Here is a 144,179-nt window from a genome sequence, read left to right as displayed (position 1 = left end):
TGCCTGTAGCTTGAGAGATGGAATCTACTGAAAACATGAAATCATTCCCTGCAATGGTGATTTTGTCTTCCATCAAGGTGAGGGAAATATACATCTGAGATTCTCATGGTGAAAACTTGTTCTTGGCCATTTTCTTGCCACATGTTCTTCATGGTGCTCAATGTTATCATGGTCCACCAACTCCTTTCCCTTCATCTCTTGTTTCTTGACTTTGAATTGTTCTTTCTCCATAGGTAGATGTTGTGCTTTAAGCTGACTGTTTTCTTGATCAAGGTATGAAATGATAAATTTGGCCCTTATCAAATTTTCCTTGACCTAAATGATCTCAGAATACTTCTCTTTGATGACTTGTTGTATGGATTTATGCTCATCTTGTGCCTCCAAGTCAACTAGGTCAAAATCATGCTCAATGAGCTCCTCATCATGAAAAGAAGCCTCATGATGTGACAGTGATCCCTGTTCTTGTTTTCTTTCGCCAACAGCTTCTCTAAGTGGATGTGGATCCTCTCGAGCCAAATCTCTCAATCATCCTCTATCTCTTACTGAATAGGTGTCTTCTTGTGGTTGTCTTTATGAAATTTGTTGCATTCAATCATAGGCATATAGCCACCATATCACTCATAAAATTTGATAAACAAGTGATGTTATAGAGCCTACCTTGAAATTTTATGGGCTTCACAAGAAATTTGAGGTAAAATGGCACAATTTCAGGCCTTTTTTTCCTTGTGCACCACACTCTCTATGTGCGTCACGCCAGTGTAAATTTACACTGGAAATTTCCTCCCAGTGCGCCGCGCTCCCTCTGTGCGCCACGCTCTTTTCCAGGTGACTTTTGGAGGCCTTCCCGATATCCAAATTGAGTGCAAGATAGCTTGTTGGAAATAGCTTTGTGTCTACTTTCCAACCCGACTAGAATTTTTCAATTTAGAGTTCATTTGCCCTGTCAAAAGTCAAATCTCCCAAGACTGGTCAAAATGTGCCCTGTGAGGCTGCCTCAAGGCAGAGTGCTGTTACAGTCAACTTTTGAATGCCATCCTCAAATCCAAATTGCGCTCTTGATAGCGCATTGGAAATCGCTTTGTGTCTAGTTATCATTTGATTCATCAAGAAATTCATTTGGCCAACTGAGCTAGGAGAAAATTTTATTTTCCCAAGGTCACTACAGAGGTGCATCAATTCTCCCGAGGCAATTGTATTTTTGACATTTCTCTAGAACCATGACACCTGTGTAAAATATGAAGGAGGTGGCCTGTTGTGGACAAAAACCTCTCTCAGTTTTCCTAAATTCATCTTTGATTTCTCAGAAACATCATTTGAGTGAAACCTACCCCAATGTGTGGAACAAGGGATTTGTCGAAATGAAGCAAAACAAAGGGGATAGGGAGCTTCTAAATTCTTGAGGAAATTTTGGGAAGTAGGGAGGGATGTTAGGAAGTAGGGGAAAGTGGCATCTCTGAAATTGAGTGAGGGGAAGGGGTCCAAAAAGGCAAAACACAAGCCCAACCTAGAAAATTGCCAGGTTGTAGCATGAAACTAGGGTTTGTGCGAAAATGAGGAATTTGGGGGATCTTAGTGGTGGGAAGTGTTTGATAAGGTACTTTAAGGATAGGGGAAGTTGTATGAACATCTGGATACAAGTTTTGCCGATGATTTGACCATCCAAGAGAAATTGCCTTCAAAACCCTAGGAGAGGGAAATGAAGCTTGCCTAGGCGCAATCAAAGCATGAACAAGGTGTAAAATGGCCTAGTGGAACTTGACATGATGATGACAACCCTTTGAATGATGGTACACTCAATTTAATGGTGACATGGAACGTCATTTGGACAACTTTGACAAGGGTAAAATCAAACCCTAGACCTAATGCCTAGTGACCAAATTTTGCTTGAAGACTCACTGAAATGACAAAATTTGACCTTGACACTTTAAAATCACTTTGCAAGAGCATGTTTGATCACTGGAGGAAGGCTGCAAAGACTGACACTGACACTCCCGGTAACCCCAATGCTTCTGCCAATCAACACCCCAGAGTGCACGCCGACGGGATTGTTGCCGCAATCTCTGAGATCACTATAAAACAACTCAGTGGTTCCATTGCCACACTGGAAGTGGACCCCTCTACCAATACGACTGCTCTTCCTACCACTAAGATAAACTCTGCATAGTCTACACAAAACTATGATGGCAAGAAAAAGAAGAATAAGAAAAAGTCCGCTCCTTCTAAAGAGAAGTCAACAAAGTAGCCCAACCTAAAACAGAAGGCTGCTGCACCTACTGATGAAGAAAAGGATAAACCCACCAGATATCCATGCAAACTCTATGTCGAAGACCACACAACTTGGTGTTGTCTGCGGCTTCAATAATGCATAGAATACCTTGCTAAAAGCGATTCTTTTAAGCGCCCCACTGTCCTTAGAAATCCTTTTCTCACTCAACAAGAACAAAATCTTATTGCAAACCAACCACAACCTCCACAAGGGGGCAATGATGGTTCGCAACATCCTTCAGCTGGTGAAGGATCTTCTATCATTTATACATTTGAAATGGTAGAACTCACCACAAGAGCCAAATCATATGGAGCTCCTATCAGTCTTGCAGCAAAACCATCCTCAGGTCAAAACCCACCGCCACCTAACAATTTGCATATCGAAAGGCTAGTTGAGGACCTTGTAATTCGACCCCCAAAAGGGGCACTTCGACCACAACACACAATACATCTGCACGTGCCGACCAACGCTACAGCATTGTAGAGGATTTGGCACAAACATTGTCGGCTATGTCAGCGCTCAAAGTATTATAAACATGCCTGATGCAATGGAAATCTTTGCTTTCGGCTATTGGAGGTATTGACCCAATGGATTCCATGCTTGCAATTTTCGACATGGACAAGTGTAAACCTCCCCTTTCTCATCATCTTGCATTCCAGGTGCATATCACTTCGAAAGGTAAAGGTATACACAGAACTGTCATCGATGAAGGTTCTTTTTCCTGCTTCATGTCAGCTTCATGTTGGCTCACCCTGGGTTCTCCAACCCTAACCTCGTTGTCGAACTCCCTTAAAGCTTTCAATGGCCACACCTTTATACCAAAAGGATACCTAGCAAGTTTCCCCATCACTCTATATGGGAAAACTGTAACAGTGGACATAGAAGTTGTAGACAAGAAACTCGACTATAATCTCTTGCTAGGTCACAGTTGGATATATGCCATGACAGCCGTCGTATCTACTACCTTTCACATCATCCTATTTCCATTGGATGGGAAGGTGGTTACAGTAGATCAGTTGTCTTTTTGCACCCCTAATTATTCACCATTACCAAGTGGCTCTGTACCCCTAGTAGGAGGTGGAACTGACTCTTATGTCAGTTTAGGTACCAGTCTACTGAAGGATTCTTCCCTCATGGGTTGTTTTCCTCTTTAGCCGCCGAAGGTTTCAGAAACGGTGAAAATGCTTTCATATATTCCTCATGAACTGACCAACCCATGCATCCTACCAGCTCCTTCAAACCTTGACACATTCGAAGAATAGATTTCGTTGTCACCAGCTGAATTGGCCTACCAAGCCATTCAATCCTCATCCACATCTCCGGTCACATTGGTTACTATCGACAGTACCACTGCCCCTCCCATAACCACTCCTCCTTTTGATCCACTCTATCAAGTCCTACCTACGGATGAAGCTATTCGAGAATTCATGAGTTTAGGAAAGTGACCTTGGGAGGATTGGCACCATCGTGTTTCGATATCTGATTCAGACACAATGCCTCTTCAAATCCTATCCCCTAACTTACCAAAAATTGTCTCCTCACCCTATACAACCATCCAAACTTTGGAGGTGAAAGGAAACATGGGAAATATTTCAAAGACATTTCTCATTGATATTTTTGTCACAACAGGTGTCATGGACAGCATCCAGATTGGAGCCAATTGCAATCCTGAGGAAATTGCAAGCTTCACTTCCCTATTTAAGGAATTCCACGATGTATTCGCTTGGTCTTATGAGGAAATGCCCGGCATAGATCCTTTTATCATCGAGCATGAGATCAAGCTTTATGAAAATGCAAAACTTGTCTGTCAAAGACTTCGACCGGTCCATCCCCACAAAACGAAAGCCATAAAAATTGAAGTAGAAAATTGTTACATGCTGGTTTCATCTATCCTATTCCTTTAATGGAATGGGTTTCCAATCTGGTTCCTGTCGACAAAAGACAAGGAACCATACACGTATGTGTCGATTATTGATACTTGAATGCCACATGTCCTAAGGATAATTATCTAACACTGTTCATCGACCAAATCATCGACAACTGCGTCAGTTGTGAATCATTTTCATTCATGGATGGATTCTCAGGTTACAATCAAATTGCTATAAAACCCAACGAAAAGCATAAAAGTGCCTTCGTCTACCCACGGGGTGTCTTTGCCTATTGGAAACTCCCATTCGAATTGAATGATGGAGAAACCTTTCAAAGAGCCATGGATTATGCATTTCACAATATCAGGCATATCATTCAGGCTTACTTGGATGACCTTCCAACCCATTCGAAGCAACGAACGCAACACCTAAACCATTTAAGAGAAATCTTTCTAAGGTGTTCGTTTTACAACATCCGCTTAAATCCCCATAAATGTGTTTTCTTCATCGAGTCTAGATGCTTACTCGGATTCATTGTCTCTAAGAATGAGATTAGGGTTGATCTCGATAAAGCAAAAGCAATTGTTCAATTGCCAGAACCACAATCCATTCTTCAGCTCCAACGTTTGCAGGGGAAAGCAAACTTTTTATGATGATTCATCGTAAATTATGCCTAATTGACTTAAGGCTTCATGCACCTACTAAATAAAGGAGTGTCGTATTTGTGGGACGATCAAGCTCAACGATCATTTGATGCCTTGAAAAAGGCACTTATATCATCCCCACTCCTCAACGCTCCCGACTATAGCCGCGACTTTCTTCTTTACCGGGTAGCCTCGCCATCCTCTCTTAGAATTGTCTTGGTTCAAATGCATGATGACTAGAGTGAACATGTGATCTATTATTTGTCCAAAGGCCTGGCTAGGCCCGAGATCATATATTCGCATGTGGAAAAGTTGTATTGGCAGTCATCTTTGTTATCAATCGTTTCAACATTACATAATGTTGCGACAGACTACTGTCATCGCCTTGGAGAATCCCATGTGACATATTTTGTCTCGTCAAGTAATTGGAGGAAAATATTTGAAATGGATCGTGATCCTCCAACAATTTGATCTAGTTTTCATAGCTGCTAAGGTGAAGAACTCCTTAGTCTTGGCTGAACTTTTGTTGAAACTTCCCATCGTCGATCCAAACGAGATAGCCCAAGGTCCTCTCTCGTATGAAGCTATCTATCTAATTGACACCACTGACCCTTGGTATGGAGACATTCTTGTCTAACTCCAAGCACAATGGGTCCACCCCGAACTCATGTCAAGCGACCATCGTCACATCCATCACCAAGCGCGACACTATCTAGTGATTAACGATACATTATATCTACTTGGCGCGGATATAGTTTTTCGGCGTTGCCTCACTCATGAAGAGGCAAAGAACGTTTTAAATGACTACCATGTTGGGGCATGTGGAGGTCATCTTCCTGGCATATCTACTGCATAGAAAATCTTGCGCATAAGCTATTACTGGCCGACCTTGTTCAAAGATTGTGTCAAGGTCATCCGTCAATACCATCCTTGTCAAGTATTCATAAAGAAAATGTGTGCCCCTCTGGCCCTACTGCACCCAATGATCTCAGTTGGCCCATTTGCCAAATGGGGGATAGACTTCGTCACCTATAATCCTGTTTCCTTTGCTAGACACAACTATATTATTATAGCTGTGGACTATTTTATGAAATGGGCCAGAGCCCTTCCTAACTACAACACCGATGGAGAAACTGTGGCACTATTCATGTTCAATCAGGTCATCTATCGTTTCTGTGTACCACGCACAATCGTTATAGACCATGGATCTCACTTCCAGAACCATATGATGTCTGACTTAACGTCGCTGCTTAGCTTTCATTAGGATCAATCATCCTCCTACTACCCTCAAGCTAATGGTCAAGTGGAAGCTGTAAATGGCGTCTTAAAAACCATGATCCAAAGATTGGTAGGAAACCATAAAACCAATTGGCACCGAATGTTATATTAGACACTATGGGCATACCAAACTTCAGTAAAAACTGCCACAGGCTTTACACCTTTCAACTGGTGTATGGCCTAGAAGCAATTCTACCCATTGAGTGTCAGATCCCTTCCCTGAAACTAGTCATTGTACTCCTACTTGGCACTACTGTCGAAGAAGAACGCTTACTTATAGAATTTAGGCTTTTGTGATCCATATCAATTTTGAGAAGAATCTTCAGCGAAAATCACATAGAGATAATTTTGTCGACGCGTTTCGAACCAACCAGTGTGGTTCATCGGCAAGACAAGTTGAATGAGCAGATCTTGCAATGCATTATAAATAGATCAGGTAGAATATCCAGGTAATGGCTAGAACCCTGACAGCTCGATTTGACCAAGAAACGGCTAGTTAACAGCTAGAATCATGACAGCTCGATTTGAACGGGAAATGACTAGTTAGACCAAAATTTAATTAATTAATTAATAAATTTATATATTATTATTATTATTATTTTCTTTTTATTATTTATTTTTTTTATTCGAATCAGTTAATTCGATTATTAATTTCCTTATTAGATTAAATATAAATTGACAATTTTATAAATATATATTAAAATAAGTGAGTTAATATACTATACTCATAAGTAATCGAGTAATTAAAAGTAGTTAACTATATTTAAATAAATATAAGCCAATTATATTTTAAATCAAATATTAGTCAAAGGGAGATTTGAATCTTAAAATAAATTAATTATAAATCAACGAGGTTATATAAATATTAGTTAGTTGTATAAGCTAAAAATAGAATATTCTATAAATAGTTAATACTATTTTAAAACATAAGCTAAAAGGACAAATAAATAAATAAATAAGTTTCATATTCATAGTCAAAAATATTAGAGAATTACAATATTACTTAAAAGTTAAAAAGTAAATAAAAAATAAAATAAAAATACCATAAATAAATAATTAAAAATATTAAATTTTAAGAATCAAAGAGCTTTTAAATAATAATAATAATAATAAAATAAATAAATAGATAAAAATATTAATTTTAATTTAAGAATCAAAGAGCTTTGGAAAAAAAAAAAATAATAAATAAGAATAAAAATAAAAATAAATAAATATTAAAAAAAAAAAAAAAATTAAATAAATAAATAAAATTAAAAATAATAATAATAAATAAATAAATAAATAAATAAAAATATTAATTTTAATTTAAGAATCAAAAGAGCTTGAATATTAAAATTAAAAAAAAAAAAAAAAAACGATTAGGAGGAGAGGGCTGGGACCTAGCAACTACTGATCTTCCAGCCATCCTCTCTATTGAGATTGTTCTTTTCTCAATCTCAAGGGCTTCCCTAAATTTCCAGTGATGTAATTTCGATACTCTAGCAATCAACTAGCTTCTTCGATGCAGACATGGTGATTGATTTTCTCCACATGCTCCGCTAAAGCTGAAGACTTGGTTCTCATATGCTTGAGGTCCGCTGCATGCTCACTAATCCTTTGGTTAATGGAGCGACCAGTCTCACCGATATAGGGGGTCCCACATGAACAAGGAATAATATAAACACCTTTCGTGTCCTTGGGGTCAATAGGATCCTTCACAGATTTGAGGGACTTACGAATGATGTTAAGAGGTCTAAATGTTGCGGGGACATTGTGCTTCTTAAGAATCCTCTCAATCCTATCCGTGGTCCCTTGAACATACGGAAGATGGACCCCAGGAATCCGTTCCTTAGGTTCTCTTCTGGATAACGAATTATTAGTTGCTTTGAGGAAAACCTTATGTCCCAAATGTCTGCTATAACCATTTTCAACAAAGACATTAAGGAGATGGGACTTCTCCTCCTCGAAGCTCCTTTCATCAGAGATCCTCAAGGTACGAGTTGCTAGGGTGTTGACAACCCCCAAATTATGGGCAGGGAAATGGTGGGAACTAGCATGAAGATACTACTCTGTATGAGTTTTCTTGCGAAACACTCGGTGGGAGAGGGAACCATCCTTATTCTTAGAGATAAGAATATCAAGGAATGGGAGGCAACCATAGACTTCTTGTTCCTTAGTGAAATTGATGGCCGAGGATTGGTTATTGAGATGATCGAAGAAGAGATCTAACTCATCTTGGCCGTGAGACCAGATGACATTAGTGTCATCCACATATCTCTTCCAAAGCTTGGGAAGGAGACGGGCAGAGTTCAGAGCCTTAGATTCAAAATCCTCCATAAAAAGATTCACAACAACATGGGATAGGGGTGAGCCCATGGAAACTCCACAGGTTTGCTCAAAGAACTCACCTTCAAATCTGAAAAAACCCGTCGAGATGCCGAATTGGCACTTGAGGCTCACAAGCGTCGGGTAAAGTCCCAATACGACAAAAATTTTAAGCTTCATTCTTACCAAGAGGACGACCTTGTGTTGCTCTATGATCAAAAGCATGATCTCTTGAGGGCAGGCACGCTTCAACCCTTATGGCTAGGTCCCTATGTCATCAAGAAATTCCTCTCTAAAGGGGCATATGAACTACAAGACTGGGAAGGAGTCCTGCCCAAGGAGCCTAGAAATGGACTCTATCCCAAAAAGTATTACGCCTAGTATTGCACTCGACATGTGCTTTGTAAAATTACATAAACATTCCAAAACCAAAAATACTATAGAGCACTTTTTGAGATATTTTATTGCTCTTTAAAAAATATAAACATCTCTAAGTTTTCATCATTGAGCTCGTTAAAACTATGCGACAATAGATAGAGAACTTTTTGAGGTATTTTATTGCTCTTTAAAAAATATAAACATCTCTGAGTTTTATCGTTGAGCTCGTTAAATCTATGCGACGATAGTTAGAGTACTTTTTGTGATATTTTATTGCTCTTTAAAAAATATAAACGTCTCCAAGTTTTCATCGTCAAACTCGTTAAATCTATATGACGATGCTATGAGCAAACTCTTTTTTGATATTTTTCCAACTCATTGAACCAAAAAAGACCAAGGGAGCATTTCTTTTTAGGTGCCTTTTTTCTCGCTCTTTAAAACTAAAAAAATCTTGAGCTTTGTCTTTAGGCTCATTAAACATTATAAAGATGACCCAATCATTCTTTTAGGTACTTTTCTCACTCGTTCAACTAAAAAATCCCTAGTATTTGTTACCAGGCTCATTAAAAACATACGTCCGTAGCGAGAGCATGTTCTGTTTTGGGACCATTTCTCGCTCTTAAATAAAAAAATCACTGAGTTTCTCCCCTCCTTCGAGCTTGTAAAGCTATGAAGAAGGGATGAGTCATTCTTTTCAATCTTTTTCTCGCTCACTAAACTGAAAAAAATACCCTGAGTTTTCTTCATTTGGCTCTTTAAAATTTTTTTATGAAGGTATTGAGTTTGTCGTCACGTGACTCATTAAAAATTCACAACAAAAAATGAGTTTAGTCCGTCGCCTCGTACTCGTAACAAAATGAGGTCGACATCTATTGAAAATAGGTTTCTCTTTATCCGGGTTCAATAGATTAACTAATAGAAAAGTAACCGATCTGGGTATACTATTAAAATTTTGTCACACCCGATTAACAACTATGACAAAGGGACCACCATGGAGTTGCACTTTATAATCTTTTCAAACTCTGTAAATATGAAAAGACCACCGAGTTGTCTAGTCTGAACTCTTTAAATTACACAGACAAGATATAGAGTCGTTCTTTTTATGATACTTTTTAGACTCTTAAAACATGAAGAAATCGACGAGTTTGCCTGTCTGGAATCACTAAACTAATCAGACAGGGCAAAGAGTCATTCTTTTCATAGTCCTTTTCAGACTATTTAAAAATGAAAATATCAATGAGTTTACCCATCAGTACTCATAAAATTAATCAGACGGGGAAACTGGACAATACAACTATATTCTGTATTTGAAAGCGTGGTTTGGTAGCAATCGTTCCCTTAAACATGGCACTCCCTCAGATAAACCTCCTTTTGATGGCCTCTTAATATGAACCCTACCATCCTTTTAGTTTTAGCCTATATACCCTGATGTAATTTCATCTCTGTATCCTAACACTCTGTAGTGTTAATGACTCTAGTGCTATTTGGTTAAAACCATTTTCGTGCTTCCTATTGTTCAAGGGTTACCCATTTGTTTCCTCCATCAACTAATGAAACATATCCTTTCATCATGCCCTCCATTTTTTAGATCCAAATGCTCAAAGTATTCCTCAAAAAAAAAAAAAATTCTTGTCTCGTTTCATGTTGATTGATGTAGGACACATTATTGCCTACCTTTCGATAGGTTTCTTCCTATCAAATTTAACACTCTATCTAGGAAGATAACCCAGAAACACATTTAGTGCCTTGGCGCTTGCAGACATTAGTGGCAGGTTTCCTTGTCCTTGGTCAGGGGTTCTCATTAATGACAAATACATTTTTCACACTCGTTAGATTGCATTGTGCATCTTGGAGACCATCACCATTATCGGTGGCCTTCCTCACGTCTGGTAAGGGTCTCCATTATTGACTGGTAATCAGACGATTTCGTACATGTTCAACATCAACACATATATTCACATGTATCGATCTATGTTGGTCGGTGAAGCGGAAATCAAGACCTTGGGTAGAGGTTTGCATCATTCAGCCTTGTTTCCTCTCCCAAGTTGCGGATATTGTTTTTTGGAGACAACTGGTTTAGGGTGATTCTATTATGACACTGCATCCGCATTATTCTTATTGGTGGCCAGTATTGTCATATCTCTTTGAGAAAATTACTCTGACATAGCTACTGAGCATGGGAATGCCCAACTCAGGACATGATTTTAGCAGTTTTATATATATGTGTTGTATCAAGTTTTGCTTGTCGCTCGAAGCTTTTCTCTCTCTCTACATTTTGACGGGAAAAATTACAGTTTCAGTAAAGTATTTCGGCCATCATCTCTGCCTCTGATATCACACTTTAGGGGGCATCTGTTATACAACCAAATGACCTCCTCATCAACTCAGAGGTGAAAAACATGATGACTAAAGCAAAGACCACAATTGTAGGCCTTGATTCCACACTAACGCTGGTTACACACTGAAACCCTACTTTATAAAGCTTGTTACCAAGCCTAAGGGTATGTTAGTGACCCTACTAACTCAAGTTGTTAGACTAGGGGCAGCGTTAGTGAAACTAAGGGAAGTTCAATGGCTCAAACCAATGAATTGACTCACAAATATCTAGATAGTTATCCCTAAATTTGCTTAAGAAAAGAAAGGAAACATCCAAAATCAAGATATTTGGAGGATTTCTAATCTAAGAAAAGAAGGAAAATGGGAAAGAGTTGAAAAGCAGAGCAAGTTCATTTCTTTTTCCCTAGTGAACTCTATGAGGAACTTGGAAACCCTAACTCAATTGCTATATAAGCAAGGTGAGGGTCATTGTGAAAGGGGTCAGAACATTTGAAAGGATAGCCTACTAACCTGTTATGAACTGTCACATACTTGAAGAAGTGAGTTAGAATAGAGAGAGAGAGAGAAGTGGAAGGGGCAAAGGAAGAGTGATACAACGGATGGTTGTAATCACTCTTCCGTTATTAATACAGAACTGTAATTGTGTTCCCTACTCCACAGTGTTAGTAACATTGTCCATTAAGTAGTTCATTCGATACTTGTCTAGATGAGTAGTTTAGTTGTAATCAAATAGATGTTCATTGTGCATTCATATATTATTTTTCAAGATTGTATGTTGTGATTGTATTTGCCTTTCCTTTGTGCAAGAATTGATTTGGCATCGGCTTTGAGGGAGTTCTTCTTGGATGCATTGCGATCTTCAAAGAAATCTAGAAGGGGACTTGAGGTAATCCTCTTTCCATACTTTGTTAACTGATATTTGATAGATGAACATGTGTATAACTTGGTAGCTTCTGCAGATAATCTTATAGTTTGTCAAAGTTCCCACGAAGGCCTTTGAGGGTAGTTTTCATTCTCCATACACCGTGCATTTTACCCCATAGCAGTCACGCTAGCACTATCGTAACAGGGTTGGAAGAAATTGGGGTTGTAGTGAGAGATTGTACTAGCATGTTGGAACAAGCACTTGAGGTCCTCATGACTTTGCAGGAGGACCCCAACATCTAGCACCTAGAGACAGAGGTGCAAGAACTCCAACAGCAATATGATAATTTCTGAGGAGCTGCGCAAAGAGTAGTCCTCACTCAGTAGCTTGTGAGGATGTAGCACGCTAAGGCACTAAAGGAGCAAGTGGACGCGGCGTGACTTTAGGAAGTAGTTCTCAAAGCATGCATTCAGCCATGGATTGACGAGACCTTCAAAATCATGGTGAATATCGAAGGAAAGCTTGCACACATACAGGGGATGCAAGGAAGCATGCCAGACACAGAGGTCTCAGAAGAACAGATGCAGTAGGTTCAATAAGCAGCAACTCAGTGCGTTGCAGACATTAGTACCATTTGAGAACAGTTGGAGGGACTCCATGCCAAGATCACCACGTCAACAGAGTGACTCGAGGGTGAGTCACGATGTTTCTATTGGGGACATGTTGGGCATGGAATCACCCCACAAAATGTTTTGGGGCTCAAAGCCCATGTTTTGAGTTGATATTGTTGTAAATATCCAGGAATTGTGAGCACGAAATGTATGTTAGAGTCATATGGTTGTCCACCCTAGTTTTGAATGTAATGTTGGCCTACCCATGGTCCACAGACCATGGAATTGTATAAATAGAGAGAGGCTCTAAATTGTAAAGACATAGAAGGAATGGAATCTAACAGATAGCGAAGTAGAAGAAAAGAGAAACAGTCTAAGTGTGTTTTGGGTCGTAGGGTAGGAGAAGGCTCTGCAGCTGAGTGCACAGAGACCTAGTTGTTCGCAGCTGAGTGCATGGACCCCTACAGCTAAGTGTGCAGGGTGGAGTCGAGCCTATAATTGAAGAAGAGAATAATAGAGAAAAGGTTTATCTAATTTCTGCATATCTATTCTTGAGTTGTTACATGTCTGATATCAATTGTGGATATATTGTTTCTTCATTGTGCACACTTGTGTGAATTGTGAATATTGTTAAGTATAACCAAACGCATACAATTAAGCTAAGTTAATAAACTAGTAGCAGATTGCTAGTAAGGACTTGGGTAATAACACTCTTCGGCCCCCGAGTAGGGTTGCGCGAAGGCAGTGCCTTAGGCTGCAAGGAACGGGTAAGTGCATGTAGCGACGTGCACGTAGGGTCGAACTGTGGACCACTTGAACCCATTAGACATATCTAGGGTGCGGAAACTTGGTTCTAGCACCCTCCCATACTACTTCGGGTGAGACCTCAGTCTGCACTCTGCAGACTATTGCCAAAAGGGCCATTAGTACCGATATTTGTTTGGCTAAATCACCTCTGAACCTGGGTCAGGCCCCAACAAGCCAACACCCAAGATATTTCATGTCCTCGTACTTGAGTCCTTCTGTATCTTGAACGAAAATGTCAAGATTTTCATAACTCTCTTTTGTTGTGCTTGTGAATACTTTTGAATTTCATCTTCTTATAATGCTATACAATATGATCCATATTAGCATGGAAAGTTTTTTCTTTCTTAACCAGGAACTGTTTCTGAAAAATGATTTGCTCTCTAGATTTTCTAAAACACTCAGTATTCTTTATCATAACATGATTCTCTAGTTTCAATTACGTACACTATTTTTTAAATTTCTTAACCCTTTTTTGAAGCTTCTTTGTGTTTGACTACTTACGAGAACATGGTTGGTCTATGGCCTCTTCAGTAACTATCAATATCATAGGCTCCAAAACCTTTTGTGTCTCTTTTAATTCTAGTACTTCTTTAGACTCCTCTAGCATCTTATGTTCTTTAACCTAAAAAACAATTAATGCTTTTCCTTCCTTCGAAATTTTTATTTGTTCTAGATGTGATAGTACGCTTAGATCCACTAGCTCACCAAGTATCATCTCCATTTCATTCTTGAAAGGTTCTGATTATGAAGATAGTATTATATGTTGGGTTGTGTTATATTCTTTCCACGAATAACCCACATAGTGAGGCAAGTGTTTATGGGAAAACTAGTATTCCTAAAGAATGCTAGCCCCCTAGGTTTGGCAGCTACCCTAGAAACAACAATTTAAAGCAATTCAATGATTTCTTCTATGTGTAACAGATAAGAGAAAGATAATGGAAACAACCTGGAACTTCCTCTTAATCCCTTGCTTGATCTCTCTCCCCTTGGACAGATCCCGCAACTCCTCCCCGTACTTAACACACTTGGAGAGTACCTACACAAGTACAATGACAAAGAATCGTCAAAGCATCATGATCTATTACAACATAAACATTACATAATCAGATATATAATGAACAAATGATAGCATTCACAAATTATAACATTCACAATTGCACAATCATATGGAAGAAAACTTGAAGAGCTTTATTAATAGAAGAGAGAAATACAACCCAGTTGTCTGATCTAGCATCATCCTCCCAGCTTCAATCCTTCTTCACCTCATGAAATAACAATATCACACCAACAAGAATGCAATGCTCTCTCCTCAATTACAAACTATCAGCACTTCCTTGCAATTCACAATTCAGCATCTAGAGCTCTTGGATGAGGGATCCATTTATAGATGTGTGCAAGGGTGTGAGTCATCCATGGAGTTTGATTAGTGTCATTCCACTTGTTACAATTGGTTCCACAAGAGAAGGGTTTGGATATTTACTTAGATCCCTTACTCATCCTTGGGCGAATTCAAAGAGGCAAGTGGCATAGGAGAATTTTCTAGAAGATTCCATGAGCAACCACTTAGCAAATTGTCCCAGACACTTATTTATCCTCGCCCATTACACCCTATAGAAGGCCTAAATAGCATGCATTACACCCTGGTAGTGTACCACTCAGTATCCATCACATTTTTCCAGTGGAGTGGTCAGTATGGTTCAATTTAGGCAATTTCTGGATGGTTTCTCAAATGGAGCTTTTGGGGAATGATGTATTCAGATGACTATGTTCTTTTAGGGTATGAAACAACTCTTTGAGGGGTTGATGAGCCCTAATAAATCAACATATAAGCTTGGGGTTGAGGTGCCCAAATATGTCTATAACACAGGGGGGTTTGAGGGGGGTGGGTAGCCCCCCTCTACGGGGTTTGGGGTAGCACCACGGGATTTTTTTTTTTTGGACCCTATATTAGGCTGGGCAGACCTACCTATGGTTTTTCGGTCCATGGTTTTGGATGCAATGGTTTTTGGTCCATGGTATTAGATGCTTCGGCATGTATAAATATGTATTGTAACATTGAAAGGAATATAATGAAAAATCAAGCTGGTAGTCTTGGTTTTGGGATCCAGGGGAAAATCTTTGTGTATATGTGTTTTATGTGTTATGCTCCCACATTTTCTATTTTTTGTGGTTTAGAATTCGTATGCAGGTAATTTCTGTATGGTGTGAAAACCTACATTTGGTATCAGAGTCATTTTGGCTTCAAGGGGATGTCTTTGTTTCTGAGGGGTTTTGCTCAGGCCTGTGGTAGACACTGGTTAGTGGGAGATCCGTGGGATCGATTCTGGTGGTGAAAGAAGATGCCAAGCAATGGAAAGATAGAGATGGAAAAATTTAATGGTCAGAGTTTTGAGTTATGGAAAGTCAAGATGGAGGATTTATTGGTGGATAAAGATCAGTGGATCGTGGTAGATCCATGAATTAAACCAACGAGAGTGTCTGATGAAGAATGGAAGAAGTTGGATCAGAAGGCTAAGATCAAAATACATTTGTGTGTCTTAGATTCAATATTTTTTAGTGTATCAGGGGAAGCTACGACGAAGGATCTGTGGGACAAGTTATGGACTTTGTACTAATCTAAGTTTCTGGTGAATAAAATGTTCCTATGGAAAAAGCTATATAACCTTAGGATGAAAGATGGAGACTCAGTGACAGAGCATCTCAATGCATTTAATACAGTGGTAAGTTAGTTATTATATGTTGATATTAAAATTTCAGATGAAGATAAGTGCATTAGTTAGTTGTGTTATATATCAGATTCATGGAATAGTCTGGTTAGTGCAATAGGTAGTAATGGAACTGCCTTGCAGTTTGATGAAATAGTCTCATCCTTGCTAATAGAGGAGATGAGATGGAAAAATATGGAGAGCCAGAATGGTGATGCCTTGTCTATATGAGGACGGTCCCAGAATGGAAACAAAAATAAGTCATCGAGTGGGAGATCTAAATCTAGAGGGAGATCTATATCTCCAGGAAAACCTGTAAAGGTGGTGTGCTAGAAATGTGGAAAGGAAGCGCACTACAAAAGGGATTGTCAATCTAAATCTCTTAACCAAGGAAAGGGATATGATGATTCTTCTTCTGTAGAGGTGAAAACCACCTCAGATGAAGGTGGGGATGTGTACTTGGCTTCTTCAAGTACACATGTAGATCATGGGGCATGGTTGATTAACTTAGGTGCAACCTTTCGCTTCACTCCCCATAGAGATTGGTTCTACAAGTATGATAAATATGATGGTGGTGATGTCTTCTTATGGGATGATAGGAAGGCTAGAATCCTTGGTCATGGAAAAGTAAAGTTGAAGTTGCAAGGTGGAAGGGTTAGAACACTTCTGGGTGTTCTGCATATTCCCGCATTAGCCAGAAATCTGATTTCTGTAAGTAAGTTGGATGAGAAGGATACTTGCAAGATGGTTTGAGGAGCACTGGTATTGATGTGGGGAGTTCAGACTAGAACTCTGTACAAGCTACAAGGTAGCACTGTTGTTGATGGGTGCAATAGTTCTATGGTTCCTGAAAGTGGAGCAGAAAATCTAGTGGTCTCTTAAGAGAAGACCATGTTCTGGCATCAAAGGCTTGGACATATTAGAGAGAAGGGCCTTCAAATACTTCATGGTAAAGGTATGGTAGAAGGTATGAGTAATAGCTCTCTCTATTTTTATTTATGTGAAAATTTTGTATATGGGAAGCGGAATCGGGTGAGTTTCACCTCTGGTGGTAAGAGGGCGAAACAGATATTAGAGCTTGTGCACAGTGATGTGTTTGAACCTGTGAAGGTTCCATCATTGGGTAAGTCTATGTACTATGTATCATTTATAGATGACCTCTCAAGGAATACATGGATATATTTCCTTAAGAAGAAATCTGAAATCTTTTACAGGTTTAAAGAATTTAAGGCTCTGGTGGAAAACTAGAGAGAGAAGAAGATAAAGGTGTTGAGGACAGATAAAAATGGAGAGTTTTGTATTGAGGAATTTGAAGAATTTTATAAGAAGTGTGTTCTAGCATGGTAGAATACTACTCCATATACACCTCAGAAAAATGGAGTTGAAGAAATAATGAACAAGACGTTGATGGAAAGGGCAGGAAGCATGCTTAGTGGTGCCAGGTTAGGACAAGAATTCTGGGCAGAGGCGGTGGAGACAACATGTTACCTGGTCAACAGATCACCTTCATCAACATTGGAGGATAAGACTCCACAAGAGGTATGGATTGTTAAGAAATCCTCTCTTTCACATCTGAGGGTATTTGGATGTGATGCACATGTACATGTTCCAAAGGAGTAACGAACCAAGTTGGATAGTAAATCTAAAAAGTGTACCTTTATTGGGTATAAGGATGGTTTAAAGGGTTATAAGCTTTGGAACCTAGCAACAAGGAAGGTTGTGTATAGCCGAGATATGGTGTTCAGAGAGGCGAAAGATGTTATTAAACATGAAGTCCAACCAAAGGAGCCTGAGAAGACAAATTTTGAGCTAAAGGAGGAAGAATCAGACTCTACAGCAAAGGGGGAATCAGAAGATGAAAAGCCACAAACTACGGGTGTAACAAGATCAGTTTGAGAAAGAAGGCAGCCAGAAAGGTATAGTCCATCTACTTTCTGTTCAAATTTTGCTTTATCTATTACTGATGATGGTCCCAAAACTGTGAATGAAGTAGTAGATTCAGAGGATGGGAAACTATGGAAAGAGGCCATGGTTGATGAAATGGCATCTTTGCATAAAAATGAAGCTTGGGATCTGGTGGAGTTGCCGGCTAGAAGGAAACCCACTGGTAGCAAATGGGTGTTCAAGAAGAAGACAAATGCAGAAGGAAAGGTGGAGAAATACAAATCTCGGTTGGTAGAAAAAGGTTATTCCCATGTGCCAGGAATTGATTTTGGTGATATTTTTTCTCCTGTTGCCAAGGTAACTTCTATTAGATCACTTTTATCTATTGTTGCCACTTTTGATTTTGAGGTAGAATAGATGGATGTGAAGACAACATTTATTCACAAGGATCTAGAAGAGGAGATGTACATGAAGCAACCTGAAGGTTTTGCGGTGAAGGGTAAGAAAGAATTGGTATGCAAGTTAAAGAAGTCTCTATATGGGTTAAAACTATCACCAAGGATGTGGTATCAGAAATTTGATACATTTATATGGGGACTTAGCTTCACATGAAGCAAAGTAGATCACTGTGTGTATTTCAAATTAATTGGTGACCATGTTATTTATCTAGTCTTTTATGTGGATGATATGTTGCTGGTTGGAAATGACAAAGAAATTATCTAGGATTTGAAGACCCAATTGTCCTCCAAATTTGACATGAAAGATATTGGTGCTACAAACTATATTTTGGGCATGGAAATTAAAAGAGATAAGGTAAAGAGGAAGCTCTGGTTAAACCATAGGAAGTATGTCGAGACAATACTGTAGAGGTTTAATATGCAGGATAGTAAACCAGTGAAGGTTCCTATTCTTGTAGGTGTAAAGTTATCTACTGAACAGTGTCCCAAGACACAAGAAGAGGAAGAGGATATGTCCCATGTTCCATATGAAAGTGTGATATTCTGATGTATGCAATGGTCTGTATTAGACCAGCCATTGCACATGCAGTGAGAGTATTAAGCAGGTTTATGTCAAAACTAGGGAAGGAGCACTAGACAGCAGTAAAGCGGGTTTTCAGGTATTTGCATGGCACTAGTTATTATGGTTTGTGCTACCAAGGAAGACCAGGATTGGATAGAGTGTTGGATATTCATAGCTTTGTTGATGTAGACTGGGCTAGAGATCTAGATCAGAGAAGATCTATAGGTGAGTATGTGTTTAACCTATTTGGAGGTGCAGTCAGTTGGATGAGTAAGAAACAATCTGTAGTGGCACTATCAACTATAGAGGTAGAATACATGGCGGCCACTCATGTAATCAAGGAAGTAGTTTGGTTATAGAGATTGTGTTCAAGTATGGGGTTAGTACAGGGAGCTATAAGGATAGACAGTGACAACCAAAGTGCAATTTTCTTAGCAAAGAACCCTGCTTACCATTCAAAGACAAAGCACATTGATGTTCAGTATCACTTTGTGAGGGATATGATAGAAGACAAAAAGGTGTTGGTGGTAAAGGTTAACACATTGAAGAATACTGTAGATGCATTGACAAAATCTGTGAGCTCTGAGAAGTTCTCCTAGTGTAGAGAAACAGTTGGTGTTTCATGGCTGGAAAAATGACTAAGCCCTCGTGTGGCCCCCTGTGGAAAGAAAACAACAAGTGGGATAACGTTGGGTTGTGTTATATTCTTTCCACGACTATCCCACGTAGTGAATCGAGGGGTTAGAGGGGGGCAGAGCCCCCCGTTCGTTGCACCGATTGCGCAGTGGGGGGGTCATAGGGGGTGCAGTAGCCCCCCTTGTCTCAGGGGTTTGAGGGGGGTGGGCAGCCCCCCTCTATAGGGTCTGGGGCAGTTCCTCAGGAAAATTTTTTTTCGACCCTATATTAGGTTACGCAGACATACCTATGGTTTTTGGTCCTTGGTTTTGGATGCGATGGTTTTTGGTCCATGGTATTGGATGCTTTGGCATGTATAAATATGTATTGTAACATTGAAAGGAACATAATGAAAAATCAAGCTGGTAGTCTCGGTTTTGGGATCTAGGGGAAAATCTCTGTGTATATGTTTTATATGTGTTATGATCTCGCATTGTTTATTTTTTGTTCCTAGAATTCATATGCAGGTAATTTCTATACAGGGTTAAAACCTACACCAATAACCTCATCTCAAACATCCCCATGGTGTCGAAACCTGGTTCTAGCACCCTCCCATACTACTTCAGGTGAGACCTCAGTCTGCACTCCACGAACTGTTGCTGAAAGGGCCAGTAGTTCCCAGATTTGCTTGGCTTAATCACTTTCGAACCTGGGTTAGGCGCCACTAAGCCAACGGACACACTCAATTCCAAACGAAACTTATAAAATATCCAAGAAACCATTTCTATCGACATTTCGACCAAACTTGGAATTGTAGAGAACATACATGTTGGCAAATATTGTTCTCCATCAGAACTTGAAACTTACCTTTTTCTTTTTCGTGAATTCCACAATATATTTGCTTGGCCATATGGGGAAATGCTAGGAATTGATTCTAGCATAGTTGAACATGAAATTAAAATGAATCTTGATGCCAAACCGGTACAAAAGTGCCTCCATCTTGTTCATCCAAACAAGGCTACTGCCATAAAAGTAGAAATTGAAAAAATTTTGCATGCTTGTTTCATTTACCCCATTCCTCTTACCGATTGGGTTTCCAATCTTGTTCCTGTCATGAAGAAACAAGGAACAATACGAGTGTGTGTTTATTATATGGATGTTAATAACGCTTCTCCAAAAGACAACTATCCCACTCTATTTATCAACCAAATAATTGATGATTGTGTTCGATGTGAAACATTCTCATTTATGGAAGGATATTTCGGCTATAATTAGATCAATATCCACTTAGAAGACCAATATAAAACTGCTTTTATTTGTCCCTGGGGCACATTCACATATAGGAAACTACCTTTTGGTTTGAAGAACATCGGGGCAACTTTTCAGGGGGCTATGAATTATGCCTTCCATGATATCAAACACATTGTTCAACCCTATCTAGATGATTTACCTTCTCATTCACAGAAACGGGTTGATCACCCGCAACATATGAGAGCTATCTTTTTATGGTGCCAACACTACAAAATTCGACTCAATCCACATAAATGTGTGTTTTTTGTTGGTTCTGGTCATTTGCTTGCTTTCGTAGTGTCTAAAGAAGGAATTCAACTGGACCCCTTGAAGGTAAAGGGAATTATTGATTTGCCTCCACCTTCCAATTTACTGCAGTTACAGAGACTACACGGGAAGGCTAACTTTCTAAGGAGGTTCATTCCCAACTACACTAAAATGGCTAAAGGATTTACTTGTATTTTGAAAAAGCGGAATCCCTTCCATTGGGATCAGGTTGTGCAAGCTTCCTTTGATGCTCTCAAAGATACCTTGATTCGAGCATCATTAATGTATGCCTCTAATTATCAAAACAACTATTTCCTATATCTCGCCACTGCAGATACAACCATTGCTATGATTTTAGTCCAAGAAGAAGATGGGATTTAACATCTGATCTATTATTTGAGTCAAAATCTCAATGATATGGAAGTTAAGTACTCTTATGTCGAAAAACTTTCTTTGGCTACTGTCCAAGCTGTAAAAAGATTTCGCCACCATATCCTGTTCTGAAATACCATTGTCATTTTTGTGTTGCAACCCTATGACATACATTCTATCACGTCAATTTCTGGCGGGCAAATACTCGAAATGGATCGTCATTTTGCAGGAATTTGATTTGCAATTCATCAAATCCAAATCAAACAAATCTCTAGTCTTTGCTGAGCTTCTTTGCGTACTTCCCTCTACCGATATCGATTCAACAATGGAACCATCAATTCTAGATGAGTCTCTGTTTATGATTTCGTCATCTGACTTGTGGTATGGAGATATATTAATGTATCTCCAGACCCAAAATTTCTGGCCCGATACCTCTCGCTTGCAACAATGACATATTCATTACCAAGCCAAATATTATCTAATCATTGGTGACACCCTTTATCATCGTGGTATCAATACACTTCTACGAAGGTGTCTCACTCATGAGGAAGCCAAGAAAGTTTTGAATGATTGCCATTCTCGTGCTTGTGGTGGACATTTATCTAGTTATGCTACCACACAGAAGATTCTCTGTGTTGGTTACTTTTACCCAACTATATTCAATGATTACATTATTGCTTTCAGAAGAGGTCATGCATGCAAGATTTTTGACCGTAAAACACGATTACCATTTGAACCACTACATCCTATCATATTTGTTGGACCATTTACAAAATGGGGCATCGATTTTATGACATGTAACCCTACCTCAGTTGGGGGGCATGGGTATATAATTTTCGTCGTGGACTATTTTACAAAATGGGTCGAGGTCATGCCTACATTAAACAATAGTGGTGAGACAACTGCTCTTTTTTTCTTCAACCATGTGGTTGCATGGTTTAGTGTACGAAAAGCTATAGTTACAAATCATGGGTCGCATTTTCTCAACCATATGATGACTGAATTGACTACCAAGTTATGACTTTCACATGATAGTTCTACACCTTATTATCCGCAAGCGAATGGACAAGTTGAGGCCATCAACAAAATCATTAAGTGAATGCTCCAACAATGATAGGAGTTCATAAACAAAATTGGCATTTAATCCTGTACTTAGCTTTGTGGGCTTACCGAACCTTGATAAGTAATACAACTGGATTCACACCTTTACAATTGGTGTATGGTCTAGAGGCAATCTTACCTGTACAATGTGAAATTTCGTCATTAAAACTCATGATTGACCTGTTACCCAACACTTCGATAGAAGAATCACGTTTCTTAGAGCTCATCCATCTAGATGAAAGTTGTCATGAAGCTGCATTGGCTAATGAAGCACATAAGAAACGAATATAGGTGCAATATGACCGAAATGTCAAGCCTTAGATTTTCTCAAAAGGAGACCTGGTCTTGCTTTATGATCAGGAAGCTGATAAACTAGGAGCAGGGAAATTTGAAACTTTATGGATGAGCCCCTATATTTTCAAGTGTGTTTTGGAAAAAGGTGCATATGAGTTAGTTGATTATGATGGAATTCCATTGTCGCAACCTTGTAACGGGTTGCATTTGAAATGTTACTATGCCTAATTTTGCGTAGTAATAAGAATTGTATATATATATTTTGATTATGTGTGTGTGTGTGTTACAGTGTGACTTTTAGAGATTTTTATGTGGTTAAGTAATCTGCTTTGCATTTGTTGGAAATGTTGGAATCTTTGGAACCATTTTTTGGTTATGCTGATGGTGCTAGTCATAGTACACAGAACCTATCTTCTACAACATGGGCCATATTCGCTCCAAGTGGCAAGTTAGTGAGCTTTCAAGGGATTTGTATCAGTCATTCTATGAACAATATCGCTGACTATAGTGCATTGATCGAACTCCTATCTAATTCCATTTTTCTCGGCATTCACCTAATCATCATTAGCCTGGACTCACAACTTGTCGTACTGCAACTAAAAAATGTTTATACCATTTGAAATCCAACAATTTATCGTATGTTCCTTATATTTCATCTCTTGGAAATACATTTTGATTACATGCAATATCAGCACATTTCCAAGAAATTTAACACATTAACTGATGCATTAGCGAACTATGTGTTAAATAGACATTTGCAACACATGTAAAAGTAAAATTTTCAATTCACATCAATAGTTGAATAAGATCGCACATAACCACATATAAAAAAACACTAAAAATAAAATAGATAGATGTTTTAAAAGTTTTTACAAAAATTGTGTCCAAGACATTTTGGTCATCTAACCTCAGAACTCAAAATGCATATAGAAAAACATCCTACGTAGACCTAATGATGCTCATGATAACAAGTCACAACTTGAGCTATCATGCACAGTAGCCTCATCCAACGGCTAGGTACACCAATAGTATGTTGTTGTAGCCTCATCGGAAACTCCTCGATCTCAACATCTGGAATACTGTGAGTTAACCCCTCTATATGATCCTGCAACTCTGTCAGTGTCTCGGTCCAATCCAAATCCTGCAGAATTGCTCTTCCAAAATTTCTCCACGTTGGTTCACTTGCCTCCTATTGATGACCCATATGTCAAATAGTACCAACATCTGCATGCATGAGTACATTTTTAGTTTACTCGTGGAAACATCAAAAACACAAAAAACATGTATAAAATTAGAAAATTAAAAACATTTGGTTAAAACAATTTACCTACAGCACGCCATTAGGCACCCACTAGTAACCTCAAATCTAGATCTCCATGAAAGTCCATCCCCACATACGAATTCTCCTCGATAACAATGTGTTATCGACTGAGAAAAATGAAGAATGCGGGAGGTAATGAGATTGATGATTGACCAGCATGTCGAGCCATCAACTCAACCCATATCTGCATCTGTGGATCTCTAGGACTAGTCAAACTCAGTGACACGTAGTGAGGTTGCATCATTGGGATTCTCTGTAAGGTAAAGGTGATCAAGATCGAACCATAGCTAAAATTATTTGTCTTTTCGCTCTTTATCTTGGTTAGTTGCTCTTTCATTGAAGAGAGAACTGCCTCACACTAGTTGAATGTAGTTCGCGCAAGGTACTCAAGCGCAAACTACATATATGATCTGTTCACCAAATGAAGTCTCGCACTACCTGCCAACTTTGCGATAGTCAAAAGGCTTGTTCGTAAAGGAAAATCATGAACATCCATAATGTTGATCTTCCCATCTTTGCTAGGTTGTGTACCTAGCTGACAGAACTGTTGAATGTAGTCCCTCACTGATTCACCCCTATGGGCAGAACCTGAAAGAGATACGGGGGCACCACGTCTTGAAAACCCTGTAAGTAAACATCATCGATCAATATGCGGGGCACTTTGCCCCTATGTGAAAAGCCTGATTCATTGGATCCCATGAATGAACTAGGAACTGCAATAATTCTAGTTGTTGCCTCATCTTGGACAACCTAAAGTATTTGAGTAACCCACAGTCTCTGAGGGCCTCGAAAGTACCCAGATCATTTAAGAAAACCATATCCTGCTCTTCCTGCTCTCTTTCATGCCATGTAATAGTCATTTTGATCAGATCAAAGCTTGAAATCAAACCATAAGCTTAGTTAGGATCCATTTCATGCAAAAAATTGAAGAGTTTTTGGGTAAAATAGGAGAAACAAATTTATCAAATGTGCCCAGCACAGCCTAGTCCTTGAGACAGTGCATTGTAGAGTAGGTACCCTTCTGTTTGGGTGTACTGTAGCACAGTTTTCGATGTGATGGTTTGCGTTGATCCCAGGGAGAAGTATATTTATCCTAGGGACCCAAAACCCTAAAAAAATTGCTTGAAATTGCAAAATAAGGGGCTTAAATGGAAGAGAAAAGGTAGATCTCCTACCTGGTCCTGATGGCACGACAAATGATCCACAAAATCTCTCACAATCAATTGCTGAATTTTGAGGTAAAAACTGGTTCAGAGCACAAAACTGAATGGTAAATATCAAATGGTGAAAATGACTTGGTAAATTCTTGTTTTATGGTTATTTCATGTCATTTAACGAATAAAATATAGTTTTTTACCCATTTTTACCAATTAAATAGGTATGTTTAATCCATTTTGTGTTTCTTTGAATAGATTTACAACTGATATAGTGAATTTGACAAGCATGATCGTTGATATAGTGAATTCCACTAATTGTACATCCATAAGGCGTGACATTTCCATATCCATTTTTCATAGCAAGAGTTCTTATTCATGCATCATGCATTTTCTTACGTCCATTCTTTACCAGTTTATTGCCATTTTCCTTGTCATTACCATTCCCCTTCATTTCTGCCAATAAAACCCTGCTTGAGTCAAAGTCCTGGAGTCTAAGTATCATTGAAAAAAAACACCTAGAGGCTTGCATGCCTTAATGGCAAGTACTCTTGCCAATGAACAATGGGAGTACATTAATATCCCTTGTTCGTTGGATCTTGTAGGTGACTCGACCACGAAAAATTTATTCGTACCTACAAAGATGTGTTAGGCATCCTGAATCCCATTGGAATCAATGGTGGGAGCTCTTGTGTTGGCTAGGCACATTCATTAACGACCACTAAGTCAACAACTTCTTGCTATGTTCGACATCAACACATTTAATCACATAGTAAGATTTGTGCCATCGAGCATTGAAGACTTGAAGACCCATATTTTGTAGCAGATGAAGCCAATTTCCTTTCATTGTTTTTCAGTTTGACATCACTTGAGGACAAGTCAATAAATAAGGCTGGGAGGGAAATGTAACTTATATATATTTTGTATACCTTCCAAGCCTTATAGATTTTCAGCCATATTCAGCAAACTCATCAGATTCATCATCCAACATCGGAGGATCCAGCAGCAGATACGACTTTCAACCATGTTCAGCAGACTCCTCAGATTCATCATCTAGTAGCAGAGGATCCAGCAGCCGATACGACAATACAGATCCATCTTTCATCCACCATTTTCACAACCAAGTAAAGAAGACTATGAACAACAGTTTTTGCAGCCACACGTGCACAACTCTCATCCATTTTGGAAGGGTAAGTTAAGGTATGATATTTTCTAACTTTTAACCATTAAATTCCTTGAAAAGTTAGAATAATAATTTTTGGAAAAACTTCACTTCCTTTCCCCATTTCACATAACTGTCCAAACCATCTGTTTAAGGGGAAGGATACATTTACATACATACTTTGTCACATTCATATGGCATCCACATTCATATATCACATTTTTAAACCCCAGTTACCTTCAAAATATATTCACTATTACATGAGCATACAAATGGCTTTGCAAAAGTATTTAAAAGTTAATTGGATGCCAAAACAGTCATGGTTGTTACACAAGAACCAACCATGACGCATTCCAACAAAAATACTCTGCCACTATTACATGAGCATACAAATGGCTTTGTCAAAAGTATTTAAAAGTTAATTGGATGCCAACACAATCATGGTTGTTACACAAGAACCAACCATGATGCATTCCAATAAAAATACTTTGCAATGAAAATCACATTATCAATATGCAAAGATCATACATTGAATGCAACAAACGAAATATGGTTGAAACACAAGAACCAACCAAGTTCTAGTTCATCAAAATAATTCTTTGCAAAAGTCAAGTAAATGATATCATGCAGAGTTTAAGCCAAAGCTCAAGTACCAAAAAGTAATGTAATAGATGCATGAGGACATGCAATACCTTCAGTTTGGGGGTCTGTTGGGCCTCAAAATAGTCCCTATTTTCACTCCATTATTCACCAATATCTTCACATTTTACCTTCATGTCACCTCCATTCCACCTCCACATCATTACATTTACCTCATTATTGGGTCATAACTATGATTTTCCAAAGTTTATTAATTCTTAACATTTTTAAGTGGATTTATGGCTAAACTTTAGAAAATAATATGCTTATACTTATATCTAACAATTAGAATGAGTTTGTTGACATGTATAGGTACAAAGGAAGCTTCCAAGGCATCTTTATGTGGCCTTGAATGATCAAATTCGAATTTGATAAGATAAGCCTCATGGAAAATATCATGATCTCATGGAGAAGATCATGGACCTCATGGAGGAGATCATGGAGGATAGGGTTATGTGTCTAGATGGTTGAGAAATGTATGGAACTAAAGAGAGATTAGTCGATCATCATTATGAGTTTGTTATCTCATCTCATTGTATAAATAGGAGTACCTCCTCCATTCCAAAAGGAGGACTCTTGGAGCATGTATCCAACTTATGATGGAATAGAATAAAGCTTCATTTTACATATATTTCCATTATGTAGTTTTAGATATAAGTTTCCTTAATGTAGTATATGGAATAGCTTGTCACTTTGTTCTTAGGAGAATTGAGCTCACTCTAGAAGGATCACAGGAACATGTTATTTCATATTAGATCTTATTTCATTTAATTGCTTAGATGTTTGAGGATTTGTTTATGATTGATGAATGAGTTTTAAATTAGAATCTTATCAACATATGAGAGGACAACCAAGGTTCTAAGTTAGGCTCTCTCTCCATTTGATTTGTATGATAATTGAAATTCATTCTTTTGCTTTTATGTTTCAAGTCATTTCGTTTCTTATGCTTATGAATGAATCTTAGTTTAGTTTGGATTAGTACATGAGAGGACAATCAAGAGACTAAGTTAGTCTTTCTCTCTCTTTGAATCTAAACAACAATTAAAGTTCATTCTCTTGTCTTCATTTCATGTTTCTAGTTTTATGTAATAAATGATTTCTCTATGATATTTTAGGGAAAGACAACCAGGACCTCCTTAGTTAGGAGCCTCTTCCATTGCATATTATATTGAATCGTAAATAATTTAGCTAGACATAGAGTCAGATGCCTACTCCTACATATATATTGTTGGCACCATCACAAGCTTACGAGTTTCCCTGGTTGATAATTTAATGAAGCAATTTAAGCAAATAAATTGCCCAACAATTACCAAACCAATCACAAAACTGCAATATACACCTTGGTGATAAATTAAAGAGAAATCACTAAGGACTTATGTACAGTAGTCAATCTTCCCAAATGCTGTGTTCAGTGCATTGTGATCAATAAGGCGGCAGATTCTGTTTCCTATGGATAAAGGATTTAAGCCTATTGTGGTCTCCCAATATATACGTGATGGTACAGGGAGCACAAGTCCATGCTAGCACTTGTCGTACAAGGAGGAGGAATCACCCAACCTTCAATGAAAATGATAGCCACTAGTTTTAACGATGCCAGAACATGTCGCAAGCCTAGACCTCTAGATATGTTTTTTTTTCTGAAGAAAAAGCGATCTTTTTATTAAGAGAATAAAAAGATACATTGCATATGCTGAGCATTCCAAATTTGCCAATTGCTATACAAAGCAATCAAAAAACAAAAAAGCTCTTTCTGTCTAAAGGACCACAGAAAGCAGAGCTGTTTTGCTGTAAAAAAAACAGCTGCAATAAGACAGCCAAACCAAAAAAGCATCCTCGACCGAGGAGACAGTCAACAGAAACAAGTAGTTACCGTGAGCGAACAGGTCTTTGGGTCTCCTCAACCGAGAGGAAAACAACCCACAAAAAATATAAAGGAAATATATCAGAGTTTAGAATAAACAGAAGTCTGAGGTAAAAAGTCTATGCATGTAGATAAGAGATATAATGTAAAGCAAAAAACAGCAGCTGAAAGATTATAAATAAGGCGGCACATCTGATGCATGGATCTGTCCATGGCATTCTTCCACTATTTTCCAGCCTCCCAAAGCTTGCTGCAAACCTTCCTTAGAAAGCTTGTCCGCGTCATCGTTACTGTCCCTGTAGATATGACATATGGAAAAAGAGTTAAAAGATGACTGTAATACCTGTATTTCTTCCAGCATGGGTTTCAATATTTGGTTTTTGCATGAGCTCTTTCCGTTAACCCAGTTTATGACATTGAGGGAGTCTCCAAAGATCTGAATAGTGAAGGTGTTCCTTTGAATAAGCCAACATAGAAGCAGTCTCAGGGCTGACAGCTCGGCAAAGTTATTTGATCCAGACCCCAAACCCACTGATGCTTTGAGAGAATGATTTGCGTTGATATGAATAACGATTCCTGCTCCTGCTATGTTGTTTTGGGAAGCTCCATCAAAGAAAGCCCAAGGGATACCATCTTTGATTTGCACCGTCTTATTTTGGACTTGAGGTCTTTTTACTTCTGGCTCTGGGATGGAAGAGAAAATGGAGATAGCTTGGATGGCAGTGACGGATGGTTGGGTTCCCTGATCGTGGAATAAAGCTCTGTTCCTTGCAAGCCAGACTCCCCAGCAAATGATGGGCGGGAGATTTCTCAGGTTCCCATTCGGATAATGCTGCCACCAGTTGGACCAAGCCTCGTCCAGATTCCCATTACCCCACTGAAAGGATTTGTTCAAAAGCTTTTCAACCTCCCTCCAGATTTTTGCAGTTTCCAAGCATTGAAGAAACAGATGATCTATTGATTCCTCTTCAATTTTACAGAGGGGGCACCTCCCAGGACCATACATAAACTTAGACTGGAGGATATCCCAGGAAGGAATTTTCTTTTTGAGGAGGCACCAGAGAAAGAGTCTGGCCTTAGCTGGGCATTTAAGTTTCCAAATCTGTTTTGCCCACCACTCTGGTTCACCCCACCCTTTCCTGGATTGAATGAACTTGTATCCATCTTTGGGTGAATATTCGCCGGTTTCTCCATGAGCCCAGATCAGACTATCCGGACTGTCTTTTAATCTTACATTGGAGCGAGCAAGTTCTTGAGTGAAAGAAGACCATTCATTCCACCACCTCTGGTCCAGGTGTAGATCCTCTCCATCTTTCCAAGCCTGACCCCAAATACTTGAGTGACCCACCTTTTCCACCTGATCTAGTGTAAGAATGTTTTTATCTTCTAGATGACTAATTAAACCAGGAGAAAGGGCAAAGCTGCCATTGCAGCCGATCCACGGATCTTTCCCAATCTTCAGATTTCTGCCATTCCCAATCTTCCAAGCCAAGCCCTGTTCTATTACCTTGAAAGATTCCACCGTGGCCTTCCATATCACTGATGCCTGCTGCTTGCTCTTTACCGGATTCCTTATCCAATCCTCCAGAGGGACCGGGTCGATATATTTTCTTTTTAACACTCTGGTCCAAAGGTTATCCATCTTTATCAGCCTCCAGCCCGACTTTGCTGCCAGAGACAGACTGAAATCTGGAAGATTTTTGATCCCCCAGCCACCCCACTCCTTGGACCTTGCCACTTTGTCCCAGCCCACCCATGGAAGCACTGAGTTCTCCTTGGAGCCATCCCAGAGAAATCTGCTGCAGAGTCTTCTGATCTTGTCCATGGTACCTTTGGGAACCCACGTTAAAGCAGCCCAATAAACTGGGATGGCCAAAAGCACAGATTTTATAAGAGTCAGGCGACCCGCTCTCGAGAGCCATTTGAAGCTCCAGTGGGAGATCCTGGATTCGATTTTTGCAATCAGCCAGTTCCAGTCCTCCTTCTTGTAGTCATTAGGCTTTAGCCAGAAACCCAAGTATTTGAAGGGGAGATCCAATGTACTAGGCTGGAAAGGAAGAACAGAATGAAGCCTGCCCCTCTCCTGAGCAGCAAGACCTGTCATAATCAACTGAGATTTTCTATGATTTATCTGCATGCCAGTTGCTTTCAGAAACAAATCTAAAATAGATTTTAGTTCCTTTATTTCAGTGTGCTCAGTATTTGTAAAAATCAGTATGTCATCAACAAAAAGGAGATGAGAGATGAATAAATTTGTAGCTACCTCGATACCTTTTACCTTCCCCTCTCTTCTGGCCTTGTGGATCAGCTGACTGAGTCCTTCCGCTACTAGGAGGAAGAGCAAAGGGGACAGAGGGCACCCCTGCCTCAGGCCCCTTTGACCTTTGAAGAAGGGAGTGGCAGCTCCATTGATGAGAATTGCATAGCTTACATTCGTAATACATCCCATTATCCAACTGATGAAAGCTGGTTTGAAACCGAGGTGGGTAAGAAGCAACCTGAGATATAACCAATTTATCCTGTCATAAGCCTTTGATAAATCGATTTTGATGACTGCACCCTTCTTGTTCTTCTGCCTCACACTATGCATGACCTCCTGAGCAACTCCTATGGCTTCATGAATTTGTCTCCCCGATAAGAACCCGAATTGTTCCATTGAAATATGGCGGGACAAAATTGGTTTGATTCTGTTTGCTATCACTTTAGCTATGATTTTGTAGATGCTATTACATAGCGCAATAGGTCTGAAGTCTTCAAAGCTTTCCGGGACTTCTTTCTTTGGGATAAGAGCTATAAACGTGGCATTGAAAGGGCTATAGACTTCCCCTTTTTTCCTGGCCTCCTCCACCACTTCTGTAATTTCTGCTCCTATAAGGTCAAAGAAGTGGAGAAAAAGCTCTATGGACCATCCATCTGGTCCAGGGCTTTTCTCTTTTGCCATCGATTTTATTGTAGCTTCCACTTCCTCCTTTGAAACCTCACTGTTTAAGTCCTCCGCTTCATCCTCCTCCAAGAATCTCGGGAAACATTGAGCTGTCCTTATTACCTCAGCAATTGTGGTCTCTCCTGGGTCTGCAAAGAGCTTTTGGAAGTGCCTCTGGCCCAGCTCTGACAAGGAGTGAAAAGTCTGAACTTCCCTTCCTTCTTCATTTTTTAGGCCCCATATAGTATTTGCCGATTTCCTCCCTTTGGCATAATTGTGGAAAAACCTGGTATTTTCATCTCCAGCTTTAAGCCAAATTGCCCTACTCTTTAAACGCCATTCTTCTTCTTTATCCAGGAGGATTTTAGTCTTAAGTTTCTCAAGATGAAGTATTTTTTCCTTTGAGGCCTGAGTCAGATAGCCATCCTCCTCTATGCTTTCCAAATTTTTCAGTTCCTCACTTATCTTTGTGAATTCCTCGATCTGGGCTTCCTTTCTTGCCTTTGCCCAGCTTATAGTTGCTTTTTTCAATCTTTTTAGGTTTTCCATAAACAAGTAACCTTTATCCTCTGGAGCATTGGCTTCTGAGTGCTTCCAAGATTGCTTGAAAAGATTTATGAAAGACTCCTCTTGAATCCATGAGGAGTTAAACTTGAAAGGGGCAGGGGGCTTGGGAGGGGGAGAGGAGAGCTCTAAGAAAATAGGGAAATGATCAGATAGCCCTCCTTCTTCAATCCACTGTCTGAACATAGGGATCTTGGCTGCCAGCTCCTCATTGATGAGAAAACGATCCAGCCTCTTTGCCACCCTAGCCTCCCCTGTTCTCCTGTTTCTCCAAGATGGCTTTAATTTGAGTAAGTTTATGTCTAGAAAATTGTTGGATGAGAGCAAATTTATGAAAAAGTCTGTTAAAGGGTCTTCCCTGGCCGAAGGACCCCAAGCCTCCGCTCTACCCATAGAGAAGTTTAAATCTCCTCCTATCACCATATCTTTGCCCTTCAAGAAGGATTTTGACATCAGTTCATTCCAGAACAGCACTCTATCCTGGCAAGGGCCGTAAACATTGCAAATAGAAAAGGAGAAAGCGTTTTCTGAGGACTGAACATCCATTCCCATGGCCTGTTTTGTCCCCCACAGATTGCTGACCTTTATCCTTCCTTCCTTATAACCGATTGCCAACCCGCCGGAGTGGCCTTCTGAATCGATTGCAAAAAATCTCCACCCAGGCATCAAAGCATTTAAGACTGTCTCCACTTCCAACCCACTTCCAAGGGTCTCTTGGAGAAAAAGGATGTCAGTTTTAGAATTGAGAAACATCTCCCTGAGAGCCAGTTTTTTGGGTTTGCTGGCTAAACCCCTACAGTTCCATGAGGACAAGATCATTTGATAACCTCTTCATGGGGAAGCGCTGCTCTAAGTGCCCCGGGGATAGACTGTTGTTTTCCATCTGCTACATCGAACTTTGCTTTCATCTGTGCCATGGAGAGGTTGGATTTCCTACCTCTTTTTTTCCTGGAGAGGCTTTGGGTGGGAAGAGGCCCTATTCCTCCTACGGAGACGGGAATGATTGGCTTGTGATCGAGGGAGCGAAGGTTGTAAGGGCATGAAGGAAGAAGAGCCGAGGGGCCAGGATCAATAGTAACGCCTTCACTATTCAGATCTAGGGAGGGTAATGTGGCCGTAATGACTTCAATGCCGGGTTCCTCATTAGTTTCTTCATGATTTAAAATGCTATCATTTATTTTTGAATAAGCAAGAGTATTCGAATGAGAGTGTTCCATACATACATCCATAGTTTCAGCTATATGAACTGGGGGAATGGATGAATCAGAACACATACCCATTACTCCTTCAGGCGGTCGCGGCGTCCTTCCGGGTGACTGCTCCTTTGCTAAGTCTTTCTCCAAAGCTGGTTCCTTTCCCGTCGAGGAGGCTGGAATGTCCTGGTGGTCGGGTTCCGGCGGCATCATTTCCATCGGGCCCTCTGCCTCCTTAGCCACATCATTCTGCTCAGGTGGGAAGCTCTGATCATGAACATGTTGGAATGGACTGTATACGGTCTCCCACTGCTCCGGCTCCTTTTGGAATCTCCGCCTTCTCCTTCCAAGAGGGCATTCCTTTGCCAGATGCCCGTGTTCGTGACACCTATGGCACCTGAAAGGCAAATATTCGTAATCCAATGGCTGCTCGAAGACCATATCCTTGTATTGCAAGTTTATCCTCTTTGCAAGTCCTCTGCCTGGGTTCAAGCTGACTAAAATGCGAGCCATAGTTTTGATACGAGATTGTTTGAAGGACATGTCAGCCTCCAAATAGGTTCCCAATCTTTCCCCTATAGCTTTGAACACGTTTTCCGTCCATAAGAAAGGGGCCAAGCCAGGGACCCTAACCCAAACAGGGAATACATCAGTTTTTTCCCGACTTGCATCAAACATCGGAGACCATTTCTTCAAGAGGACAGGTATATTCCCAATCGCCCAGTTCCTTGAAAGGACCCAATCCGCCGCCTCTTTGCTATCAAAACGGAACATAAACCAACCTTTTACCAAGGCAGAGGCTTCGAAAGGCCTTTCTTCCCCTACCATCCAGTTCCTTTCACCCCAATCTTGCAGAAAACTAGGAGAGAATTTCTTCCCTCGCGCCCTGCCCACCACTGTGCATTCGGCCACCTCCAAGGATTCTTCGATGCTCACCTCCATCCCTAAGACCAGATTCCCCTCCAGCTCCTGCTCGCCAATGGGTCTTTGTTTTTTCCGCTTCTCGCCTCTTTTCCTTCCGCCAATGTCCTCCTCCCTAACTTCTCTGCTTGCGTCGCCCCTTTCTGAGTTAGGGTTTGAGTGAATCAACCCCGGCTCTGTTCTATTAGAAAAAAGGAGATCCTCAGCCCCCTGAGGTGAGAAAGCAGATGAGGGAAGGGTTACCTGAAGACCTCTAGATATGTTGCGTTAAGTTACAAAACATTATTAGGTTCATTGAAATTCATTTTAAAGTTGATCTTGTTTAGAGTTTTCCTTTCAATGGTTCACCATGTGACGATGATCTGAAATTCCTAAGATGCAATCTACAATGATAAACAATCTTTGTTTATTTGAATAATGAAAAACCGAGCTACTAAGGAAAGAAGATAACAATGCTTTTAAGCAAAGAGCAAAGAGCACACACTAGTGCATTTCCCTAAATCATCTTTTCGCACACAAACCAAAAAATGCTAAATGCAAACGTATGTATTTTTTTTCGTTCTCCTTAATGTGAAAAATGCCAAATGGAAAAACTGAATGCAGCTAAGATCTGAAATATTTCACTCAAAATGACATTTTCAACAATTTCTTCCTCAAAAGAGAAAGGAAGACTCTAAATGACACTTTTCAATTTTGAATAAAAATACTTTCGACACTTCCAATATAAACAAATCAAATCAAATACATCAAGAAATTTCAATCTATTATCAGGGGAAGGAAGAATTCATGACACTTCTCTTTTCGACATAAAACAACAATTACGACCCTTTTTGTACCAAAGCGACAAATTGATTTAAACAAATTTTTGACAAAGGATTGTAAATGAGGAATAAATAAACAAAAACATTCACTAATCCTAATGTAATTGAGGCTGATCTAAGTGATACAAGTAAGCTTCAGTAAAGAGGCATTTTTCATATACAGCAAAACAACCAAACAAAACTGAAAACAAGGTCAAAACTTTCAATTTCTAGATGGAAAAAGAGTTCAGTCAATCATTGCACCCAGGCTTCACAGAATATGAGATGCATCACACTTACTACACTCAGGAGGTGCTATGCACATTAAGTCACAATGGGAGACAGTGTGATGGTCTAGGAAGCGTAACTGAAATGGGTTTTGGCTCAAATGTAGAGTTGTTTTCAATGAGGTAAGGTGGGTTTTGATGAAAAATGAAGAGAAAAGTATGATGGAGTGTCTTGAGAGGTTACTGAGCTACCAAAAGGGAATCTAGATGTGCTTGCAAGTCAAATGTTTAATTCATAAACTAAACCAGAGATTGACTGAAGCAACATTCATCTACTATGCAATTGCAAAGCAAGAGCAGTTCGAAATCTACCTGGATGACTTCAGGCTCTATCTATAGTTTATCAAATTGAATATCAATAACAACAAACAAACATATATTCGCTCCCCAGTGGAGTCGCCATTTTGTTTCTGGGAAAACTAGTATTCCTAAAGAATGCTAGCCCTCTAGATTTGGAAACTACCCTAGAAACAACAATTTAAAGCAAATCAACGATTTCTTCTATGTGTAACAGATAAGAGAAAGATAATGGAACCAACTTGGAAATTCCATTTAATCCCTTGCTTGATCTCTCTCCCCTTTAATATATCTTGCAACTCCTCCCCATACTTAACACGCTTGGAGAGTACCTACACAAGTACAACAAAAAAGAACCGTCAAAGCATCGTGATCTATTACAACATAAACATTATAGAATCAGATTTATAATGAACAAATGATAGCATTCAAAAATGATAACATTCACAATTGCACAATAATATGGAAGAAAACTTGAAGAGCTTTATTAATAGAAGAGAGGATTACAACCCAGTTGTCTGATCCAATATCATCCTCCGAGCTTCAATCCTTCTTCACCTCATGAAATAGCAAGATCACTCCAACAAGAATATAATGCTTTTTCCTCAATTACAAAATATCAACACTTGTAATTCACAACCTTTCAGCCTCTGGATCTCTTGGATGAGGGATCCATTTATAGATGTGCACAAGGGTGTGATTCATTCATGGGGTTTGATTAGTGTCATTCCACTTGTTACTATTGGTTCCACAAGAGAAGGGATAACTAAAGGTTTAAGATCCCTTATTCATCCTTGGGCGAATTCAGAGAGGCAAGTGGCACAAGAGAAGTTTCTAGAAGATTCCATGAGCATCAACTTAGCAAACTATCCCAGACATTTATCCATCCTCACCCATCACACCCTATAGAAGGCCTAAACAGTATGCATCACACCCTGGTAGTGGAGCAGTCAGTATGCATCGCACTTTGTCAGTGGAGCAGTTAGTATCGTTCAGACTAGGCAACTTCTGGATGGTTTCTCAGATGGAACTTTTGGGGAATGATGTATTCAGATGATTATGTCCCTTTAGGGTATGAAACAACTCTTTTATGGGTTTAATGTGACCTAATACATCGCCATATAAGTTGGGGTTGATGTGCCCAAATATGTCTATAACAAAAGGTAGTAGAGGAAACTCATGATGAGAACAAAAGAAATGCTAGTCATGATTTCAGAGACTCTAATGTTGGATTGAAGACCCACCATGTTCCAAGGATCGATATGAGGAATTTTGATGGAAATTATCCTGTAACATGGGTATTACAGATGGAGCTATATTTCGATCTCCATAATGCATAAAACAAACAAAAGGTACACATTGTGACTTTATATTTGGAACTCAATCATTTTGTATGGTATCGATGTCTTTGATATCGTAAAAAAATTGTCACTTGGGAAATTTTTATGGAAGAATGATAGCACATTATGAGGATACAAAATAGAACACCTTTTATAGCCAATTGATAAATCTAAAACAAAAAGGTTCAATGGTGGAGCACATTGAGGACCTCAAAAAATTGAATATAAGGGTAAAACATATTCCAGATGATCATAAGATTGATGTGTTCATAGGGACATTAAGATACAACATCCAACATGAGGTTCACCTTTGGGAACTTGATTCATTGGAGAAGGCATTCACGTTGGCAACAAAAATTGAAAGAAAAATTATGGCAAAAAGGAAGCCTACCAATCACAACTATAAAGATGGAAGTGTTTTTGCTCCTAGCCTTCCACAACCTACAAGGTTGACACCACAACGATTGGAAGAAAAAGGAGAAAAAAGGCTTTGTTATAGTTGTGATAGAAAATGCACTAAAGGGCATCGGTGTGCTGAGAAGAAATTATTTTACATAGATTGTGAAGAGGAAGAAGAAAAGGAATAAGAAACATCAAAAGAAGAGCATACACACCAGGAACAAAACCTAGAGAAAGAAGAAATGAATCCAGCCATATCTTGTAATGCATTGGCCATAATAACCACTCCTCAAACTATCAAGATAGAAGGACATATCAAGAAGAAAAAGGTAATAGAGTTGATTGATTCAAGAAATACCCATAATTTTATTCATTGTAAGATAGCGAAGGAATTGAATTGCTTCCTATATCTAGCAACAGGGTCTCAAGTGATGTTTGCAAATGGAAGACCCATAAATTGCTCTGGAAACTGCCATAATATCAAGATATCCATGGGAGAATATGTTTTGAATAGTCCAATGCTTTCCATTCCAATGGGTGATGTTGATGTTGTACTAGGAGTCCAATGGCTATAATCTTTGGGTAAGATAGCTTTTAATTTTCTAGAAATTTTCTTGAAAAAAATTTAGAAGGAAAGGAATTTCAATTAAGGGGTATCACATGGAAATTGGGAAAGATAATCAAATCTAATGGCATGAAAAATATTCTAAAGAAAGAACAACATCGCGTATTTACACAATTATATTAGCTAGAGTTTCTCACATTGAAATCATCTATTTCTCCATGTCTCCAAAAAGCCTAGGAGCATCATTCCAAGGTATTTGAGACCCCGTGATCTCATATTGAATGTTAGTTTTTTTTGTGCTAATTTCAACTTTAGATTTATAAAAAAATGCTTGTCAATTGCTTCAAGTGCATGGTTCTCTTATGGTGTTTGTGAATCAGAACAAGTAAATTTATGTCAAGTTTAATGTTAGAATCATGAGAAAAATAGCATGAAAGACATGTGATGAACAACAACAAGTAAATGTATAGAAAACCATCAACATGAACACTTAAGACAATGTTTTGATAAAGGATTTCACCCCTCCTGGGCTACATCTTCGTGTTTTAGCTTCCATGGCTCGGGCTTTTGTATTTTCTCAAAATGGAAAAAAGTATAGTTTACAATTCTCTATAGCTCTAAAAACCTGCTTCAATGGACTCATAGCATCCAAAAACCCCAAATATCACTCTCTAAGCTCTACAATTAGACTACAGCTAATCTGGGCTTGACCTCCTCTCTCAGTGGCCTTAGGCTTCCTTAAACTTAAACGTGGAAAAATCACACAAAAAAGTACCTCTCTGCCTCTGAAACTTGTTCCATTGTGTTCATAATGTTGAAATCATCTAAGAACACCTTTTCTTGAGCTCCATTTGGTCCAATTTTGCCAAAGTTATGACATAAACAACTTTCTCTTAGTAAACCTTCACTAAAATTAGAGTAATTAAAGTTAACTCCACTAAAATGGAGTTTCTTGCGAATTAGGGGGCTCCGCCAAAATCACCTCCAAATTAAACTGGAGATTAATTATTTTTAAGTAGATTTTAATTAACTTTTAAACCTGGATTAGCACAAATCTGCATTCTGCTATCCTGTTAACCCCGCTGGCCTTGGTGGAGGCATACACATGCAACATCGAATGCCATGGTTAGAAAACAGTTAGTGCAATACCTACGTGGTTTCCCTAACCAATATCTTGTGGTTAACTAAACTAGTAACATATGATGGCTTACAGCTTCATGGTTATCGTTTGTGTAGCAGCCAGATAGATAGCAGTAACCGTTACATGTTGGGTGGTGTTCACATGAGAGGGTTGCTCCTAACCCCCAACTCCAAAATTGTTAAACAATAAGTTTATGCAGAGAAAATTATGGGTAAGACACAATGGGTAATGGAGATGGTTAATTCCTTGGTCTATTTAGAGGAGGTCTTGGGGATGAACCCTAACACCTCCATAAAAAATTTATTACACACTGATAACGGTCCTTTCAGGAGGGACACGTGGCAGCCTCTGGGCTTGCCACTTGTCCCCTCCTCATTAGACCACCTTTAACCAAACAAAACTTGCCACATATCAAACCTGTTAACCAATAGAAACTTGACACTTGGTCAATCCTGATAGGCCATTAACCAATCTTGACTTTGTACAGTCACCTGCCACATTAGCAGTCCATACTACTAACTGTGCAGTGACTATACATTTTTTTCTCAAAATTTCTTATGTTTGGCAAAGCAGTTAGCGGGCTCTATCTTCCTCATATGAACTTTGGTTTGAACAAAATGAGTTTCATTGGGATCATTTTTCTGAGACAGACGCGGTCATTCAGGTTTTGAACGATTTCGAGCATTTTGATTTTTGAGCTAATCTTTGCCCCTAACCCAGATTCCGATCACTCTGTTACACAAAAATATCGTCACCATGATTATTTGCAGTCAATATGGGTACATCATCACTTGTATTGTCCTCCTAAGCAAGTCTCAGACCTCAGCTCTTCAAGTCAAGCTTTGAAAATGGGAGAAAGACATTAAAAATCAATGTAACTCTGGTTCCACACTTTCTCTCACTGTCACCTGCGGTCCCGCACCTTCTGTGTACAAAAACTGTGGGCCTGCCTGCTCTGTCCCTAATGGTGTAGGTGCGGACCCCTGTGAAAGTCAAAAGGCGCAAGTTTTATCTTAAAAAACTCACTTTGGGTTAATTCTAGAGGATTCTAGAAGGAATTTTGACGTGGATTGTTCGCTCTGAGGTGGTTCATGCATCCCAACAGAGAAGGAGCTAATCCCTTGATGAGAGGAGCTATCCCTTTGAAGGAGGGCTTTATCCCTTTGAAGGAGGACCTAGTAACCTCCCTCCATTGCACTATAAATACAGGCATTGGGTTGGTTGTTGAAGAGGTTAGAAGCTGAACATTTTTGAGGGTAAATGCTAGTGAAATCAAGACTTCCTAGTTAAGCCTAAGAGGAGAGATCACATACCTTTTTGGTTTCATTGGGGAGTGAGTGAAACTTGTCAAAGTAGAGGAAACTTCTTGCTGGACCCTGGGAGGAGCTTGTACAGCGTCAAGGAAAAGGTTGTAAAGTTCTTCTTCTTTTGAATTAATACAATCAAACTCATTTTTTTCAACAAGTATCTTATGTTATTTGTTTCATGGACTCCTTGACTTTCATGTTAAATATGTTTTATGCAATTGGATTTTCAGGTGCTATTTAATTTGTTTGCCTTGTTTGTGTTTGAAGATTCGCCAAAAGGAGCTCATTTGGATCAAAGGAGTGAGGGCATCCACAAGGTTGCGTTGGACCTAAGGTAGGCCCTAAAAACACTTGTTTGCCATTGTTTATAAAAGCGTATTTAGAGAAAGATAGTGTCTGGTTGGTTTGCTTGTCATTAGGTCTTCTTTAGATTCTAGGAAGGTCTGTCTTGTCCGCAAGATCGACTTATTCCGTGTGACAAAATGGTGACTCCGCTGGGGATTTGATTGTTTTCCTTGTTTATACTTTGACCTGAGAAACTATATTTTTGTTTCTGTTTTTGGCTTGTTGTGTGTAAAATTGGGTAGAGTTTGTAGATCTAGGGTTATTTTTCATTTTTCATAGCTTTAGGAGATGACCGCACCCTAGCCGTTTGACACAGTGCGTACCTACCCTCAGCTTGGCTTTTAGCACAGAGCGGGACCGCACCTGTTCCAACTGTGGGCCTATGGACCCTGTCAAAATTTTGAAAACCCTAAGATTTCCTCTGTTAGTCAGCTTAGTTTGTGTTTAGAAATTGTTATCCACTGCCCAGACCTGCATTTAACTTGTCAGAAGCTTTCCTTGGATTGATTTCATTAGTGTTAGGGTTTTAGGTGAAATTCCTAGGAGTTTTGCTTGCTGGGTTTGTTTTTCACTTTGGTTGTGTAGTGGCTCTGAGCTTAGAAGTTGTAGGGACTTCAGATCACATTAGTGTCTACCAGCATTCTTATGAGTCTGACCATTTATGAAATCTCCCCTTGTTTGAGGAATCCGCTTTGAGTTTTCTCTTTACAAAACTTCGAAAAGCTTGTGTTTGAGAGTTTGGATTTTCATTTTCAAAAAGAAAACAAATTTGGTTGTTCTTGACTTATTTGTGATTCTGCATAAATTGGTCCTTAGCTTACATCTAGCTAAGTAAAACATCCTTAAAAAAGATTTTTAGTAGGCTTTGACTTCAAATAGGTTTTTATAATTTATAGATCTCAAAGTTAGTCATTTTCATTAGTTTTGAGTGTTTTATAAAAAATATAAAAAATCTCTTTTGGAAAAAAGTTTGTTTTTTGTAGTGGTTGAGTGCTTTGAAACGAAAAAGGGAAATTTTTGTGAAATAACTAGTTGTCTCGTTTTGAGTGCTTTGGAAAGGAAAAAGCTCTTCTTTTAATTTGTTTGATTGAGAAAGATTTGTGCTTACAAAATATTTGCATTCTCAAACTCTTTCTTAGTTTAGAAATTCATCGAAGAGAAAAAGATTGTTTAGATCATCTTAGGTGCATTTTTAGTGATTTTGAGTCGAGTCTTCATACCACGAGTTTCATCTCCACACCTTTTGACTTAAACAAAAACCACTAAAATTAACGCTTAAAGTAAAATTCACCTAGTAACATTTTTATTTCTAGGGCTCTGATACACCAACTTAGCTTAGGCTAGTGTCTTGGAGTAGGAGAGTAATTAACTCTCCAATACAGTAGAAACAAACAAGTAGCTGTATCTTGTGGTAGGAAAGAAATCCAATTGTTGCATTTATGCTCTGGGAAAGCTCCTCTTAAAGGAGAAGCACGATATCGTGTCCGAACGAGTGTGGGAATCAATCCTTCCTCATTGGGAATGACGCCAGATATTCATGTATTAAAAATGGTAAACCTCGGATTAACCATTGTCGAGGAGCCTGAGGTCACTTGTTGGTAAACCTTGGATTATGTCAAGGAGCCTTCAAGGGTATTGAGCTTGCTACTCTGCCCTTGCATGCGTATCGGATCGTAGACTGTTCCCCCAGGCATATTTGTCTCAGTTGGTAACCTTAGTGGCTATATTCTTTAGGACTCTTCCTGAGGTGATAGTGGTGGCAAGATCCCACTATACCTAGAGCAGACGTCGGCTAGACTCACTTGGATTTTCTGGGGGGTTCACTTCACTCGAGATGGTTAAGTGGAGGAACTTGTGCCAATCTATTCGTTAAGCAGGTTTTCGGGGTAACTGTTCCAACCGCCATTTCTGTATTGAACTCTGCGACGTTGGATTTCATCACCAACTAGTGTTTTCAGTTCGGAAAGTTACTGTTTGTGTGTGTTTGATCTCCTAGATTCTTTAGGTGTGTGATTCAAATTTGTTTGGTTCTTTAGAGACTTTAGGTGCTTTTCATTGAGATTTTACTTTGTTTGCGTGTGAAGTAGTTAAAAGTTTTCAACTGTGGCTGAATTACCAAGATAGTCCCATTGACTTTGGGGCCAGTCTCCTGAGTTTGTAAACGTGGCTGAGTTACTGAGGAAGTCCTGTAGACTTCGGGTCCAACCTCCTGAGGAAGTACCGAGCCAACTTGAAGGCTTAAAAGTCCTCGTAACTCCTAGAGACAGTAGAGTTGGGTCACCTGAGGAAGGAGAATCTTCTTTGATAGTACATCCTGATTTTCAACCATTAGTAGCAAATTATAATCCACAGTCAGTGTCTGTTTCTGAAATTGCTAGTAGCTTTTCATATACTAGTGATATAGGTTAGGAACCTGAAATATCCGAGCCTGAAAGTGAATTTGCTGCTACTCCTACATCGGGGTTTATTTCTCCAACTTCTAGTGGTCCTGGTTCACCTAGGTAGAAAGAGTAATCACCCAAGATCTTCCTTCTGGACTTATTGCTATTGAAGAACTTGCTCCAGAAGAAGAAGTAGGCATCCCTATCCCTGAAAATCAACCTATTATTGAACTAAGGGAGCGTGAATCAATTTTTTACAGTCCACCTAGGAGCAGTTCTTGGTATCTTTCTTTGACTAATTTTTTAGAAAACTCAGGGTTAAGTTTTTCACCACCTCGTGCTCCTTATCACCCAACACCTAGAGGTTTTTATACTCCCGTCAATATGGCAGGACAGTCATCCATTTTTACTCAATCACCCAAATATTTTTTGTACGGCAGTCCTTCTGTTCCCTCTGGGTATCAGTCACTTTCTGGTACTTTTTCGGGAGCATCTCCTCAACCCATTGAGCAAGGGTTATTAACTGGAAACAATGGTACTAAGCCATTGAGCGTAGAAGACATTCTTATGATGTCAGGTTCTATTCCCAATCCTCAACCTCAAGGTGGCCAGTTACCGCCTGGGGGACAGCCTCAATTAATGCCTGGGGGGCAACCTCAAGGACAGTACATACCTATGGGACAGTACGTTCCTCAAGGTCAACCCCAGACTCAATATGTACCCCAAGGTCAACACGTTAAGTTATGGTATGTTCTATGCTTATAACAGTTTACTTCTTTTTCTTATTATATTCTACCGATTAGCAATCACATGTACATAAAGTAAAGTGCGGATAGAACATTAGACAGTCGACAAAAAACAAGCCAAGACAAGAGACACAAGATTTGGCGGCTAGCCAGGGACAAACCCCACAATGTGTGGGGAAACCCTTTGATCAAGTCTTCTTTTATATTCAATAATTCAGCAGAGAGAAATAGTACAATAAATCTAATTCATATCAGCAGTAGCAAGCCCTAGATCAGTAGCATCAGCATTAGCGGCTTCATTATCAAACTAGGGCAGACAATATCTCACAAACCGACAGTCGGATTGACTTCATTCCACCACCAAAAGTTTTGGCTTCCAGAGGAGGTTCAAATGAACCTATAGCGTAGTTCAGATGAGGAGATCTTCTAGGCCACGCAAGTCAATCTTTACTTTTGCAGTTGCAGCTTCAGTTTTAGCAGTTTCCAGCTTCAAACTAGGGCAGTCGATATCTTGCAAACCGTTCGTCGGATTGACTTCATTCCACCACCAAAAGTTGCGGCTTCCAAAGGAGGTTCAGATGAACCTATAGTGAAGTTTAGATGAGGAGATCTTCTAGGCCACGCAAGTCAATCTTTACTTCTGCAGTTGCAGCTTCAGTTTCAGCAGTTTCCGGCTTCAAACTAGGGCAGTCGATATCTTGCAAACCGTTCGTCGGATTGACTTCATTCCACCAACAAAAGTTGCGGCTTTCAAAGGAAGTTCAGATGAACCTACAACGCAGTCCCAAAGAGGAGATATTCTAGGCCACGCAAGTCAAGCTTTACTTCTGCAGTTGCAACTTCAAATTCAACAGCTTTCGGCTTCACATGTGTGAGAGAGAGAGACCCATTTCAGCGCAGTAGAGAAGAGACTCATATCTGCGCAGTAGAGAGAGAGAGATGTGATGAGATGAGTGAGTCTAAATGAGGAAAAGTCCTCTTATATTTATACACAACGATGGTGGGTGAATAGATGCGACTGTTGGGCTTCTGAGCCTACATGAGTTGTAGGTCGGCTTGATAATAATTCCATAATCAAAATAGATTCATATCTCCATGAATACTTATCGGAATTGGATTATCTTTATATCAATCCTACACCTCTCGACAAGAGGAATCTAATAAAAATATTATTAGCCATGAATAAGATGACCCACATGAAGTTTTTCCCTGGTTTCCAATTTTAACACTCCCTCTCAACCATGGATAACTTCATCTGCAATCTGTCTATCGGTCATTACTATTCATCCATCAAATGCACTGCCTTGTACAACCTGACCCTTGCCCTGCTCTGCTCTATTTTGCCTGTTCTGCTTTGTCTTGTTCTGCCCTGCACTGATCTGTACTGTTTTGTTCTGTTCTGCTCTGCTCTTGCATTTTTTTGTTCTACTCTGCTTTTGTCCAAATTATGAAGAAGAAGAAATGATCGAGGATGTATCATACTGACTCAAAGTCAGTCTCAGAGTATATACCACTCGTCCCAGACCAGTCTCAACCAACCCAAAGTCAGCGTCATAGTGAGTACAACTCCAATGGTCCCAAACCAATATCAGCCTCCATTGACTCAAAGTCAGTCTCAGAGTATGTACCACTGATCCTAGACCAGTCTCAACCGACCCGAAGTCAGCGTCATAGTATGGTACAACTCCTACCACTGGTCCCAAACCAGTATCATTGATCCCAGATCAATGGAGGTCATCCTAGCATAAGGAGTACGGTAGTTACAATGATGCGTCCATCGGTACTACTATGGTCCCTAACTTCATTTCCCTGCTCATTGATCAGATGAGAGGTACTTCCCATGAGTCCCAGACTGCATGGGTAAGATGCCTCGACAGGAGAACTAATCAATCCTGTCCTCACAGGAGAACACATCAATCCTGCTATAATTTCCATGGAGAACACATCAATCTAGGCCTCATAAGAGAACACATCAATCCTGCTACAATAGCCATGGAGAACACATCAATCCAGGCCGCCATGGAGAACACATCAATCCAGGCCTCACAGGAGAACTAATCATCCTACTACACAGGAGAACGAACCATCCTGTTCCACAAGAGAGCGAATCATCTTGTCCCACAAGATAGCGAATCATCTTGTTCTAGTGTGCACCACTAGGGGAGGGTGAGTCACCCTGTGGTCGTATGTTGCTCCAGTAATAACCGCAAGCCCTCAAAGCTCCCAGAGCTCAATGTATGCAACATGCAGGACCCTTGTACAAGGGTTTCTTACCGACTCCAAGTCGTTTGGGAAAATCACAGATTAGATATTTCCTCGGGGCTTTGACAAGGTGTATCAACCTGTACATCATCTTAATGCGATGGAGCCTCCTTGCTCATCAACTTAACATATCCAAGATGATGTCTATCTGCTGGAGCAATCGATGAATACAGGATTCCTCAATAATCAAATCCCACTTCTGGTTGTTATAGAGAGTCACAGTGGTATCCAATGTAAATCCAAACAGCTCACTGAACAGCTTTCGCAGCCAGACTACCTCACACGACGTTATGCTAGCAACAATATATCCTGCTTCGGCAGTGCTCAAAGCCACCGACTTCTGCTTCCTGCTCATCCAGGATATCGAAGCAGATCCCAAGGTGAAACAGTACCCAGAAGTGCTCTTACGGTCCACCACACTGCCTGCCCAATCAACATCAGTATATCCAAGTAGTCTCACATCTCCGGCAGTGTGTCTTAATCCTGGCATCAATCCAGTGAGGCTCAAACAAATATGAGCTCACAATGCTGACTGCAAAACATATGTTCTGATGGAGGTTCACCAAGAACATCAATGCGAATGAGTTTTTGAAACTCAGAGGCATTTCCCAAGTCTGGTCCGACATCACTACCATATAACTTCTAAAAGTTAAGATCCTCGAGGTAGTCACAGGCTTGCAGTCCATCATACTGAATCTTTCCAATATATTTACCACATATTTTCCTTGAGATAGGAAAATTTCCCTTGGCTTCTGCCACACTTCAAGTCCTTGGTCCTTCATTTCAAATTCAGAAGCCATCTCCCTCTTACATTTGTGAATGAGAGGGTTTGCACCTGTTAGAAAGAGGTCATCTACATACAACACCAGTATGAGAGGCTTGTCATCTTCAACCTTAAAGTAAAGGTTAGGATCAGCTTCACTCCTAGTGAATCCCAGCTTCATCAAGTAGCTATCGATCCTCTCATACCATGCTCGGGATGCTTGCTTCAGCCCATAGAGAGCCTTCTTCAACCTGCATACATGAGATTTTCAATCATAAATCTCAAATCCTTCAGGTTGCTCCACATAGACCTCTTCTTTGATAGAACCATGCAAGAACGCGGTCTTAACATCCATCTGATGTAGGTTCCATCCTTGTGAATCCACAGGGGCTATGATCAAGCGGATGGTCGTATATCTGGCAACAGGTGCAAATATCATAGTCTATACCTCCCTTCTGGGATAAACCACGAGCAACAAAATGAACCTTATACTTTTCCATCCATTTGCTACATGCTTTATCTTGTAAAGCCATTTTGAAGTAACAATTGTCTTGTCTAGGGTCTGGGAACTGCTTCCCAGACATCATTCTCCATAATAGACTCATATTCTATGGTCATAGCATCCTTCCATAGTTAATGCTTGATGACATCTAAGAATGATGAAGGTTCATTTTGTATGATCGTGCTCATGATGGTCAGGTATCCCTGATACCTGTTATGTTTCTTACTTTGATGGAAGGTTCCTCAAGGTGCAGCATTTCCTTCAGCATCATCAGTTATCCCCCTAAGCCATGAAGGCCTCTTCCTAGAAGAGGAAGGCTCATGTGGATGAGGATCAATCGGATCCATGGATTCTTCTACATCAGGCATTGATTCATCATCCTTTCCTCTCGGTTGCCTGGTGTTGGCTTCTTGAGAGCTACTCAAAGTCAGCATATTGTCCACCTTGCTGAGAGCCATATCTTTGTCAAAGGTGACATCATGACTAATCACGACTTCCCTTTGACCAGTGGTGAACATTTATTTAGGAGTTTAGCAACCCAATTCTAGATGAGGGCATCGATTTTGTACATATATGGCAGTGATTGTAGTTTCATCCCATAGAAACATCAGAAGTCTTTGATCATGTAGCATGGCCCAGACAGCTTCCATCATCGTGCGGTTCTTCCTTCCCACCACACCATTCTGCTCAGGAGTATGTGGTGTAGTAGTCTCCCTCTTAATGCCAACCGCAGGTATGCCTGAGTGAACCAATTGTAATATATCAGAGGTCTTGCTTTGGCTTGAGGGGAATGGTCCCCTTTTGAGCTTTCCTTTGGCACATCCCGGACATACACCTTCTTTCTCTACTTGGAATTCGAGCATCCCTGTTACCATCTGTCTTACATCGGGTAGAGCTTTGCAAGGAAGGTGGGAAAACCTCCGATGCCAAAGTTCAGACTGAAGCGTTGTGTCACAAGACATGACACCTAGCGGACTTCCACCGACCTGATATAATGAATCAACACTAAACCTAAGAGTAAGGGCATCTTTAACATTATTTTTCCATATACATACCTTGCCATCGCTGAAGGTTACCTTGTAGCCTTTGTCTTCCGTTCTCGAGATGGACACTAGGTTCTTTCTGAGGTCAGGTGCATTTAATACATCGTGGAATTTCTGGCCTTCTTGAATGCTTGTCCTCTTCCTTGATTCCAAGCTCTCATCTTACCTTTGCTGTTGAATTTGTCATTCCTTTGATTGCCATCAGATGGATTTTGATCATCGTCCTAGAGTGAGTCCTTTCTATCAGGGCACTCCCTTGCATAGTGACTTGCTTTATCGCAAATGTAACATCGTCATTTTGTTCTAACCTTAGGTCCAGCCTTTCCTTTTGACTTAGTCCCGGAATTATTTCTTTTCTTTGCATGAAAAGAAAAGACAGCAGGAGGACCTTTAGGCATGGGCATTTCTTACACTTCTTCCCTTGTTTCTTCTTGAATGCATCTAGCCATTAATTCCTCGAAACCAGGAATTACATTATAGTTCAGAAGAGTAGTCCTGAACACATACCATTCAGATGGTAATCCTTCAAGAGTTGTGAGTGCCATTTCTCTGTCAGTAATTGTTTCCCCAATAGATAGGAGATCATTCTTGATCTCGGTGATTCTTAACAAGTATGCTTGCATACTTTCATCTTTACCCTTCTTGATTTCCCTCAACTTATTTCTAAGAAACAAAAACTTGATTTGCATCATTAACTTTAAATAAACTCACCAGTCTATCGTAGATTTCCTTGGAGGTGTCTAGTTCAGAGATGTAGGCCACCAAGTGCTTGTCGATAGAGTCCCAGATGATCTTCTATTATTTTGACATCTCCATTTTTTCATTTGTTCCAGGCAGCAGCGGATGCATTTGATGGAGGCTCAACAATATTGCCTCTCACATGATCCAACACTCCTTGATTCTCAAGGGTTAGATTGATAGACATCTTCCATCCGTGATAGTCAGCTTTCTCACGGAGCTTGTCTTCAGCAGGAAAGAGTGTTGAGGACCCCATAGTTCTTTTAGGATAGCCTTGCCAATATTCTCTTCGATGATTGCTCTTGCTCTTGCTCGGGCTTTGTCTTCACCTCAGCTCTGATACCATGTTAAGTTTTTTTCCAGAGAAAAAAGCGAACTTTTTATATATAAAATAGATAAAAAGTTACAAGCAGATGCAAAGCATTCAGTTGCAGTGAGGGAAAATGCGAAGCATTCCCTTACTGCCGAGTAAGCAGCCACATGGGCACGAGTGCTTTCGCACCCCACGCAACGTTAGAAGACTAACGTGCACAAAGAATAAGAAAAGAGAAAAGAGGGGAGAGAGAAAGAAAGGGCAAAAACCATTCCGGCAGGAAGAAAAACTCTCGCATCAAGTTTTTCTCCCCTTCTTCTTTTCAACTTTGCGCCACTCACCTTGAGTGGGCTCGATCGAAGCAATGACTAGCTGAGTTTCTGCATTCTGTAGGCCTGTTTCTTTGTCTGAGTCTGATGTATCTGAGTGATGATGCCGTTTATTGCCTCCCATGCTTTGGTCCATGCTTGTCATCTCTGACTGATTTAGGTGGATCGTTGTGTTCTTATTTGCTGATGTAGTGAAGTTCCCGGCGCCTGAGGACAAATGTTCCTGAATGTTTGCCGTAGGGGTGGCAACCGCGGCATTCTCCCCGATAGGATCATCATGTTGTTCAGGTGGGGGGATGAGCTCCTCCTCCTCCTCTATTTCTTCTTCTGGATTCACTGTGCTTTGCCAACCTCTTGGTTTGTGTACTTGTTTCTTGTTCCTTCTGTTTTCTCTTTTGTTTTGCGGGCAGTTATCACGTAAATGCCCTGTTTGTTGACAGCCTCGACATCTGAAGGCCGTGTTTTCATAATCAAGGGACTGTTTCCACTGAGAGTTGTTATGGATCAAAGTTATATTGTCAGGAAGCCCTTGACTAAGATCAACCTCCACGCAGATTCTGGCGAAAGTATGAATGCCTCTTTCTATTCTGTCCACGTCTTGCTTGATATATGAGCCTATGGCATTCCCTATCGCTGCAAAGACATCAGGAAACCAGAAATGTAAAGGAAGGTTGTGGAGCCTGACCCAAACCGGCATTTTGGAAACCACCATAGAAGAGGGGTCAAAACCCGGAAACCAGGGGGTCATGAAGAGACCAGCATTGCCCCAGAACCATGGCCCCTCATGGAGGGCAAAATCTTTTTCCTTAACCGAGTCGAACTTTACAATAAAGAAACCCTTGGAGCACAAATGGATGTCACAATTTGGGGTCCATGTGGAGAAGATCCATTGTCTTAAAGCATCTGTTTTAGGCCAAAACCCATTGAATCTGCATATGATAGCCAATGAAGAGAGATCAGAATGAAAATTTTTTACCTCAGGCATGTCGATTTGCAGAACAAGATTCTGTAATCTTTGCTCCACAATGTAGGGACCAGGAAGATCTGGTGTTGGTGGTGGTTTGTTTCTGATTCCCCCCTTCCCTTTGACCGCATCTTTAAAAGAGCCACTGCCTTTAGGGCCTGGGCCAGAGCTTCCCCCTCTCAGCCTTGTGCTAAGAATGATAGTTGAGTCTCGGCCAATGCCATAGTGCTGAACTGTATACTTATCCTGCAGGATTTTACCTGCATGTATCAAGCTTAGCAGGTTTGTTGAAATGCCTGTGTCTGCTTGTATTTCATCCTTTAAATTTTTTATCAATATTCCTGTCCAGATTTGCTTGCAAATGGATTTTCCTGACAGGGATCTGATGAAGATTGGGACTCTGCTCGAACTATGAATAGTGCCTTTGATCTGCTGCCTGGGGGCACTCTGAGCTCCGATATAGACTAAATCGCGTGGATCTGCGCTAAACCTGCACAGATTGGGCCCGTGAGTTGACAAAGGGAGCGGATCTGCATCCTGCAGTCCCTCCCTACCTATTCTCCACGCAATCTCTGATAAACAACGCCCAGCCTCTAGACTCCACACGCCAGGCAGGTCTCTTTGTTCAGGGCTGCATATTGAAATCTCAATCTTTCGCAGGAGGAAACCCTCCTCGAATCTCCACGCAGCAGAAGGAAACTCCGTTAACGCCTTCACCCCTTCTTGCTGCAGACTGTTTGCAAAGCCACGCAGATCTGAGAGGATTTGGACCATTCGCCTCCGTGAGATCGACCCTTTCTCTGCAAGAGCTTGCAGAAGTGACGACCTCCCAACAACAGTTGTCGTTTCCTCAGTCCCTGGTTCGCCTTCGGCCCTTGAGGCAAGCTTTGGATCCAATGCGGCGGCAAGCAGATCTCTGTTCAAAACCCTAACCATCGCCATCAATTCGTCTACCTTCTATTCACAATGTTCTTACGACAAAAAAATCATGTATTGGTTAAATTGTTATGATTCAATACCATGTTAAGTTATGGTATGTTCTATGCTTATAACAGTTTACTTCTTTTTCTTATTATATTCCACCAATTAGCAATCACATGTACATAAAGTAAAGTGCATATAGAACATTAGACGATCGACAGAAAACAAGCCAAGACAAGAGACACAAGATGTGGTGGCTAGCCAGGGACAAACCCCACAATGTGTGGGGAAACCCTTTGATCAAGTCTTCTTTTATATTCAATAATTCAGCAGAGAGAAATAGTACAATAAATCTGATTCATATCAGCAGTAGCAAGCCCTAGATCAGTAGCATCAGCATTAGCGGCTTCATTATCAAACTAGGGCAGACCATATCTCACAAACCGATAGTCGGATTGACTTCATTCCACCACCAAAAGTTTCAACTTCCAGAGGAGGTTCAAATGAACCTACAGTGCAGTTCAGATGAGGAGATCTTCTAGGCCACGCAAGTCAATCTTTACTTCTGCAGTTACAGCTTCAGTTTCAGCAGTTTCCGGCTTCAAACTAGGGCAGTCGATATCTTGCAAACCATTCGTCGGATTTACTTCATTCCACCACCAAAAGTTGCGGCTTCCAAAGGAGTTTCAGATGAACCTATAGTGCAGTTCAGATGAGGAGATCTTCTAGGCCACGCAAGTCAATTTTTACTTCTGCAGTTGCAGCTTTAGTTTCAGCAGTTTCCGGCTTCAAAATAGGGCAGTCGTTATCTTGCAAACCGTTCGTCGGATTGACTTCATTCCACCACCAAAAGTTGTGGCTTTCAAAGGAGGTTCAGATGAACCTACAACGTAGTTCCAAAGAGGAGATATTCTAGGCCATGCAAGTCAATCTTTACTTCTGCAGTTGCAGCTTCAAATTCAACAGCTTCCGGCTTCACATGTGTGAGAGAGAGAGACCCATTTCAGCGCAGTAGAGAAGAGACTCATATTTGCGCAGTAGAGAGAGAGAGAGATGTGATGAGATGAGTGAGTCTAAATGAGGAAAAGTCCTCTTATATTTATACACAACGTTGGTGGGTGAATAGATGCGACTGTTGGGCTTCTGAGCCTACATGAGTTGTAGGCCGGCTTGATAATAATTCCATAATCAAAATAAATTCATAACTCCATGAATACTTATCGGGATTGCATGATCTTTATATCAATCCTACACCTCTCGATGAGAGGAATCTATTAAAAATATTATTAGCCATGAATAAGATGACCCACATGAAGTTTTTCCCTGGTTGCCAATTTTAACACAACCCCAGTATCAATTTATACCTCAAGGTCAACCCCAGTATCAGTATGTGCCTCAAGGGTATCAACGCCAATGTCAATACTCGAACCAAGGTTTCCAACCACCCTCCGGTCAAATGTATGTTCAAGGAACGGGAAATGTACCTTTCAATTATCAATCCTACCCTCAATCCGGTTATGGTCCTCAGTATTCTCAACCAGTTATGGGTTAGTACCCCGGAATGAATATAGTGTGGGATCCATCGCAAGCCCAACAGGTGTTGCAGCCAAGTGTATAGTTGTCATCTCAAACTGGACAACCCCTAGTTTCTGGTTCACCCTAGCAACCAGTCCAGTCTAACATTCAAACTTCTGTACCTTCGGTAGTTTCTCAGCCTGGGCCTAGTACACCTCATACTCCACCTCAAATGACTGCTACAACTGCCGCAACATCTGTTCAATCTACCCCACCTACTTCTGGAGTATCAACAGCTCTGGTTTCTACTGTTCCTGTATCTACTCCTTAGACATCTTTACCACAGTCTGGATCTATGATTCAAACTTCGGTTCAGATGCCTGTAGGACAACCTGGTTTAGGTACGGTTGTCACAAGTCAACCACAATTCACTTATCAACCGTACCAGGGACAATACCAATTCGGTCCTGTTGTGCAGTAGCCAGTTTATCAGTATCAACCGTACCCTGGGTACACTTATCAACAACCTCAACAACCCCAGTATGGTCCGGTTAATCCTAGTTTTCCGGGAGGATACAATATCCCGAACGTGATTCTATTCCTAGTTATCCTGGATATCCTCCTCCTGGAGCTGGTCTCATGACCCAGAGTTTTAGGGATCCTAATTGGCAGTTACCATTTATCCCAACTTTGGACTTGCTTGAATTGTCACGCCTAATGAATGATCCCATTAATTATCTTCCGTTTTAGCCGCCAATGCCGAATAAGTTGCCTAGTGACATTCCCAAGTTCGAAGGTAAATCAGGAGAGGACTCATCGAACCATGTGATGACTTACCACCTCTAGTGTGCGTCTAACTCCATTTCAGATGATTCAATCCGTCTTAGACTTTTCCAGCGCACTCTAATTGGTCTCGCGGCCAAGTGGTACATTGAGTTACCGTGAGGCACTTTTTATAATTTTAGTCAGTTAGCTACCTCGTTTTTAACTCATTTTCAGTTGCCAGTCCGATATGACAATGTCACGGAATTGTTAACTTCGCTAAAACAATCGACATCCACTTACATTTCAGATCATATTCATGAGTGGAGACGTCGACGACGTTTAGTGAAGATATTTATTCCATATCAGATCTTGGCTGAGTGGTTTGTAAAATCTTTGTTGCCAAAGATCACTGAAGATGTTGCTAAAGCCAGAGTTGTTACTGAGGAGCAAGTGATTGCTCAAGCACAGTACCTTGACTTGGTCTATACTCGGTCAGGTACGTTACACGAAAAAATCCCCGATCTTCCCAAGCAAAATCAAATCGCTACAGCTCCTTCAGGATCTCATGCCGCCGATGGTATGATTGGTACGGTTAACACTAAAAGTAAGAAGAAGTCTTCCAAAAATTCTTCCCCTATCATAACCTTGCCTAATTCCCCAACTGGAGATTCTTCTGCAGAGATTTCCGCCGATATTCAGGTTGTAGATTCATCTACAGCCAAATCAAAATCTGGTGGGAAGAAGAAAGGAAAGAAGAAGAATAAAATGGACAAAAGTTCAAAGGAGAAACCTGAAAAAGCGGAATAGAAAGATGAAAAATGCAAACCTCGTTATCCTTGTCTCATTTGTGACGACGAACATTTTACAAGAGACTACCCTCATTGTGCAGAGGTTGCGAAGATTGTCAAGGGTTCCCAAACTCCTGCTATTTTGAAGGATCCTTTTCCAGCTCAAGACAGTAAGATGATAGGTTCATCCTTGAATGCCAATGAAGAACCCATACTGATGATGTCCCATGTTAGGATTGCGACTCGATCGCAAGATTATGGTAGTAAAAGTCTTGTTGATGGTAAAGAGGCAGAATCTTCTCATTCTAATCCATCAACCTCAGCTCCCGGTTCCGATCCACTACAGATCGAGAAACCTAATCCACACTTGGTAATCAAACCACCTGCCAAGGGTATACTTCGAAATTCAACTTTCAATCCACATGCGAGAGCGGCTCAGAATTATAACATTGTTGAGGATTTAGCTATTTCACCCTCAGCAATGTCAGCTTTGGAAGTGCTGCAATCATGTCTAGCACAGCGTAAATTACTTTTGTCGGCTATAGGAGCTGTTGATGTTTAGGACCCGAACCTAATAATCTTCGATCTAGAAAATAGTACACCGTGGTTGCCTCATCAAATGGCTTTCCAGATTCCAGTGATAGTAAAAAACAGACATATTCATCAGACTGTAATTGATGATGGAGCCTCAAGATGTATTATGTCGATACAGTGTTGGAGATCGCTTGGTTCTCCTTCACTAAATCAATCCCCGACGATTCTAAAGGCCTTTGATGGTTGTGGTTTTCATCCTTTTGGCATTCTACAGGATTTGCCTATAGGGGTTGAAGGAAAAACCGTTAGTCTAGATGTGGAGGTGGTTGATGCCCCTCTAGATTACAACCTTCTCTTGGGTCGAAGTTGGTCTTACGCTATGACAGTGGTCGTTTCATCGGTCTTTCGAGTAATAAAGTTTCCACATAATGGAAAGATCGTAACAATAGACCATCTGGCTTACTTTTCATCCGACCCAGCCTCTTCGGAGAGTATTCAGCATGGTGGTAAAACAACTATCCCATATAAGGATGTTGGAGTAGGACTAGTTAAAGATGTTGGTTTACTGGGAACTTTTCCTTTTCCTCCAATCAACACATCGTCTTCATTTGCAACCATTCATATGATTACATCAGACACCATTATTTATGATGATCCTTGGATCATTCCTTTTGAATCTGAGATAGACTCTTTTGGTGATGCCATGCCTATGAGTCCATATGAAATTGCCTATGAAGTCGTGCAGTCGTTTGCCGACCCATCTTCAACCGAAATTGACTTCATGAATGTGGTCCGTGAGGAATCACTTTTCACATCAACCTTGGATTTAACCACATTTTCTGAACTTGTTCACTCTGATGAGCAAATTCGTGAAATCCTATGTGTAGATGATTTACCATGGGAAGATCTCCATCACAGATATTCGTTTTTACCTGAGGATGATCGTTTTGAAAATGATTTCTCATCAATTTTTACAACTGAATATGTCAAGGAACCTCAGAATCCAATGAAACATCTTGATTCAGAGTTAAATTTGGGAAACATCTCTCGAACTATTCCTATTGACATTTCGGTTAAGCCCGGAATTATTGAGAACATTCATATAGGTGCCTCGTGTACAAATGACGAAATTCGACTATATAAGGCCCTATTTCAAGAATTCCGCCACGTGTTTGCCTGGTCCTATGAGGAAATGCCAGGAATTGATCCTGCGATTGTTGTTCATGAGATCAAGACTTACCCGGATGCTAAACCCTTCCGGCAACGTTTGCGTTAGATTCACCCATGAAAAGCTGCTGCAATTAAAGCAGAAGTTGAAAAATTATTGAAAGCAGGTTTCATTATCCGATCCCGTTAATGGATTGGGTATCGAATATTGTTCTGGTTAACAAAAAGCAGGGAACAATAAGAATATGCATCGACTATAGGGACATTAATCGAGCCTGTCCAAAGGACAATTACCCAACTCCCTATATCGATCAAATCATTGATGATTGTGCCGGCAGTGAATTATTTTCCTTCATGGACGGTTTTTCCGGATACAATCAAATCAATATTCTACCTGTCGATCAACCCAAAACGGCTTTCATTTGTCCATGGGGAACATTTGTGTTGAGCCTCGAACCTGCACCTTCCCATACACCCTCTCAGCCTTCTTTTCCACTCATTTTATCCACCAAGTTGATTAAATCATTGTATTTTAGTTTAAAAATGAGCTTTTGACATGGTTTTCTAACTACGCTGATGACTGTTGTTTGGTTTAGAATTTTGTTCAGACAGCTGCGGAAGCTTCTCAATTTCCGCAGCCATTACAGGTTTCCGCAGCTGACCCAGGTTTCTGCAGCCAGCACAGGATTCCGCAGCTGTTTTGTCAAACACCATGCTACAGGTGTCCTCTCAAGAAATGAGCCACATGGGCAAGTTACAGGAGTCAAGGACATGGATCGTGTCCCTCCATATCATCCAGCACGGCCATAAAAGCCCGCGGTCAAACAAGGGGCAAAGGATATTCAACGAAAGTGTTCAGCGGTGGCATGACTCTGCATAGCTCTATTTTTGAGCACGTGAAGCTACGTGGCACAATCCTTAGCCATGAAGACATCCTGATAGCGTGAATCGAACAGCCATACCTCTCAGATTTAATAAACATGATGACAGTTACCTAGATCCGGGCTGAAGAGGATTTACGTGTCTCTGGCAGCGTGGTTAATAGCGTACATTTAGTTAATCTGTTTAGCTTTCTTTCCTTATAAATAATGCATCCATGAACGCTGTACAAGTTAATCTTTTTGGTAATGTAATCCGAAGCTGTTGTATTTCCCCACTGCACTTTTATGTTGCTATTTAATATATGAGAAGACTGGTTTAAATTTAAGATTGTAGCTATTCGTTGAATTGGTTGAAGTGGCAGAGGGCCCCTGCTTACTGAAGCCTTGTACAATTGTCTTTTAACTCTTGCATTACTTTTTCCTGTTCATGTATATTAGCTGTACAGTTGTCATTTAAATGTTGCGTTTTATTTCAACATGTATATTAGCTGTACATAACAAAGCTTTTTTATTTCTGTTGATTTACATTTTCATTGCTGCTCTTTTATGGTTACAACTGATCAGTGTTTTTGCAGGTGTTCTTAGGCAGCCCGGGGAAATTTTTCACCTTTTCTTTCTATAACTATTGGCATACGAGATCATCTTGTCTTTGTCGCTGAATCTTGTTTTCTGAAGTTTGATTTCCAATATTGTCGTTTCCTTAAGTTGTACATTTATTTTCTGCTCTTAGATATCATGCTATTCATCTGCTAATGGTTCCTTTCTATAATCAAATAACTTTATTAGGAACCAGAATATCACTCATTATAGCTTGATTTAGTTTGCTTTAGATCTCACATTGCTTGACTTGTTCATGACTATTTCTCACAGGGTAAATTAAGCTGAAAGGCAAAAGGTCAAGAAAGTTAAAGTAGTGTGATTAGTTTCTTTTATGCAGTTTAACTTCTTTTAGATTTCACATTGCTTAAAATTTCATGATATCTTTTCACAAGGAAGATTGAGTTGAAGAGTTGAAATAGTGTGGACTAGTTGTTCTTACTTTTCATTGATTTAGTGTAAATTTCACTTTCATTTTCATTCAGCAACAAAGATACTGGGCTGATGTCATAGTTCATTGTTTGATGTCTTTATTTCTTTTGAAGAATTGATTTCATTGCATTTATTTTAAAAAGCTTTCTTTCTTTTAAGTTTTGAAAATCACTTAGAGATCACCATAATCATCCACATTTCACTTGCTTTATCACCTTTTCATCATCCCACATTAGGAAAATATAAATTCAAAAACAAACTTAAAAAAACTAAAAACGACAAAAGACTAAGGAAATGGTTATCTAGTACATATAGCACACTTCACTTCGTCAGTTTACGAACCCCTGGTTGACATTATAAATAGCAATTTATATCACACTAAATTGACCAAACATTTTGGCGCCGTTGCCGGGGAAGTGAAATTAGGTAGCCAGATTCTTTAAAAAAAAAACAAGAAAATTTCAAGGAAGGAAAATTGATAACCTCTTAAAGTATGCTCTCCTCTTGCACTTAGTGTGATCTGGAGGATCAGAAAAGAGAAAGTTATTGGTTTAATAGTTTCTTGAGTATGCTCTCTTCTTGCACCTAGAGTGACCTGGAAGATCAGAAAGAGAATTATTACCCCGACTTGAAGAAAAATAAAAAATGACATGCATAGAGCAAGAGATTCTAGGGGAAGGTTTTTAGCTAGAGCCAAGAGTTCGATTTTTACATGTCCATCTACTTCAAGGAAAAGACAAGAGACACCTCCATCATCTCCAACTTACACTCCTAGCCCTAGGATTCCTGGAATTCAAGAGGCAGGAGCCGACTCTCCCACACCTTCCATCGAATATGAATTAGAAAGAGATCATTTCCTTCCTTCTACAGAGAGACCAATTGTAATTGAAGAAGTAGAATCATCTGAAGAAGAAGATGGGGAAATTCCTTCTCGTTCACCCTTAGTAGAAGAACCAGAAGACTCTGAAGTCTCCAGGGAAACTACCATGACAGAGGAAGGAGCAACTGGATTTGGTAGAGGTAGAGGTAGAGGAGGAGGAGGAGGAGGAAACAATGGAGGAGGTAGAGGTAATATTGGGGGAAATAGGGATGGAGATAACTCATTCGGATTTCCTATAGTCGATGAGGACGCCTGAGCCACAATGAAAAACATCTCACCATCTGTCCTCCCAAACTTCCATGGGTTAAGGGATGAGGACCCTGAAACATTTCTATTTGAGTTTGAAGTCATGTGTCGAACTTATGATTATCTGGAAGACTCTCAAAAACTCAAACCGTTTCCTTCAACATTGAAAGGAGCAGCCTTGAAATGGTTCATGGGATTACTCACTCAATCCATTAGGTCTTGGAATGATATGAAACAAACATTTTTGGATAGGTATCTGGACTATTGTATGCCCACCAATCACAAGGATGAGGTATTCAAAATGATGCAAAGAGAAGATGAAAACTTGGAGGATTTACTTGAAATATTTCAATACAACCTGAAAAGAGCAAAAATGAGTAACTTAGATGAGGAGACCTTGAAAGCCCTTCTATTAAAAGCCATTAGAGATGAATGGATAGATATTTTGAACATGATGGGGAAGGGAGATATATCTCAACTTTGACTCAATGATATAGCAGAGCTATGTGTCCATCTCTCAAGAGGGAAATCTAAAACTCAAAAAGGGCCTAGAGATCCTTCTCTCATCAGAGCAAACAAATCTGCAACTGGATCAGTAAGTAGCGCTGAGATTGGCAACATGCTTGATGAATTCAAAACTGACATCTTAGGGAGTCTTAGTGAGCAACTAGACACCCTTAAGATTCACAATAAGCAGAAAGCAGAAGCTGAGGCTTTGGCCATCTTTTGCCCAAAGTGTAGGAAGAAACATGCTCTAAGGGAATGTCCCTTGGATGCAAAAGTTGTAGAAACATGTGTAATTTGTTCAGAGAATCATGAGACCAAGGATTGTCCTTCAATTCATGGGCTCAAATCTGTCTTTCAAGAAGATCCAAATACAATCGAATCTCTCTGTTTTGTTGCAAGGATACCTTGGCAGGGGCAACAAAATCAAGGGTTTAACAACTCTATGAATTTTCAACCCCCACCAAATTGGAATCCTTGGCAACAACCTTGGTCCCAACCTCAAAATCCTTTTCAATCATGGGTACAAGGTATGCAAAATCCTTATGGGAGATTTGCTCAATTTTACCAATATCCTCCATCTTTTCAAAACCAACAAGCTCCACAAATTCCAAATCAAAATCCACAACTATCATTGCCATTTCCACAACAACAACCTTCTCAACAGAATCCAAATTCTCAACTCTTGCTTCCATTCCAACAGAATTCAAATCAACTTCCTTCTCAGCCATTGCCAAACCCCAATAATAAAAACCCTCAAAATTCTTACATGATGGAAGGTCAACAATTTCCTACCTATATGATTGTTCCTCTCAATGAAGTACAACTCAGATCAGGTAGAGTTCTAGATAAGCCTTCTATAAATGCTCAAAAGCAAAGCATTTTTGAGGAAGAGTCTCTTGAAGCCAATAAGGGTTCTGAAGCATCTCTTCAAAACCCAAACACACAAAAAGAAAAAGAAAAAGAATTAACCCCCACAACTCCCATAGTTGAGCAACCTGCATCTTTATCCACACCTCCTTTTCCTGAAAGATTACAAATTGATAAAGGAGTGGAAAAACAAATTTGGTTGCCTGACTATAATTTTCTAGATGAATTGAAGAATGTATGTATCAAGATTCCCTTGTTACAAGCCATTAAAGAGATTCCTATTCTAGCAAAAACAATAAAGGAGTTGAGTCTTAAAAGACCAGGAAGGAAACCAAGAGATACCGAAAGAATCCACCTGGTAGGGAAAATTACAGATATCATGATGGGAAAAATTACTATGCAGAAATATGTAGATCCCGGTAGTCCAATTGTCAAAACACATATCAATGGGGTAGAAATACCAAATACTTTGATTGATTTAGGGGCTGCTATCAACATCATGAGTAGACATACTATGGAACAGCTAAAACTTCCTAATCTTCTTTTTACACCTACTTTATTGCAACTTGCAGATCGATCAATTATTAAACTAGATGGTGTATTAGAAGACATTCCAGTCTCCTTAGACTGTTGGGAATATCCAGTAGATTTTATGATTTTAACTCCCAAGAGTAATCTAGGAGGACATCCTCTTATTTTAGGAAGACCTTGGCTAGCCACAGCTGATGCTTTCATAAGTTGTAGGTGTTGGAAATAACACTGAGAGGGGGGGTGAATCAGTATTATCAGATCAGTAAAAACTTTCCAATTTCATACTCAGAGACATATACGCTACTTCAATTAAGTGAACCCGCGTGTACACGCTACTGTGTCTAATGAAATTCGCGTATATCTAGAGATCTTATAATTCAGTTAGCTTAATCTTCAGTAAATGCATCAGAACATTATTAAGCATATTAACAGTAAACAGGTGCAGAATAACAGAACAGAACATCACACAAGAGCCACACACATGAACACCATGATATAAGGTGGAAACCCAATGTGGGTGAAAACCACCTGCTGCAATTCGTCTCTTTCTTCTTTAATAAGAAACTTCTTTTACAATGTACTGGTGCAGTCCTTTACCAGTACGCAGGCTACAACCTGCAGAGGGCTACAACCCTCTCTCGTTTTCCAACTACTTCTGGAAGGGAGCTACAACCCCCTCAGCTCTTGTACTAGCCGATCCATTTACTAGTACGTAGGTGCTGACCCTACAACCTTCTTTCCTTCAGGGACCACGATTCATCAATTTTCAGACTGGATCCAAGAGTACACAACAAACATTACTGCAATACAATCATCAACTTATACTTGCATCATAATTCATTAAACAACCCAATAGTGAATCACTGAAACCCTGTCATCAAGATCACAGAACCCAAACCAGAGCCCAGAACTCTGCAACAACCACCAGAATCAGCAGCAACCTGAAATATCAAATCTTATTATGCATACGCTACTTCACTGTACCAAAACCGTGTGTATACGCGCTTTCACCAAAGGCAACCCACGTGCAGATCTATAAATAATTACTTATACCTTCGCTGTCAGATCCAACCCTTGCCAAGCGTCCCGAACAGATAACCAGCAATACCAGATCTTCTCACTTCGTCAGACACCCAAATTGCTTACTCCTTTGCCTAATGATCTTCTCCTTATATAGCCTTAGGTACTTCACAATACCACGGTCCAAAACCATAGTAACACAATACCATCAACCTCAAAACGAGGGATCGACACGCCTGTCGAGACACCATGGTCCGAAACCATAGGCACAACTTCCAAGGACTAACCGCCACGGACCAAAGGTACTTTTCCACATACACGCTCTTTTACTGAAGCCAACCTGCGTGTACACGCGACTTGATATATAGAGAACCTGCGTATACGCAACTTGGTATATAGTGAACCTGCTTGTATACGCGACTTGGGCTTGACGAACCTGCGTGTATGAACTTTCTTGGCATGCTGTACTAAGATCTGTCCTCTGATTAAGTTGCCATCACCTGTATCAACCTCTAAGCACCTGTACCAACCTCTGAGCACCTGTACCAACCTCTGAGTGAGTTGCCATCAAGGACAACACTTGAATCATAATGCCAACAATCTCCCCCTTTGGACTTGATGGAAACCACCACACCAAGTCACTCTCCCCCTTTGACATCAAGGGCAAAGGGCGGACCAAGATATTTTCTTCTTTGGCATACCTTCTGCTGTCCATACTGTTGTCCATACTCTCCCTGAGTACATGCTGAAGTTTCTGATTTGGCTCCCCCTTTGTTTATGCCAAAGTGTACCAATCTATCCACGCTCCCCCTGAGCATATGTAGGTTCTAAGACCAGCCATTCAGATCTGTACCATAAGCATCAGCCTGCAATACTATTCCTTTGATCAAACAACAAGATGTATCATTTAGTTTCATCAGCCACTTCTAACCATAATGCCAACAATGAATTATTTGAAGTATATGCTCCCCCTGAGTGTGAGCCAACCATGACTGAACCATTTCCTGAGTCTGTTCTGCTCCCCCTGAGCCTGAGCCAACCGTGACTGAACCTGGGTCTGTTCTGTTGCCCTTTCTTCATATACGCGATTTTGCAGCCTGTAACTCGCGTATATACGCGACTTGTCTTCATTATATCAGCGTATGCAGGATGGAATACTGAATTTCATCACTTTCAGATTCCCCTGTGTCTGTTATGTCAGCTGTCTGAATTATGCCACACCTTTCTGTCTCTGTCTTCTTCAGTTCCTGGAACTGTGATGATGTATGGTCCTCTTGTTTTGAATTTTGAAATCTGCTCCTGCATTCCCTTGCTTTATGCCCATAGTTGTTGCATGTATAACACCTTACATTTTTCATGTTCCTTCTATCACAATCAATTGCTTTGTGTCCATATGCATTGCAGGCAAAGCAATATCCTCTGAAATACCTGGGATGCGATGATCTTTCTTGAACCATTCTACTTCTAGATATGGCTGCAACATGTCCAAGATTATGACATACATAACATTCAACATTATTCAGTGGAGGAAATAATCGTCTATCACGTCCATAGTTAGGAGTAAAGGATCTTCCTTGAGGAATTTCTTTCCTTGGTTGTTCCTTGTTGAGCATTTCAGGTTTCTCATTAGAGTTTCTTGCCTCACCTTGTGAACTAGATTCACCTTCAACATATTCATGAAAACCAAGACCAGTCTTGATAGCAGGAGACCTTTGACTATTAAGAATATCATCCAAGACTTTAGTACTATCTTGAAATCATAAAAGCTTATCCTTTTCTTCTATTTTACCTTTCAAGATATTTACCTCAACTTGATGTTGTTCTTCCTTTTTCAGATATTGATTCCTTAGGTCTTCTTCAGCTTTTCTTCCTTCTTCCACTTGTCGCTTTAGTTTGATCACTTCATGTTCTTGATCTTCAAGAGCTTCTTTGTTCTGTTCTCTTGATTTTTTAAGATCTTCTTTTAGAGAGAGGATCTTTGATTCAAGCCTTTGAATAGTTATGCTCTGATCCTTTACTACATCCTGCAATTTCTCCCTTACCCTGGTTACGGTCTCCAATTGTTCATTTAATTTGGTAACTTCTTCAGTTTCTGCATTCTTCTTTTCATGTGCCATGAGACTTTTAATATCTTTGCTATTATTGGATGAAGAATTCTTCTTTTCATGTGCCATGAGACTTCTAATATCCTCACTATCATTGAATGGACTTGTAATATGGGTATAATAGCTTCTACCATATTCTTCAGATATCTTTCCTTTGTTATGAGGGCATCTAGCAGCATAGTGACCAACTCTACCACATAGAAAACATTTGAAAGGTAGCTTACCTTTGAACCGTCCAGTTCCCCGTTCAAGATTCTTGACAAAATTTACCTCATCTTTTTCCTCTAACACTTCGAATGCGGCTTCTGGTGGTACCTCTTGTCGCATTTCAAAAGCAGTTAAGATCCCGTGAAGCTGTGACATGGTCATTTTCTGCACATTCTCCTTTTCTTCTATGGCAGATACTTTAGAATCAAATTTAGCAGACAGAGATCTCAAAACCTTTTCAACTAAGACAACTTCCTCAAATTCTTCACCCAGATCCCTCATACAATTCACAATATCATCCATACGCAAGAAATAATTAGCTATTCTTTCATTACTATGCATCTTAAGAGTTTCATACCGGATTCTGAGAGTTTGAAGCTTTGCTCTTTTTACCTGATCATCTCCTTCGTAGCTTGTGACGATTTTGTCCCATATTTCCTTAGTTGATTTGAAATGCATGATCTTCATAAATTTTGATTGTGTCAAACTACTCAATAGGACAGTAACAACTTTGGCATTGAGCTCATATTGCTTTTTCTCTGCTGGATCTGTAGGGGTTGCTGATGGGAATTTGTATCCTCCTTCTACGATTCCCCAAATTTCTGCTCCAAGTGATTGTAGATATGCAGTGGTTCTTATCTTCCAGTGAGTAAAATTGTTCCCGTCAAAGACTGGTGGCCTGATGTGTGCCTCTCTTTCTGGATTAGCCATTCTGATGGATCTTTTCCTTCAAGCGATCAAGCTTCCTCTGAAGGACCGGCTCTGATACCAATTGTTGGAAATAATACTGAGAGGGGGGGGGGTGAATCAGTATTATCAGATCAGTAAAAACTTTCCAATTTCATACTCAGAGACATATACGCTACTTCAATTAAGTGAACCCGCGTGTACACGCTACTGTGTCTAATGAAACTCGCGTATATCTAGAGATCTTATAATTCAGTTAGCTTAATCTTCAATAAATGCATCAGAACATTACTAAGCATATTAACAGTAAACAGGTGCAGAATAACAGAACAGAAAATCACACAAGAGCCACACACATGAACACCATGATATAAGGTGGAAATCCAATGTGGGTGAAAACCACCTGCTGCAATTCGTCTCTTTCTTCTTTAATAAGAAACTTCTTTTACAATGTACTGGTGCAGTCCTTTACCAGTACGCAGGCTACAACCTACAGAGGGCTACAACCCTCTCTCGTTTTCCAACTACTTCTGGAAGGGAGCTACAACCCCCTTAGCTCTTGTACTAGCCGATCCATTTACTAGTACGTAGGTGCTGACCCTACAACCTTCTTTCCTTCAGGGACCACGTTTCATCAATTTTCAGACTGGATCCAAGAGTACACAACAAACATTACTGCAATAAAATCATCAACTTATACTTGCATCATAATTCATTAAACAACCCAATAGTGAATCACTGAAACCCTGTCATCAAGATCACAGAACCCAAACCAGAGCCCAGAACTCTGCAACAACCACCAGAATCAGCAGCAACCTGAAATATCAAATCTTATTATGCATACGCTACTTCACTGTACCAAAACCGCATGTATACGCGCTTTCAGCAAAGGCAACCCGCGTGCAGATCTAGAAATAATTACTTATACCTTCACTGTCAGATCCGACCCTTGCCAAGCGTCCCGAACAGATAACCAGCAATACCAGATCTTCTCACTTCGTCAGACACCCAAATTGCTTACTCCTTTGCCTAATGATATTCTCCTTATATAGCCTTAGGTACTTCACAATACCACGGTCCAAAACCATAGTAACACAATACCATCAACCTCAAAACGAGGGATCGACACGCCCGTCGAGACACCATGGTCCGAAACCATAAGCACAACTTCCAAGGACTAACCGCCATGGACCAAAGGTACTTTTCCACATACACGCTCTTTTACTGAAGCCAACCTGCGTGTACACGTGACTTGATATATAGAGAACCTGCGTATACGCAACTTGGTATATAGTGAACCTGCTTGTATACGCGACTTGGGCTTGACGAACCTGCGTGTATGAACTTTCTTGGCATGCTGTACTAAGATCTGTCCTCTGATTAAGTTGCCATCACCTGTACCAACCTCTGAGCACCTGTACCAACCTCTGAGTGAGTTGCCATCAAGGACAACACTTGAATCATAATGCCAACAGTAGGTCTGGGGATATGTATATTTCTAATGGTAATTCGACAAAGAAGTTCAATCTGTATCCTCCAGCAAAAGAAATCACAGAAATAGGAGATAATGAGTGGGTTGATGATGAAGATACCATACAACCTGTCTTTACCATTTCTGAAATCAGTGAAGATAGTCAAATTCTGAACACATTAGAAAACATTGAACCATCTTCAGAATATGACCACACACAATTTCAGTTGGATTCTGACATTGAGTGTCTATCATCTAGACAAATGTCTCTTTTCTCTATGGAAGAGTTTGGTAGTTCTGCCATTGATATTTTTCCAGGAAAAACATTGAATATCAACAGAAACTTGGAAAAATCACAACAGGGGGAGCTAACCAAAATCTTGCAAAAACATTCTATTGCATTTGCATGGGAGTATACCGATATGAAAGGTTTTGACCCTAAGACTTGCATTCATCACATCTACATTGAGGAAAACAGTAGACCAATCAGAAAACCTCAAAGAAGGATGAATCCAAACCTTAGGGAGATAGTGAAAGAAGAGCTCCAAAAGTTACTTAATGTAAACTTCATTTACCCCATTTCAGATAGCGGTGGGTTTCTCCTTTGGTTATAGTACCTAAAAAGAATGGTAAATGGAGGGTTTGCATTGATTATAGGGAATTGAACAAAGCAACTTTGAAGGATCACTTTCCTTTACCCTTTATTGATCAAGTACTAGATACTTTAGCAGGCAAAAAGTATTTCTCATTTTTGGATGGTTTTAGTGGATACAATCAGATTCAGGTAGCACCTGAAGATCAGGACAAGACCATATTTACCTGTCCATGGGGAACTTTTGCTTACCGAGTACTTCCTTTTGGATTATGTAATGCACCTGCAACATTTCAAAGGGCAGTACTAGGAATCTTTTCTGATCTAATTCATGATTGTGTAGAGGTCTATATGGATGATTTTACAGTTTATGGTAATTCATTTGAAGAGGCATTAGAAAGTTTGGAAAAAGTCTTTATAAGATGTAAAGAAACAAATCTTTCATTAAGTCATGAAAAATGTTTTATGATGTTTACTGAAGGGATTATTTTAGGACATCATATTTCAAGAGATGGGATTAAAGTTGATAGATCAAAAGTTGAAGTCATCTCCAAGTTACCTATTCCAAATTGTCAAAAAGATGTTAGAAGTTTTCTTGGATTTACTGGATATTATAGGAGATTTATTGAAAACTTCACCAAGATATCATCTCCGCTCTTCAAATTATGTACAAAATACTGTGAATTCAATTGGGATCCTGACTGTCAATCTGCATTTGAAACTTTGAAAACAAGAATATCTGAAGCACCCATTTTGAGAGGGCCAAATTGGAAACTTCTTTTCCATATTTCTACAGATGCTTCAGATACAGCTCTAGGAGCTGTGTTGGGTCAAAAGGATTTAGTTCCTTATGCCATTTACTACACCAGTAAAAATTTGGCTCCTACTGAGTTAAATTATACTGTGACTGAAAAAGAGTTCTTAGCCGTTGTTCATGAAATCAACAAGTTTAGACATTATATAACAGGCTATGAAACTTTTGTCCATACTGATCATTCTGCAATTAGATATCTCATGAAAAAACCTGTTACTAATGGCAGAGTTACAAGATGGCTTTTACTTTTATAAGAATTCAATATTACTGTGTTAGATAGACCAGGGAAACAAAATACAGTAGCTGATTTCTTGTCTAGAATCCAAAATACTAACGAAGATTCTCCTGTAGAGGATAAGTTTCCAGATGAATATTTGTTTGCAGTAACTACTAAAACTCCTTGGTATGCAGATATTGCTAACTATTTGGTTACAGGGAAGCTACCTCCACACTTATTTCCTAATGAGAAAAGGAAAATCATTCAGGAGAGTTCAAATTATTCATGGATTTCTAATGAATTGTTTAAAACAGGGCTAGATTGTGTGATCAGAAGATGTGTTCGGGAAGATGAAATGCCTGACATCCTTAAGGCATTTCATGATGAACCGTGCGGTGGACACTTTGCTGACAAGAGGACGACCTATAAAATCCTTTCTTTCGGATATTATTGGCCTTCTCTCTTCAAAGATGCAAAACAATATGTTAGAAGGTGTGACAGCTGCCAAAGAGTTGGGAGACCAACTCTTTCAAATGAAATGCCATTACAGCCACAGGTACTCATCGAACCCTTTGAAAAATGGGCTTTAGATTTCATTGGACCCATTAATCCACCATCTAAACAAAAGAAGTATATATTGGTTTGCACTGATTATGTCACTAAATGGGTAGAAGCCAAGGCATTGCCTTCTGCCACTGAAAATTCAGTTGTTCAATTTCTTTTTGAGGATATTTTTACTCGTTTTGGTGTCCCAAGAGAAATTGTGACAGATCAGGGAAGTCAATTTACATCTAACTTGATGGAGAAGCTGATGGAAGAATACAAAATCAAGCACAAAAAATCTACTCCGTACCATCCGCAAGCAAATGGTCAAGTGGAATCTACAAACAAAGTTCTTGAGAGCATCATCACCAAAACTGTTCATCTCCACAGAAGAGATTGGGCAGAAAGGCTTCCTGAAGCCTTATGGGCCTATAGAACTACATGGAGGAACACAATAGGACATTCTCCCTATGAACTTGTTTATGGGAAAGAAGTCCTGCTCCCCATTGAGTTTCAAGTCAAGACCTTCAAGATGGCAGTTCAGTTGGGGATGAATCTATCAGAAGCCCAAAAGCATAGAATGGAGCAGCTGAATGAGCTAGATGAAATAAGACAAGATGAAATTTTAAGGACTGATCTAGTTCAGCACCAAAGAACTAAGTGGCATGACAGATATATCAAAGAGAGAAAGTTTCAAAAGGGAGATTGGGCGCTACTGTTTGATTCCAAGTTTAAAGACTTCAAAGGAAAATTTCAGACTCATTGGCTTGGACCATATGAGATTGATGAAGTATTTAGCAATGGAGCAGTTTGAGTCAAGACTATTGATGAGTTTCAAACTCCTCTCATTGGGAATGGCCACCGATTGAAAATTTATCATAAGCCACTCTCAAAAGAGGACTTTGTCAAAATGTTTCAAAAAAATTCTGCAATGAGGCTGGTGGAGAGGAATCCTTCTCCTCCATCAACCTAGTCTTTGTTTCTTTCAGTTGAAAAAAAAAAAAAAGAAAAATCTTTTGTATAAGCCTGAAAACCAATCATAGATTGGCAGTCTTATACAGAAAATGTAGAGTGAAAATCAGGGGCACCTGACACTCTATATTTTCCAAAAAAAAAAATCTCTCTCTCTTTCCATCTTCACTCCACTTCACTTGTCATTTCATTTCACCTCCATCTCATTTTCATCTCCATTCCACTTCACTCCACTCCATTTCCATCTCATTCCACTCATTTCATCAATAAAAGTCCCTCTCAGGACTATTTTATTCAGTTAGTTCTTCTCTAACTATCTTTGTGCAGTTAAAGGGGTGTTGTCTTAGTTTCCGCAGCTGGAAACCGTTTCCACAGCTAGAACCAGTTTCCGCAGCCAGAAACAATTTCCGCAGCCAGCATCACTCTGTCTCCACAGCCGGCATCACTCTGTTTTCAAAAAAATCACAGTCAAAGGTTAGTGTCATCATCACCAAGTGCAGCAAAGACATGGGGCATCTTCAAGATCAAAGAACAACCATGGGTCAGAAACCTTAATCAAGAGATGATAAACTTCCAAAGGTATGATCAAAAATCTCTACCAAATAACAATTCAATGTCATTACTATGCATAGTTATTTAAACCATGGCAAGTTCCACTAAATGCAATGATTTGATACCACAAGCACCATACCAATCCTCTTCCACCGACGTTATTCCACACACCCTATTCATTTCTAACGGTTCCATGATCATTCTAAATTTATGGACTGCTTTTCCATTTATTGGCCGTACTTTGAGACGTGACCTAATGTACTACGGCTCTCCTTCACCATAATTTCTGCAGTCGTCTGCTAAGACGTGTGCGCAAGCCATCCGATTCAAAAGGACTCAGCCGTTATTCTGCCCATTTATCACTTCACTCCCGCATGCGTTCGGTGTTGCACTCGTTACAGTTGCTTACCCTTTACTCCCTCGGTACTCATACCATTCTCTGCTCTCCATTTCCGCTGCATTCACTACAGTTTGCTCCAAACCCTGGCTCCAGTCACCACATACATCCTGAACTCCGATTACGGCTACTCCAGTTACCTTAAGAATCCCGTAATCAGCCCATTTTTTTCCTGAACCTTCATACGCAGTAGAATTCTCAGTCGGAATTTAAAGCTGAGAATGGGAAAGCTACTAAGAGCTGAACCAGAGGGACCAAAGTACCTGGAGGGTTATCCTCAAACCAAGGAGTCGTTAAAGAAAGCAAGGTGGCTGAGATTCATTCAAAAGTTCACAGGCTATAATAAAGAAGTGACTAAAGCTTTTGCCAGGTCCTTTAATGGACAAACAGTGGAGGTTGGAGACTTAAAATTTACAGTGACCGAGGCCACAATAGCAGCTGCAACAAGTCTCCCACAAGAAGGCGAAAGGTGGTTCAAAAACAGAAGTGTGGACGATCAAGGATGGAAAATCATGCTCAAAAACCCAGGTATGGATACCTCTATATTTACCAAAGGAATCCCTGTGCATGCAATAAAAGAAGAATGGTCCACTCTGTTATTACTTGTCCAGAAATTTATCACATGCGAGGGTCGTTTTGGTACCATGTACATGTATCATGCCAGGATAATGATGAATTTCATGGAAGGTTGTACCCTTAACTTGCCTTATTTTCTGTTATCAAGCTTGAAGAAAATGAGCTCTACTGTTCAAAAACACGTAGGTAGTATTGAATCCCATCTTTACCATCATGGGTTCATAAAAATCCTTATTGAAGATCAGTTGAAAAACAATAAGGATACTTGGGAAAAGTTTTTGACAAGAAACCACTTCCAAGAACTGACTGAAGCCTCTGCAAGCAGTTCCCCAAAAATTCCAAAGAGAAGTAGGAGGAAAAAAAAGAATATTACAGCCCAAGAGTCTCCTACAGTAGACATTCAGGAAACTGTTCAGAAAGAAGAAGAGGAGGGAACTAAAAACGAGAAACAGAAAAAGGAAAAAGGCAAGATAACCATTCAAGAAACCTATCCATCCCCTCAACAATCCGTAGAAGAATATTATCAACCTCTGTCAGAGAGGTTAATAGATCTTCAAGCTGCTGCCATAACCAAGAAAAAGCAAAGAGGAAAACAGGCTGCACAAGAGAAAAGTACTAGTTCATACCTGAGAAGGAGCACTAGGCTAAAAGGGAAGGGGAATAAAACCAAAGAAAAATAGTCCCACTTTATTGATTTGGATAAAGAGACACTTGAGAAATCTCCAACTCAGCGAAGCATTGAGCCAAGTCCTCCACGAGAGGAAAGCCCTTTTCGGCCAGAAAGAGAAAGCAGTCCTCCTTCACCAAAATTTGAGTTGAGGCCGAGAAAAACACCTGAGGTAGATTCCAACCAGCAAGAAGCATATAACTACTTAGAGTCCTTGGAACAATCAACTGCAGGACCACCACCACCTTGCCACTTGATGCACAAGTACAGTCTTTAAAACAGGAAGTGTTTGAATTGGAAGTCCTAAATAGGCACATCAAAGAGGAAAACGAAGCACTCAAAGAGCAGAGTAAGGTAGACAAGATTGTCCATGACAACACTATGCTCCATTTAGGACTGTGGCAGAAAAAGAACAGTAAGCTGAAGAAGAAGTGTAAAATGTTGAGCAGGGCATTGATTAATCTTAAGTTCAAATGTCTAGTCAGGAAACCAAGGACCATTTTAGCATCAAAGAGAAAGAGAAGAGGGCTAGATGTTCTTGTAGAGGCCTCAGAGCATATGGATTGAGGAAAAATAACTAAGTTTTGGTTGCATGAGGACATGCAACACCTTCACAGTGGGGGTATGTTGAGCCTCAAACCTGCACCTTCCCATACACCCTCTCAACCTTCTTTTCCACTCATTTTATCCACTAAGTTGATTAAATCATTGTATTTTAGTTTAAAAACGAGCTTTTGACATGGTTTTCTAACTACGCTGATGAATGTTGTTTGGTTTAGAATTTTGTTGAGACAGCTACGGAAGCTTCTCAGTTTCCACAGCCGATACAGGTTTCCGCAGCTGACCCAGGTTTCTACAGCCAGCATAGGATTCCGCAGCTGTTTTGTCAAACACCATGCTACAGGTGTCCTCTCAAGAAATGAGCCACATGGGCAAGTTACAGGAGTCAAGGACATGGATCGTGTCCCTCCAGATCATCCAGCACGGCCATAAAAGCCTGCGGTCAAACAAGGGGTAAAGGATAGTCAACGGAAGTGTTCAACGGTGGCACAGCTCTGCGTAGCTCTGTTTTTTAGAACGTGAAGCTACGTGGCACAATCCTTAGCCACGAAGACATCTTGATAGCGTGAATCCAACAGCCATACCTCTCAGATTTAATAAACATGATGACAGTTACCTAGATCGGGGCTGAAGAGGATTTACGTCTCTCTGGAAGCGTGGTTAATAGCGTAGATTTAGTTAATCTGTTTAGCTTTCTTTCCTTATAAATAATGCGTCCATGAAAGCTGTACAAGTTAATCTTTTTGGTAATGTAATACGAAGCTGTTGTATTTCCCCACTACACTTTTATGTTGTTGTTTAATATATGAGAAGACTGGTTTAAATTTAAGCTTGTAGCTATTCGTTGAATTGGTTGAAGTGGCAGAGGGCCCCTGCTTACTGAAGCCTTGTACGGTTTTCTTTTAACTCTTGCATTACTTTTTCCTGTTCATGTATATTAGCTGTACAGTTATCATTTAAATGCTGCGTTTTATTTCAACATGTATATTAGCTATACATAACAAAGCTTTTTGATTTCTGCTGATTTACATTTTCATTGTTGCTCTTTTATGGTTACAACTAATCAGTGTTTTTGCAGGTGTTCTTAGGCAGCCCGGGGCAATTTTTCACCTTTTCTTTCTATAACTATTGGCATACGAGATCATCTTGTCTTTGTTGCTGACTCTTGTTTTCTGAAGTTTGATTTCCAGTATTGTCGTTTCCTTAAGTTGTACATTTATTTTCTGCTCTTAGATATCATGCTATTCATCTGCTAATGGTTCCTTTCTATAATCAAATAACTTTATTAGGAATCAGAATATCACTCATTATAGCTTGATTTAGTTTGCTTTAGATCTCACATTGCTTGACTTGTTCATGACTGTTTCTCACAGGGTAAATTAAGCTGAAAGGCAAAAGGTCAAGAAAGTTAAAGTAGTGTGATTAGTTTCTTTTATGCAGTTTAACTTCTTTTAGATTTCACATTGCTTAACATTTCATGATATCTTTTCACAAGGAAGATTGAGTTGAAGAGTTGAAATAGTGTGGACTAGTTGTTCTTACTTTTCATTGAATTTAGTGTAGATTTCACTTTCATTTTCATTCAGCAACAAAGATACTGGGCCGATGTCATAGTTCATTGTTTGATGTCTTTATTTCTTTTGAAGAATTGATTTCATTGCATTTATTTTAAAAAGCTTTCTTTCTTTTAAGTTTTGAAAATCACTTAGAGATCACCATAATCATCCACATTTCACTTGCTTTATCACCTTTTCATCATCCCACATTAGGAAAAGATAAATTCAAAAACAAACTTAAAAAAACTAAAAACGACAAAAGACTAAGGAAATGGTTATCTAGTACATATAGTACACTTCACTTCGTCAGTTTAAAAACCCCGGGTTGACATTATAAATAACAATTTAGATCACACTAAATTGACCAAACAATTTGCTTATTGCAAATTACCTTTTGGGCTTAAGAATTCCGGAGCAACTTTTCAAAGGGCGATGTCGTATGCATTTCATGACATCAAGAACGTTGTGCAACCCTATCTCAATGACTTGCCTGCTCATTCATTACATCGAGCTGATCGCCTCGTCCATTTACAAGCAATTTTTATGAGGTGTAGACATTATCGTATTCGGTTGAACCCACACAAATGTGTCTTCTGTATAGAAACAGGTCGATTGCTGGGGTTTGTAGTTTCGAAAGCCGGCATTTGCGTTGATCCCTCGAAGGTCAAAGCTATCATCAAACTGCCTCCTCCTTCAAGTCTTCGCCAACTCCAAAGTTTGCAAGGGAAAGCAAACTTTTTATGACGATTCATTCCTAACTACGCCGAGGTTACAAAGGGTTTTACCCGGTTGTTGAAACAGAACATTCCATTCTATTGGGACAAGATAGCTCAGAAATCTTTTGATGCACTTAAACACGCGTTGACCCATTGTTGCATCCTCCCAACTACAACCAGGATTACTTCTTGTATCTCGCCACCTCTCATTCCACCATTGGAATGGTCTTAGTTCAGGAAGATGAATCAGGAATTGAACATGTGATATATTACCTTAGTCGAACTTTAAATCCAACTGAGCTAAAATACTCACATGTGGAGAAATTGGCATTGGCAGCTGTTCAAGCTGTCCAACGTTTTCGTCACTACATTTTACTACGTAAAACTACGGTAATTTTGGATTGCAACCCTATGATCTACATTTTTACCAAGCAATTGCTAGGGGGCAAGTACTATAAATGGATCGTTATCCTGCAGGAGTTCGACCTGGAATTAGAGAAATCCAATTCTAAGAAATCTTTAGTTTTTGCGGAGTTAATGTGTGACTTCCCGCATGCTGACACGGAAACTGTGGCGGAGGAGCCCATTGCAGATGAATCCTTGTTTCTAATTAGCACTTTGGATCCATGGTATGGGGATATCATCATTTATCTCCAGACCCAATCTTTTCGGCCAAAAATTTCAAGGTCAGAACGTCAAAAAATTCGATTCCAGTCCCAACAATTTAGGATTATTGGAGATACTCTTTATCGCCATGGGGCGGACTTTGTTTTTCGACATTGCTTAACTCACAAGGAAGCTGAAAGGGTTCTAAATGACTATCACACTGGAGCGTGTGGCGGTCATATGTCTGGGTATGCCACAACCCAAAATATATTGCGCGCTGGCTACTTCTGGCCGTCTTTGTTTAAAGATTGTATTACGGCGGTCCAAAAATGCCACAACTACCAGATTTTTGATCGTAAGATGCGCGCTCCACCTGCTCCTCTCCACCCTATAATTGTCGTTGTCCTTTTGCCAAATGGGGTATCAATTTTATGACATGTAACCCTCACTCGGCCAGGGGGCATGTGTATATCATCCTTGCGGTAGATTATTTTACTAAGTGGGCCGAGGCGATGCCTACATTTGAGGCAGATGGCAAGACAGCTGCAATTTTTGTGTTCAATCATATAATTTCTATGTTTGGTGTCCCACAAGCGATAATCACTGATCATGGGCGTCATTTTCGAAACGTTATGATGACTGAACTTACAGGCCAGCTTGGTTTATGTCACGATAGTTCAACCCCTTATTATCCACAACCGAATGGTCTAGTTGAGTCCATCAACAAAGTTTTAGTTATCATGATCTAACGAATCATTGGGATTCATCGGTCGAATTGGCACAACATGCTATTTCAGTGCTTTGGGCGTACCGAACTTCAGTAAAAACATCAACAGGGTTCACTCCTTTCCTACTAGTCTATGGTTTGGAAGCTGTGTTACCCATTGAATGCGAAATCTCATCACTGCAAATGGCCATCGAGTTACTTCCAGCCACTTCCAAAGAGGAAAAGCGTTTGTTATACATGGCTCAATTAGATGAGAATCGACGTGATGCTGCATTGACGATCGAGACTCATGCAAAACGCATGAAAGCTCAGGATGATCGAAATGTGAACCGTTGAAATTTTTCGGAAGGAGATCTAGTCTTTGTTTAAGATCAAGCTAATGATAAATTAGGCACTGGAAAATTCGTTCCTATGTGGCATGGTCCATATGTTGTCAAGCGAAAGCTAGTCAAAGGGGCTTATGAATTGGTAGACTTTGACGGGGACTCTTTGGGTAAACCCAGAAATGGCCTTTACTTGAAGAGGTATTATGCTTAAAAGAATGGGTATGGAGATTTTTAGTTAGGATAGTTTTTCTTTCTAGCTGTTGTGTTTCAGTTTAAACAGTGTGCTTAGCTTAGAGAGTGTTTTTTGTCATTATTCCTTCTTATCTTGGTTTTACTCTTGATATTGCAGATGTCGATGCCTCTCCAAACATACATTGGTTTCGCTGATGGTGCTTGTCGTAATACACGGAACATCTCTTTCGTAGCTTGGGTTATCTATTCACCCTCTGACGAGTTAGTATCTATGCATGGGGTAAGCCTCGGTCAAACAATGAACAACATTTCCGAGTATAGTGCAGTGATTGAGTTATTATCTGAATCTATTTCATTTGGGATTTGGAGTTTGATAGTGAGGTTAGATTCTGAACTCGTTGTATTACAGCTTAATAGAGTGTATTCCATTAGAAATCCAGTGTTATTGAGATTATTTTTGAGAGCGCGTCTCTTGGAACGTGAATTTGATTATATTGAATATTAGCATATTCCAAGATCTTTAAATACATTAGCAGATGCAATTTCTTCTCGAATGTTAAATAGACATTTGCAATAATCATACATGTAAATTTAAAACCATTCCATAAAATGATTTACAAGATAAGCCGGTAATAGTGATATATATATAGGAGTGTGTCAAAAAATACATCGTCCTCAATCATAGGTTGAAAAACACCTTATGATCGGAAAAAATGATAAGTACAAAAAACAAAAATGTCACATGTGCCCACAATAGGCGATCATCCTATCACTGGTGATGATCTCTATAAGAAACCACTGCCCAGCCCACCTTGCAAAGGAACCTCCTAAAAGGTCCCGGGACTCCAATCACATAGTGCTGAAGTCAACGAGGAATGTGATCTATAGAGGTTTCAGGAATCTCTCCTGTCAAGTGCTCGAGGTGACCCTCCAACGCGGCCAAAACCTCTGCTGATTCGTCTTGTGGGGCTGGCGCGGGTGCAACTGGTTGTTTCCTCTCGAAAGGCCGGAGAGCGGCTGGTTGTTGTGGACCCACATTTGCATTTAAAATTTTTACTATCAGTTTTGAGATGATGGAAAAAAAAAAAATTACAATAGGAAAAATGTTGAAAAGGATTTTACATGAGTCATCCCACTGCTCTCCTGGAGGAATAGCCATGTCTGCGTCACCACGGAAATCTATCCCAGTGTAAGGGAAGTCCTGAATAGAAAAGACCTGGTTTTCCAGCCATTGGAAATACTCAGGTTTGAATCGAGTAACCTCTGTCCTCTCGTCCGGCTGACGGGCCATGACTGCGACCCATCGCATCAGTTTGGGCTCTCAAGGAAGCCTAGCTCCAATAGTAAGGTGCTGTGGGATCAGCATAGGAACCCTCTCCAGGCTAAAACCCATGACCAAAGCCCCATAACCAAAGGTCTTTAGTCGTCCGTTCTTGGCCCTGGTCAGTTGGCCTTTCACATTGGCCAACACGGCATCACACCAGTTGAAGATGGTGCCTCGAAAGCAATCAACTGCCATAAGCATCTGGGATCCGGTGGCAATATGTAATGCGGCAGCTCCGCAAAGTCTGGTGACAGTGAATGCAATCACCATGAGCTCAGGATGGGATATGGTCTTTATGTCTATCCCTTTGTCTCTAGCCTGGCTGTTGCAGTACTCTAGCCGGAGGCTATCGACAGACTGGCCACCTGGCCTAGTCCCGTGCAGAGTCAAGTCTTCACCTATCTTAGGCAAACCAGTCAAGAAATATATGTCCGCCAGCTTGATTTCGAGCTGGTGGCCGCCGATGAAGAAGCATTGGTCCTGTATGCTCCATCTGTCAACCAGCCACTATAAGAAATCCACCTGAGCCCTCATGCCAGGAATGGCCCATAATTTGTACAATCCGCATGCCCTCAAAGCATCAAGTGAAGGCTGATGATTCCATGCGGCAGCATCCACATCCTCATGCTCTCGTTCATGCCAATCTAGCATGATGTACTCTCTGCATCAAGTATAAAGACAAATTAAATTGCTAGAAATTATTTTGTGTGGTCCATTTTTGAGAATTTTTGGGTTAAAAACCCTTACGGCGGGGACTGCACCCTCCGGGTTAGACATAGTGCGTGGGACCGCACTTTGTCTACACGGAAGGTGCGGACCCCGAGCTTTTTCCCAATGGAGAAAAAGTCGGGGTCCGCAGGCCAGCAGTGATAAACCTGCGAGCCCCCGCGCGCGGGTTTTGTACCTAAAAACCCTGCCAAAAATGAAATAAATGAATAAAACAAAAAATTAAATGGTTAAAAATGAAGAGTGGGATGATGTGGATTACCTGGAGAAAACGGCGTTCGATTCTGACGGTTGGATTTTCCGCAATCTTCACGGGAAGTTTTCTGAGCAAAAGCACTATTTTCTCACCCAAACTCAAACGGTAAAAATGAATTGACAAAGGCCCTTTTTATAAGTTTTTTGAGTAAATAAATTACAAATTTGTTTATGTTTCACTTTGAAAAGATATTTTTGCGACATTTTTATCCATCTCAAATAGGTATGAGTAATGTTTGTGTTTTTGTGTAGAATAACGGATTATTCAGGTAAAATCTATCATTTTCAACAGAAAAGCATGTAGAGTCATCTTTAAGCCCTTTTCTAACTCCTGAAACATGAGAAGATTGTCGAGTTTTTCTTTTAAACTCGTTAAAACGGAATTAAAAGACAATCCACTTACAGCTCTTTTCCGACCGTAAAAACATGAAAAGATTGCCGGATTTTTGTCGTTTCAAATTCGATATTGGTTATAAAACGACGTGTCATTGATCGCTTTTTTACTTTTTCGGGTCAAGGGCACTAATGACGAAAAGTACTCCTTGGTTGTAAAAGATCAAGCGGTTCTCTCAAGTATTATTTTATACTTTTTCGGGCTTGGGAGACACAAATTTACAAAAAAGGTCAACCCTGGAGTCTTCTTAAGTTTTTTCAGACTCTCTAAAATTGAAAAAACACCGAGTTTCTCCTATACTGGACTCGCTAAAATTTCATAGTAAAGGACCTATTCAATTACAAACAGGACCGAACCACTCCTTTTAGGGTTCGAATTTAAACTAAGTTGGACTCATCCGAAGGATGAGCTTATAATCAAGCAGATGTTATCCTCCTCAAGCTTGTCAAAAATAAAGAGGTACTTGCCAGAAATGGTGGGGGAAAAGAGAGAAAAATGAGCCTGTTTGTCATACTTTGTAACCACTCTTGAACATGACACTTTTATTCACCTGGGTTGGGAAATCCTTTGCCTAACAGTTGATCAAACCACATTGAAAGTCTTTAGCCGGTTTCTGGGTATTAACTTTGGGTCAATTGTCACCAAGCCATCTGTCGTGTCGTTATGTGTTCAAGAGGTCACTGCCAATAAACCATTCATCTGCAAAATATCTGTCATCCATCTTGACCATCCCTGAGTCAGTCCTTGCAACTAAAATTTCTTCAACTTGATCTATGATTTCGTGTTGTGGGCTTGCCTATGACGGATTGCTTTCTATCGACTTCAGCTCATTATCTAGAAAGATGATCTAGGAATCGTCAGTACCTTGAGATCCGCATGCCTCAATGGCAGGTTTCTCGCCTTTGACGACAGTTTACATCACTGAATTTTTATCAAAGGATTCCGTGACATGTTCGACGTCAACACATTTATTCACATCTCATGGATTGTACTGCGTACTTTGAGAGCCATTGACATCACTGGTGGTTTCTCTCACACTTGTTAACAGTTTACATCATTGACTGGTAATCAAGTGGTTTCTTCCATGTTCGACATCAACACATTCATTCGCATGGATAGAATCGTACTATTTTAGGAAGTAGAAATGAAGACCCTGGATCTAGTTTCCACAATCCAGGCTGCGAGGAATTTTGTATTCATTATATAATGGACTATTCATAAACAGATGGCTGCATCCATACTGTGTCCACATGAGTCTATACTTGTGATGTTTTACAAGATCATTCCTGTATCAGAGCAGTAGTTAGTTTTCTAGTCAATTTTGATCTGAGTATGGGAATGCCTACCTCAGCGATGATATGATCTCATATATATATCTTGCATTGAATGTTTGTACAGGTTCCAACCGGGCTTTCCACAAGATGATTCTCGAAATGATAAAGTACTTCACTCTTCCTAAATGATAAGAAATCCTCATCTACTACAGACTTCGCACTTTAGGGGGAAATCTGTTACACAAAAATATCATCACCATGATTATTTGCAGTCAGTATGGGTCCATCATCACTTGTACTATCCTCCTAAGCAAGTCTTAGACCTCAACTCTTCAAGTCAAGCTTTGAAAATTGGAGAAAGACATTAAAAATCAATGTAACTCTGGTTTCGCACTTTCTCTCACTGTCACCTGCGGTCCCGCACCTTCTGTGTACAAAAACTGCGGGCCTGCCCGCTCTGTCCCTAACGGTGTAGGTGCGGACCCCTGTGAAAGTCAAAAGGCGCAAGTTTTATCTTAAAAAACTCACTTTGGGTTAATTCTAGAGGATTCAAGAAGGAATTTTGATGTGGATTGTTCGCTCTGAGGTGGTTCATGCATCCCAAAAGTGAAGGAGCTAATCCATTGATGAGAGGAGCTATCCCTTTGAAGGAGGGCTTTATCCCTTTGAATGAGGACCTAGTAAACTCCCTCCATTGCACTATAAATACAGGCATTGGGCTAGTTGCTGAAGAGGTTAGAAGCTGAACATTTTTGAGGGTAAATGTCGGTGAAATCAAGACTTCCTAGTTAAGCCTAAGAGGAGAGATCACATGACTTTTTGGTTTCAATGGGGAGTGAGTGAAACTTGTCAAAGTAGAGGAAAATTCTTGCTGGACCCTGGGAGGAGCTTGTACAGCATCAAGGAAAAGGTTGTAAAGTTCTTCTTCTTTTGAATTAATACAATCAAACTCATTTTTCTCAACAAGTATCTTATGTTACTTGTTTCATGGACTCCTTGACTTTCATGTTAAATATGTTTTATGCAATTGGTTTTTCAGGTGCTATTTAATTTGTTTGCCTTGTTTGTGTTTGCAGATTTGCGAAAAGGAGCTCATTTGGATCAAAGGAGCGAGGGCATCCACAAGCTTGCATTGGACCTAAGGTAGGCCCTAAAAACACTTGTTTGCCATTATTTATAAACGCATATTTAGAGAAAGATAGTGTCTGGTTGGTTTTCTTGTCATTAGGTCTTCTTTAGGTTCTAGGAAGGTCTATCTTGTCTGCAAGATCGACTTATTCCATGTGACACTAACTGTGCAGCGACTGTACATTTTTTTCTCAAAAATTTCTTATGTTTGGCAAAGCAGTTAGTGGGCTTTATCTTCCTCATATGAACTTTAGTTTGAACAAAATGAGTTTCATTGGGATCATTTTTCTGAGACAGACGCGGTCATTTAGGTTTTGAACGATTTCGAGCATTTTGATTTTTGAGCTAATTTTTGCCCCTAATCCAGATTCTGATCACTCCTTCCCACTGACAGGATTTTGGAGCCTCAAAAGCTAGTTATTTGATGAGAGATGAATACTCTTCTCTTTACCAAGTTCTATCAACTAATTCTACTTGGAAAAATCTCCACGACAACCGCTTGGGTTCACTAACATGCCTTGCCTTGCAAATGGTTTGGAATTCAACCAATGTTATCCTTTTGCTGCTGAAACAATCCAACACTTATTCTTTGCTTGCTGATTAAACATCCTACTGTAACAAAGTTATCCCTCGGCACTTGGAAAGCTGACTAATGGCCTTCCCACTAAGAATCATGTTCCTCGTTTTCAATACATGCATTCGATGCAAGCTTCTCCTTGGAAATCACTTTTCCAAGTTAAGCCCATCTTAGTGAACTACAAAAAGGAGTTCTAATATCAGTAATAAGAAGAAAATAAATGACCGTTCTTTTACCTCCACGGTTCCAAATTCCACACCTACAAGAATGCATTCGCCATCTCTTTCGCTTCTTGGTGTCAGCACATCAAACCACATACAATGGTTGTACATGCTTTTTTTGGCATTTTTCTCCACTTTCGCTTTTTGATTCCATCATCCTCCAGTATTAACATGCTCCTCATGTCATTATTTGACAATGAAGGCTAATCATTAGACTTTTTCTCAAGCATGGACCTTCCAAAATCCTGTGACATCTTATCACAAGAAACACACTCATCTTGTTTTTCAAAGTTAATGGTGTTTGAAAAAAACTCATGCAAGAATATATAACTTGACAACCTCTTTATTTTGCTTCTTCAAAGTAAAAAATGTCAGATCATGTGAACATCACCATGTAATGTTACATCATGGTGTATAAAATATCGACTAAACACTAATCGACCAAACATGCTTCTTCAAACAACTAACTTTCAAGTCAAGCTAAACATGTACAACAACTTGACGATTTACAACAAGAATTCCTCATTCTCATTACACAATTTGCCACATCTCCCTTTCATATTTGGAGACAAAATAAACTCTTCCAAGTTGATATATCATACATGTACAATCAATCGACCACACAAGCTAACAATCATGCATGTGAAAATGATCAACATTCTAAAATTGACAACATACATGTAACAATCAGTCGACAAACACAAGCCGACACTCATGCATGTGCAAGCACAATGGAACAGTTTCATACACACAAACTCTCATCCATGTTGTTACAGGGAAAAGTGTCTATATAGAACTGCTCTATCCCATTAAGGTGTGATAGCTGCCTTAGAAACAAACAGAGAAAAGCTACTTTCGTTTTTCCTTTATGAATTATAGATAGAGAGGAACAGAAAGACCAACCTCTTTCTTGCGCTAATCTCCTGATTTGATTCCTCTCTTCTTTGATAGTCTTTAGCTACCTGCTCCCTTGCATGCCCAGCTTCACAAAGTACCTATAATATCACAGTAGCATAGCACTATACAAAGACATGGATCTATAATCATAAACAACCTAGGATCAGATGTAAATTGACCTTACAAATGTAGCAAGCATCAATGACACAATAGCATGGAGGAAAACTTGAATAGCTTTTATTGATAAACAAGAAAGAGCCAAGAGGAGTTACAAGAAGTTGTTCTGACCCAACATCAACCTCCCAGCTAACAAGCCCCTCTTCACCTCAAACAAAGCTTAGCTCACCCAACAATCTGATGTTTGTCTCAAGAAACCAACAACAATTCCTTACAATATGCAAAATTCCAGCCTCTGGATCTCTGGGATGAGGGATCCATATATAGATATCTGTAATGGAGATGAGTCAGCTCATGATTTGATTAGTGTCTTCCCTCTGATAGTTCTTGCTTCCACTTGGAGATTGATGATCTCTTACTCATCCTTAGTTGAATTCACTGAGGCAAGTGTCATTGGAGAAAATTCTGGAAGCTTCCATTGCCTCTCCACCTCGCGGAATGACACTTCCATTTGTCGTTTCTTGCCCATCGCACCCCATAGAAGGGATTTTTGAAATGCAACGCACCCACACAGTGTATTTAGGTGAGATGCAACGCACTTGGCTAGTGGAGCAGCTAAAATGATCTTGTTTTGACAAATTCTGAGCAGTTTTTCATGGAGAACTTCTGGGAGAAGCTGTAATCTGTTGACCTTGTTCCTTTAGGGGTTAGAACAACACTTTTAGGGACTTAGGAGCCCTTGGTTTATGGACATTTCATGCTTGGGGTTGTTGTGCCCAAAAATGTCTATAACAGTTGCCCCCTAAAGCATGAGGTCGTTAATATTTTGATGTCGGGTGAAATGATTTATTATGAGGATCCGAAGTTCTTTCAAGCTGGGAGGAGACCTGTAATAAGATACAATACAATACATTATCTTCATAATATTTTCATGATCTAGCTGAGGCGGGCATTCCCATGATCAGCTCTATAAATTCATTTTCATGTACATAGGACAGACAATCGTCTGAGTGTAGACTGATGATTCTGATAGAGCCATCATCCTTTTGATTGGATGATTATCTGTGCGGCAATGATGTACATTTGATGTCTTTATTTCCCTGAATATATATCGCAGCCCGAATGGATGAAACTAGATCCGAGGTCTTCAATCTCGTTCAATCTTCACTCGAAGTACAAGTCGATCCATGTGAGAAATGTTCTGAAGTCGAACATCGAAAGACATCGCTTGATTACCAGCCAATGATGTAAATTGTTAACAAGCACGAGAGGAATCACTGATAATGATAATGACCCTCAAGGTACTGAAGTACAATTCACATGGTGTGAATAAAGGACTTGGCATCGAACACCATGCAAAATATTTTGGTCAAAGGCCATTGATGTAAACCTGTTGCCGGAAGTGAGAAACTTGCCATTGAGGCATGCAAGCTTCAAAGTACTGAATGGGGTGTTCCTAGATCAACTTCTTGGATAATGAGCTGATGTCAACAAGAAGCGATCCGTCACAGGAGGGCCTTAATGAATCCCACATCAATGACACAGAATGGAGCAAATGATTTTAATGGAGGTGAAAACGATCTGGTGATATAAGGTTTAGGGTGGCGGTAATGAAAGAATGGAGTATAAATGTATGGTAGTGTGTGAGACACAGGTGAATTCTCTGAAGGACTTCTCTTGAACATATCAACGACACTGATGTGATGGATTGCTAGCATTAACCCCAAATGTGGATGGTATGATGGGACCATGGTTATGTGACCAGTGAATGAAACAACCCAACCCGACTCGGACGCGGAGTGGAAGTGTCATGTTCAAGAGCGACTTGCTACCAACAAAGTTTCTTCAAGTTTTCTTCCCAATTTTCCCCAGTCATTGCTGACCAGTACCTCTTTATTTTTGTCAAGCTTGAGGATGATAACATATGCTTGTTCTATAATTTTCCCTTCGGGCAAACCCATCGCTATGTTTTAACGAGCCTAGCGATAATGAAACTCGTTCTCGTCTATAGACAAGTTTGTCGCTATTACACTTTTAACGAGTTTAACGACAAAGATAACTCAGTCCTTTTCAATTTTAGAGAGTCTAAAAAGGAACGTAAAGGTAACTCCAAAATTCCTTTTTTGTCATCTAATCCCTTAAGTCCGAAAAAGTATAAAACAATACAGAAGGGATGAATTTTTGATACTTTTAACGAGCCGAACAAAACAAGCGCTCGATCTTTTTGTGTAATAATCCCTCAGGTCCAAAAAGATTAAAATTTAGAGGAGGGATAGCACTTCCTGTCCCTTTAACGAGCTGGAGAGGCCAATGGCTCGGCAATATTTTCATATTTTACGAGTCAGTTGAAAAGAGCTTAAAGGAGACTCGTCTTTTGAGGAACGAGTGATAAAATGCGTAGCAACTGATTCCAGGTAAGGTTTGGAATTTTCCAATCATGGTAGTCTTACAAGGATGGCTAATGAGATCACTCTTCGCAGCTGTTTCTCAAAATGGGTAAACAATCAAATGGAGGTGAATGATCGGCCAATGCAAAAGTGGAGGTGATGGTGCAAACACGACCAAGGCTTTAATGGCTGAAGTACTACATTCACGATGGTTATTTACCGGGGAATAGTTCATTTTTTAATGAGCTTAAACGCGGGGGGAAACATTTTCTCATGTCTTATGTTTATTTTTTAACGAGCTTGAACTATGTGCTAAAACTGCTCGATTAATCCAGTCGTGTGATAAGAATGTCTCAAATAAAACGGCAATTTTTAGAGTTTTGCCCCACATCCTTTCTTTATGCAAGTTAGGAAACAACCAATCCTATGAGTTTAAAGGGTTAGAGGACCTACAAATTTAAAAAATAAATACTTCGCTTGCATGCCCCCAGGTATAAAACAGAATTTCAAGGTTACCCCTACTTCTTTCCGTTAAAACATTTGTTTTACCGGGAGAGGCCTACCTCTTACAGGTTACCCAAAGATTGTTTTATTCACAACGCAAATAAACACTTCTTCGGTGATGTTTACCGAAATAGGCAAAGGTGAGTGAAGGAGGCTACTCCACTCACGTAACTTTGACAAGAGAATCTTGTTCTAGAATAACCCCCTCTTCTAATCACAGATGGGAGTACAGACTAGTCATATTCTCTCACAGAAACCTACCCTATACCCGAAGTTTTCTTGCCGAAGCAGACCAGGGTGCATGCCCCTTGGGTTTCAGTCATGTCCCCCGAATCACTCGCTCTCATCGGGTGGACGGACTGGGGATTGAGACATTTCTTGCGTGAAAAGACCATTCAGGGATGGTATATGACTACACTCGCTCTCATCGGGTGGACGGACTGGGGATTGAGACATTTCCTGCGTGAAAAGACCATTCAGGGATGGTATATGACTATTTGCTATGCGTGATCCGGGAAATGAAAGTTGGTCTATGAGCTTGACCACTCTTCCTTCGTGCGGAAAACACATCACTCTAAAGAGTGATGAGACAATGGCTCTCATGCAATAAATATAGTCTCGTCCAAGGAGTAGATTATAATCCAGGGGTCCTTGAACTACCAATATGTTCATGTGAACGGTTTTCCCTCTCAATGTTATGGGCACATTGGGAAGGATCCCTAACAGTCGACTGGTTCCTTTGTCAAAGCCTGTTAGTGTTACACTAAAAAATGTCACCATGATTATTTGCAGTTAGTATGGCTCCATCCACTGTCATACTATCCTCCTTGGCAAGTCTCATGCCTCTGCTCTTCATGTCAAACTTCAAGAAAGAGAGAAAAGTCATTAAAAGTCAATTATCTCTGGTACGCAGTTTCTCTTAGCCTTACCTGCGTGTACGCACTCCAAGTTCACAATACCCGCGTACTTGTACGCTCTGTATGTAAAGGAGTGGGTGCGTACTCTTGTAAAGGTCAAAAGGCGCAAGTTTCACTCCAAAAAAGTTACTTGTGGTCATTTCTAGAGTCTTCTAGAAGCTTGTTTGACGTGTATGAAGCGCCTCCAGATGGTTCATGTATCCCTACCAAAGAGGAACTTATCCCATCAAGAGGGGAGCTATCCCATCCAAAGAGGGGCTTATCCCATTGATGGTGGACCTGAATAACTTCCTCTAGAGCACTATAAATACAGGCATTGGGCCAAAGGGAAGGGAGGTTGAAAGCTGAACATTCCTAAGGGTAGATGCTGCTGGAATTAGGACTTCCTTGTAGAAGCTTGTGAGGAGAGATTACCATCTTTGCTTGTTTCCATTGGGAGGTGGGTGAGCTGATCAGAGTAAGGGAGAACTCTTGTGGACCCTGGGAGGAGCTTGCACAACACCAAGGCTCAGGTTGTAATGGTTCCTTTTGTTACCTTTTAATACAAATTAGTCCATTCTTCTCAACAATTTGTTATTTATGAGTTGTTTCATATACTCCTTGGTCTATATGTTAAATATGTTTTATTTTATGTGATATTCAGGTGCTATTTAATCGTTTGATTGTTAGTGAATGCAGGTTTCGGAGGGAAGGAGGAGCTCATCCGGATCAACGAAGCTGGACTACTACAACAGTGTTGGATTACAGGTAGGATCTAAACACTTGATTTCTCATATTGTAAAAGCATATTTAGGGAAGGATTGCTCTTATTTGTCTTGTTTGTTATTAGAAAGTCTTAGGCTTCTAGGAAGGTCGGTTGTGTCCGCACTAATGACTCTTTCCGCGTGACAAAATGGCGACCATACTGGGGAATCCATGAATGTGTTTGAGTTCTTTTTTATTTGATATTTTGGTCTGAGAAAAATCTCTTGTTTTCTGATTTTTGGCTGTCTAACTGTGTATTTGGATGGGTTAGCTTAGAGTCAATTTAGATTTTTATTTTTCTTAGCTTTTCCAGCAGTACGCAGTCTCTGAGTTTGACACAGTGCGTACTTGTACGCACTGCGTCTTTGTGCACAGGGCGTACCCACGCCTGTGTCAACAGATCACCTGCGTACCCCTGTCAAATTTGAGAAAATTCCATTTTTCCTCTTTTTGCTCTTTAGATTTTGTTTTTACTTTGTTTACTGCCCAGATCCATTAGTTTACTGTCAAAGATCTTCACCTGAACTTGTCCCGTTAGTGTTGAGGGTTTTGGTGGAATTCATAGGGATTTTGCCTTAGGGTTTGATTTTTAACTGGTCCTGTAGTGACTTTGGCGTTAGAGGTTGTCAAACTTTGGATCTCCTTGGTTTTGATCAGTCCTCTTAAGAGTCGGGCCTGTCATAGAAGTCACCCTTGTGAGAGACCTACCTTTGTGTCTTCTCTTTGCAAATCTCGAAAAGTTTGTTTGTTAAAGCCTTGAATTCCATTCTTGAGAAAAAAGAACAAAAAGATTTCGATTTTGTTTTTTGGTTAGTTTATGATTCTGCATGAACTGATCCTTAGTTGCATTTTGACTGAGTAAAACATCCGGGAATTATCCTTGTAGGCTTTCGTCCTCATTATTTTTTGCTTTTAGGTAAATTTCCTTTTAATTTGCTTTTGAGTGAATTTGATTTGATTGTATTAGATTTGTTAAATTTGATTTGATAAAATAGTTTTTACATGCTTTATTAATATAGAAAAAACACAAAAATTCTTTTGGAAAAAGTTTGCTTTGGTAGCATTTGTAGACTTTTGGGAGAAAAAGGAAATTTCGTAGAGTAATTAGTGGTCATGAGTTGTGTGTTTTGAAAAGATAAAGAGAATTGTTTCTTTGATTGTCTTTACTAAGAAAGTTGTTTTCTATAAAATTTGCATTTTCCAACTCTCTTAGTTAGGAGATTCATTGAAAAAAAAAAAGTAGTGTAAATCATCTTAGGTGCATCTTTGTAGTGGTTGCGAGTCGAGTCTACACACCACCAGTTTCATCTCCACTACCTTTTGTCTTTAAGAAAAACCATAAAATTAACGCTTAAAGTAAAATCAACTTAGTAATTTTTATTTACTAGGGCTCTGAAACACCAATTTAGATCAGGCTAGTGTCTTGGAGTAGGAGAGTAATTAACTCTCCAAGACAACAAAACCAAACAAGTAGCTTATCTTGTGATAGAATAAATCCAATTGTTTCATTTGTACTCTGGGAAAGCTCCTCTTAAAGGAGAAGCACGAGCTCGTGTTCGAACCAGTGAGGGGATCAATCCTCCCTCATTGGGAACGACGCCAGACACGCACGTATTACAAACGGTAAACCTCAGATTAACCATTGTCGAGGAGCCAGGGGTCACTTGTCGGTAAACCTTGGATTGTTGTCAAGGAGCCGGCAAGGGGATTGAGCTTGATACTCTGCCCTTGCGTGCTGTTAGAGTGTAGACTGTTCCCCCAGGTGCATTTGTTGCTGTTGGTAACCTTAGTGACCATTATCTTTAGGATTCTACCGAGGTGACGGTGGAGGGAAGATCCCACTGTACCTGGAGCAGACGTCGGCTAGACTCACTTGGATTTTCTGGGGGGTTCACTTCACTCGAGACGGTTAAAGTGGAGGAACTTGTGTCGGTCTATTCATTAAGCAGGTTGCCGGGGTAACTGTTCCACCCGCCACTTCTGTACTGAATCCGGCGATGTTGGGTTTCATCTCCAACTAGCGTTTTCAGTCTGGAAGGCTACTGTTTGTGCTTGGTTTGACGCCCTAGATTCTTTAGGCGTGTGATTCAAATTTGTTTTGTTCTTAAGAGACTTTAGGTGGTTTGCTTTGAGATTTTACTTTGTTTGCGTGTGTAGTAATTAAAAGTTTTTAACTGTGGCGGAATTACCGAGACAGTCCCGTAGACTTCGGGGCAAGTCTCCTGAGGTTGTTTCTGTGGCCGAATTGTTGAGGAAATCCCGTAGACTTTGGGGTGAACCTCCTCAAGACGTCCCGAGTCATTACGAAGGTTTAAAGGTCCTTGTAACTCCTCCTAGTGGTAGTAGAGTAGGTTCACCTGAAGAAGGAGAGTCTTCATTGGTAGTCCATCAAGATTACCAAAGTCTAGAAACAGGTTACAATCCTGAAGCAGTTGCAGTTTCCGAGCTTGCTGGTAGTTTTTCATCTACTAGTGATATAGGCGAAGAACCTGAAATATCTGAACCTGTTACTCCAACTTCTAGTGTACCAGATTCACCTAGGGTAGAAAGAGTCATCACCGAAAATATTCCTACTGGTTTGATAGCTATTGAAGAACTTGCTCCAGAGGAAGAATTAGGCGTATCTATCCTTGAAGATCAACCTACTATTGATCTAAGGGAGCGTGAATCTATCTTTTACAGTCCTTCTAGAAGTACTACTTGGTACCTTTCGTTAACCAATTATTTAGACAACTCAGGGGTAGGTTTTTCTCCACCTCGTACTCCTTTTCCACCTGGAGGTATTTATACTCCTGTAAATATGTCTGGTCAGTCGTCTGTGTTCACTCAATCCCCTGAATCTTTCTTACACGGCGGGCCTTCTGTTCCCACCGGGTATCAATCACTTTCTGGTACCTTTGCGGGGGCATCTCCTCAACCCATTGATCATGGGTTATTAGCTGGAAACAATGGTAATAAACCGTTGGGTGTAGGGGACATTTACATGATGTCAGGTTCAGTTCCCGTTTCTCAACCTCAAGGTGGTCAATTACCGCCTGGGGGGTAGCCTCAATTAACGCCTGGGGGCAACCTCAAGGTACGCAAATTGTGTCTGGGGGGCAACCTCAAGGCCAGTATGTACCCATAGTACAATACATGCCTCAAGGTCAACCCCAGCCTCAATATGTACCCCAGGGTCAACCTCAGTATCAATATTTACCTCAAGGGTATCAACCCCAAGGGTATCAACCTCAAGGTCAAGGTCAACCCCAGTATCAGTATTTACCCCAAGGTTATCAACCTCAAGGTCAATACTCGAGTCAAGGTTATCAACCACCTCAAGGTCAGTCATATGTTCAAGGTATGGGAACTGTGCCTTTCAGTTATCAATCCTATCCTCAATCCGGTTATGGATCTCAGTATCCTCAACCTGTTACGGGTCAATACCCCGGAATGATAGTGTGGGATCCATCACAAGGTCAACAGGTGTTGCAGCCAAGTATACGGTTGTTACCTCAAACTGGACAACCCGTAGTTTCTGGTTCACCCCAGCAAACGCAACCTGTCCAGTCAAATGTTCAAACTTCTGTAACTTCGGTAGTTACTCAGCCGCCAATTGCACCTAGTACTCCATCTCAAACGACTGCTGCAACTACCGCAACATCTACCGCACTTACTTCTGGAGTATCGACAGCTCTGGTTTCTACTGTCTCTGCAACCACTCCTCAGACATCTTTACCGTTGTCCGGATCTACGATTCAAACCACGGTCCAGATGCCTGTAGGGCAGCCTGGTTTAAGTACTGTTGTAACAAGTCAACCTCAATTTACCTACCAACAGTACCAGGGACAGTACCAACTCGGTCCTGCTGTCCAACAACCGGTTTACCAGTATCAACCGTATCCTGGGTACACTTATCAACAACCTCAGCAACCCCAGTACGGTCCGGTTAATCCTGGTTTTCCAGGAGGATATAATATCCCAAATGCGATTCCTGTTCCTAGTTATCCTGGATATCCTCCTCCTGGAACTGGTATTGTGACCCAGAGTTTTAGAGATCCTAACCGGCAATTACCATTTATCGCAACTTTGGATTTACCCGACTTGACGCGCCTAACGAACGATCCAATTCAATATCTTCCATTATGGCTGCCAATGCCAAATAAGTTGCCCAGTGATATACCCAAGTTCGAAGGTAAGTCTGGAGAGGATCCGTCCAATCACGTGATGACTTACCACCTCTGGTGTGCTTCAAATTCTATCTCGAATGATTCGATCCGCTTACGTCTTTTCCAGCGTACGCTCATTGGTCTCGCGGCCAAGTGGTACATTGAGTTACCACGGGCCTCTTTTTACAATTTCAGCCAGTTAGCTACCTCGTTCCTAACTCATTTCCAGTTGCCGGTCAGATACGATAATGGTACTGAGTTATTAACTTCATTAAAACAATCGACGTCCACTTATATTTCCGATCATATTCATGAATGGAGACGTCGAAGACATTTAGTGAAAGTTTTTATCCCGGACCAAATCTTAGCTGAATGGTTTGTAAAATCATTATTACCGAAGATTACTGAAGATGTGGCTAAGGCCGGAGTAGTTACTGAGGAGCAAGTCATTGCTCAAGCCCAGTACCTTGACTTAGTTTACACTCAGTCGGGTACGTTGCATGAGAAGATCCCAGATCTTCCTAAGTCGAATCAAATCGTTGCTGCTCCTTCGGGGTCCCATGCTGCTGATGGCATGATTGGTACGGTGAATACTAAAAGTAAGAAGAAATCCTCAAAGAATTCTTCTCCAATAATAACCTTACCGGACTCCCCGACAGGAGAATCTTCTCCTGAAATTACCGCCGACATTCACACTGTAGAGTCATCTACGGCTAAATCAAAAAACGGTGGCAAGAAGAAAGGCAAGAAGAAGGATAAAGCAGACAAGGCTCCAAAGGAGAAAAAAGAGAAGTCAGAATCTAACGACGAAAAGCGCAAACCTCGCTATCCTTGTTTAATTTGTGAAGAAGATCATTTCACAAGAGATTGCCCTCATCGGGCAGAGGTTGTGAAAATCGTTAAAGGTTCCCCAACTCCTGCTGTTTTGAAAGATCCATTTCCAAAGCAGGAGAGTAAAATGATAGGTTCTTCCTCGAGTGCTAGTGAAGAACCCATTTTGATGATGTCTCATGTACGGATTGCGACTCGATCGCAAGATTATGGTAGTAAGAATCCTGTTGATGGTAAAGAAGCAGAATCTTCTCATTCTAATCCATCAACCTCAGCTCCCGGTTCCGATCCACTATAGATCGAGAAACCTAACCCGGACTTGGTAATCAAACCGCCCGCCAAGGGTATACTTCGAAAGTCTGCTTTCAATCCACATGCGAGAGCAGCTCAGAATTATAGCATTGTTGAGGATTTAGTTGTTTCACCCTCAGCAATGTCGGCTTTGGAAGTGCTGCAATCATGCCCCGCACAACGAAAATTACTCTTGTCGGCTATAGGAGCTGTTGATATTCAGGACCCGAACCTGATAATCTTTGATCTAGAAAATAGTACACTGCGTCTCCCTCATCAGATGGCTTTCCATATACCAGTGATAGTCAAAAACAGGCCTATTCATCGGACTGTAATTGATGAAGGAGCTTCTACGTGTATTATGTCGATTCAGTGTTGGAGATCGCTTGGTTCTCCTTCAATGAACCAATCCCCGACGATTCTTAAGGCCTTTGATGGCCGTGGGTTCCATCCGTTTGGCATTCTACAGGATTTGCCTATAGGGGTTGAAGGAAAAACCGTTAGTCTGGATGTGGAGGTGGTTGATGCCCCTCTAGATTACAACCTTCTTTTGGGTCGCAGTTGGTCTTACGCTATGACAGCGGTCGTGTCATTAGTCTTCAGAGTTATAAAGTTTCCACATAATGGTAAGATCGTAACGATAGACCAGTTGGCTTACTTTTCATCCGACCCAGCCTCTTCAGAGAGTATCCAGCATGTCGATAAAACGACTATCCCTTACAAGGATGTTGGTGTAGTATTAGTTAAAGATTCTGGTTTACTGGGAACTTTTCCTTTTCCCTCGATCAATGCAGACCCTTCATTCGCATCCATTCATATGATTACTTCAGACACTATTATTTACGATGATCCTTGGATTGTCCCATCTGAATCTGAGATAGACTCATTCGGTAATGCAATGCCTTTGAGTCCATATGAAATTGCTTATGAGGCCGTGCAGTCTTTTTCCGACTCCAGTTCAACCCAATTCGACCAAATGAATGTGGTCCGTGAGGAATCACTTTTCACATCAACCTCAGAACGGATAACATTTCCTGAAGTCGTGTCATCTGACGAACAACTTCGCGAAATCCTAAGTGTAGACGATCTACCATGGGAAGATCTTCATCATAGATCTTCGTTTTTACCTGAGGCTGATGACTTTGAAAATGATTTTTCATCAATTTTTACAGCTGAATATGTCAAGGACGCTCAGAATCCCACGAAACATCCTGATTCAGAGTTGAATTTGGGAAACATTTCCCAAACTATTGCCATTGACATTTCAGTCAAAACCGAAGTTATTGAAAACATTCATATAGGTGCCTCGTGTACAGATAACAAAATTCAAACATACAAGGTCCTATTTCAAGAATTCCGCGACGTGTTTGCCTGGTCCTATGAGGAAATGCCAGGAATTGATCCCTCCATTGTTGTTCATGAAATCAAGACCTACCCGGACGCTAAACCCGTTCGGCAACGTCTGCGTCAGATACACCCTAGGAAAGCGGCTGCGATTAAAGCAGAAGTCGAGAAGCTGTTGAAAGCAGGTTTCATTTATCCGATTTCGTTAACGGATTGGGTTTCGAATATTGTTCCGGTTAACAAGAAACAAGGAACAATAAGAATATGTATCGACTATAGGGATATAAATCGTGCTTGTCCAAAAGACAACTATCCCACGCCCTATATCGATCAAATAATTGATGATTGTGCCAGCAGTGAAATATTTTCCTTTATGGACGGTTTTTCTGGTTACAACCAAATCAATATTCTACCTGCCGATCAACCAAAAACGACTTTCATTTGTCCTTGGGGGACATTTGCTTACTGCAAATTACCTTTTGGACTTAAGAATGCCAGAGCCACTTTCCAACGGGCAATGTCTTACGCGTTTCACGACATCAAGCACATTGTGCAACCGTATCTCGATGATTTGCCTGCTCATTCTTTACATCGAGCTGATCACCTTGTCCACTTACGCGCTATTTTTATGAGGTGTCGGAATTATCGAATTCGGTTGAACCCACACAAATGTGTCTTCTGCATAGAAGTGGGACAATTGCTAGGATTTGTCGTTTCAAAAGCCGGTATCCGCGTCGATCCCTCGAAGGTCGAAGCCATCATCAAATTGCCTCCTCCTTCGAGTTTGCGCCAACTCCAAAGTTTGCAGGGGAAAGCAAATTTTTTACGTCGATTCATTCCTAACTACGCCGAGGTTACAAAGGGTTTCACCCGGTTGTTGAAACAAAATGCTCAATTTTCTTGGGATGAGATAGCTCAGAAATCTTTTGATGCACTTAAGCACGCGTTGACCCATGCACCGTTGCTGCATCCTCCCAACTACAACCAGGACTACTTTTTGTATCTCGCCGCCTCCCACTTCACCATTGGAATGGTCTTAGTTCAGGAAGACGAATTCGGAATGGAACATGCGATATATTATCTTAGTAGGACGTTAAATCCCACCGAGCTAAAATATTCTCATGTGGAGAAATTGGCCCTGGTAGCCGTTCAAGCTGTCCAGCGATTTCGTCACTACATTCTTCTCCGTAAAACTACCGTGATTTCGGATTGCAACCCTATGATCTATATTTTGACTAAACAATTGCTAGGGGGCAAGTACTCCAAATGGATTGTTATCCTGCAGGAGTTCGATTTGGAGTTCGAGAAGTCCAAGTCTAAGAAATCCTTAGTTTTTGCGGAATTGATGTGTGACTTCCCGCGTGCTGACACGGAAACTGTGGCAGAGGAACCCATTGCAGACGAATCTCTGTTTCTTATCAGCACTTTAGATCTGTGGTATGGGGATATAATCGTCTATCTCCAAACCCAATCCTTTCGGCCCGAAGCTTCAAAGTCGGAACGCCGGAAAATTCGATTCCAGTTCCAACAGTACAGAATTATTGGAGATACTCTTCAGAAAGGGTTCTGAATGACTGTCATTCTGGAGCATGTGGCGGTCATATGTCTGGGTATGCCACAGCTCAGAAGGTGTTGCGTGCTGGCTATTTCTGGCCGTCCATGTTTAAAGATTGTATCATTGCGGTCCGGAAATGCCACAACTGTCAAGTGTTTGATCGCAAGATGCGCGCACCACCTGCTCCTCTCCACCCTATAATTTCCGTTGATCCTTTTGCTAAATGGGGTATCGATTTTATTACATGTAACCCTCACTCGGCCGGGGGGCATGCGTATATCATCCTTGCGGTTGATTATTTTACTAAGTGGGCCGAGGCGATGCCTACATTCGAGGCAAGTGGCAAGACAACAACGATTTTCGTATTCAATCATATTATTACTAGGTTTGGTGTCCCACAAGCGATAATCACTGACCATGGGCGCCATTTTCGAAACATTATGATGACAGAACTTACAAGCCAGCTTGGTTTACGTCATGATAGTTCTACTCCTTATTATCCTCAAGCAAACGGTTTGGTTGAATCCATCAACAAAGTTCTAGTTATCATGATCCGACGAATCATTGGTATTCATCGGTCGAATTGGCATAACATGTTATTTTCAGCGCTTTGGGCATACCGAACCTCAGTAAAAACATCAACAGGGTTCACTCCTTTCCAACTAGTTTATGGTTTGGAAGCAGTGTTGCCCATTGAATGTGAAATCCCATCACTTCAAATGGCTATCGAATTACTTCCAGCTACTTTCGAAGAGGAGAAGCGTCTGTTATACTTAGCTAAATTAGATGAGACTCGACGTGACACTGCTTTGGCAATCGAGACTCACGCAAAAAGGATGAAAGCTCAGTATGATCGTAACGTGACCCCTCATAATTTTTCGGAAGGAGACCTAGTGCTATTATATGATCAAGCTAACGATAAATTAGGTGTTGGAAAATTCGTTCCCATGTGGCATGGGCCCTACATTGTCAAGCGAAAGCTAGCAAAAGGGGCCTATGAGCTGGTAGATTTTGATGGGGACTCTTTGGGTAAGCCCAGAAATGGACTTTACCTAAAGAGGTATTATGCTTAAATGGTGGGTATGGAGATTCAGTTAGTTTTAGTTAGGTTACTTTTTCTTTCTAGCTGGTATGTTTGCTTAGTTTAGACAGTGTGCTTAGCTTAGAGAGTGTGTTTTTCGTCGTTATTCTGGCTTATCTTGGTTTTACTCTTGATATTGCAGATGTCGACGCCTCTCCAAACATACATTGGATTTGCTGATGGTGCTTGTCGTAGTACACAGAATATCTCTTCCGCAGCTTGGGTTATCTATTCGCCCTCTGACGAGTTAGTTTCTATGCATGGGGTGAGCCTCGGTCAAACAAAAAACAACATTGCGGAATACAGTGCAGTGATTGAACTATTATCTGAATCTATTTCATTTGGGATTCGGAGTTTGATAGTGAGGTTAGATTCTGAACTCGTTGTATTACAGCTTAATAGAGTCTATGCCATTAGAAATCCGGTGTTATTAAGATTGTTTTTGAGGGTGCGTCTCTTGGAACGTGAATTTGATTACATTGAATATCAGCATATTCCAAGGTCTTTAAATACATTAGCAGATGCAATGGCGCCTCGAATGTTAAATAGACATTTGTAACAATCATAAATATAAATTCATAAACATTTCATCACACATGTTTAAAAAAATAAGCCGGTAATAATGATATATATAGATAGGAGTGTGTCAAAAATATACATCGTCTTCGATCATAGGTTGAAAAACACCTTATGATCGGCAAAAATGATAAATACAAAAAACCAAAAATGTCACATGTGTCTACAAAAGTGACTAGCCAATCACTGGTGGTGCTCTCTATACGAGACCACTGCCCGCGCTACCCTACACAAGAACCTCCTGAAAGGTCCTGGGACTGCGACCATGTAGCGCTGAAGTCGGATAGGAATGTCATCTATAGTGGTCTCTGGTATACCCGCCGTCAGACGCTCTAGATCCTGTTCTAGCTCGGCTAAGGTCTCTGCGGCTGCATCCTGTGGGGCCGGTGCTGGTACAGCTGGTACTCTTCTCTCAAAAGCCCGGAGATTGGCCGGACGCCGTGGACCTACATCTGCATTTTGAAAATTGGTGCTGTCAGTTTTGAGACGATATATAAAAAACAAAAAAATAGATAATTTAAAAAAAACTTGTAAAAAATGAAATACCTCTGTCGTCCCATTGTTCTCCCTGTTGAAGAACCATGTCTGGATCATTGCGAAAATCCATTTCGGCATAAGGAAAATCCTGGATCGCAAAGACCTGGCCCTCCAGCCAGTGAAAGTAACCATCGGGAAATCGAACAACTGCTGCTCCCTCATCAGGATGCCGGGCCATTACCGCAACCCATCTCGTCAACTTAGGCTCCCGAGGAAGCCCAACTAGAACTGTAAGATGCTGGGGGATCAGCATTGGAACTCTCTCTAGGGCAAAGCTCACAACTAAAGGCCCATATCCAAAGGTCTTCAGTTGTCCGTTCTTTGCCCTGGTTAGTTGGCCGTTCATATTGGCCAACACAGCATCACACCAGTTGAAAATGGTGCCTTGGAAGCAATCTATAGCCATCCGCATTTGGGAACCAGTGGCTATGTGCAAAGCGGCAGCACCGCAAAGTCTGGTAACTAGAAAGGCAATTACCATAAGTTCAGGTCGGGATATGTATTTGATTTCTATCCCCTTATCCTGGTTTTGATTGTTGCACCACTCTAGCCGGAGACTAGCAAGGGATTGGCCACCCGTCCTAGTCCCGAATAGAGAGAGTTGCTCGCCCCTGTTAGGCAAGCCAGTGAGAAAGTATATGTCGGAGGACTCTATCTCGAGCTGGTGTTCTCCAATGTAAAAACATTGATCCTGAATGTTCCACCTTTCAACCAGCCACTCTAAGAATGGCACCTGGGCCCTCATGCCAGGTATGGCCCAGTACTTGTAGAGACCGCATGCCTTTAAAGCATCAATGGAAGGTTGATGACCTATTGCGGCCAAATCGACATCTTCGTGTTCTCTTTCACGCCAATCTAGCATGGTGGGCAATCTACACACCAAAAAACATTAATTAGAATTCATAAAATAAAATTTTGATGGTTTATTTTGTGTTTGGGGTTTGAAAATCCGCTTTGCGCGGAGTACGCACCCCGCGTTCAGAAAACAGAGCGGCGGGACGCAGCTGTTCTGAAGGTGGGTTGCGTCCTCCGACCATTTTCCCATATACGAAAATGTCGGGGTACGCAGGTCGCCCATGGGGCACCTGCGTCCCCCGAAAAGCGTACTCTAAAACCCCAAACCCTCCAAAAAATCAAACTAAGACTTGAAATGAAATTCTAAACGGATGAAATTGAAGAGGAGGATGTTGTGAAATACCTGAAAGAGACGGCGCTCAATTTTGATGGTCGGATTCTTCGCAAAGTCCACGGGAAGTTTCTTGTCAAAAGCCCTTTTCTCAACCTCAACAGTAAAATGGTAAAAATGACATGGTAAAAAGTATTTTTATAGGTTTTTTGGATGAATGAATGCTAAGTTTGTTTATTTTTCACCATGAAAGGATATTTTTCAATGTATTTTTGCCCATCTTAAACAGGTATGAGTAATGTGTTGTTTTTGTGCAGGACAAAGGGGCTTTGGGGTAAAATCATCATTTTTTACGAACCAAGACATCAGAGTCATCTTTTAAGCCCTTTTCTGACTCCTAAAACATGAAAAGATTGCCGAGCATTTCTTTTACACTCGTTAAAACGGAATTAAAAGACAGTCCTCTTACAACCCTTTTCTGACCGTAAAAACACGAAAAGATTGTCGGATTTTTGTCGTTTCAAATTCGATACTGGAAATAAAATGACATGCCTCTGATCGATTTTTACTTTTCAGGTCAAAGGCATTAAACATGAAAGTACTCCTTGGTCGCAAGATCAAGCGGTTCTCTCAGGTATTATTTTATACTTTTTCGGGCTTGGGAGACACAAACTTATGAAAAAGTCCACCTTGGAGTCTTCTTTAGTTTTTTCAGACTCTCTAAAATTGAAAAACGCCGATTTTCTCCTATACTGGACTCGTTAAAATTCCACAGTAAAGGACCTATTCGATTACAAACAGGAACGGACCACTCCTTCTTAGGGTCCGAATCTAAACTAAGTTGGACTCATCCGAAGGATGAGCTTATAATCAAGCATATGTTATCCTCCTCAAGCTTGTAAAAAATAAAGAGGTACTTGCCAGAAATGGTGGGGGAAAAGAGAGAAGAATGAACCTATTTGTTATCCTTTGTTATAGAATAACCTTATCACCGCTCTTGAACATGACACTTTTCATTCACCTGGGTTGGGAAATCCTTTGCCTTAAAGTTGATCAAACCACTCTGAAAGTCTTCAACCGTTTCTGGGTATTAACTTTGGGTCAATTGTCACCAAGCCATCTGTCGTGTTGTTATGTGCTCAAGAGGTCTCTGCAAATAAACCATTCATATGCAAAATACTTTTCATCCATTTGACCATCCCTGAGTCAGTCCTTACAGCAACATTTCTTCAACTTGAACAATGATTTCGTGTTGTGGGCTTGTCTGCAACGGATCGCTTTCTATCGACATCAGCACATTATCTAGAAAGATGACTTAGAAATCGTCAGTACCTTGAAGTCTGCATGCATCAATGGCAGGTTTCTCGCCTTTGACGACCGTTTACATCATTGACTTTCGATCAAAGGATTCCGTGACGTGTTCGAAATCAACCCATTTATTCACATTTCATGGATTGTACTGGGTAATTTGAGAACCATTGACATTACTGGTGGTCTCTCTCACACTTGTTAACGGTTTACATCATTGACCGGTAATCAAGTGGTTTCTACCATGCTCGACATCAACTCATTTATTCGTATGGATAGAATCGTACCAATTCGGGAAGTAGAAATGAAGACCCTAGATCTAGTTTCCACCATCCAGGCTGCGAGGAGTTTTGTATTCATTATATAGTAGACTAATCATAAACAGATGGCTGCGTCCATACTGTGTCTACAAAATTCTATGATTGTGATGTACTGCAAAATCATTTACGTATCAGAGCAGTAGTTAGATTGTTAGTTAAAGTTTTCAATCTGAGTATGGGAATGCCTACCTCAGCGATGATATCATCTTATATATGTATTTTGTGTTGAATATTTGCAGGTTCTGACCGGGTCCTCCGCAAGATACTCCTTGAAATGATAAAGTACTTCACCCTTCCTAGATCATAAAAACCCTAATCTACTACAGGCTTCGCACTTTAGGGGGCAATCTGTTACACTAAAAAATGTCACCATGACTATTTGCAGTTAGTATGGCTCCATCCACTGTCATACTATCCTCCTTGGCAAGTCTCATGCCTCTGCTCTTCATGTCAAACTTCAAGAAAGAGAGAAAAGTCATTAAAAGTCAATTATCTCTGGTACGCAGTTTCTCTTAGCCTTACCTGCGTGTACGCACTCCAAGTTCACAATACCCACGTACTTGTACGCTCTGTATGTAAAGGAGTGGGTGTGTACTCCTGTAAAGGTCAAAAGGTGCAACTTTCACTCCAAAAAAGTTACTTGTGGTCATTTCTAGAGTCTTCTAGAAGCTTGTTTGACGTGTATGAAGCGCCTCCAGATGGTTCATGTATCCCTACCAAAGAGGAACTTATCCCATCAAGAGGGGAGCTATCCCATCCAAAGAGGGGCTTATCCCATTGATGGTGGACCTGAATAACTTCCTCTAGAGCACTATAAATACAGGCATTGGGCCAAAGGGAGGGGAGGTTGAAAGCTGAACATTCCTAAGGGTAGATGCTACTGGAATTAGGACTTCCTTGTAGAAGCTTGTGAAGAGAGATTACCATCTTTGCTTGTTTCCATTGGGAGGTGGGTGAGCTGATTAGAGTAAGGGAGAACTCTTGTGGACCCTGGGAGGAGCTTGCACAACACCAAGGCTCAGGTTGTAATGGTTCCTTTTGTTACCTTTTAATACAAATTAGTCCATTCTTCTCAACAATTTGTTATTTATGAGTTGTTTCATATACTCCTTGGTCTATATGTTAAATATGTTTTATTTTATGTGATATTCAGGTGCTATTTAATCGTTTGATTGTTAGTGAATGCAGGTTTCGAAGGGAAGGAGGAGCTCATCCGGATCAACGAAGCTGGACTACTACAACAGCGTTGGATTACAGGTAGGATCTAAACACTTGACTTCTCATATTGTAAAAGCATATTTAGGGAAGGATTGCTCTTATTTGTCTTGTTTGTCATTAGAAAGTCTTAGGCTTCTAGGAAGGTCGGTTGTGTCCGCACTAACGACTCTTTCCTCGTGACAGTTAGATTTCTCATCTCAGGCAAAAACGATGGTGAACCAAGCGCTTTCCAAGTAGTCAAGGAAAGGATACTCATAGAAGCCCCTTCATCTATGCTGGTACCGGCCATAACCATTCTATATATTTGAACAATGATTCAGAATGGTATACTGGCTGGTAAACGGGGTCTACCTAGTTGATTCCAGTCGAAGGAGACAACTAGGTTTCTCAGAGGTGGGACCGAATAGATGGTCGGGTACGACTCTGATGAACTTCCTTCCTGCGGTAAAGGAATGGGTAAATTGCCCCCATGTTCATTGGAGTCTGTGCTTATGAAAAGAATTTGGACGGTGTCATCCTTTTTCTCTTCGGTGACAGTATCATCTGAAGATGGAACCTCTGAAGGCAAGACCGGGTCAACTGCCGCCTCGACCTTTTGACTTTCGTTTGGTATGTGTTCAGATGGTTTGTCTTCAATGATAGATGCTTCGGCCGACCACTTGAGTGGGCCAGCCGGATTTTCAACTAGTGACGGACTCGACAAGAGTTTTTTATATCCAAGAGGAAGACGTAACGGTGAAACCGGACGATCGTCCAAAACTCTTTTAGCGTCTAAGAAGGGACAATGGTGGACGACATGATCACCTTCGCACAGTTTACAAGGAAATCTATATTTTCCTTTTTGTCCTGGGGCTTCACTTTCACTAGTTGACGGTGTGTTTACAACATGATCATCAGAGGTTGACAACACTGGGTTGTGCAAACGAGGAGACTAGTCCCTTAATATCTGAGGGATGCAAGGACAATCTCTATGATAGTGGTCTCCCTTGCAAATGACACATGGCGATTTAGGCCTGGTCGGTGCATTGTGTGGATTTTCGCTAGACGACACTTGTTTGCCCCCATTCACTTTTGGCTCCTTCTTCCTCTTCTCTTTCTTATTCTTTTCCTTCTTCTTCTTGGGTATTTGACTTTTGGCTTTACCAGCCTCATCAAGCGAAGAGGAAGGAGGAGAGGAAGAGTTAGAGGAAGTAGAAGGTTGGTGGGTAACTCTGGACTCGTCTAGTTGCTGATTTGATTGTTCAGGAATTGCGGTGTTCTGAACGACAGAGGTTGAGAAGAGCCATACAGGCAAGCCGATTGTCAGTCCTGGAAGCGACAATGTGGCCATATGGGGCGCACCAACATCTCCCCAAGAGGAGAAAGGACTAGGATTTCCTCCAAGGGGAATTCCTTGGTTGGTGGATTCCATTTTCTCAACCCAAGATCAACGTAGGAAAGGGTAATGAGTATTCTGTTTAAAATAAATTTTAGACGCTTTGACACAACTTGTTTTTTCAGTTTTTAAGAGTCGAGAAAAAATAAAAGATGACTCTAGTCTCCTTCGATTTTTAATGAGCCTGAAGTGACAAGTGCTCAGATAGAACTTTTCTATTAAAGAGTCTGAAAAGGAACGAAAGGGTCTTCTCTAGAAATCTAGGTAGAGGGATTACCAAACCAATCGCAAAACTGCAGAATACTTTTTACGGTACGGCAGTCAATCTTCCCGAATGCTGTGTTCAGTGCATTGCGATCAATAGGGCGGCAGACATGGCTTCCTATGGATAAAGGATTAAGCCTATTGGGGTCTCAAAAAATATACTCGATGGTACGTGGGAGCATAAGTCCGTACTGGCACTTATCGCCTCAAAGTGGAGGAATCACCCAACCATCAATGAGAACAACAGTTACCAAGCTTTACGACGCCGAAATACGTCTCTAGCCTAGACTTCTAAATGTTGTGCGTTAAGTCCCAAAGCGTTGTTAGATTCATTGAATTTATTTTAAGTTGATCTTGTTTATGAAGTTTTCCTTTCAGGTTCACCGTGAGATGTAGATGTAATTCCTAAAATGCAATCTAAGATGATAAACAAACATTTTATCTTCTTTATGCAATGAAAATCCTAGCTACTAAGGAAAGAAAGACATAATCTTTTCACAAAGAGCAAAGAGCACACCCTAAATGCACTTTCCTAAATCAAACCAATCAGACTATCTATATGCAAATGCACATGCATGTATTTGTTTTCGACTTTCTTAGTATATGAATGCTAAAAAGAAAGTTGATGCACAAATCTGAATTTCTTTTCAAGCGAAAAATATCAACAAGTTTCTTTTTGAAATAAAAAAATGGAGATGATCACAACACCTTACGATTTTGAAATGAATACTTGTTCTTGACACTAGAAAATTACAAATTCAGACCAAAAAGAACAGTAACAGGATAATCGACCATCAACAGCAATCAAACTCTTTCCTACGATTGAAATCGACACTTGCGACAGTTTCAAATCAAAGGACGGCAGTACGATTATGCTACTTTTGCAAAGGAGAACTGAAAATGACTTAACAAACACACAAAAACATCTACAGTTCTTTTGTACAAAAGAGGCAGAATAACAGTAAGGAAAAGGGGTTTCAAACAGACATATACTGATCACAGGCAGCAAAATTCAGGAATAGAACTGGAAAGAATGAATCACAGAAACCAAAACTGCATAGAGCCTAGTCTGATCAGCGCACCTGTAACACAGAGAATTTGAAATGCAGCACACATTGTCCACTCGAGAAGTGCGCTGAAGTTCAGATTCTCTGAACGGTACCTGTGCTGGGCTAGAAACGAGATCCTGTTTGGGTTCCAGGTCACAGTTTGCAGTTCAGTTCTTGGGTTTTGGCCGAGCAAAAAGCAATCAGTAATACAACAATTAGGGGTAGATCTAAGGAGGATCTAAGAGATATCACAATGGCAATCAAATAGTTTGTGAATCAGTTGTTTAAATCATAAACAGATCCAGTGGTTGGATTGAAGTAGCATTTATCTACTTTGCATTTGTTATGGCAAATGCAGTTCGAATACTACCTGTAAGTTTATGAAATAGACAACAGGGAATGATAAACAAACAAACTAATCAATCCCCAGTGGAGTCTCCATTTTGTTACAGGGAAAAGTGTCTATATAGAACTGCTCTATCCCACTAAGGTGTGACAGCTGCCTTAGAAACAAATAGAGAAAAGCTACTTTCGTTTTTCCTTTATGAATTATAGATAGAGAGGAACAGAAAGACCAACCTTTGTCTTGCGCTAATCTCCTGATTTGATTCCTCTCTTCTTTGATAGTCTTTAGCTACTTGCTCCCTTGCATGCCCAGCTTCACAAAGTACCTGTAAGATCACAGTAGCATAGCATTATACAAAGACATGGATCTATAATCATAAACAACCTAGGATCAAGCATCAATGACACAAGAGCATGGAGGAAAACTTGAATAGCTTTTATTGATAAACAAGAAAGAGCCAAGAGGAGTTACAACCAGTTGTTATGACCCAGCATCAACCTCCCAGCTAAGAAGCCCCTCTTCACCTCAAACAAAGCTTAGATCACCCAACAATCTGATGTTTGTCTCAAGAAACCAACAACAATTCCTTACAATATGCAAAATTCCAGCCTCTGGATCTCTGGGATGAGGGATCCATATATAGATATCTGTAATGGAGATGAGTCAGCTCATGATTTGATTAGTGTCTTCCCTCTGATAGTTCTTGCTTCCACTTGGAGATTGATGATCTCTTACTCATCCTTGGTCGAATTCAGTGAGGCAAGTGTCACAGGAGAAGATTCTGGAAGCTTCCATTGCCTCTCCACCTCGCGGAATGACACTGCCATTTGTCATTTCTTACCCATCGCACCCCATAGAAGGGCTTTTTGAAATGCAACGCACCCACATAGTGTATTTACGTGAGATGCAATGCACTTGGCCAGTTGTTATAGACATTTTTGTGCCTTACAGCTATGAGCATGAAATGTCCATAATTCAAGGGATCCAAAGTCCCTAAAGATGTTGTTAAAGCTCCTAAAGAAACAAGGTCAACCAGTGACAGCTTCTCCCAGAAGTTTTCCACCAAAAACCACTCAGAAACAGTCAATTTAGGATCAATTCAAGTGCTCCACTAGCTGCCTGCGTTGCAAAGCACCCCAATACACTGTCTAGGTGTGTTGAAACGCACTTGAATGCACTACCCAGGTGCGTTGAGAGGGAAAGGACAAGTGGCAGAGTCATTCAACGAGGTGGAAAGACCATGGAAGCTTCCAGAATCTTCTCCAATGACACTTGCCTCACTGAATTCAACCAAGTGATGAGTAAGAGGCTCTCAGCCTCCAAGTGGAAGCAAGAACTGACAGAGAGAAGCCACAAGTCAAAACATAAGCTGACTCATCCTCTCTGCTTACATCTATATATGGATCCCTCATCCCAGAGATCCAGAGGCTAGAATTTTGTACTTTGCAGAGAATTGTTGTTGGTTTGAGATTGAGATTAGTACATTGGGTGATTTATGCTTTGTTGGAGGAGAGGAAGGGATTCCTTTGCTGGGAGGTAGATGCTGGATCGGAACTCACTTGGTTGTATCTCCTCTTGGACTTTCTTATTCTATCAATAAACTATTTGAGTTTCTCCTACATGTTGTGTATCAATGATGTTTTGTTATATTTGCATGTTTAGCTTAATCTGATCTTGAGCTTTTTATGAATGTATATCTGTATCTTCGTGTAGTTTCTCTCTCTTGGGATCTTGTAGGAATTCGGTGAAGCTGGGCCGGTGAGGGAGCTGGGAGCTGGGAGCTACTGAAGAGAGGAGCGATTGGATCGACAAACTAGCGAAAGTCACAGGTTAGTTAGATCCTTTCTCCTCATTTACATTTCATAAAGAAGAATACTCAAGTAAGTTTCCTTGTTTGTTGCTAAGGCACTATCACACCTTAGAGTGGGATAGGGGCATTCTGAATGGATACTTTTCCCAACTACAAATTGGCGACTCCACTGGGGACTATATCTAGCTAGTTTATTTGTGTTTCTATTGTTGTTCTTCTCATAAACTTAAGAGTGTTGAATCGAACTGCATTTACCATTTACAAATGCAGAGTAGAGATCTGCCACTCTAGTCCACTCACTGGGCCTGTTTATGTTCTGAACAATCTTACCCACAATTGCTCTAACTGCCCTTTGTGATAGCTCTTAGTCCTCCTTTAAATCATCCTCCTAATTGTACCTTATTGATAGCTTTTATCTGGCCAAAAACCTTAGATCAGACTGCAAACCGTGACCCAGAACCCAGAGACAATTCTCGTTTCTGCTTCAGCGCAGGCTCTGTGAAGAGACTCTGCATTTCAACGCAGGTCCCGAGAGGGCTACCTGCGCTGCAATTCAGTTTCTCTGTTCTGCAGGTGCGCTAATCAACCTTTGCCCTGTGTAGCTGTGGTTCTTTGCATCCTTGTGTTCAGTTTTATCTCTGTTTTTTGCAGCCTGTTATCAGTGTGTGTACCTATCTGAAAACCCCTTTTCTCTGCCTTAATTCCGCCTCAGTTGTATAAAGAAACTGTATTTGTTTTTGTGTATTTGTTACATCATTTGCAGTTTCCCATTACAAAAGTAAACTAGTCATAATGTCGCCCTTAGATCTAGACCTGTCGTATGTGTCGTTTTGATCTTAGATGGAGGTATTTTGGAGAAACGGGGGTGATTTCTGATATGTGATTAGATCACCAGGAAAACCCCTCAAAGATGGAAAAGCCCCAAGTGACCCGGAACTGAAAAGTCATAAAAGCATACGGATATCACGCCGATTCCATCAAAGGTGGGTCCCACACAAAAACTGATAGGATATCGGAAGGGCTTCGAGTGGTAAGTGGTTTCAATCGAGTCGAACCCGATGCCACACATTGGGTGCCACGCATCTGGCAGAAGAGAGATAAAATCGCTCACATCGAATGGGTAAATGTCATGTTACTTACCCGCCTGATATGAATGATGACTGTAGGATCTAGAGGCTCCAGATCGACGGTGGAGACGCAATCTGATGGATTACCAAATTCAATGGGGTAAATAGGCCGAGTTGTATAAGGTTTGAAGTCTGGCATGGACGATGTGTTGGCAAAGATTTGTGTTTCGTGGTAAATCTTGGAGAAAAATGAAATAACGATCGTTCAAACATTTCCAAGAGAACTGACACTCATTTCATTATGAAACAGGTGGCCACCTCCTTGTGAGGTGTTACACAGTGATGATGACGCAGAATAGAAGAATTCAAACAGATAAAGGTGGGGGAACCAGAAAGCTGGGAAGTAGAAACAAACAGTCAGAAAGCAGATTGGCTTTAAAGCCACGAACTGACAGAGAGAGAAGAAGGCAAGTTAGAAGAGTTATTTAGACACAAAAAGCTAAGAGCAAAGAGAGGAAGTCGAGCTGACCTATGGAAGCAAAGGTAGCATCGAGCCAGATAAAGCCAGAGAGAGTCAGAGAGTCTGTGTACTCTAGAGAAGGCTTGAGAGGTTCAAGCGAACTCCTTTTTATATGCCTGTCATGTATGAGTCTCAGATTGGGCTCATACTACAGTGACCCATAGGAGGTTGAGAATCAGTAAAGAGAGTCTGTGTAGTCCAGAGACTTGGGGGATCCAAGTACAGCCTTGTTGATTTATATTTGTTGAGTGAGGCTCAAATTGAGCTCACTATTATAAAAAATCTGCTTTGAAAACATAATAGAGAGGCCACCACTAAAGGCTGGACCAAGAGACGTAGCCCAGGAGTATTGGGTAAACTACTTATTAAACTTGTTGTGTTTATATGTTTTGCCTGTTGGGTTTTCTCTAACTGCTTCAGTGTCTATGTATTTCAGAATCTTATCGATCTGTTGCATAAAGTAACATAGGCACATCCATGCACATGAGTCTGTAATACCTTAATTAATTGTCTTGGATCAATTCGAGATCAATAGGTGACAAGCTCCCAATTCAAACAATATTTCTAGAACTTGAAGAGGAAGGAAAAATCATATTGGAACCTGAAGCAGTCATAGAAACAAGAACTCAACATCTACAAAATCAATCAATTTCAGAGTATCTCATCAAGTGGAAGAACTTACCCGCTGAAGATTCCACATGGGAGGATGAGAATTTTATATAGAAGCATCCAGAACTACTCAAGCGTCGAGGACAACACTTTTCTATAGGAGAGGGGCATGTTAGGTACCTATAATACTAGTGTATTCCCTTATTATTATTACCATTATATCCCCTTATTGTTATTGTTGATCCCATGTTGTACCCATATTGTTATTATTGTGCCCCATAGAAACCCACTATTATTATTTTTGTTCCCTTACATTATTATTGTTATGTCGAATTTGACTTTATTGTGACCCTTTAGACTCCTATATATAGAAAGGAGGTCTTGTCATTTGTATCATCCAAGAATTGCTCATTTGTGTAATGTAAAGGATGCTTCCCCCTCGAAGAGCCTGATTTTGAAGTCATTGATCTATTTTTTCTTCTATTTTTTGAGTTGGTTGCATAACATCTTTGTTGTTCACATCCTAGATGATCATTTCCTAGATATAATTCAATTCTTGTTGGTGAGCACTAGTATTGCAGCAATAATGCTACACCTCCTGGGCTGCCTACTTTACTCTTATCAACCCAGTAGTTCGTAACAAACTTGGAAGTGACGGCGTTGTATGCACAAGTACTAGTTCTTACTGTAGGTTGTCACTTGGTCAATCGGCACAAGATCACTAGGAGCTCAAGCCAACTTCTATGGATTCTAGAAGAAGCTCTATATGTGATGAAAGGAAAGAAAAATAGATGTTATTCTAATTTGCAAAAATGAGAAAGACTAAAAGGTAAAGCAAACCAAGTAAACCCTAATTAACCAACTAACCCTACTTTTGCAGAAAGAACTATGAAAACCATGAAAAAAATGCCATTATCTATTCAAAGAGGTAAACAACATCTAACTAAGCTATTTGAAGAAGTAAATGAACAAAAAACATCTTTTTGGATTTGTATGTATTTTTATGTGAATTTGACATGCATGAAATTTATTTGTTTGTGAATGTGGCAGCGACTAGGTGGCGTTGGAGTGTGGTTTTGGGACTTGAGAGGATGTAGGATGGTGTGGATGGGTCCTAAGAGGTCTCAAGTGGAATTCTAGAGGCTTTTCCCACACTCAGCCTTCAAAAGGAAGCCTACAGGAAAATCTACAGGAGGACACAGGAAATCTACAAGAGGAAAATCAACATTATATAGGAGGCCTACAGGAGGAGGCCAAGAGTAGTTTTGGCTATTCTGAAGGTGTGAGAGTGGGTGGAAAAGCTGGATGAAGGTTGGAATGAAGTGTTAGGGCACCTAGGTGTTAGGACTCAGAATTGACGATTTTTGACCTTATATTTTTGCTATAATGTTATCCTTTTTCAGTTCATAAGTTGAAAGCTTTGATTACATAATGACCTAATTACCCCAAGGTATGAAGTAACTCTCCGCATGACTATGTGTTTAATTATTCATTACATATTCATGTTATCTTTATATTTATCTTTGGAAAAGCTAAATAAGTTGCTAAGTAACCGTTGAACTGTCTAAAGTCTGCAGAAATTATAATTCATAGTTGTTGTAACACCAGAAATAGCAACTACGCAGTTGCTGCAACACTAGAAGCAGCAACTACACAGTTGCTACAGCCAGCAACAACAACCATCTAAAGCAGGGAAATGTTATTTTGCAACAACTGGAATACTGGAAATAACAAACGGAAATTATCAGAAGATCGCCAGAATTCAACGCTGAGGCAGCATGATTAGCAACTGTCCAAAAAAGGGTAAAACACAGTTACAGTTGCTAAAATATCAGGAACAGCATGGGTTTACTAAATCAGCAACCATGGGGAAGCGGCAAAGGATAGTGCGAGGATTCCAAGAAGATGGTCGAAGTTTGGTTACCAGCTGTGTAACAGTAAGAGACCCAAGAAAGAATACATTGTCACACTGTTGTAACAGCATCCTGTAACAAGGATGGATTTCTTATTTTTGACAGAAAGGTTTAACTAAATGAACTATGACAGTCTATTGTAATAGATGTCTCCTCTATAAAGAGGAGACATCTACATTAGAGTGGGGGAGAGAAAAATGGTTTGTAAGGGGAATTTTGAAAGACAACAGCAAAGTCTGAACTTTTATTATAACTGGATCTTCTGGTAGATGAATACAAGATTGTTCTGAGCACCTAATCTAGCATTTGTGTTCTGGGGAATCTTGTGAGAGGGATCGGGCCCACCTTCCTCACAAGATTCACCCATTTACTTTTCTGTCAAGTGTGTAAGTGTGTTTGGTAATTTCTTTTTGCTGGTACTCTGTTTTGGATTCTGTAGCATTACCTCTGATGATTTCCTTTTTGCTGGTACTCTGTTTCGTTAATTGCTTGAAGCTGTAAAAGGATATTTCACCGGTGAATTAGAGTTGTAGTGTGTATTAGAAATCTAGTTACAAGGGCAGGTGTTGAACGTCCTTACCTGGAGGATAGGGTCCTGATCCTCTGCTAACAAAGCATCCATCACTTTTCTTTTCAGATTTGTAATCTTAATTAATTGCTTTTATTTTATCTTTTATAACATAGCGTGAGAATTATGTATACTACAACTTTTTAATGCTTTTAGAGTTAAGTACATACAGTACACGGTAGCCTTTGAAATAAAAGACTTTCCCAGGTTGACAATTTAATGTGGTACTTGATTGTTTAATCAATAAACAATTCAACTAGCCAACATTTTGGCGCCGTTGCCGGGAAAGGTGACTAGAGATTACCAAAAGCATTAATGATTTCTTTGTAAGAATAACAGGTGCATGAGAGAATGCAGGAAACCTAATTTCACAGGCGGCAAAGGCGGAGGAGGAAGAGAAACCTTTATTGACGAAATCATCTCAAAGGCTGAAACATCACAGAGGACAAGTTCCCGGAGACCTCAGATCCAGTATTCCTCACAAACAGATCAACAGACAGAGGAAGTACTGGGACCTGAAAGGAAGCTGGAAGCACCAGAATACACTGAGGAACCGGTAGAAGAACCTGAAGAAACAGAACATACAGAAGATAAAGTAAGCGATTCAGGAAAAAGACCAATGGAGGATAACAGAGCAGAAGGAAGGGGGGAAAACTCACTCTCTACCTTGGAGTTCCCTATTGGGGAGCTTCCGAGAGGAGAAACCCCTATGAAAAACATTCCACTCTCAGCATTACCCAAATTTCATGGGTTATCCTCTGAAGACCCGGATGAATTTCTCTTTGAATTCGATATACTATGTAGAAGTTTTGATTATGTGAGCCCTAATCAGAAACTAAAACTGTTTCCAGCAACACTGAAAGGGAATGCGTTAAGGTGGTTTATGAGCTTAGGAGCTCAGGCAATCACTACCTAGGATCAGATGAAAGAAAGCTTTTTGGCCAAGTATCAAGATTACTGCCGGATAAGAGAAAGGAAGGAAGAATTATTTAAAATGGTTCAGAAGGAGGACGAGAATCTGGAAGATTTTGTGGAAAGATTGCAGTATAGTCTGCAGCGATCTGACCACCCTAACATGAGTAAAGATATTCTGAAAACTATATTGCTGAAAGGGGTACGAGATGACTGCTTGGACATGTTGAACATGCTGGGAAAAGGGGACATTTCCAAGGAACCATTTGAAGAAATTATCAATCTCTGCATGAGATGTTCAAGAGGAGCAGTGAGCAGATCAAAAAGCAGGGACAATGTATATTCAAGAGTTCAGAAGTCAGCAAGTGGAGGAGCAACAAGGGCCGAAATAGGTAATTTGTTGGAAGAATTTAAAACCGAGATGTTAAGCTCTTTTGCTTCACAAATTGATGCTCTGCAGGTAAAGAAGAAACAGGCAGAAGCAGAAGCTGCCCTAGCTATTTTTTGCTCCAAATGCAGAGAAAAACACCCACTCAGGGAATGCCCACTAGATAAGGTACCAATCTGCACGATCTGCGAAAAGTACCATGAGACCCAGCAATGCCCCTCTTTGCCTGGAATTAAAGCAGCATTGCAGTCAACTAAAGAAGAGGCTGAAGCAGTGTACCTGATGACACAGAGGAGGCAATGGCCACAAAGACAAGGTATGAATTCTAACACAACATTTAGTCGTTGGACTAATCATTCTCCTTTTCAAACAAATTACCCACCCATGAACCAAGTTCAGTACCCACCCTTTAACACAATGAATTTTCCTCCTATGTAGCAACCAAATCTTCCCTTTCCTGATCCTACCATATGGAATCCTTGGGCTCCCCAGCAACCGTATTTTAATCAATGGAATCCAAACTGGGCAGCCCAACAGATGTCATTTCCTCAACATCAACAGTCTCTTTCCTTACCATCCAATACTCCTCCAAATAACCAGGCAATTAGACCGCAGCTGCCTGTGCAACCCAACCCCAACCCAAATAATAATAAATCCTTGCAAGCAATTGATATTGAAAATCAGCCTGTCTCCCCCATGTAATGTAACGATATCCATCTTCGCTCAGGGAGAATTGTTGAATCAATCATTGATGACATTACTGACTCTGATAAAGAGGAAGTTACAAAAGAAAAACCAGCTAACAATAATGCTGAAATAGTAGAATCAGCATCTAACAACAATGATCAAACAGTAGATCCGCCATTTCCTGAATGACTGGCTCTCACTAAAACACTTGAGCAACCTGTTTTTAACCTTTTAGGCGAACTACAGAATTTATACATTAAAATTCCATTATTGCAAGCATTAAGAGATGTTCCCATTTATGCTAGGACTGTTAGAGATATTTGCATAAAAAAACCTGGAAGAAAAACTAAGGACCCCCTCACAGTACATGTGATGGGAGAACTGACTGCTTTAATGACAGAAAAAGATCATCCTGTGAAGTATGGTGACCCTGGTCACCCTACAGTAACAGTTCAGGTTGGAAAAACTTTTGTCTCTAAAGTTTTAGTAGATTTAGGTGCTGCAATAAATATTATGACACTTGAAACAGCACAATTGCTTCAGTTAAAAAACTTTATTAGGGAAACTCCAACCATCCTAGAATTGGCTGATCGCTCTACAATTAAACCGGAAGGGGTCATTGAAGATTTAATAATTTCTGTAGAATCCTGGAATTACCCAGCTGACTTTGCGGTGTTACAAACTAAAACAAAGTTGGGGGGTCATCCACTGATTCTAGGAAGACCTTGGCTGGCTACAGCAGATGCTTTCATTAGCTGTAGATCAGGATCAATGACCATCTCTAATGGACAGGAAACCAAACAGCTTACCCTTTATCCTCATGCTACACCCATGATTAATAATGACAATTCTGTATGGGTAGATTATGAGGATGAAGAAACCCAACCTATATTGACTATCGGACAAGCCTTAACTTTCAAAGACTCTACCGAAGATGAATTAATCAGCAGCTTCATTTCTGAACCTTCTTCGGTCAATCCAGAAATGTACAATCACTTCACTGCAATCTTGGAATCTGAATCTCAGCAGAACCTGAAAGATAAAAATTTATTTCAGACAACAGTAGGCAGCCCCTCCAAAAGTACAACAATAGAAATTGAGCCTGGCAAAACATTAAATATAAATCCTAACTTAACTGATAACGAAAAACAGCAGTTAATAAAGTTACTCCAGGAAAATAAAGAGGCATTTGCATGGGACTATACAGACATGAAAGGGATCTCCCCTGAGCTATGCACTCACCGTATTTATATTAAAGAGGGATCCCGGCCAGTCTGTCAACCCCAGCGGCGAATGAACCCCAACCTAAGGGAAATTGTGAAGGAGGAACTTCAAAAACTCTTGAATGCAGGATTTATATACCCTATATCTGATAGTGAGTGGGTTTCCCCACTTGTAATTGTACCCAAGAAAAATGGCAAATGGAGAGTATGTGTGGATTACAGAGCACTGAATAAAGCCACCCAGAAAGACCATTTCCCTTTACCATTCATTGATCAGGTATTGGATAATTTGGCAGGTAAGAAATTCTTTTCATTCTTGGACGGGTTTAGTGGATATAATCAGATTAAGATTGCACCCCAAGACCAGGACAAAACCACGTTTACTAGCCCATGGGGGACCTTTGCTTACAGGGTACTTCCATTTGGGCTATGTAATGCTCCAGCAACATTTCAAAGAGCAGTGATATGGATTTTTTCTGATATGCTAAATGATTCATTAGAAATATTTATGGATGACTTTACTCCTTATGGAGTGACTTTTGAGGATGCACTGCAGAATCTTGAAAAAGTACTTAAGCGATGTATAGAAGCACACCTTGCCTTAAGCACTGAAAAGTGTCATATGATGATGAATCAAGGTATTGTATTGGGTCACTTCATCTCATTCCTAGGAATTCAAGTCAATCCAGCTAAAATACAGGTAGTTCAGACCCTCCCTATCCCCAAAACACAAACTGATGTAAGAAGCTTTTTAGGACATGCTGTATACTATAGAGGATTTATTAAGAATTTTTCCAAAATAGCTTTTCCTATATTTTTGTTATTAACGAAAAATGCTGAATTTAAGTGGACTGATGATTGTGAAAAAGCATTTAATGAACTTAAACATCAGTTGTCTGCAGCTCCCATTTTGAGAGGACCTGATTGGGCACTACCCTTTCATATATCCTCTGATGCCTCAGACACTGCAATTGGAGCTGTCTTGGGTCAGGAAGAAAATAGTCTTCCCTATGCCATTTATTTTATCAGTAAGAATATGACACCAGCTGAACTAAATTACACAGTCACTGAGAAGGAATTCCTAGCAGTTATTTATGCTATCAATAAATTTCGACATTATATTACTGGCTACACTACTTTTGTGCATACTGATCACTCGGCCATTAAGTATTTAATGAATAAATCAGTTACAAATGCCCGAGTCACCAGATGGTTATTATTACTACAAGAATTTGACATCACAATTGTAGATAGGCGAGGAAAAGAAAATGTAGTTGCTGATTTCCTTTCTCGATTAAAAACTGATGAAAATGCTCCAGTAGATGATTCTTTTCCTGATGAGTATTTATTTGTAGTATCTGCTCACTCACCCTGGTATGCAGACATTGCCATTTATCTAGTTGCAGGAAAATTACCATCACACCTATCACACAGGGAAAGAAGAAAGATCATCCAGCAAAGTGCTAGGTACAGCTGGATAAGCGAGTGTCTTTGCCATACAGGAATCGATCAGGAAATCCGGAGGTGCATTGGTGAAGATGAAATTTATGATGTACTAAAAGCTTGTCATGATGGCCCTTGTGGAGGACATTTTGTAGATAAAAGAACATCACACAAGGTACTCAGAATGGGTTATTATTGGCCATCACTCTTCAAAGATGCTAGAAAATATGTGAAGTCTTGTGATAGTTGTCAAAGGATGGGCCAGCCTAATCACAGGGATGAAATGCCACTCAATCCCCAGGTAATTCTTGAACCTTTTGAGAAATGGGCATTAGATTTTATAGGTCCCATTAATCCTCCATCCAATCAAAGAATGTACATATTAGTATGCACAGATTATATGACTAAATGGGTAGAAGCTAAGGCACTCCTTAAAGCTAATGAAGAAGCAGTACTGACATTTTTATTTGAAGAAATCTTTGTTAGATTTGGATTGCCCAAAGAATTAGTCACGGATGGAGGACCTCCTTTCAACTCTCATGGCTTCAAAAATACGCTTCAGAAATATCATATTAAGCACAAAATGACTACACCTTATCACCCCCAAGCAAATGGGCAGGTAGAAAGCACCAATAAAGTCATAGAAGCCATCCTAACAAAAACAATAAAGGAGAATAGAAGGGACTGGTTTCAAAGGTTGCCCGAGGCATTATGGGCCTATAGAACTACTTGGAGGAATACTACGGGCTTTTCACCTTATGAATTAGTTTTTGGAAAAAACGTTATCTTCCCTGTAGAGTTTGAGATCAAAACTTTAAGAACTGCTTTAGCTGTTAACCTTGATTTGACTGATGCACAGACAGCTAGGTTGCAGCAACTTCAAGAATTGGACGATAAAAGACTGGATGCCATCCATCAAACAACCATGATACAGCAACAAAGAAGCAGGTGGCATGACAGAACCATCAAGCAAAAGCAGTTCCAGTAAGGTAACTGGGCTCTACTTTATGATTCCCGTTTCGAGAATTTCCAAGGTAAGTTAAGAACAAGGTGGTTAGGGCCTTATGAAGTGATGTTGTTTTTCCAAATGGGACAGTTAGACTTTTAACAATTGATGGAAGTAGAACACCACTACTAGTGAATGGCTATCGACTCCGTTTATATCAGAGGCCTGTTTCTAAAGAAGATTTTAAAGCCACTTGCATGGCAATTAAACAATATTCTTTTCCAGGGGAACTTGCTGTCCCTCAAAGCACTTAAATTTCTGTTTATTTATGCATTTTTTTTAGATTAGATATTCTTTTTTTTAACTAATAATCCCTGCCAAGGGTTGCTATATTACATTTCAGTATTTTGCAGATTTGAGCTGTGGAAAATAGCTGAGAACAAAAGCTTCAAAGGAATCACTTTGCGGACTTGGAAGCCCTGTTGCTGCAACACCAATTTCCCGTGGCTGCAACACCAACTCCTGTTGCTGCAACACCATTTCTCGTTGCTGCAACACCAATTCCTGTTGCTGCAACACCAATTCCTGTTGCTGCAACACCTTTTCCCGTTACTACAACATCTTTTCCCGTTGATGTAACATCACTTCCAGTGGCTGCAACACCAATCCCGTTGCTGCAACACCACTTCCCGATCCCGTAATACCTTTTTCAGCAATTCTCTCATTTATAAAAGTACCAGTCTCTCCACTTCAGCCCCCAAGAAACGATTTTTTTTTATAAAATAAACCATTTCGTGTGATGATTACAATACTCCACTATCACTTCCCGTCATTATTATTAAAAATCGCCGGTATTCTCATGCTCTTAGACCCGCTTTAATCATTATGATCTAGCAAAAGATAAGACAAAACTTTTCGACGCAACAACCAAAAAGGTAAAACATAAAGGTACGCATGATTATGTATGGAAATTAAATAATAGTTAATGCGGAGATGATGATAGGACTACCGAATAATTGTACTTCCAATCATATCACTTACGCATAGGGGGGGATTACCAAAGCGCTCTCATAATTGCATATTACGCCAACTGTCGCCGCCTTTAACTCTCCCGGTAATATGTAAAAGTCACCTCATCACGGCATGTTACCATTTGCAACGTTTACTCTGAACTGAACTCGGAAGCTCGGCTCTGAACTGAGAATTTCACTGAAACAGCAGCTATGGGAGGAAATCTCATCACATATGAACCTAGCACAATAGCACTTCTTGAGCTCTATCCCGAGGTTTATCAAATCTTTCTACAAGCGGGATGGCTAGATTATTTCAGGAGACTTCCAGACTTCGACGCGCAGCAAGTCCTCGAGTTTGCATGCAATTTAACAGAAGGATTTTCTGTCATTCAGGGAGTTCAAATCCCAGTCACGAAGGAATTCATAGCCCAAGTTACCGGGCTACCAGTTAATGGCATACGGTGGTTCAGTAGGAAGCACTTGATCCTTAATGCGCAGCAGGATTTTCTTCAACCAGGCGAGCAGGTGGAACCCAAGGGCAGAGGCGTAGCACTTCAGTCATTGCCTCAATCGTGGCTGAAAGTTGCTGAATTTGTGAAGCAATACCTGACGTGCGAAGGCCAGTACCAGGTAATTTACCAGCACGATTTCGTCTTGTTGAATCATTTGAGGAATGGTCAGTTGATAAATATGCCATATTATTTATTGGGATGTCTTAAAAATATGTCACGTTACACTGTCAACGCGTCCGCTTCTTTCCTTGAAACACCACTGTTTAGCTCAATTGCTGATAAATAGAGGCCTCGCCTTAAATAACTCTCCACCCCCCATTAATCCCCATCAAGAGGCAGAAATTCCCCAGCCGGAACAGGAAATTCCTCATCAGGAAGAGGAAATTCTTCACCAAGCTGAAGACATACCTCAGCAAGATGTAGAAATCCCTCAGCAAACAGAGGACATTCCTGAGCAAGATGTAGAAATCCCTCAGCAAACAGAGGACATTCCTGAGCAAATACCCGAAGAAATCCCTCAGCAAGTAGACGACATTCCAGAACAAATGCCCAAAGAAGTCCTCCAGCAAACACCCCCACAAGTTGCTGAAAATGAACAATCAGCAGTAGAAATACCCACGGAAGCAACCCCATTCCCCAATAGAACCAATCCATCCATCCCCATACTTGGTATTTCTACCGATGACTCTGATGATAACATCCCTATTACCCTGCTCAAATGCAAAATGCAGTAGAAAAATAAAACCCCACCAAAAAGAAGAAGAACTAGGGCTTCGGCTAAAGCAGCTGCTATTTGCGCCACTGCCCCTATTTTAAAGAAAGCCAGCCTGAAAAGAAAAATATCTGAATTCCCTGCTTCTCTACCCAAGCAAAGGACTCGGTCGTCTGTAATAGCTGAATCTCCTAGCCACACCCTCTCCAGCTCACCACCCATCACGTTAAAAACCCGCATTCCCACCAGCCTTGGAAACTCCTCTCCCTCACCCTCGGAGGTTGAGATGCAGAGTGTTCACAGTGTCGCGACATCATCTTTTAAGGCAGCTGTCACACAAGAACCAGCTGCCGACACCCAAGGTAATATTGGCCAAGAAGCTGCAACACAAGGAACAGCCACTACTCCAGGTGACACACAAGAACCACCTGTCGAGGGTATAAGTGATCAAATCAATGTTGAAGCACAACCTCTGCCTCCACTGGAACCTGCCGCTCCACAAGCTCAGCCTACCATATCTGCCCTGCAGGAAGAAATTGAATTTCTGAAGTCCCAAATCCAGGATTACCAGGAGGAAATAATAAGGATCAAGGAAGCCTATCAAAATGAATTTAGCCTGCACATTTTAGCACGAGTAGCATCTGCAGCAGAGAAAAGTAAGGAGAATGAATATATGTGTGCCAATTGTGGCAAGATATATACTCAAGCAGGATATAAAGTAGTGGCAGAACCAATGAATGAAGTCCCTGCTGTTGTGGTTGAAACAAAAGAACCTGTTGTTACACAGACGGAAACATCACAACCCTCTGCTGAAACAGAAGAACCTGTTGTCACACAAGAACCAGCAGGCTCTCCAGAAAAGGTGCAGGAACAGACAGAAGAACCTGCTGACACACAAGAACCAGTAGGCTCTCCAGAAAAGGTGCAGGAGTAGACAGAAGAACTTGCTATCACACAAGAACCAGTAGGCTCTCCAGAAAAGGTGCAGGAGCAGACAGAAGAACCTGCTGTCACACAAGAACCAGTAGGCTCTCCAGAAAAGGTGCAGGAGCAGACAGAAGAACCTGTTGTCACACAAGAACCAGTAGGTTCTCCAGAAACTGCACAGGAGCAAACAGAAGAACTTGCTGAAACACAAGAACCAGCAAGTTCTCCAGAAACTGCACAGGAGCAAACAGAAGAACTTGCTGAAACACAAGAGCCAGCAAGTTCTCCAGAAACTGCACAAGAGCAAACAGAAGAACTTGTTGAAACACAAGAACCAGCAAGTTCTCCAGAAACTGCATGGGAGCAAACAGAAGAACTTGTTGAAATACAAGAACCAGCAAGTTCTCCAAAAACTACACAGGAAACAGGAGGAAATGAAGAAAAAGGCATAGACTCACCCAGGCCTACTCAAATTGCCATGGAACGAGAAGAAAAAGTAGTTATAGGAGGAAATGAAGAAGAAGACATAGATTCACCCCAGCCTACCCAAATTGCTATGGAACAAGAGGAGGAAGCAGTTACACAGGAAACAGGAGGAAATGAAGAAAAAGGCATAGACTCACCCAGGCCTACTCAAATTGCCATGGAACGAGAAGAAGAAGCAGTTACACAGGAATCAGTACAGAATATAGAACAAGAAGAAGAAACAGTAGCTGGAAATGGAAAGGAAGACATCGGATCATCCCGACCTACTCCAATTATCACAGAGCAGATTATCCTTGTTGATGCCTTTACACAAACAGAACCTCCCTCTGTTAGTGATGCATGCACAGAAACTGATAGTTTTCAAGAATTAAAAGGAAAATGGTGGAGAGAATATGAGCTGTCACAAGGCAAAGCATTCCAACAGCAAAAGGGGATCTGGTTCAATTATGCATACAAGAACTGGGAAGCACTTGAGCAGTCTAGAGCTCAGTACAAAGAAATTAAGGAACTAAAAGCCAGATTGTCCCAGATGTTTGAGTTATTCCAAAGAATACTTGCCACAAGGAAACCCTCTTTCAATTATGCAACATTCTTGAGGGAACGACTGACATTCTTACAGATAAAGGCAGTTAGAGAAGGTAGACCTCATCAGGTGGTTACATCAGAACAATTTATGCAAACCTTTGCAGAGGCACCTAAAAACGATCAGAATTTGTTGTGCGAGCTTTACCTCCACAATGAAGCCATGTCCGAAGAGAGAAACATGAATATACTACCTGTTGTTGGTGACATAGAGCTCAGAGCTTTCATTTCCTTTTTAGCCAAACAACTTACATGGCAAAACACTTTTATCTCAGCACAACATAATGAACAGAATTGCCTTCTGTGGATCAGGGCTGAACCTCAAAATGCAGCCACTTTCATTGCACAACACCGAAGAATGTTAAGTGACCCTGAAATGAAGGATCACGTCAGGCAACTACAAGCAGTGGTCCTGAGAGACTGCCAACACTATGTGAGAACCAAGGCACCCTTGGCTGTCAAGGCAAACAACCTATTTTGGGAAAACTGCCCCAAGGAGAGGCAGGAATATCACCCTTATAATCCACCTAATTTACAGGCAGCAATCTCAAGGGTACCTTACTATGTTAGATGCATGCAACAATGTGCTGAAAACTGGATTGGCTACATATTTAAATTTCCACTTCTATGGTTATCTCGTCAACAATACAAGGGCCAGTTTGGATTATCCAAAAAGGAAGAGGCGACAGCATGGAGGCAAATACAGACTGTCTGTGGGTTCAGAGACAAGTTTGATACCACTTCCTATAACTATTGTCTCAGTAACTTACGTTGTTCATCTCAATACTCTGACTCAGATTCAGAGTAAGCATTGCATGAGGACATGCAATCTCTTCAGTTGGGGGGGATGTTAGGACTCAGAATTGACCATTTTTGACCTTATATTTTTGATATAATGTTATCCTTTTTCAGTTCATAAGTTGAAAGATTTGATTACATAATGACCTAATTACCCCAAGGTATGAAGTAACTCTCTGCATGACTATGTGTTTAATTATTCATTACATATTCATGTTATCTTTATATTTATCTTTGGAAAAGCTAACTAAGTTGCTAAGTAACCGTTGAACTATCTAAAGTCTGTAGAAATTATAATTCATAGTTGCTATAACACCAGAAACAGCAACTACGCAGTTGCTGCAACACCAGAAGCAGCAACTATGTAGTTGCTACAGCCAGTAACAGCAACCATCTAAAGCAGGGAAATGTTATTTTGCAACAACTGGAATACCGGAAATAACAAACGAAAAATATCAGAAAATCGCCAGAATTCCACGCTGACGTAGCATGATTAGCAACTGTCCAAAAAAGGGTAAAACACAGTTACAGTTGCTAAAATATCAGGAACTGCATGGGTTTACTAAATCAGCAACCATGGGGAAGCGGCAAAGGATAGTGCGAGGATTCCAAGAAGATGATCGAAGTTCGGTTACCAGCTGTGTAACAGTAAGAGACCCAAGAAAGAATACATTGTCACACTGTTGTAACAGCATCCTGTAACAAGGATGGATTTCTTATTTTTGACAGAAAGGTTTAACTGAATGAACTATGACAGTCTATTGTAATAGATGTCTCCTCTATAAAGAGGAGACATCTACATTAGAGTGGGGGAGAGAAAAATAGTTTGTAAGGGGAATTTTGGAAGACAACAGCAAAGTCTGAACTTTTATTGTAACTAGATCTTTTGGCAGATGAATAGAAGATTGTTCTGAGCACCTAATCTAGCATTTGTGTTTTGGGGAATCTTGTGAGAGGGACCGGGCCCACCTTCCTCACAAGATTCACCCATTTACTTTTCTATCAAGTGTGTAAGTTTGTTTGGTAATTTCTTTTTGCTGGTACTCTATTTTGGATTCTATAGCATTACCTATGATGACTTCCTTTTTGCTGGTACTCTGTTTTGTTAATGGCTTGAAGCTGTAAAAGGATATTTCACAGGTGAATTAGAGTTGCAGTGTGTATTAGCAATCTGGTTACAGGGGCAGGTGCTGAATGTCCTTACCTGGAGGATAGGGTCCTGATCCTCTGCTAACAGAGCATCCATCACTTTTCTTTTCAGATTTGTAATCTTAATTAATTGCTTTTATTTTATCTTTTATAACATAACGTGAGAATTATGTATACTACATATTTTTAATGCTTTTAGAGTTAAGTACATACAGTACGCGGTAGCCTTTGAAATAAAAGACTTTCCCAAGTTGACAATTTAATGTGGTACTTGATTGTTTAATCAATAAACAATTCAACTAGCCAACACTAGGGTCCACCAAGAATCATTAGGAGAGAGAAATATGATTGGATTTGTTCAATGAGAGAGGAAGAAATTCTATGGAAAATGTAAGAAACTAAGGCAGAATTGAGGGGAGACTTGGGTGACCTATAGGGCATGGGTCAAATGGAGGATGGGATGGATGATAGGATGGCCTACTTCTAGAAGAGATCTGCTGCATAAACAACTGATAGTAAACCAATAAGATCAAGCAAGCAATGAAATCAGTTCATCTAGGAAAACAGAGTTTTGCATCAAACTAGTCTAAACTTTGATCTATGAAAGGAAATGTTGATAACTGTTGCAAGAAAGGAAAGCATTAAAGAATACTATTGTAAACCAACAGGTGAGCATGATGAAGAAGTTCTGAAGCAAATCAAACTAGACTATTAACCAACTAAAAACTGCAAAAACACTAGAAGTCCTATGAATGAGGGAAATCTGTATTTTTGGGGCAGCAAGAGGGTCTTTACCTTAGATCATGGTCCCAAAGGGAGGAAGAGAGGAAAGGGAAATGTTTCTATCCTTTTGAATCTTTTCTTTATCAGTTCTTAACCAATTATAGAAAGCACAAATGGAAGCAAACTACTAAATCATCAAAAACAACCTATTCTTAACCATAAAATAAATTCATCTAAAAACAACCTGATCTACAACTGAAATAAAACATACAAATAAAAGTAAAGAGGAGCTTCACTGCTTGGATTGGGCCCTAACCCAAGATCTTCATCCCTCTGAGGTAACTCAGTGCTAACTCAAAAAGGATTCCATCTTTATTTCCAAAACAATAACAAGATTACATGAAGTTGTCACAAAATAATAAGCTCGAAGTTGAGCAGAGTTTACATAAGCAAAAATCCAAGAAAAATCCAACCCTAGTGAGGTGCTAGGCCTCCCTACTTATACAAATGAAGCTACTAATAGCTTACTTAAAATCAAGGAGGCTTGGCTCCCAAAACTCGAGATAATCATCAGTCATCCTCCACTTGCTCAACTACCTACTTGGCTACTTGTACTCCGAGCTAAATGTAGGGGAATTCGAAGTGACGAGTAATAAATGAGGGGGATTCCCTCCTATAAGTCCCCTCCCTTGTCCAGTTCGCGTTATTGCTACCATTTGTCCACTGGATCCTTGACTTTGACCTCAAAATTCGTCAATAATCTGCATTGAACACATATTAGACCACATGGCATCATAACTAACTCAACTCACTCTACACGCATAAATATAATTAGAAAATCATGCAATAAGCTAAGAGAATGGTTGATTTGACTAGGTTAGGAGGTAAAATGAGCCCATATAATTACCCATTTATGAGGCTCATCATCACCCCCCTACTGAAAGTGTTGCTTATCCTCTGAGCAACTTAATCCACCTCCTTATCTTTTATGGCCCTGGTGGCCTCCCTAGCATCCCATGCTTCTAATGTTGTCTCCCCTTCCTTATCATAGAAGCCTACCTTCCTGTCTATCTCTTCCCACTGCTCCTACTATTCTTCTTCTCTTCTTCCTTACAGCATGCCTAGCAGTAGTGGGGGACTCAATTTGGGGCCAATATAATTGACCTTCAGCCTCTACATGGAGTTCTTGTACATTGTCACTCTCCTTAATGCCTCCTTCATCCTCATTGGGGAATGATATTGCCTGATCTGTAGACTGTGTGGTAAAGTGTTCCATCTCGTCATATAGGCATGCACACATTCATCCCCAAGTAACCTTTCCATATCCTCAAAATGTGCAATGGCTTGTTCTTGATCACTTATATATCTAGGGGAAATCTGAGGATTATTTGAAAGCAGGTTGTGTGTGTTGATCAGTGCCATGGGGTCTAATGGCTCAGCTCTGATCATTAATGGCTCATTCTGCTCCATTATCATCAACTTTCTTATTTATGTTGCCCTTAACTCTTCATGGTTCCTCCATAAGGCCATGGCCATTAGTTGTAGGTACCCTAGCCTAGCATTGGGGTCCTATACATTCATGTCTGTGAGGGCCATGTTATGCAGGTAGAATTCTATCATCTTTGCCTTATCTTTTGATGTGCTTTGGTCATACAGGTCCATAAACTTCTTGTAATTTTGGAAAGGCATTGTGCCTCTTTGTGCCAAAGTTTTTATCTGAAATTGCAACCATTGGCCCTTGAGATACAGGCCATAGGAATTTTCTAGTGTTCTACATTGCAATGCCTCCATGGACTAGCTCGCCATGCATGCCAGTTGGGTCTCTTTCTCATGCAGTTGTCTTCTTAGCAATTCATTTTTAGTTTCAAGGTGGCTTGTTGTGATTGCTTCTCTCTGTCTGATAGCACTTAACTCTCTACCCATTTCTCTGAGTTTTCTCTCCATATGGCCAATATCCTCAACTCCCTTGGATTTGGCTATTTGCATCCACCTGTGTGTTCTTATTCTCTCTTTCTCTAATTCAAAGAATAGTGGAATTGCAATTTTTTGTGGAATTATTCTTCCCCCCTCAAGAAGATTGTAGTAGGAACCAAGACTGGGCTGGGGATCAAGTTCTTGTAGCTCTGTCTCTTCCTCCTTTCCTTGTGGTTGTCCTTCTACCCTTTTCTCAAGCTACTAGGTCTCCTCTAGTTTTGACAGGGTCTCTTGTAAAACTGTTTGTGCCTCCTGTAGGACTACTTTTGGGTCCTGCAGTTCTACCTTTTCTTTCCATGTGGGAGATTTAGGAGTCCCCCTTTTGTGTGATAGTGTTATCAGGAAAACTAGTGTCCATTTATAGCTGCTAGTCCCACTAAGATGGGTAGCTATCTCAAAAACAAACAGATTAAAGTTACTTTTGTTTTCCTTTATGAGAGATAGATGAGCGAGAAGTAGAGAGTACCAACCTCAGTCCTTCGCTAGTCTCCTTGCTTGTTTCCTCTCTCCTTTGATAGAGTTTTTGTCATTCCTTTCTCGCTTGTCCTGCTTCAAAGAACACCCATAGAGTCAAGGCAGCAAAATACCATCAAAGCATAGAGATCTATGACCGTAAATAGTGTAGGATCAGATGTACATTAACCATATAAATGCATACACAAATAAGATTTAGAGATATACAAGCATATGGAGGAAAACTCAAATAGCTTTATTGATAGAAGTAGTAGAAGAGAGGATTACAACCAGGTTGTCTGATCCAGCATCATCCTCCCAGCATGAAATCCCTCTTCACCTCATACAAAGCAAGATCACCCAACAATGTCTTCAAAGAGAAACCAATAGCACTTCCTTGCAAATTACAAAATTCCAGCCTTTGGATCTCTAGGATGAGGGATCCATATATAGATGTTTACAGGAGAGTGAGTCAGCTTCTGGGATTTTGATTAGTGTCATTTCACTAATAGTTCTTGGTTCCACTTGGAGATTTCAGATCTCTTACTCATCCCTGGGTGAATTCAAAGAGGCAAGTGTCATATGAGCAGTTTCTAGAAGATTTTTTGGGTTTCCACCTAGCAAACTTCTTCTGCCATTTGTCTGCTCTCACTCATCGCACCCTACAGAAGGGATTTCTAGTATTCATCACACCCCTCGTGTGTAATATATGAGATGCATCACACCCTATGCATGGAGTAGTCTATATGGTCCAGTTTTGACCAGTTCTAAGTAGTTTTTCATGGAGAACTTCTGGGAGATGATGTAATCAGCTGACCTTATTCCTTTAGGGTATGAAACAACACTTTTAGGGGTTTAGAAGCCCTTGTTTTATGGACATATGTGATTGGGGTTGCAGTGCCCAAATATGTCTATAACAGTTGCCCCCTAAAGCATGAGGTCGTAAATCTTTTTATGTCAGGTGAAATGCTTTATAATGAGGATCCGAGGTTTTTCAAACTAGAGGGGGTCCTATAATAAGATACAATACAATACATTATCTTCATAATATTTTCATGATCTAGCCGAGGCAGGCATTCCCATGCTCAGCTTTATAAATTCACATTCATGTACATAAGACAGACAATCATCTCTGTGGCAGACTGATGATTATGGTAGAGCCATAATCCTTTAGTTTGGATGATTATTTGTGTAGCTGTGATGTACATTTGATGTATTTATTTTCCTGAATATATCATAGCTCAGATGGATGAAACTAGATCTGGGGTCTTCAAACTCATTCAATCTTCTCCCGAAGTACAATTTGATCCATGTGAAAAGATGTTCTGACGTCGAACATGGAAAGACGTCGCCTGATTACCAGCCAGTGATGTAAGCTGTTAACAGGCACGAGAGGAATTACCGATAATGATGATGGCCCTCAAGGTACTGTAGTACAATTCATGTGGTGTGAATACATGAGCTAATGCCAAACACCACGTAAAATCTTTTGGTTGAAGGCCATTTATGTAAACCTGTCCCTGGAAGTGAGAAACTTGCCATTGAGGCATGCAAGCTTCAAAGTACTGAAAGGGTTGTCCCTAAGTCAACTTCTTAGATAATGAGCTGATGTCAAAAAGAAGTGACCCATCGTAGGAGGGTCTTAATGAATCCCACATCTACGACATGGAATGGAGCAAATGATTTTGTGGAGGTGAAAATGATCTGATGATACAAGGTTCAGGGTGGTGGTCATGAAAAATGGAGAGTGAAGGTATTATAGTGGATGAGACATTAGCTAGGTTGGTGAATTCTCTGAGCGACTTCTCTTGAACATACCGGCAACACTGAAATGGATTGGTAGCATTAACCCCAGGGTGGATGGTACGGTGGAACAATGGTGATATGACCGGTGAACAGAATAACCCAACTTGACTCAATCATGGTGACGGAGTGAAAGTTTCATGTTCAAGAGCGACTTGCTACCAATGAAGCTACTCAAGTTTCCTTCCCTTTTTCCCTAGTCATTGTTGACCAGTACCTTTTTATTTTTGTCAAGCTTGAGGAGGATAACATATGCTTGTTCTATAATTTTCCCTTCAGGAAAACCTATCGCTATGTTTTAGCGAGCCTAGTGATAGTGAAACTCGTTCTTGTCTGTAATGGACAAGTTTCTCGCTATTGTTTTAACGAGTTTAATGATAAAGATAACTTGGTCCTTTTCAATTTTAGAGAGTCTAAAAAGAGACATAAAGGAAACTCCAGTAGTCCTTTTTTATAATATAATCCCTTAAGTTCGAAAAAGTATAAAATAATACGAAATGGATGACCTTCGATAGTTTTAATGAGCCGAACAAGACAAGCGCTCGATGTTTTTGTGTAATAATCCCTCAGGTCCAAAAATATTAAAATCTAGAGGAGGGATGGCACTTCTGGTCGCTTTAATGAGCTGGAGAGGCCAATTTCTCAGCAATCTTTTCATATTTTACAAGTCAGATGAAAAAAGCTTAAATGAGACTCGTTTTTTTAGGAACGAGTGATGTTTTTGGATAGCTACTAGTTCCAGGTAAGGTTTGGAACTTTTTCAATAACGATAGTGTAAAGAAGGTGGCTAATAGAATCACTCATTGCATCTATTCCTCAAAAGGGTAAACAATCAAATGGAGGCGTATGATCAACATAAAAGAGTGGAGGTGATGGTAAGAACACGACCAAGGTTCAAAAGATGATAGTCATGCAATCAAAATGGTTATTTACCAGAGGTGGGGTTCATTTTTTAATGAACTTAAACTCTTATGGGAACATTTGCTCATTGCTAGGTTTATTTTTTGAAGAGCTTGAACTTCGCATAAAACTGCTCATGGTGAGGTTTATTTTTTAACGAGAGCGAACTTTGCGTAAAACTTCTCGTTCCAATCATATAATAAGGATGTTTCATCAGTAGGTTCATTTTTAGGGAGCTTGCCCCATGTGCAACTTTGCTCCGGAGCCTTTTGTATGCAAGCTAGGAATGACCAACTATTGTCCTAGGGGTTAAAGAACTACTAAGGTTAGGTAGTATAGCTTCTCGGTGGGAAACATCTCCTTTACTTTGATGTTTCCATTGGTTCTGGCAAAGGTGAATGGTTGATCAGAACAATCACCTAACTTCAGCAGTTGAAGTTAGTAAAAACTATGGGGTTAGAATTACACTGGTCGCTTTTCACTTGCGTACAAAAGGTCTGCATGCCCCCAGGTATAAAGTAGAGTTTCCAGGTCACCATATGGAAGTTCTTGAATTATCAAGATTGTTCCACCCGCGTCGCAGACAAAACACTTCCTTGGCGATGTCCATCGAAATAGACAAAGGTGACTATTGTCAGTCCCAATCACATAACCTTTGACAAGGGAATCTTTTTCTAGTCCAAATCCATTTTCCTAAATGGACAGGGGTATCAGACTAGTCATATTCCTTCACAGAAACCTACCTTATATCTGGGATTTTTCTGTCGAAGTAGACCAGGGCACATGCCTCCTGGGTTTAGTCACATTCACCGAGTCACTCGTGCTCACCAGGTGGACTGACTGGAGATTGATGAGGCATTCCTTATGAAAAAAGACCAGTTAGGGATGACATTTGACTAATAGTTGCATTTGAACCAGGGAATGAAAGCGGGTCAACTAGATGGACCACCGTGCCTTCATGTGGAAAAGACATCACTAGAAAGAGTGAGGAAACAATAGATCCCATGTTATAAATGTAGTCACGTCCAAGGAGTAGATTGTAATCTAATGGCGCTTGGACTACCATCTCATTCAGATAAATGGTTTTCCTTCTCAAAGTTATAGGAAAATTTGGAAGGATCCCTAACAGTCAACTGGTTCCTTTGTTGAAGCCTAATAGATTTCAATTCTCAGGCAGAAGTGATGGCAAACCAAGCACTTTCCAAGCAGTGGAGGGAAGGATACTCACGGAAGCCCCTTCATCTATGATATTACCAACCATGATCATTCTGTAAACTTGTACTATGATTCAGAATTGTACATTAGATGGTAGGTGGGGTCTCCCTAGTAGATTCCAATCGCAGGAAATGACTAGATTGCTTGGAGGTGGGACCGAATAAACGACCAGATAAGTCTCTGACGAACTTTCTTCCTACGGTAAAGGAATGGGTAGATTGCCCCCATGTTCATTGGAGTCTGTGTTTACGAAGAGAATTTGAATGGTGTCGTTCTCATTCTCTTTGGTGACAGTATCATCTGAAGGTGGGTCCTCTGAAGACAAGATTGGGTAGACTGCCATCTTGACCTATTGATTTTGGTCCGGTATGGACTCAGAGGGTTTATCTTCAATTATAGGTGCTTCAACTGACAACAATGGTGTGTCAGTCATATTTTCAACTAGCGATGGACTCGACAAGACTTTCTTGTATCTAGGAGGAAGTCGCTGTGGTGATGCAGGACAGTTATCCAAGTCTCTTTTAGCTTCATCTAGGAAGGGACAATGATGGAGGGCATGATCGCCTTCACACAGTCTGCAAGGAAATTTAGATCTTTCTTTTTGTCAATTGACTTTGTTTTCACTAGTTGACAGTGTACTTTCAACATGATCATCAGAGGTTAAGGACACCAGATTGTCCAAGCGGGGAGTGTCATACGGAATAAGTCGATCTTGTGGACAAGATAGACCTTCCTAGAATCTAAAGAAGACCTAATGACAAGCAAACCAACCAGACACTATCTTTCTCTAAATATGCTTTGATAAACAATGGCAAACAAGTGTTTTTTAGGGCCTACCTTAGGTCCAACGCAAGCTTGTGGATGCCCTCGCTCCTTCGATCCAAATGACCTCCTTTGTCGCGAATCTGCTGTTGGACACCTAATCCTAAAGGGTTAGTGTGGAAGCCGAAAAGACTAAGCAATCCAAGAGACCTTGGGATCTGAAACCCAAGAGTCACAACATTGTATTATAAATGTACATCTATTGTTAATAAAAAATGAACTCACTGATTTATCTTTCACATCTGTCTTGCTGTCCATGTGAGTTTAACATGGTATCAGAGCCGCTTATTTTTCTGTGGCCTGTTATGTGCACGTCAGTCCTGCACCTCTGCCCATAATTCTGTGTCTGAGCTGCTCATATCTGAGTGCTGCCTCTCTGTCATGCGTTTCATTCTCTGGGCTGTATACTTGAGTGTTTCTACCTCTGTCGCTGGACTGACATATCAGAGATACGTTGGTTAATTCTCTGCGCATCTGTTTTGAACCATCACCGTCCTCCCACCATCGATGCTCTGCCATAACTCCTAACATGGTAAACAGGAGAAAATTGGTCAAGGAAAACTCTACGCACCTCCAGAATCAAACTTTAGGGATTGTTCGAAATTTCTGCAATCTCTGATTTCACTTTCACTAGCTGTTTCATCTAATTATGTATCTGCGACTCTGAATCTGCTCTCTGTCTGCCATAATTGATTCTGCGCTCGTTTCTGTGGGCATTCTGATGACCTCCCAATGCCTTCCTTCCTCCACATGTCTGTCATTACTGCATGGAGTACCCTAATACTCATCTCTCAAGCATGTATGTGTTTCCACATAGTTCTCTCTAGCTGGGTCCTCGAACACGCTCCTGTCAACTTGCCTTGAGCTAGCTTGTCTCTCTGTCTATACGCCAGAAGTGCTCAGCAGCATTGCGGTGTTTCAATTCATTTGGTGGTAATTCGTTTGGATGTGAAGCCCTGTAACCCCGTAAACTTGTGTCTCAATCCATTCGGTCATGTTCTTGGTCCTTTTTTATACTTGCATAAACTGTGAACTAAAGTTTGTCACTCGTGGACGAGCTCCCTGTAGCTGTCAAAGATCTAGTTTCTATCAAGATATGTGCAAACCTTGTCATCACGGACGACCTTGAAACGGGCTATGGCAGAGGGGGAGTCCTCTATCCCGGTCTCAGCCTCGAAGACAACGCAATGCGATGGGATTTCTTGAGGAAAGCATATTCAATCTTGAGCATGCAATTGTTTTTGACCGTAATTGTTGCTGCAGCCGTGGTTTTGTATTCACCCATCAATATTTTCCTGGTTCAAACCCTGGGCCTCTTGTTGGGCATCTCCATCTTGCCTTTAATCTTGATGTGCCCTCTTTATGCCTATCATCAGAAGCATCTGGTTAATCTTGCATTGTTGGGAGTGTTTACTGTTGTTCTGAGCCTCATTGTTGGCATATCCTGTGCATACACAAAAGGAAGGATAGTTCTGGAGGCATTGATATTAACAGCAGCTGTGGTGTTCTCACTAACTGGTTACACATTCTGGGCGGCAAAGAAGGGCAAAGATTTCAGTTTCTTGGGTCCAATTCTGTTTTCCAGCCTCATTGTCCTCATCCTATTTAGTTTTATCCAGATGAATGGTTTGTGTTCCGACGCAAAACAATATATGCACAGTAAATATCGATTCCAGACCGCGTAAAGCTCTACAAGAAGAAGCCGTGCAAGAAAGTCATTTGAACGTTGTCCAGATTTGATACCCGGGTGTACGAGATAATCTTCTCTGACAAGTGAGAGAATGTGTCAAGATCTTCCTGCACGTTGAAGGCCTAGTGCACTCCAGGATTAGCAGACATAAAAGACTTGTATTGCGGTATTCAACGACATTTTTAACAGCTAAGTCTCAATGTTGAATAGTGTGAATGGGAACTGTGAGCAACAAACAGTGGCATAATATTATACCAGAAGTGTTGATGGTTCTTTGCAACTAGAAGAAAATCAGAATAGCTTCTGAAGATTATAATTGGTCTCTACAGTGTGAAATTTCGGTTCTATTTGTATTCTGTTCTACTTTGCTGCGATAAAGAATAAAGTACACGGGTTCAACTTACAGTCATTGTGTGTAAATATTCTGATATATTTGGTACATTTGACGGCATGACTAATTTCTCAAGCACAAAATGTGTAAACCAGAGAACTGTAAACGTGAATGATGTTCTCATCTAAAGGGTGCCAATATGTAGCCTTGGTAGTTTTACCAGTGAAAACTTGATAATTGAAAAATCTGTTAGTGATTGGCTAAATTCTTAGCTGGAATTAGTTGAGTGCCTTTTTCAAACTGATTTTTTGAAATCTTCAATAGCTGGGGTTTGTCTAGACTTGCTGAGTGTTCATTTCTTTGTTGAGACAATGGCTAGATTTCATGATGTATTAGAGTTACTGAATACACTAATACACTCCACTATTGGTGGGAAGGTAAATGTTAGCAAAGACACTCTTTGTGACATTCAGACCTGCCTGCATGATGCACAAGAAAAGATCGATTTTTTGTAGCTTGAATCACAGCTACAGCAAGAAGAGCTACATCAAAATAGACACCATTCTGAACCTGTTTCTGTTCAGAACATTGAGACAACCACCCATCAGCAGCATGTCAATAATGTTACTGTTCATTCAAGTAAAGCAGAAATTGTAAATGCAGATGCAGAAACTCAGTCTGCACTTCCCAAGCCCATCATCAGACCTTGGGAACAGCTTGTCCACAACAAGCATAGAACTGGTCTTGGATATGACAAGGACTTGTCCTTTCATATTCCAGACTATGCCAAGCCCATTCAGTTTCAGAGTGCTGGATTCATTGATGACTGTTCACCTCCTTCTCATGACAGTTCAGCTTCAGCTGTTCCAGATTCTGCGCCTCTTCCACAGCAACAACAACAACAACAACAGATCGTGAAATGCTAACACTGTGACCGAGTTGGCCATCTGAAAGATCACTATTTTGATATTCATCCATGTAAGCACTGTCATAAAACCAGCCATTCTTCACACAGATGCTTCAAAAATAAACATCCTGCAAGAACAAAGATTCATCTTGGATGGATCGCTTCTTGGCAATGGGCATCAACAGCCAAGAAGATATTCCAAACACATGTCAGAACTTGTTCCAGAATATTGAACAGTCTTGCAGTTGAGTTTTCTCCATCTTCTCACCTTGTACCTGACAGGGGGGGAAATGATGGTCATCTACAAGCTTCAAAGTCACATCAAGCGAGCCTGAGCCACAACCTGCCACACCAATTTCAGAGTTGTATCCAGAGACAAAGATGCCCCTGAGCATGCCTTCAGTTGGCAATCTGGGACACTTCCTCTAGCAGAAGACTCCAGCTTCTTGCCAGTTTTGGAAGAGTTCCAGGAATAGCAGAGTTGTTGGTCATCCTTAAACCATCACAGATTGAGAACACTTCCTCTAGCAGAAGACACCAGCTTCTTGCCAGTTTTGGAAGAGTTCCAGGAATTGCATTAAGCATTCCAGAGTTGTTGGTCATCCTTAAACCATCACAGATTAAGAACACTTCCTCTAGCAGAAGACTCCAGCTTCTTGCCAGTTTTGGAAGAGTTCCGGGAACTGCACTAAGCGTTCCTTGTTGGTGGTCATCCTTAAACCACCGCCCCTTATACCAACATTTCATAGAGCACATTCAACCTAGTGCTGCCATGCATTTTTTGCACATTTTGTATTACAGCTCTTTTCTTGGACTCATACATAACCCTTCGGATTAAGGGGGGGAATGTTGGACACCTAATCCTAAAGGGTTAGTGTGGAAGCCGAAAAGACTAAGCAGTCCAAGAGACCTTGGGATCTGAAACCCAAGAGTCACAACATTGTATTATAAATGTACATCTATTGTTAATAAAAAATGAACTTACTGATTTATCTTTCACATCTGTCTTGTTGTCCATGTGAGTTTAACATCTGCAAACACAAACAAGGAAAACAAATTAAATAGCACCTGAAAAGCCAATTGCATAAAACATATTTAACATGAAATTCAAGGAGTCCATGAAACAAATAACATGAGATACTTGTTGAGAAAAATGAGTTTGATTGTATTAATTGAAAAGAAGAAGAACTTTACAACCTTTGCCTTGACGCTGTACAAGCTCCTCCCAGGGTCCAGCAAGAAGTCTCCTCTACTTTGACAAGTTTCACTCACTCCCCAATGAAGCCAAAAAGGTATGTGATCTCTCCTCTTAAGCTCAACTAGGAAGTCTTGATTTCACCAGCATTTACCCTCAAAAATGTTCAGCTTCTAACCTCTCTAGCAACCAGCCCAATGCCTGTATTTATAGTGCAATGGAGGGAGGTTACTAGGTCCTCCTTCAAAGGGATAAAGCCCTCCTTCAAAGGGATAGCTCCTCTCATCAAGGGATTAGCTCCTTCTCTTTTGGGATGCATGAACCACCTCAGAGCGAACAATCCACGTCAAAATTCCTTCTAGAAACCTCTAGAATTAACCCAAAGTGAGTTTTTTAAGATAAAAATTGCGCCTTTTGACTTTCATAGGGGTCCGCACCTACACCGTTAGGGACAGAGCGGGCAGGTCTGTAGTTTTTGTACACAGAAGGTGCGGGACCACAGGTGACAGTGAGAGAAAGTGCGGAACCAGAGTTACATTGATTTTTAATGTCTTTCTCTCATTTCCAAAGCTTGACTTGAAGAGCTGAGGTCTGAGACTTGCTTAGGAGGACAGTACAAGTGATGATAGACCCATACTGACTGCAAATAATTATGGTGACAATATTTTTGTGTAACAGATTTCCCCCTAAAGTGCGAAGTCTGTAGTAGATGAGGATTTCATTGATCATTTAGGAAGAGTGAAGTACTTTATCTTTTCGAGGATCATCTTGTGGAGAGCTCGGTTGGAACCTGTAAATACATTCAATGCAAGATATATATATGAGACCATATCATCGTTGAGGTAGGCATTCCCGTACTCAGATCAAAACTAACTAGAAAAACTAACTACAGCTCTGATACAGGAATGATCTTGTAATACATCACAAGTACAGACTCATGTGGACACAGTATGGACACATCCATCTGTTTATGAATCGTCCATTATATAATGAATACAAAATTCCTCGCAGCCTGGATTGTGGGAACTAGATCCAGGGTCTTCATTTCTACTTCCCGGAACAGTACGATTCTATCCATGCGAATGAATGTGTTGATGTCGAACATGGTAGAAACCACTTGATTATTAGTCAATGATGTAAACTGTTAACAAGTGTGAGAGAAACCACCAGTGATGTCAATGGCTCTCAAAGTACCTAGTACAATCCATGAGATGCGAATAAATGTGTTGATGTCGAAGATGTCACAGAATCCTTTGATCGAAAGTCAATGATGTAAACTTTCGTCAAAGGCGAGAAACCTGCCATTGAGGCATGCAGATCTCAAGGTACTGACGATTTCTAGATCATCTTTCTAGATAATGAGCTGATGTCGATAGAAAGCGATCCGTCGTAGGCAAGCCCACAACACGAAATCATAGATCAAGTTGAAGAAATTTAGTTGCAAGGACTGACTCAGGGATGGTCAAGATGGATGACAAATATTTTGCAGATGAATGGCTTATTGGCAGTGACCTCTTGAACACATAACGACACGACAGATGGCTTGGTGACGATTGACCCAAAGTTAATACCCAGAAACCGGCTGAAGACTTTCAATGTGGTTTTATAAACTGTTAGGAAAAGGTTTTCCCAACCCAGGTGAATGAAAGTTGCGTGTTCAAGAGGGGTTATAGAGTATGAAAAACAGGCTCATTTTTCTCTCTTTTCCCCCACCATTTCTGGCAAGTACCTCTTTATTTTTGACAAGCTTGAGGAGGATAACATTTGCTTGATTATAAGCTCATCCTTCGGATGAGTCCAACTTAGTTTAAATTTGAACCCTAAGAAGGAGTGGTTCGTTCCTGTTTGTAATTGAACAGGTCCTTTACTGTGAAATTTTAATGAGTCCAGTATAGGAGAAACTCGACATTTTTCAATTTTAGAGAGTCTGAAAAAACTTAAGGAGACTCCAGGGTTGACCTTTTTTGTAAGTTTGTGTCTCCCAAGCCCAAAAAAGTATAAAATAATACTTGAGAGAACCATTTGATCTTTTACAACCAAGGAGTACTTTTCATCATTAGTGCCCTTGATCCGAAAAAGTAAAAAAGCGATCAATGACACATCATTTTATAACCGATATCGAATTTGAAACAACAAAAATCCGGCAATCTTTTCATGTTTTTATGGTCGGGAAAGAGCTATAAGTGGACCGTCTTTTAATTCCATTTTAACGAGTTTAAAAGAAACACTCGACAATCTTTTCATGTTTCAGGAGTCAGAAAAGAGCTTAAAGGTGAATCTAAATGTTTTTTTGTCGAAAATGATAGATTTCGCCTGAATAATCCGTTATCCTACACAAAAACACAAAAATTACTCATACATGTTTGAAATAGATAAAAATGTCGCAAAAATACCTTTTCAAAGTGAAACATAAACAAATTTGCAATTTATTTACTCAAAAAACTTATAAAAAGGGCCTTTGTCAATTCATTTTTACCATTTGACTTTGGGTGAGAAAATAGTGCTTTTGCTCAGAAAACTTCCCATGAAGATTGCGGAAAATCCAACCGTCGGAATCGAACGCCATCTTCTCCAGGTAATACACATCATCCAACTCTTCATTTTTAACCGTTTGATTTTTTGTTTTAGTCATTTATTTCATTTTTGGGAGGGTTTTTAGGCATAAAACCCACGCGCGGGGGGCCGCGGGTTTACCACTGCTGGCCTGGGGACCCCAACTTTTTCTCCATTGGGAAAAAGCTCGGGGTCCGCACCTTCCATGTAGAAAAAGTGCGGTCCCACGCACTGTGTCTAACCTAGAGGGTGTGGTCCCCGTCGCAAGGGTTTTTAACCCAAAAATTCTCAAAAATGGACCAATCAAAATAATTTCTAGCAATTTAATTTATCCTTATACTTGATGCAGAGAGTACATCATGCTAGATTGGCGTGAACGAGAGCATGAGGACGTGGATGCTGCCGCATGGAATCATCAGCCTTCACTTGATGCTTTGAGGGCATGCGGCTTGTACAAATTCTGGGCCATTCCTGGCATGAGGGCTCAGGTGGATTTCTTACAGTGGATGGTTGACAGATGGAGCATACCGGACCAGTGCTTTTTCATTGGTGGCCACCAGCTCGAAATCGAGCTGGCGGACATATATTTCTTGACTGGTTTGCCTAAGAGAGGCGAAGACTTGACTCTGTTTGTGGCTAGGGCAGGTGGCCAGTCTGTCGATAGCCTCAGGCTAGAGTACTGCAACAGCCAGGCTAGAGAAGAGGGGATAGACAGAAAGACCATATCCCGTCCTAAGCTCATGGTGATTGCGTTCACTGTCACCAGAATTTGCGGAGCTGCCGCATTACATACTGCCACAGGATCCTAGATGCGTATGGCAGTTGATTGCTTTCGAGGCACCATCTACAACTGGTGCGATGCCGTGTTGGCCAATGTGAAAGGCCAACTGACCAGGGCCAAGAACAGACGACTAAAGACCTTTGGTTATGGGGCTTTGGTCATGAGTTTTGGCCTAAAGAGGGTTCCTATGCTGATCCCACAACACCTTACTGTTGGAGCTGGGCTTCCTCGAGAGCCCAAACTGATGCGATGGATCACAGTTATGGCCCGTTGCTCGATTCAAACTTGAGTATTTCCAATGGCTGGAAAACTAGGTCTTTTCTATTCAGGACTTCCCTTACGCTGGGATAGATTTTTGTGGTGACCCAGACATGGTTCTTCCACTAGGAGAGCATTGGGATGAGTCAGGTAAAATCCTTTTCAACATTTTTCTATTTTAATTTTTTGTTATTTTTCCATCGTCTCAAAACTGATAGTAAAAAATTTCAAATGCAGATGTGGGTCCATAGCGATCAACTGCTCTCCGGCCTTACGAGAGGAAGCAACCAGTTGCACCCGCGCCAGCCCCACAGGACAAATCAACAGAGGTTTTGGCCGAGTTGGAGGGTCATCTCAAGCGCTTGACAAGAGATATTCCTGAGACCACTATAGATGACATTCCTCGTCGACTTCAGCGCTATGTGATTGGGGTCCCGGGACCTTTTAGGAGGTTCCTTTGCAAGGTGGCCCGTGCAGTGGTTTCTTATAGAGATCATCACCAGTGATAGGATGATCGCCTATTGTGGGCACATGTGACATTTTTGTTTTTTGTACTTATCATTTTTGCCGATCATAAGGTGTTTTTCAACCTATGATTGAGGACGATGTATTTTTTGATACACTCCTATATATATATATATATATCACTATTACCGGCTTATCTTGTAAATCATGTTATGGAATGGTTTTAAATTTACATGTATGATTGTTGCAAATGTCTATTTAACATTCGAGAAGCTATTGCATCTGCTAATGTATTTAAAGATCTTGGAATATGTTGATATTCAATATAATCAAGTTCACGTTCCAAGAGACGCACTCTCAAAAATAATCTTAATAACATTGGATTTCTAATGGCATACACTCTATTAAGCTGTAATACAATGAGTTCAGAATCTAACCTCACTATCAAACTCTGAATCCCAAATGAAATAGATTCAGATAATAACTCAATCACTGCACTATACTCAGCAATGTTGTTGGTTGTTTGACCAAGGCTTACCCCATGCATAGATACTAACTCGTCAGAGGGCGAATAGATAACCCAAGCTGCGGAAGAGATGTTCTGTGTATTACGACAAGCACCATCAGCAAAACCAATGTATGTTTGGAGAGGCATCGACATCTGTTATATTAAGAGTAATACCAAGATAAGCAGGAATAATGACGAAAAACACTCTCTAAGCTAAGCACACTGTTTAAACTAAAACACACTAGCTAGAAAGAAAAACTATCCTAACTAAAAATCTCCATACCCATTCTTTTAAGCATAATACCTCTTCAAGTAAAGGCCATTTCTGGGTTTACCCAAAGAGTCCCCGTCAAAGTCTACCAATTCATAGGCCCCTTTGGCTAGCTTTCGCTTGACAACATAGGGACCATGCCACATAGGAATGAATTTTCCAGCGCCTAATTTATCATTAGCTTGATCATAAACTAAGACTAGATCTCCTTCCGAAAAATTTCGAGGGGTCACATTTCGATCATACTGAGCTTTCATTCGTTTTGCGTGTCTCGATCGCCAATGCAGCATCACATCGATTTTTATCTAATTGAGCCAAGTATAAAAAATTCTTTTCCTCTTTGGAAGTGGCTGGAAGTAACTCGATGGCCATTTTCAGTGACGGGATTTCACATTCAATGGGTAACACAGCTTCCAAACCATAGACTAGTTGGAAAGGAGTGAACCCTATTGATGTTTTTATTGAAGTTCGGTATGCCCAAAGCGTTGAAAATAGCATGTTGTGCCAATTCGACCGATGAATCTCAATGATTCATCGGATCATGATAACTAAAACTTTGTTGATGGATTCAACCACACCATTTGCTTGCGGTAATAAGGGGTTGAGCTATCGTGACGTAAACCAAGCTGGCCTGTAAGTTCGGTCATCATAACATTTCGAAAATGACGCCCATGATCGGTGATTATCGCTTGTGGGACACCAAACCTAGCAATTATATGATTGAACATGAAAATTGTAGTTGTCTGGTCGTCTGCCTCAAATGTAGGCATCGCCTCGGCCCACTTGGTAAAATAATCTACCGCAAGGATGATATACGCATGCCCCCCGGCCAAGTGAGGGTTACATGTAATAAAATCGATACCCCATTTGGCAAAAGGACCAATGACAATTATAGGGTGGAGAGGAGCAGGTGGAGTACGCATCTTACGATAAAAAATTTGGCAGTTGTGGCATTTTCGGACCGCCGTAATACAATCTTTAAATAAATACGGCCAGAAGTAGCCAGCGCGCAATATCTTTTGGGCTGTGGCAAACCCAGACGTATGACCGCCACATGCTCCAGAGTGATAGTCATTTAGAACCCTTTCAGCTTCCTCATGAGTTAAGCAATGTCGAAAAACAGAGTCCGCCCCACAACGATAAAGGGTATCTCCAATAATCCTGAATTGTTGGGACTGGAATCGAATTTTTCGACGTTCTGACCTTGAAATTTCTGGCTGAAAGGATTGGGTCTGGAGATAAACGATGATATCCCCATACCACTGATCTAAAGTGCTGATTAGAAACAAGGATTCGTCCGTAATGGGCTCCTCCGCCACAGTTTCCATGTCATCACGCGGGAAGTCACACATTAACTCTGCAAAAACTAAAGATTTCTTAGACTTAGATTTCCCAAATTCCAAATCGAACTCCTGCAGGATAACGATCCATTTAGAGTACTTGCCCCCTAGCAATTGCTTGGTCAAAATGTAGATCATAGGGTTGCAATCCGAAATTACCGTAGTTTTACGTAGTAAAATGTAGTGACGAAAACGTTGGACAGCTTGAACAGCTGCCAATGCCAATTTCTCAACATGTGAATATTTTAGCTCAGTTGGATTTAAAGTTCGACTAAGGTAATATATCACATGTTCAGTTCCGAATTCATCTTCCTGAACTAAGACCATTCCAATGGTGGAATGAGAGGCGGTGAGATACAAAAGGTAATCCTGGTTGTAGTTGGGAGGATGCAACAACGGTGCATGGGTTAACGCGTGTTTGAGTGCATCAAAATATTTCTGAGCTATCTCATCCCAATAGAATGGAGTATTTTGCTTCAACAACCGAGTGAAACCCTTTGTAACCTCAGCATAGTTAGGAATGAATCGTCGTAAAATGTTTTCTTTCCCCTGCAAACATTGGAGTTGGCGAAGACTCGAAGGAGGAGGCAATTTGATGATAGCTTCAACCTTCGAGGGATCAACGCGAATGTCGGCTTTCGAAACTACAAACCCCAGCAATCGACCCGTTTCTATGTAGAAGACACATATGTGTAGGTTCAACCGAATATGATAATGCCTACACCTCATAAAGATTGCTCGTAAATGGACGAGGTGATCAGCTCGATGTAATGAATGAGCAGGCAAGTCATCGAGATAGGGTTGCACAATGTGCTTGATGTCATGAAACGCATAAGACATTGCTCATTGAAAATTTGCTCTGGCATTCTTAAGCCCGAAAGGTAACTTGCAATAAGCAAATGTCCCCCATGGACAAATGAAAGCCATTTTTGGTTGATCAGCAGGTAGAAAATTGATTTGATTGTATCCGGAAAACTGTCCATGAAGGAGAATATTTCGCTGCCGGCACAATCATCAATGATTTGATCAATATAGGGAGTTGGGTAATTGTCCTTTGGACAGGCTTGATTAATGTCCCTATAGTCGATGCATATTCTTATTGTTCCCTGTTTTTTTTTAACAGGAACAATATTCGATACCCAATCCGTTAACGGGATTGGATAAATGAAACCTGCTTTCAACAATTTTTCAACTTCCGCTTTAATTGCAGCACCTTTTCGTGGGTGAATCTGACGCAAACGTTGCTGGATGGGTTTAGCATCTGGGTAAGTCTTGATCTCATGAACAACAATCGTGGGATCAATTCCTAGCATTTCCTCATAGGGCCAGGCAAACATGTCGCGGAATTCTTGAAATAGGGCCTTATATAGCTGAATTTCGTCATCTGTACACGAGGCACCTATATGAATGTTCTCAACAATTCCGGGCTTAACCAAAATTTCAATAGGAATAGTTCGAGAGATGTTTCCCAAATTTAACTCTGAATCGAGATGTTTCATTGGATTCTGAGGTTCCTTGACATATTCAGTTGTAAAAATTGATGAGAAATCATTTTCAAAACGATCATCCTCAGGTAAAAATGAAGATCTG

At 40.4% G+C, this 144,179-nt stretch overlaps 1 pseudogene; it reads left to right on the top strand.

Moving 5' to 3' along the window:
* Positions 1-71,595: 71,595 nt before the first annotated feature.
* LOC149233372 (BI1-like protein pseudogene) lies at positions 71,596-133,975 on the top strand (annotated as a pseudogene).
* Positions 133,976-144,179: the final 10,204 nt, after the last annotated feature.

This window comes from Pinus tabuliformis, chromosome J (assembly GCF_031772625.1).
Source record: "Pinus tabuliformis cultivar Carrire ecotype Pingquan chromosome J, CPIR1, whole genome shotgun sequence".
Classification (NCBI taxonomy): Eukaryota; Viridiplantae; Streptophyta; class Pinopsida; order Pinales; family Pinaceae; genus Pinus; species Pinus tabuliformis.
Note: the sequence above shows the minus strand (reverse complement) of the source record. Positions and strands in the feature narration are given on the sequence as shown.